We start from the raw sequence: 118134 nt of genomic DNA, 5'->3' as shown, positions 1-118134 counted from the left end.
ATTTTTTTATTTTGGCTTGGTGGGGTATGGTGTTTTTTATTTTACTTTGATGTAATCCTGATGAGTAAGAAGAATAATTCCTTAATCATGCACAGTGTAGAGAAATTTAAAGGGGTTTGGGTTTTTTACTTTCTAAGTATGCAGTGCCGAAGGCTTCCTTTGCTTGGAGCCTGTATCTCATGATTACCACTTTTCTAGGCTTTAAAATTGGACTCTTAATCTCAGCAAGAAAATTATTCTGCAGCTCTGAGAAAAGTAAAACCAATCTTCATGTCCTATGAGTAAAACATTTTGTACATCTCTGCCAAGTGTCTGTTCCTTTATGCACAGTGTACAGAATATTTAGAATGTGTCTCTGTGCAGATACTTGTCATTAGTCTCATTTGGGGAAAAACATTTAAGCACCCAATTAACCTTCATAAAGAGCACACATGACAATTTTTCCCCAGTTATCAATTTTCCCCAATTATCGAGTAACTATAGCATCTGAATCACTTGTTCTTAGGAAGAACCCAAAGGATTCACAACTTAACTGCAACAATTCTGTCCAAAACCAGAATGTCTGTACCAAACTATTCAGAGACTGAGACACCTTTTGTACACAATCTCTTTGTCATGGGCAATTTAATTTCATATAACTCAACAGTATTTTCTCAAACCCTTCCACTAGACAATGATACAAGAACAATCAGTAGCACACTCCCCCTGTTCTTCATAGAAGACATTTGCTGAAACATTTAATATTTGCTTTAAGTAAAAAAATCTATCAGCTCTTTCCAGACTGAATGTGTGGGGCATGACCCTACAGGGCTTCTGCATCTGCAACTCCTTCACAAGTATTTTACACCAGCATAAAAAGGTACTGATGCCAGTATTGTGATATGAACAACATCAATTGTTGTTCCTGTTGCTCCTAAAGGGACAGGAATCAAGATTAAAAACACTTAAAAACTATTGTTAAAATTGCTAATCCCTAATTAGAGCCCTTTAGCAGTTGTGCTACTGATCCTTGCTTGGTAGTAACATCCTGTAAAATTCACAAAGAAACACACAGGAGTCTGTTGAAAACAGACAAGAAGCCGCTGAGTTAGGTACCAGTTTGATACAAACAGCTTTTAGGTAAAACAGTCTTCATAATTTCAGTTGAAATTTGCGCAAGGGGCTTGTTTGAGCTTTTTTGCCTTGTGTAGAGTAAAATAATTAATTTTGGCTTATAGAAAAGTATTATAAAATTACAGATCTTGGTGAGAAACTTGATAACTAATTCCCTAATGTGGTGGAAGATCACAGAATCAATAGAACAGTTTGGATTGGAAGGGACCTTTCAAGACCACCTCATCCAACCCCTCTGCCATGAACAGGGACATCTTCAACTAGATCAGGTGGCTCAGAGCAACTAACTGCTTACTTTAATTAAGAGTTTTTGAAATATAAAAATGCATCACCCAGTAACCAGCGGTAGGCTTCTGAAGCTTTTGGTCCTGTCCAGTGGAAGGCTCTGAAGTGAAAGCTGTCAGTGTTCCTACAGAAACTGTGTAGGTTTTTGAAGAAACCTTTTAATAGAAATTATTTCTTACCTCTCATCTATTTGGCAAACCGAGTTTATTTATTTCATTTTTAGCAACAATACGACATGTCTGGCTGAGACTCTACATCTTCACATACTGTTGATAGTATGGCATCATCAGCATTTATGTAACTTAGTGGAAAATGTCAGGTGTGATAAATTATGTGCTTTATTTTCCCTTCAGCGGCTCAGCGAGACATTTTGCCTGCAGGATGTAGAACAGAATACTTCCTGTCACAGAAAATAGTCCTCGAACGGGTCCCTGAGTGAATGCTTGTGCGTAGTGTGGCTTCTAATTGCTATTTTACCCCAGGGGCCAGCTCCTTGTAAATCTCCCCAGCGCGGCCGCTGTGCGTGAGCAGATGCCCGCAGACACTGTCTCAGAGCGCTCGCTGCCGGCTCTGAGAGCAGCGGCGAGCTGGAGGCGCTCAGCGGGGGCAGGCCGCTCCTTGCCTCTGACACGTCGGGGTCCAGATCTCGCCGAGGGGAGCCTGAGCACACTGTGCCCGGCACCCGTTTCCTAGGGACAGCGGTGCCAGGCCGTGCTAGAGACGAGGGAAAGACAGCGGTATAAGGCTGGCGGGGAAACCCCCGCCGCCTCGAAAGCCTTGCCGGGCGGACAGACTGTGTTCGGCTCCGATTCACCTGTGCTGTCTCGGTAGCGAAAGCACTTGGCTTTGATTTATGCTGGCGCTGCTGAGGCTGGAGGCAGCAGTGGCTGGGAGGAAGGGAAAACCCGCACACTCTCCCTCTGCTCGGTTCTGCCGCGCAGCCGAACGAGCCCTCAGGGCCCGGCCCCCCGCTCCCTTCGCGCCGCCGCGGGGAGGCGGTGGCGGACGGCGGCCCGGCCCGGTCCCGCCCCGCCTCTTCCGCAGCGGCCCGGGCGCTATGTGGCGGGCGGGGGCGGCGGGCGCTGTGCGCGCCGCGGGACGGGCGGCGGCGGCGGCGGCGGCCGGGGCGCGGCAGCGCGGCGGCACCGGGGACGCCCCGAGGGCGGGCACAGCCGTCGCCAGCAGCGGCCGCACGGTGAGCGAGGGGCGGGCGGACGGCGGGGGCGAGGCGCGGCCTGCGCGGCGGCGGGCGGAGCGGCCGTGGCCGAGCCCCGGCTGGGGCGGGCGGGCGGGCAGGGAGGGAAGGGCTACAGGCGGGGATTCGCTAGGCGGCCGCCGGCTCCGGGCAGGGCTGTGTCAGCCCGCGGCAGCCAGGCCGGCGCCGCCGCCGGGCCGCCTCCTCGCAGGCCGGCCGGCAGCGGGGCGCGTCTTCTCCTGCCCACTCTCCCGCCTGCCTTCTGCTTTCTCGTTCTCTCCGTGCCTCGGGAGCTGGCGCACACCGGAGCTGGTGCGTTCCTCTGCTGCCCCTCTCCAGGCGCAGAAGGCGGTGCTGGCCGCCCTCAGCCGGGTGTGGTACGCGGAGGCAGGTGCCGGCTGTGTGCCGACACCGCTGTTGGCAGCCTCCGGTCACAAACCGAATATAGGAGCACACTGATGGAATTAATGCCTCTCAGCCTCGACAGAGCTTGAACGTGCTCGTGGTCTTGTAGGTTTTGATTCTGAGCGTGTATAAAATGCTGTAGGGTAAGGGTGCAGTCAAGCATATAAGCAGTGTGGTATATTTTGTCGGCCGGTGTCTTTGTGTCGCCCTTCTGTCCGTTCTGCCTGTGTCGTGGTTTTGGACTAACAGGCAGCTCATTGCTAATACATGCGGATAGGTGGTGCGCCACATGGAGAGAGATCGGCCGTGCTTGAAGAGAGGCTGACATAGCTCCTTTGCAAATGTCACTTGCTTTTCAACTCGGCCTGAAGTTTTCAGAACCTTGCATGAGTACACAGAAAGTAATCATGAGTGCTGTTCTACCATTAAACCGAACGGTCAGCGCCAGTTAGGAAGAAAATGCAAATCATGCCGTCTTCCTTTCCTGCTGGATAGGATAAATACTTCTGGTACTGTGTCTGGCCTGGGGATACAGCTTTTTCGTAATTTGGAAATCTGGGATCTGAAGTGGTTTTGGCTCTTTGTACATAAAGATGATCCAAGGTTTGTGTTTGTTTCAGCTTAATATCCATCAGAGGGACGCATGTTGGTAGTATAGCATTTGAGTAGCGGATACTTAGGAAAATCTGAGCCTAAGCTATTTAATAGACCAAAGTTGCTCAGTAATTCTGTGGTAGAGCAATAGAAAAGTTAGAATAGTTCTCTTTTCTTAGTTCATTCTTCTATGAATGAGAGGGTGTGGGGCTTTATTCCATTAGCTTGCATAATGAAGACAGGGATAATTCTAGATTGCTGCAATTATCTGACGACTAAAGATGCATAATTCCTTCCATATTAGCCCTGCAATATAGAATATGAACATTTTACTTGAGGATGGAAAGGACTTAAAGGAGCTGTTTAATTTATATGATAAATACGTAGTTTATAATTCATTACATTTTAACTTTAATTCCATTTTGTTTCTGCTTACTTTAAACAGCAATTACAATATTATTCAGATGTGAAGAGCAGGACTGCTTGGTTCATGAATTTGAAAAATGCAAGAACTCTGAGTGACACAAGGTAAAAATACATTTTGAAATACTCATATGAAAATATTGGTTATGTATTTTAGAATAACTTATATATGTGCTAATACTACCAAACTAATGTAATGTTGACGTGATGTAAAGGACAACTACAGTTTCAGCTAAAAGCATTTTGTGTGTATTTGCAAAGTCACTTAGCAAATACACAAATTACAAAATTGTGTACCTAAACACAGGTGTCTAGCACCATTTCTCATGTGCCAGAGGGTGAAAAATTTCTGCTTGTTCTGAGAGAATGTGACACAGCACCTCTTGGAGACTGCTCCCTTCTGATGCAGCAGTTGGAGACACAGTAAAGGATTATGTAGATGTCTGAAATGGCTCTTGCCTTCAAGTGCCTAAAGTGGACCCTGAACCTGTACATGAATCCTGCCCGATCCAAAGACTTTCTGTTCCCCATGCCCCAAAGCATTTTGTAGTGTCCTTCACATCAGTGGCATAGAGCATATTTCAGTAACTGGATAAGAAACTTTTCTAAAAGTTTCTATTACTAACTGATATATATTATTTATTCAGCCCATAGCAGCTGTTTCATTGCCATAAGTATTAGCAAAAATTGAGATTATTTTCCCGAAATGTTTGCTGGCAGGGAGACGCCTTTACACACTCAGCTGAAAGCTGACACTGATAGAGATGGAACAGCTTACGTGATTTTAATTACATTTGGTTAATTAAACTGTTCTGCTCTTGGTTCCACTAAAGACTGAAAGAGAATTGGTCTCACAGGTGCTTTAAGCCTTACGTAATGGCCACAAGGGTGCTTTGAGACTCTCTGGAGTAGTCTGTAATTCATAAGTGTTAGTCCATAAGCACAGTTTAAATAACATCTAATTACCAGGTTGCATGGGTAATTCCAGTTGAGGAGGCAAATGCTTTGCATAAACATGACATATGATACTGACATTTCTAAACTGTGTATAGCTACAGCAGTTTTGTAGAGCCTAATGACATATTTTTAAATGGGAGATGCTTTTGTCTCTATTTGTAGAGTTAAACAAACTCCTATTAAATTTAATTAACTCCTGTAAACTTAAACAAAGTCCTATTATGAAAATTCCTTACTTTAAAATCTGATGCTGTTTACTAAATGGGGTTAGTATATCTAAGGAAGCAAGTAAGTATCTTTTCCTCAGTGAAGAGATCTCTAATACCAACTAATTTCAAAATTTCACTTCCATTGATAAGGTGGATTGTCAGTTACATCACCTTAAGAAAAATGACTACTTGTTTTATAAGATCATTTCATGGTTACAGTTTCATCCAAAGTTGTGGTCTTGGTATGTTTTTATTATAGGGAGAATGCTGTCTTCCATGCTTTTCCTCCTAATTGTGGACTTCTGTGTCATTTGTAGCTCTTTAGATGAGACAACCTATGAGAAGCTGGCCGAAGAAACACTGGACTCCTTAGCAGATTTCTTTGAGGACCTGGCAGATAAACCTTTTACCCCAGAAGATTATGATGTCTCTCTAGAGGTATGTTTTTAACATTATATTACCACTGTAATTATTGTAGGGTTTTTTTTCCTATTATTTGAAGGAGAATTTTAAATTAGTCACCTTAGTGCTGATACTGAAAATACAATGAATTTTTACACATTTATTGTATACTGGCCGGGGCAACAATTCTGGTGAGAAGCAACACATACCATTGTGTGATTTAGGGATTCAAAATTTTTCATGTTTAGAGAAAGACATAATATAGAATAATAAATGAGCACAGTGGAGATGGAAACTGTTCTCTTATTTCAGATTGATTTATAAATTTTCCTAAACAGGCACAGTCAGTTCCCCTCTAGTGTACTACATAGCACAGTACATCACATGTAACTGTTAGAGCAGTTTCTTTGGTTGCCCTGAATACAGACAAGCAGCATTTGTATTGACCAGGTAGTGTATGTTTGTCCTGGCTTTAATGATGACAGCCTGTGGTGGAGAGAAGCCACAGGAGGGTGCAGTGTTGGATAGGTTGTTGCAGAAGTGAGACCAGGGCGATCATGGGGAAGAGGCTACTGTCGCAGGAGACATTGCATGGCTGGAGCCTTCAGTAGTCAGTTACTCAAATACAGGAGTGACAGACTCAGAACAAAAATGTTTGTGTTATTTGTATAGGGGATTTATTAGTTTTTATATAAATTCAGTTCCTGAAGTGATCTATGTCTTACAGCCCTCCACATGACTTGGAGAAGAGTGCCGTTTCTCCCTACAGTACTGTCTGCTACACAGGTTTTTCAGAAAAATACTGCAGTTTTTTGAGGTCACATAACTATTGCTCCCTCTTCATGTCTTAACCACAACAAGATTGCTTTGTACTGGCACTGTCAGTTATGTTTTTGTGCTCCAGAATGTTGAATCGCATGGTTTGGGTTTCACTGTGCAAAATACAAAATCAAAACAAAAGTCTGTAGTTTTTGGACTTCCTTGTGTAGCTTTGTCATCATAATTTTCATTCTGTATTTCTGATAGCTAGGATATAAAATAACATATTGCCAGTAGCTTTCTGTTTAGCAAATACTACTTGTTGCTTTAATTAAGTATATAGATAATGTTACAGCTAATTGCTTTTCTGGTAAAAAGCATTTTAAAACGTTACTCTTCAGTATGTTTTAGGAGGTCAATATACCTATTAGCCTGATGTAACTATCCTAGGACAAAAATAAGCAATAGTTGAAAATTACCTTTTTAGTATTATTAAACACTTCATTATGCTAAGCAGATGAGTCATGTCATAATTTTTTTCTCCATCTGCTGTATGGTGGATTATGTTTGACGTTGACTTGTGAAGCTCAAGAGCTAATACTTTTACATCTTAATTTTTATCAGTGGTCCTTTACTATATAGACAGGATGATGACAATTAATAATTGGCTGTCATTACTGTTGAAAGGAGAGGGTTAAATAGCCCAGGTTTTAATTCTAAACAAGCAGGATCAGTGCTGCAAGAAAACACAAGGTGGCAAATGTGATAAAGGTCTGCTGTGCCTGTAGTAACTGTGAGTGCTTTGAGCAATTTATATCTTCGTGTTCAGGAAAAAAAATAATCTCTTTAGAAGAATATTTTTGTTACCAGGAAGTAGCAAACATTCATCCAGTAGTACAAAACGCATACAGCAGTGTTTCTTAAAATATGGTAAAAATATCTTGCAATTTAAATTCTTAAAAAAATTCAAGTAATACTTTCTTGAATTTTGAGTAGTATTTGAGAAGTACTGTAAAATGTACGAGAAAATGTTTTCAACATATCAGTAGAGGTTAGCCTCTTTACCTTGCAAGGATGGAGGAACAATACTTTCTAACAGCTGATACACAGTATAAACAATAGTATAATTTTTTGTTGACTCTTTGAAAACCTATTTACTTATAATGTGTCTGTAGAAACATGTAGCATGCTGAATACTTAGTATGGCATTACAAACCCCATAGAAGAATGCTATATACAGAACCTGTATATCATTATGCAGGCCTAATCCTCCATCCTGTTCTTATTCTGCTGTATCTCTACAATTCTAAGACCATGAGGTGTGGAAAACTTGAAATTCTGACAACCAGAGAAGTAGCTTGTTCTTGCCCTTCTGTGAACTGTACTAATGTCTAATAGAAATAAGTGGCAGGACAAACCTGATGGGACTTGTAACCAGAAGACACTTTTAGTTTTATAGCTTTTATCACAGATTTATCTATTCTGTGCCTTAAGCACAGAAAGAGCAGGGAAACTAAGGTAAAAAATCAGATCCTGAGAGTATTATTTTAAGCCTAGTGCTACTTGAGATATGTTCCTCTGAGTTACTTTGTAAGGGAAGGAAGCTTCGAGTTGCTGCTTGTGCTACAGAGTATGTTGGCAGGCAGTAGATACTCATGCCTGAAAGTATTTTTCCCCATAATGAGTGTTTATACATAGCAAATAGCCAGGCAATGATACTACTAGATGCACTACTAGTAGTATCTTCTGACTAAAGCATGAAAGGTATGATACCCTTAAAGAAGCTTTGTTGTGCCATAGGCCTTGAAGTATTTGAGATACTGTGAACTAAATAAATTATTATCTGAATCATCACATTGCATTCTGTAGAAATATTTCCCTTTTTAATTAGTATCATTCAGATCACCTTTAGATCAACTCCAGTCCAAATATTGTTGTTTTTTCACTCTTAAAATCAGAACAGAAAATATTTTTGTCAGTTACTAGAAACATGAATTATGTTGTCAGTAAGAAATATGAGCAAGAAAGAGAAAATAAATGTTCACCAGGATAATTGTCTAAAGGTGACATAACCACAGCAAAACCAGAATCATGGAAAACCAGAATCGTGGGATTTAGAACTGGAGGATTTTTTCAGGAATGAATCAGAATTATCAAGAAATATATGTGTTTGTTCCCTGTAAAACTGTTACCATTACTGAAGAAAAGTAAGGCAGAATTGCATGGCTCAGAAATCTGGCAATGACACATAAAGCTTCTTGACTTTGGACCACACCAGTTCTGCATTGTTCATTAATATAAAAAAGTTGTTATTGGATGATGTTTTAATCATTGCAAAATGAATTGCAATGGTCTGGTCTTTTCAGGATGCCAGGTCCAAGCTCAAGAATATTATTTAGGTAGTAATATTGTGAATGGTACAAACACACTAAAATCAAACTCTGACCAGAATGTCTGAAGTCTAGATCAGACTCAAAGATATGCTAGGTTTAATTATCGTTCTCCTTAGCTATTATTGTTTGGGAAGATGGTTGAGAATCGGATACAGGTGTGTAAGTTTCTGCCAGTGCAGGTGAAGTAATTGTTGTCAAAGTAGCGGGATACAAATTTTTTATTTCTTACTTTCTTTGTCTTTTAAGAATGGAGTACTAACAATTAAATTGGGTGGAGACATGGGAACATACGTAATCAATAAGCAAACACCAAACCGGCAGATTTGGCTGTCCTCACCCACTAGGTAAGTTAGTTACATAATATCTGCAGACTGGGTGGAAATGTATTTCCTCTTATTTATAGCATGGCATGATCATGTAATATCCTTTTCATAAATAACCCTTCTACTAGGCATAGTCTTAAAATGTGATATAACCTAAATGTTCAATAATGCTTTGGTACAGGGTTTTGGGCACACTGCAGTATTACTGGCATACCTAAATTAATTGTTACAGGAAATGTGTAACAAAGAATTTTCATACACTGTTTCAGCCCAAAACCACTGCCTACAGAAATATAGCTTACTCATAGGAAATATAACCAGCAATGATTAAAAAGAAACAAACAAAGCTTCTGTTGGAAAAAGAGTGATGATGATGTCATCATCTAAACCTCTCTTTGTGTTTTAAACAGGGTGGCTCCTTCCCTTTTAAGCTTGTGGGATTTCCTGCTTTATATGTTTATGTATGCCACATTGGTTGTTTTTGTCCAGCCTCTGCACTTCACAGGAGACTTAGCTAGCTGCTTCCTCTGCCTTTCCTAATGATGTGTTTTGATCCATTTCAGGTTTTATGCTTGGTTTCAGCAAGGAGGGCAGCCATATAAGTGGGAAAATGCTGTAGCAGTCCCTCCTCAAAATCTGTATTCTTTGCCATGATCCCTTGAAAAGTACCCAGGGAGCTGATAAGTGTTAATGGTGAAGTAACCAGCTTATAAAATTTTTGTGTTACTGACACATTCATCTCTTTATAAAAACCAAAATTCAGATAATTCCTGTCTGTTTAGCTCCAGGCGAGCTAAGACATATGTGCTCCAGAAAATGGAGTTTGAGGGAAAAAGTTAAATTTTTCCTTTTTGTACTCCCTTAACTGGTGTTAGATAAACAGTGGTATTTCCTGGAACATGATGCTATGTGTTCACTTATTTCCTAACTTCTGAAAGGCAACTCCAGCAAATACTGTATGATCTGAACTGTCATCTTCTTAACTGCAATATGCTGGGAATTGAAAAAAAGGAAATGTCGCTGCCAGTAATTGCTTGCATTAAATGTTTTGGAGAATTTTTTACACTAACGTTGACGTTTAGTCTTATATTCCAGGGGAGATTAATTTGTCAAGTTGTGAGACATTTTTCTTGGAATTTTATTTTGCCATCTGTTTGCTATTGAGTATCTGTACACCTGAGTGAAAACTTTACTTAGTTGACAGTTACAAAAAAGGGGCATCAGAGGATGTGTGCAACCTGCCAGCAGTGTGATTGCAGTAATTTAATGTAGCTCCTAACTGAAAAGAATTTTCAGCCTTACAGAATGTTAGCAATAGCTTAATATGATATTATAATTTTTTTTCTCTTATGGTTGAAACATATATGCAGACTTTCCATGAGCAATACATTTAGTCTGGTATTAACTTGGTATGCATTTTTGCTTAAACCGTTAATTTGAAAGTCACATTTGTACAGTCTTTTGGAGATTCACAGAACTATGAAGGTGTTTCGAGTGGTAACCTTCTCACTGATATTTACTGCATAACATTTAAAACCAGTTCAGATAATATACATATTTCTCTGTCATTTATTAAATGACAGATCTTAACCTGATTTTTATGAATGACAGGATCATATTCCATTCGTTCTCTGGGTGCAGGAGAGTATAAACATAAGCCTGTGCTGCAGAGGTGAAGTGAGAAATACTTAGTAAAATAACTGGAGCACATAACCCTGATTAAAACAGTTACTACTTAAATAAATGCTTAATAAATGCTTAAATAAATGCTTATATAAATGCTACTGCTATTTATGCAAACAGAAGTTACTACTTCTGATGCAGACAGTGAGACTTCAGTGAAAGTGACTTGGATTTATGCTTGCCTTTGTAACTTCTCATACATTGAGCAGTGATTGGAAAGTTCTTCTTTTGACTATTGTGAGTAGCTTGGGATAGTCAAGGTTCAGATCAGTGCTTATGCTTGTAGAGAGAGAACGTGCAGATTTTTCTTATGTATTTACAGGTTAGTCTGTTTTTTAGCAGACTTGGCATGTTGACTGAGTTCCAAGGTATGTGTCCTACAAAATCAAGGGTTTCTCCATTTATCCCAGATAATAATTTCATTCCTTTCTGTTTTCTTTGCTTATCTAATGTTACCAGCAGTGAGTACCTTTGAGTCATTCTCCCACTTGACGTTTGGAAAATGAGGTGGATAGCAAGGTCTGGAGTAGAACCCAGGTGTTCAAGTTTCTTTCTTGATACTTAATGTAAGCCTGGAAAAACCAATTCAATTACAATATAATAACACAGACAAAAATAGCATTTAGTTATAAATCTCTCATATGCCAATATATTTGCTTTCAGGGGCTAAATTATTTTGTTGCATCTAAAAGGAAATTATTTGTGCTTTGCTGTGCTTAGAATATTTGCAAGAACTAGTCAGTGGCATTAATTCAGCATTATACACATATCTGTAGTGATATTTGTGTGCAAGAAAATTATATCTGTGAGGGGAAATTGGGATAAAGGAAGGAGTTTTGGGGAAATCAGTGCCAAAAGCAGGAAGGGAAAGTGCTTGTCTCCCCTTGGACTGACTGATATATCTTGTCACCTTTCAGATATATCTATTTGATGGCTTAGTAGTTCCTGACATATCAAGCCTTTTCTGCTCCACTTCCTCAGACTGCCCACCAGCCGTTCCCCATGCTGTCTGTTCCTTTTCCTGCGCACTCTGTCGCATACATTATGCATACAGGCTTCCAGCAGGTCTCCTGAAATAATATGTACTTACACAGTGTGTGATGTTCTGTTGTGTTTTTTTCCTAGTGGGCCCAAGCGCTATGACTGGACTGGACGGAATTGGGTGTATTCTCATGACAGAGTATCTCTTCATGAACTACTATCAAAAGAGTTTTCAACAGCTTTAAAAACTAAATTGGATTTGTCCTGCTTAATATATTCTGGGAAAGAAGATACTTGATTTTATTCTACCTCATGGAAGTTTAAAGACTTTAACCTCAAGCCAAGCTCTTTTTTAGGCTGAAGTACCTGAGCTTAATTCTGTTGGTTTTCTTGGCATCAATATATTGTGCAACAAAAGTGAAAATAACATATTTTTTTCTCTAGTGCTCAGTCTTTGGATTTCTGTGGGCTTTTTGAATCCATACACTACACATGGTTGAGGTTGCCCATCCTGTCACTTCCTTTCTTGCTTTCTTCCTGCAGAAGTCATGAATTTTTAGTTTCTATAGACGTGTTCGCATGTAAGGACTGACTGCCTGGTGACTTCTGACCAGCACACAAACACTGAACTTTCCTTGGTGAAACATTCACCCAAAACAAGAAATGCCTGTCAGTTACATTGACATAAATTGCAGTACTGTGAATGTACTGCCTCAGAATTTGTGGCTATTGTAATACATCGTAGTCACATTTAACATGTCATAGTGCATGTAATGACAGTTTTTTTCTTAGTATTGCAGAACTTGCTATTCTCCAAATTCTAAATTGTAGTGTGTTTCACTTCAGGATTTTTTTTTTGAGCTAAACTTTGAATTACTTAGACATTTTTGTGGTTCTGAGCATGATATGGAACTGGAAAAGCTAGTATGTGAAGTTTAAGCTGTATAGCAATACATCTGCAAACATTTAATTCTGTTACTGTGCATTTCTCTTTCTCTACCCTTTTGTTCTGCAAAGAGTGAAAATACTTTTTTTGAGCCAAGCAAAATTAAGTTCATGAAAATTTGCAGTAGTTTTATTCTACTGCATTTCTTCAATAGTTTAAGATTATCTTCTTACCACCATGATGCAGCAAGTCTCCCCCTGGAACCGTGCTGATGGAGAAATTTCTTAGAATCAAGTATTGTTCTTAGGCTGATGAAGCTGTCTTCATTAGGCTATTAAATATGTGAAGGGAATAAACTATATACTCCAGATCTTGCAACAAAAAACAGTTAAAGAAATAATGAACAGCAATACTTCAGCAATTGCACTGTTGTAATATTACAGCTTGCAGATTTTAACTGTCTGTAAAATGCAGGACCAAATTATTGACTAATGCATGAGGGAAAAATTATACCGTGCTCTTGCAGATTGTATGAAAAGATGTTCAGTCCACAGTATATTTCTTCTCAGTTTCTCTGATGCTGTGGTTAGTTTGGCATGATTTTCTAGCTAGCTTGACAGGGAAGGATTGATTTTGTCCTTGAAAAACAATAACTGTAAAGTGTTCTTGCCCAGTATTTGCATTTAGAGATTTAGAGTATGAGCATTGTTACCTGCTATTTCTCACTACTAAACAGAGAAATGTTTCGATGGAAGTAGCTCTTGGTTAATGGTTCATGCTCTGTGCATGTTTTACAATTAATATGAATTTCAGCACTACTGGATGAGGTAAATACAATGACTCCCAGACCTGATAAGAGTAAAGCATGTTTTTTCAAAAAAGTACAGGGAGGTAAAAATAGAATATGTTTTTGCAGTTCTGAATTTAGAACACTGAAGATAATTTATAGCATATGGAAATATGTATTTTTATGTAGTTACTTTCATGATATTTAGCTCAGTCTCCTACAATTTCAGATAGTCATTTAAACAAATTTGTGTAGAAGTTAGTGACATGATATCTGAGTCAAGGATGCCTGACCATGTGAAATTATTTTTTCCTATTGACTTCTCCAAAAATTATTTTCCTAAGTATTTGCATGCAATATGACCACTCATATGCATCTGATTCATATTTGGAAGTTAATTTTCCATTCCCTTACATCTGGTAGAAATGTTTATAGTTAAATAAAATTGCATGTGAAATTCTTAATTCATTATGTAAAGGTATGATTCAAGAGTTTGATGATAAGGGTGAAGGCCACAGACGTGCATACTTTTGAATTCTTTCTGTTTCGTAAAACACATACTGGAAAGATTCGGTGCAAGTGTGGCCAGTTGATGTGAATTTTGTAAGAGCAGTTCAGTTTTCACAGTTTACATGCCTTGCCCTTAATCTGTAATGCTACTGCTATTTACGCAAACAATTTCCTGGGTTTAGGTATCTGAGTAACAAATGCATTTAATCTTACCTGAAGATAAATAGTGTCAGCAAGTTAGAATGAGTTTTATCTTGACGTTCTAAATGAATCATAGAACATGACTCATTTTTTGCTTTAATGCTTGCATCCAGTTTTAAGTAGGGGACAAGGACTCCCATGAGCCATCACACTTGTACAATGGAGGCACAGAACAAGCTCTGATCCTAATATCAGACTGCTTATTGCCCCAAGACAAGTAACACTTCTGTACTGTTTTTTACTTCCATAACTTACAGAATAAAAAGACTGTTGAATAGTTCCCCACCTGACATCATGTCAATAGTTTCTTGCTTCACCTCTCCCAAAAGAAATAGCTGAAGGACAATCATTAAATATAGACTATGCACAGACAGTATTAATGAGAACCACTGTGTTATGGTCATTACTTTTTTCCACAATCCAGTGCTCCACTGTTGGTGAAGGAGAACATGCAGAATATTTTGGAAGGATGAGTTGCCATTTCATAGCTTTACTGGCTGCCTAAGCTCAGCACATAAATTGGGGTGCGTTGGGCTTTTTTTAGTTATACCAGAATTTTCATCAGCTGCTAATCTGACCTAAGTTCTTATCTGGCGTTTGCTCATTTTCTTTTCCTCTTGTGGGTAATTAGTAAGAAAACATTACTACTTCTTTGTAGGATTGTTCCATGTGATAAAATCATTACATCTTATTTCCTTAAAATATTGCAACTTCAATAAATGGGATAAAGGCCTGTCCTGAAGAGAAGGTACTGGAATAAAAGAAAGGGGGTTTACAGGAAGGTTTGTGTTTGATTATTTTTAGCTTCTGGTTAGTGGTTGAATTCTGCGATTGTGCTAACCAGCTCTGTAATATGTGGAAGTCCTGGGAAGGAAGGCAGAGGCTTGCCAGAAAACCTGAAAGAACATTCAGAATAGTAAAGGAAGCATGGGAGGGGCAGAAGCAAAGTCTGTCAGGAAGAAATTAGCTTTGTCCAACAGCAGATGTCGTTGGCAGGGCAAGGAGAGATGTGGGGCAGACTGCTTCATGTTGCCCTTTAGGGAATGGTGTTTTAAATTTATTCCGCTATATATAACTTTAACCAATCAAACATGTTCCAGTCCATTTTGCTATTGAGATTTTTTTTTAATTCCTATATAAAGATAAGAAAAAATTGTGTGGAGTTACGTCCATCTCTCTCCCAAATTATCTTTTATGTAAATTGTACTGCTGGCAGTTGTAAAACAAAGACAGTATTCATGCTTTTTACTGAGGGAGGTGACCAGTGGAGGTTGCTTTGCTGCTGATAGGATAAACAGAGCCATGAACAATTAAAGTATTCTAAACAGTTCCTTACTGCAAACTTTTTTTTTTAAATTCAGGTTAAGGAAAGACAGACAAGTTTAGATTAGAAAACAATATATATTTAAAATAAGGCATATAATATTGATGCCCTCTCCAGTTTGATTTTAAAATTCTTTGTATTGTGATAATTATGCAAAGTGATCAGTAACACAGTGAATAAGTTTGCAAGCATTGTTACTTTCCAGATGAAGGCTCTTCTGCTAGCCATCGATGTTCTCTGCTGTTGTACTAAAAGAAATCAGTTACATATTTAATGTGTCCATAGTCTTACTCCTCTTAACAATATTTTAGGAGCATTAACCAGACATCCTAAGGCCAGTGTTACAAAAGATTTTGAGAACTAACAGATGAAGTTTTAAAACATTCATTAAAGGAAAAGGCACCTACCACAGTGTAAACCAAGTAATCTGACACATACCTGGAAGTAAAACTAAATTTCCATTTCTTGTGCCTTGATTCTGCCTAAAAGCAATATTGCATTATGTGCTGATCATGGAATTAGTCTGTAGGTGACTGAAAGCACCAAGTTTATAAATTAGCCCTGATTTAGTCTTTTTTTTTTCCCCTCTGATTTTTGCTGTTGAGGCTTTTAGACTGAAGTAGGTACGTGAAGGCTAGTGTATGCACTTGCATGTTAATTATTAACAATAGCTAGAAGCAGGCCTTTCCATACAGTATCTGAATGCAGTTTCATATTTGCTCTAATAAAATGGGTTCTTTCAGGGCCTCCTTCCAAAGTCCAGCCCCTTCACGAAGAATACTGTTTGCCTTCCTTATCTTACTTTCTGTATGAGATACAGTGCATGAACTGTACCTATTGAGGAAGAAATTTATCTGAATTAGAAGTGCAGTGGGAATCTAGTATATTTCTCACCTGCAACTAGCAACAAACCATAAAACTTTAAGTAGACTTTGTTCCGCAGGCCTGATCCGGGTGGGAGTGTGCTGTTTAATTTTAGAGGGGCTTGCAAGGGGTTTAACTGTCCACCAGATAAGACAGCAGATAAGGAATTCCTGGTGACATTTAGTGCTTTACAATGCAAAAGAAATACGACTCCAAAGAATCCTGCCAGGGCTGTTTGGCCTTGCCTTTCTCATCTCAGCTGCGGGACAGCAGTGATGCTGAAAGCTGATACCTGTGGAATGCCAGCCTGGAGAGTATTTCTCTCATGGTATGTTGTGCAGTTTCGGGAACGGTATTGGTGGACTTGCAGAGTGACACGGGGTGTTCCGGCCTGGAAATGGAGCTACTCTGCCTTCTGCTAATCCTGTATATTTCAGCTGAGAGTGATGATGTGAACAGAGCTCTCCTGAGCTGTCAGTAAAGAGGCCGCAACTATTCTGTGATAAAGAGCAGGGAAAAGCAGATTGAGAGGCGTACGTGGAACACTGCGCTGTGGTGTTAAAGGCTGTCTCAGAGGTCTTCCCGTTAGAAAGGTTCAGATGGGCAATGATCCCAAAGTTCCAAACACACTGATGTAAACGGAAAACACACCCAAGCGCTGGGCTGGGTGACGGTCAGCTCTGCCAGCGGCGACCGGGCTCCGCCATCCCCGCCCGCAGGTCCGCCCTGCTGCCTGGGCCCGCCGCGGCGTGCCTGGGGCAGGGCCGGGACCACACCGGGGGGCAGCGCCGGGGTCCCCTGCCGGGAGACGGGACGGGCAGAGAAAAGCCGGGGGGCGGGGCGGCCTCGCCGCGGTGACTCAGCGGCGCGGAGCACCGGGCTGCGACCGGTATTTCCTGTTCCCCTGCCGCCGCCGCGGTGTCGGTGTGTGCGGGCGTGGGCCGGGCGAGCGGGGCGACGGCACCCCTGGACTGGAGGGGCGGCAGCCGCAGGTGGGGGCACGCCTAAAGAGGGGGCGCGCCGCCCGCCCCGTCCGGCCGCCACCGCCCCTCCCCTGCCGTGCCCTGCCCTGCCCTCCCCATCCTTCCCCTCTCCTCCCCACCTGGGGGCGAGGCCGGCACCTGCGGCGGGAGCCCGCCCCGGCGTGGCCGCACCGCCCCCGCCCGCACCCCGCAGGAAATCGCCCGACTCGGCGGGAGCGGCCACAGCGGACCCGGACCCAGCCTCAGGCTCGTCCCCAGTCCCAGCCTCGGCCCTGCACTCGGATTCGACGCCCTCAGTCGCTGCCCGCTCCGGGGCGGCAGGGCAGGGCAAGGCGCAGTCCCAGCGCCGGGGCGCCTCTGGGACCTCTGCTCCCGCTGCCGGACGCCCTCCGCGAGCAGGCGAGTATCCCCGCGGGATGTCCCCGCCCCGAACCCGCGCTCATCGCCGCTTCCCTCCCCCCGGGCAGGTGCGGTGCCCCCCGGCACCCCCTGTTCTCCGCGGCCGGTGCCTCCGCTCCCCGCCCCGGGGGCCGCGCTGCGGCCACGAGCTGCCCGGCTTCTCCTTCTCGTTCCTTTGTGTGCTTTGGCTTTTATCGCCCTGTTGCCTGCGCTCCTCAGGCGCGCTTTGCCGCCTTTGTCCGCGCACTCGGACCCGCCGTGCCCCCGCGGGGCCCCCAGGCCGGTCCCGCGCCCGCCGCGCACCTGGGCGGCGCGAACAGCCGCGCTCGGCCGGGGATCGGCTTTGCTCTAACGGGATTAAGCGGCTCTCGGTGACTTTTTCCGTGATAAGTACTTTCCGGGAGAGCGCGATACTACGTGGAAAGTGGGAGAGATGTCACCGGCGAGTCGGGGTGTTTGTTTACCCGGGCTACTCCCGGGGGGGCCGCTGGCGGGGCGGATCCCCCGGGCAGCTCACGCCCCCGCTGTCGGGGTCTTGGGCTGCCTTTGTTGCAGAGAATTCCTGAAATCTTTATGTTGGCACATCCCGAGTGAATTCCAGCCGTGCCTTGGGCTTTGACTAACTGGGTCAGGGGAAGTTTCAAGTTAACAGGGAACCGTGAAACAAAGGACAGGCAGTTCCAGAAGACAAATGTTTTAATTGCCCGTTTAAAGTGCCTTGGCATCGGCCGTGTTTGCGGTGTTGGAGCCCAGGTACATTAGATTCTCACCGTGGAGTGCCAAGCTTGATCTATCAGTGGCATGCAGTTGCTTTAGTTGACAACTCTGCCCTTACTTACCCCGTACTTGAAACCTGTTTGCCTTTTTTTCCAGCATGAGAAAGTACATGCTGTTTGAGCATACTTATGGAAGAGCCATATAACAGACTCTTACAGAAAATCAGAAAACCTTCATTCTTCGGTGTTGCTTTTTAGTAGTTGTTCACTTGAAACAGAGAGAATGTCTGAATTATCTGCTCCCTAGCTTCAGTTCATAAAATTGCGTCCATTTCCACAGCTAAGATGATTCTCGAGGGCTCTTGGCCCCACAGCTGTGCTTCAGCTGAGGCTGCAAATGTCTGCTTTGTTTTAACCTTTGGAGATAATTATCAAGGTCGCAGCATTTGCAACACAGTAGATTACCTTTTGTTTTGTTCTGCAAAATTTTAAAGGTTGAGAACTGTGATTCACCCATAGTTCGAAAAATAAAAGAGAAATTATTATGTGCAAAACTGCGTCTTTAATTTGTGAAGCATTTGTTCGTCTAAGGCTTTAGCTATCAGGTCTTTCAAATAGAGATACTTGTCAGGATCCAAGAAGTCCTGACATGGCAAGAATCAGGTACTGAAAGGCAAAGGAGATTTGCTTGTGTAAATTAATACTAATTGGGAGATCATCAGGCTGCTTTAAGAGACTTTGAAATGTTTTTCATTTAGTAAGCATGTGTGTGCCACTTAGACACGGTCAGTAAGATTTATACTTAGTATAACATTATTATGAGGATTATGAGGGGTGTCTTCAGCCTTCTGACAAAGTTTTCTACATATATTTGATTTTTAGGTGAGTTTACTGTTATAATTGCTTCTTGACTGTTACATGCAAACATCTTAGGCCCTAAACATTGGTTTTAATTAGCGGCAGTGACTTCTCTGCCCTTTATGAAAAGATGACACTGTGGACTGGAGAGACTTTATCTAATCGTGTTTTGCTATTGCCCTGTGTCACTGGCAGTAACTGCTGAGGTGCTTAGTGCCTCTGCACTGGATTTCTGTGAGACTAAAGGCAAGTGTTGGGAATTATGCAGCAGAATTGGGGTGATCCCAATACTTTGCATGAACTATAATCTAAAATAGATATTTTCAGAATGAAGCATCAAAGTAATAGAATGAATGATACTTTTTTGATTGCTTGGTCCCTTCTTTTCCTGGTTCCGTGTCCTCTAAGGACAACCAGGAAATCTTTCTTAGTGATTAAAACAATGTTTAGGTAGTTCCACAGCTCACAAAATGGGATGTGCCGTACCTTTATAAAACTTACATGCTCAAAAGCATTAGAAAGCTCCTGGAACACAGTAATCCTCAGCTGAGGAACGGCCTACTATTCTGGGACTACTTCAAAGCTGCGTTTAACTTGGAGCAAAAATCTGGGTGGTAGCATTTCTGTGTGTGTTTTAATAGTTACCAATCTTGTCTTTCTCCAGAACTTCCTCGTGGGGTAAAGGAGATCTCGTGTTACAAGACTGGTCACTTTTAATTGTTGAAATAACAGTATTTAAGTACTCATGGATGGTGTAACTTTTGTCATACTGTGTCTGCGTCAGTTTCATCCCATTGTAGTAGTCTTGGAATTGGTCACTCTAATGATGGGGGAAACAGAGCATATGTCACAACAGCTACAGGTCTGTCAGGTTTGAGATTTTCAAGTCTAGTTTATTGTCAAATAGGTATGAAATTTCTAATTGCTGGGGAAAATTTAATTTTTTTGATTTGACAATTGATCTTTGTCATCAGCTGTAGAAAGGCTGTGGATCTTAATCCCAGATTGCAGTGGATTTCTGTGAATTTTGGAAGAATTCTCAAAAATGAGACAATCTATTTATAAAACAAATATTTATGGCAGTAAGTATATAGGACATAATTTTGTCTTCTAATAGACAAGTCTTACCATAGTGAAGAATGTTTGCAAATGCTGTGTTACCTACAAAGATTGGAGCAGTGACATGGGGAGGACTGGTTTTGCATGACTGCTGGCATACACACACCAGTGCACGTCATCTTTTGGAGTCAAAGGTTCAAACTCGGTCTCATGACCAAGTCCTCTAAATGCACTGAGAACTTACATGGTCAAAATGTAGCTGTTCAACCATGGGACGCTTTTCTCAATTATCTAACCCTGCCCTCTTCCTCAGAAAGATCAGCACTATGTTGGATACCTGTGTTGGCTCCCTTGAAAACTCTGTTTACTGCTTGTTCTCAGAGTCTTTGAAGCCTTCTGTTGTTCTTTAATTGTCTTTTACCAGTACTTGGGTCATCCTGGTCCCACTTCAGAAAGTAATTTTTTTTTCCAGAGTCAGTAAATTATGATTTAGAACCTGCTGCAATTATGTGGGTATTTTTGTTTAGGGTTTTTTATTTGTTTATTTTGGGGGGGGAGTAAATCTAGGTTGGGGTTTCTTTTGTTATTATTTTTTGGTGGTTTGGTGCCTTTTTGTTGTTTTGCTGTATGTATTTTTGGGGTTTGGTTGTGGGGTGGTTCTGTTTTTGTTTTTTTTAGCAGACAAAGCCATCATTCAGAGCTGGAGAGCTGAGGTTATTTTTTACTTAAATATTACATAATTTAAACAAGTGCTAACTGCAGCATTGTAATTAAACTGCTTGATGCAGTAGCAAAGTACACTCAGGTCGTTTAATACCTTAAACTATTAATGTTTGGGTTGGGTTTTAGTTGTCTTGTTATTGGGATTTTTTTTCTTTTGTTTTTCTTTTTATATCGATTGCTTTTTGAAAGCTTTTTTTTTTTTTTTTTTTTTTTTGCCCTTTATCTTGTTAAGGGATATTGTAGTTTTCTATTTCAAATAAAAATGTAGACTGTGTCAACTTCTTTCCATTCAGTGTGAGATGGCTCTTGCACTTCTGAATGTATTTAGGATGTTTATGATCCAAGCTTAGTAATAATAGAGTGAGCTGTGGGAGCTCTGGTTTGATATCTGGTGCAGCATCTACCCTGGTGTGTATTCATCAGCTGCAGGCTTTGTTTTTAGGAAACATGAGCTACCCAAGTCTTTCTGAATTTAGGTCAGCATTGTCGTTGTGCATCTGAGTCCCAGAACCTCAGATAACTATGGTTGCTAATCTAGGAAGAAAACGAAACTCATTTGTGCTCTCTTTTCACATGAATAATGTGAAAACGACAGACAAAAATACTGCCTGATACAATCCGGTCAATAAGAAGTGTGCAAGGCAAGATAGAAAGCCCTATTGTTCTCGGTTTTTTCCAATGCCTGCTCCCTTTTCATGCTTTTGTCTCTGCTTTTGTTTTGTACCAGCAATCCAGAACTGCTTTCGAGAAGTTTCTTTTTACTTCTTAAAAGTGTGCAGTTATCTGGGGTGTGATTTATATACATGTGAAGGATGTTTCCTTAGATTTTCGTATGTTTTCACTGAGTTAGACATGTGACTTTTTCCTAAGACTCGCTCAACGATACCTCTCCCTGAAGGATTGTGTTGTTGTAACTCTATTGTGCCAAACTCATTTTTTGACATCAGCTGATAAACTGCCATATTGATGAACTGAGTGTGAGCTTAACAATGCCGCCTCATCATAACCAAGATTTTGCGTGTTGGTTCAAGCTGTGTGTTACTTGCCTTGCCTCATTAATTTTTGGTTGGGGTTTTTAAGGCTTTAGAGAAAACCCATAAATCTCTCCTGCATGTCGCTCTCAGCAGCAAGGCTGTCTGTAGTCCGGCTTGCACTCTCTATTCCAACATCTGCTTCATCATCTAGCTCTGCTTAATAGCCAGCAGATTTGACTACTGGTATCTCTACCCTCCTTAGCACAACTTCGTATAAGCTGATTCTGAGAATCTCCAGGAACATATGGACTGTTCAAGGAAGGAATGATTTCTAAGGAGGGGCCAAAAGCAACTGCAGTCCATGAAGCTGTGAGAAAGAAGTTTCCAGTCCCCTTCCTCTCTTTTCAATCTCACCTCCCATGCTCCCAATCTGATCCTGGATGCTCCTCTACCTTATGATTTTTCTAACAGATCAAACTTTACATATGTGCTGATTGTGGTGCAAACAAAACACCTGTGTGTTCTGGAAATTAACAATCGAATGTCACAGTTGTTCTTATCACTTGAGCAAAAGTATGTAAGAAGAGATACTTGTTTCTTTGCTCTCTTAATAAGGGCAGTCTTTGATCTGTAGCTGTTACACAGACTTTTGTTGAAAGATGAGAAAGGACAGTATTTTGTTTTTTTCACAAAATAGAAAGTAATTTGTGGCTGCATTAGGCAATGACTGTCTCTTTTTTAGTTGGGTCTGAAGTGGCTGAGGATGTGATCCTGCCTCTGCCATCAGTTTACAAGAAGTATGCCCTACATCTAATTAAGAGTGTATGACTGTTTTCATCTGTTGAGGATTAAAGCAAAATAAAGCTTTGGCTTTGATCTTGTAAATGTTTCTTTAATGGACAAAAAGCTCTGTCATTCTTTCCCCTTTTTAGAAACGCATTCATTGTACTTTCTGAGGCATCACTTGTGTGCTCTGTTAGGAAAATTGCACTGTTTCTTTCCAAAAAAACTTTTGGTTTCTGTTCTTCCTGAAAAATTACAAAGACAGAAAAAGTGGAGTGGATGATAATTCTCCAGCAGGAAACAATGGAGGACAGTCTTTTTTAGGCTTTTTGTTTGCTCTACAGAAGTCATTCTTCACTAACAGTGCACATACTAGCAGCTTTGAATTTCTGTTTCTGAATAAAGTTGACGGAAGTTGATTAACTGTGAGTCAGTCAGTCTCTGTCTTGGTACCTGGAGGTTTCACACACCATTTAACCGAAAGCAGTACTTGGGAGTTGCTTGTGCTCATTGTGTGGGCTTGGCTTCCCTGTGAGCAGCACTAGTCATGGGGCTCCTTTTCTGGTCAGAATTAATATGCTTTGCTCAAAGGGACAAAAGATGGACCGGAGCTGCACTTAATACTTTTCAGACTCTGCTTTGGACTGGCTTTGAAAACTGCTGTGGGAAAGTTTTTTTTAAGAGCTATTTCTTTGATCTATAAGGGGAAAGTTTAGAGTTAAAGAAGTGTTAAGGAAGAAGGTGTGCGGAAAGAAATACCAAAACATCATAGGTGAAAGTGTGGTAATGCTGAAGTTGTTAATAAAACTAACTATGAGGGAAGACTGGATTTTATAAAAATAATTCTGCTTTTCTGTAAAACAGAACTGTCATGGACTTCTACAGTCAAAAGATCCTTACGTACTGGAATTGTCAAAAACTGCTCACTTCTTGCCTTGTCTTCTCTTTCTCAGTACAGCCTTTACGATACATCTACCAAAGCTACCAGAAGTCACGATGCATGCAGGCTTAATGACGTTAGCTGTGCTTGCAGGCTCCTAGTACTACTCTGCTTTCCTAAGCTTCTTAATGCTTTATATACAGATGTTTAAAGTTGCAGTTAAGTGATTTTTTTTTTTGCACATGGAAAATTAATTTTTTGCTAAATTTAATTCATGTGGGTTTAGTATATTAATTATTTTTTAACACATCACTACATTTCAGACTACATACTCCTTATCGTCATGTTCCTCTGATAATTTTAGTGCTATTCTCTGAATCCAAAAACTGCCATATTGATAAACTGAGCGTTTGTTGATTAACTGAGTGTTAACTGGTGCTTGATTTTACTTTGCTCTTCTAAGATCAGTCACATGGATTGCTGTTTAGTAATTACTTGATAGTTCAGTGCATACATGTGCTAACATAACCTACAAATGTGATTGGATATTAAACACTAAATATGGCTAATGCAGGATTGTAAGAAATGTAGAATCTGGAAATAGTTATACAGATCTTGTTGTTAAGAGCTAAACATTTTACAGCACAAGAAATCATCTTGGTTTCTAAATAAGTAACATGCAATATGGTATCACCCCAAAAGAAATACACACATACTTAATGATACTCGGGAATAAGTAACATGCACAGTTTACAGAGAGAGTCATGGTTCCAGGCTTCAGTCTTCCTATCACATCTCTATGTTTTTATTTCTATTACTGCCTAAGTGCATAGTATTTATATAATATGTGTAACTATGTGTATCTAGATATATATATAAGCATTCATTTCTTACTATCTAGAAGAAGCATCACATCAACATTTCCTTGATTAGTTTTGCAATCAAGTACATCTCTTTGAATATTGCAATTTCACAGTACTGCAGTGTTTCCTAAATGTCACTGTTAGTTCTTTCAGCGTGTGCATCTGTCTCCACCTTTGTAGATCATACCTGAGGTCTTTTGCATGCACACTTACCTCATGGCTAGAGCAATTCTGATGTGGGATGTAGCTTCTGACATCATGAGGCACATTTGAATGGCTAGTAGGTATCATAATGGGAGTCTCCAGCTTTCTTAATTCTGTACAAGCCACGTAAGGAAATATTTCTCCATGACTTTTCTGAGGAGATCAGCTACATCCCCCGTGACACTTCTAACACAGAGAGCTTTCTGGTGCTCTGGTGCTTTCTGGTGAGAAAAGTTAGGGCAAAAGCTATTTTTGGCTGTCACTGTCTAAAATGGTCTCAAGTTTTCTGTGCAGATCTCTTTCATTCCCTGGATGGATTTGACAGAGAAGTTACCTAGTGCTCCATTAGCAGTTGAAAGATTATAGACAGCAGAGATTTAGCAAAGGATTAGTCAATTGGAGAGTGTGCATTATCCGGCCAGGCTTAGAACCGTGATTGTCTCTTCAATCATTTTCATTAGTGTCTTATTCAAAGATTGAATTACGTAACAATGACGTTTCTGGGGAATCTGGTAGGAGTTTTTCTTCGGTTTCTCTCTCTCTTCTACTAACTATCCTAGTCTGGGAGAGGGGAAGAAAACATTGTTTTTATGCTTCAAACTTGCAGCATGTTTTAAAAAGCATCATTTCAAATCAGTGAAGAGGCATGACTTCAGTTGCAGCATCTGCATTTGGATGATAACTTAACGTGGTGGAACTCTTGAGAAAGGCAGGATGCGGTACAAGAAATACATAACTATTTTAGAAGCAGCAATAGGTATTACTCCCCTTAACAAGAGGGAGCTGCTTCCTGAGGGTAGACACGCAAATCTGTGGCAACATCCAGGGTAAGTGTTAAAAAGCAATCAGTGAGTAACGATGGGAAAAATTGTGCTCACCTTGAATCATGCATTTTTAAAACTTGTTATCAGAAAGGGGAGAGTTATTAGTAAAACAGGTAACTTTTTTTTGTACCTTCCAAGCTCTGTATCTTCAGTAGTTGTGGTTGAACTTAGTGGTTTCATTAGATATTTCTGTGTACTACATACCTGTCCTTGCCTAGAGGATAACTAGGAGAAGGTGTTATTTCTAAATGAGGAGTTTGCTGAAGAACAGGAAGAATAAACACATGTATATTCATCAAAACAGAAATTAAATAGCTGCTTTGTATTTTTTGCTTGCTACTAACTTGATGTATATTTGTGTTTCCCCTCTCCTCATTTAAAAATATGCATATTTTAATTTTTATCTGTCAGAGAAGCAGTACCTAAAATGAGAAAAGAAAAATCACTTTTGTCTGTGCAGGCAACTTTACTTCTCCGTTTAGAAGCAGGAATTCATCATACTTAGGAATACTGTTTCCCTACAAGAAGGTTTTTTTTATTTTTGTTGAAAACAATACAGAGTGCTTTCTTGTACCATACAACTTGAGTATTAGGCGTCAGAAAAATCCTTGTGTAAGTAATTTTTTCCACCAAAAGCGTATCTTGTGTGGAGAACAGAGTTGTCATTCTCTTCCATCTGCCTCTGTATGAGTAGCATGGATGGATGGGTGTCTTCAGGGTCCTTCTGGTCTCTTGTATTTTTGTGATACAATAGAATATTGTCACCTTGTTTCAGACATTGCACAGGAGTGCAAAATATGAGAGGCTTTTGTCCAAGACCAATTAGTATGTTTCTATTGGTTTGGAATAGTTCTGTATAAGCAAGGCTTCAAAGAAAAACTTGGATTATAATTGTGGTTGTTTGACTATAGCTGAATTCAGATTTATCCTGTAACTTTTCCACAAATGTGTTTTCTTTAATGATGGTAACAGCAGTAAAAGCAAATAAATCATAAGTACCATATGATTTTTTTCCAGATCTATCACCAGAACCACAACAACTAGTCTAGAAAATACACTAATGGATATGGTTTTGTGTCCTTTTATTAACACAAGTGTTCTTCACGTTGGTTCCAAATTTCCAGTGCCATGTTAATGAGTGTTTGTAGGGCTTTTTGTTAAAAACTTGCCCATTAAAAGGGATTCTCAGTGCAGTCTGTTTGGACTCAGGACAGCAGCGTGTGCTTCCTTTGGTTGTACCATATAAATTATGTACATGCAAATCTCTGATTTTTTCAGCTGCTTTTTATAGGTTGATAAAATACGTGATTTCTCCTGCTATTTTGAGAAGCTGTGTTGGAAAGTTCTTGTATATATATTCTTGTAGAATTCTTCTTTGTTTTCAAGAAGACTGGCGAGAGTCACAGCTTGAATCAAGCCCTCTAAAAATGAAACTTACTAACTGTAATGTCTATTTCTTTTGTAACTTTGACTGTTTGTCTTTCCTCTATTACTGAGCATTAGTCAGTATCTAAGTACAAAATACACTGTTAAAATTTGTTTTTATTTCCAGCATTCTTATTTGGATATCCCCATGCTTTCAGGGAGAGGTTTAGTTAAAGTGATTGTTGTACACACTTGGAATTTCAAGCTGGTTAAGATGTATCTGGATTATGTTTGGATTTGCCATTCCAACAGTTTCAGAAAAGCAGAAAGGCTGTTGTCATTGGACTGTAATAGGGATCCCTTTTATGCTTTTATTAAAACTTTCAGGGAATGAAAGGTTGGTAACCAGCAATTGAGTTAAAGTAAACTGAGTTGACAAAAAAGCACTGTTCTTTTTGTAGTTGCATACTGCTTATTCTATATGACTGGAATAAACACATTAATAATGCACTTTGCTAAGATCAGCTTATTACTCAACTTCTTGAGGTACTTTGTTACATTCTTTGTAAAAATAAAATGTGATAGAAGTGTGAGTGTGTGTGTATAGGAAAAATTTGTAACATAATGAGGCACTTTCCAGAACCTAATACTGAATAAAGGGTATAGAGGTTCTTATTTGTCAACTTCTCACTGCGCAAATTCAGATGCACAATTAAGCACTTTATTTTTCTTAAACATCTCTTAAGATAAAAAATAGCACTTGAGTGTGATGCTAGGTCATCTTGACTGTGATGGCTAGAGCCATTGTTTGAAAGTTGTAAGAATTCTGCTTAAAAACCCAGACTACTGTTCAAAAGAAAGCAGAAAAGGCAGATACATTATTTTGCTAAGGTATTAATTGATATTTTCATATCAAAGACATTGCAAAGTTAAGTTTTTCTGCTTCCATCTTTGCTTGGAATAGTGATGATTTCTGTGACAGACTGTCAAACCTCACAAAAAATCAAAGGGAAAATTATGGCAGCAGTGGCAGTTAGGTTTAACTTGCTAGTGTGACTTTTCTGCAGCCTCCAGAATAGTATTTTGTGTATAGCCTAGAACAACAAGGCTGAAGTTTGTTTCGAATGCACAGTATAGCTTGTGCTGCTCTTTGGTGGTCATTCATATAAACTCATATTAAGCATCTTTTTCTTCTGCAACTTTGAAATCATGCCTTAATTTAAAACTGTAGTTTACTTTTAGAAAATGCTTTTATGCTGGAAGACCTTGGGGAGAAAGGATAAAATAACCTTCTAGTTTTGAGGTGTGATGTCTGGCAGGTGCATGCATTGTTGCATGTAGTAAAAAGTTAATCTGAAACAAAATATATTTTTAAAAAATTTTAGATATTTAATTTTGCTTTTTCAAAACTGTGACCTTATTATATTTGTGGTCACAAAAATGTGAGACACAAGACACATCAAAACTTGGACCAGACTTTTAGATGGTGGGGAAGTTCTACAGAATTCTTTCAGTGTCTCTTTCTTACGTGTCTCAAGTGATCTAGAAATGGCTGATGGAGTATTAACCCTAGTGAAAGAACATCTATACATTGCAGGGGACGGGGGGGAGTGGCACGGAAACAGGCAAACAATATCAAACCTGCTGAAAGAATAGCTAATATACTTTCCTAGGGAAGTCTGGCTATATCCTATGTAGATGGAACACTTTGGAAAAATGTTTTTGAGAGAAGAATTGAAATTACTGAGTGGCATGTTGGTTTTCTTTTTAAAACAAAACAAAAGCCAACACCAAACCCTAACCACTAGCTTGTGTTTCTATTTCTGTCAAAAGTCCCTTCTTTATCTTAGTGAAGCTATTAATTTTCTTTTCCTACCAAGGGTAATCAAGGGACCTGACAAGGGGTTGGGGAGAGGGGGAGTCCCACGACAGGGATGCTGAATGGAAGCTAACATGCTACTTGTGCCCAAGAGGGGTAGCCTGTTGAGCAGGGGAAGGAGGGTAGATGATTACACTGGAAATTGTTTTCTTTCTATCATTTGGCAACTGAAGTTCTTAAGTTACCGTTCGATGTCGTTGGAGCACATGTATCCGATTGTTCTCTCAAGATACAATGCTGTTACTAGCTTTCCTATATACAGTCTTGTGCAAGCCAAACAATCAGACCAAAACTAAATTGAAACAAAAAGCCAGATGGTTTGTGCAGAGGACCAGTGCAACAAAGTAACTATAAGTATGCTTCCTGTCAACACCCTATTCCATTGGCAAAAATGCATGGATTGCTTTACATGCAGGCTTGTGTGTAAATATTGCTGAGTATCTCCTTTTTTTAAAGCACTGTTTCCACATGATTTCCACAGAAGCTAAAGCATGTCAAACTTAGCAGGAAAATATATTTTATATCCTCTTTATCTCTATGACTTCAGTGTTCCAGGCTTCACAAGCACTCCTTTGTGGTTATAAGTGACTTAAATGAAACTTTGTTTTTCAGGGAGCACACTACTGCACTGCCATCTCCTTGTGAGTGGGACTGGGAGCATAGCTGTACATCAAAGCACAGCACAGCAGGTAGACAACGGCACTCAAAAATCATCACTCCTCCCAAGGTACTAGTCTGTAGTCAAGTTGCATCAGGTAGACCTAGCCATTAGTTTAAAATTATGTATTCTTGTCATGTGCTAGCTAAGGTATATATTCTTTTAACTATGTTTTTATAAGGTTTCAATAAATTGTACTTAGTAGAGTAATATGAAATTAAAACTAGTTCTTCTGAATTATCAAAGAAACTTTAAATGGTTACATGCACATTTGCTGAGAACTTGATGATGTACAACAGGCCTCCAGAAGAGGAGAGGTTTCTGCAATGAAGTCAATATTCTGCTTAAGTTATGCAAATAATAATGCACAGGCCTGTACTAGTTCATCTGTTAGCTAAACATTGGTAAAGAATGGATGTAATCTATGATGATGTCTTCAGCAAATATAAATATTTAGCATGAACTTGGGGATAAATAAATTACTTTAAGCACAAAGGGTAATATTCATGGGAGTTGCTTAGTGACTCAGTCAGTCCTAGGAAACAGAATAGCCACACAGGGAGAGTTGTTTTGCTGCATATTTTCTTACAGTACATCATTAAGGTAAATATAATCCTTTTGGCATATTAACCCTGCTTTTGAAACCTTTTCTCAAGTGCTTCCAGAAGGACTATAAAATGTATCCTTAGTTTTATGTGTCAATCGAACATGCTTGGCTTGTTTTTGTAAGTGATTAACAGATGATGACTTTAGGAGAGGGAAAGGTTTTTATGCTGATGTTTTGCAAAACTATAATTGACTTCCATTTTTGAGATGAAGCAGCTATTGCTGCTTTAGTAATTTACTTTAGAATGTGCATATCTGCTGTCCTGACTTTCTAATTTGTGACTTATTTAACCAAAGCTCTTTAATTTTCTGGGAGTGAGGGAAAAATTGATATAAGAATATCAGTGAAATGTAATTAGGCAGAATGTCTCAGCTGAAGTCTTGAGCAGCCTCTGACATTTACCTCAAAACAAAAACCTTCAGTGGTAGGGTATGCCAAATTTACACCAGGGAATGCGGATAGTTGCAAGCTCAACTCTTAGCAAAAGAAACTCCAGAACCATTTATCAGCAAGATCGAGATGGCTCAGAAGGTCCATCCAGCTGCTTTGTCTGTGGGCTTCTAGGAGTTGTGGAACTGGCAAGGGAATGACTGGATGGTTGTGTCCGTCTTCTTTCTCTTATTGTTCTTGCTGTTCTCTTTTGGACGAATTGACATCTCACTTTAGTCATTTGCGAAAAACATCACCCAAAAGTGGGCATTAGTACCCTAGCTGGGACCTTGCTGTTTCTGAATAGGGTTGCAGAACTGCTTTGTTTCTTAATAAGCTCATCAGCAGGAGGTTTGCCAGTATAAATAGGATGGGGAGAGGCAGAGCTTTGAAGCATACTTTTCGTGCTCTAAGGAACTAACTTGGCTGAAGAACTGCTGTCTGGAGCTTTGTTTTTTAAATTAACCCCTATATCAGGGAAAAAAGTAACACATCTTTCTGTATGTTACATCTTGTGTAATCTGCATATTCTTTTGCTTGTTTTTAATAAGCATAATGACCTCCATGAGAATGGGATTTTTTTCTTTATTGTGTTGTCTTAATTAATTTGAGCCATAACAGTTGATTAGTATGGTAAAGCTTTGATGTTGTAGAGCTTGACTTCTAGTGGGGAAAGGCAGATAAATAGCTAAAAGCAGAGGATTGTTTCGCATCCTTGCCAGTAGTCAAGAAACATAGGGAAGAGAGGAAGGAAATGAGATGTAAGCAAAATGAATGTTCAAACAGAATGTGCCTGCAGTTAAAAATGAAAAAATTGGAGTTAGGGAAGATATTTCCTTTCAAATGTTGATACACACTTTTGTATGGTGTCTGGGGAAAAAAACAGTACACACTTCTGTGGTTTAGATTTGTTTAAACTACATTGTTATTTCTTTCTTTAGAATAGTGGGTTTAGTTTTTGTAGCTTCTTAAAGTAGTAGAGGTTGAAGTGCTTATGCCAAGCAAAGTTGTTTCAATTTGCACAGCGTGTAGAGGAGGGGATGGGGGGAGAGGGTGTTCAAGCAGAGTCACTATTTTGCTCTCTTGCAGTAGGTCAAACTATTTTATTTGCTTGCCTTACTAGTGTAATTTTCAAGGAACAGCAATGTAATTTAAAACATTGCTCAGATGAAAATGTGGTTAAAACAAATAGACTGTATTTCTTTTTCTCACAACTATAATTTTTATTACCTGTTACCAAGCACCTCTGCATATTCTCATGCTGTTTTATTTATCCTGTGAATGTGCTATACATCTGTGTTCTAATTGCCATATTCTTTGCAAAAAGAAAGTAGCAACAAACAAAGCAAACAGTCTTCTGATTTAATGCAGACCAAACTTGTAATGTGTGAGATCTGTTAGAACTGATCACTGTCCAAAACAGTGAGAAAGATATACATTACATTATATATATATAACTGTATTTCATATTGTTAATGTCCAGTGCTGTTCCTAGTTGTTCAGCATGTAACAGTGTTTCAAATTTTTTTGTAAACTTAGAAATTGAGTTTATGATTGACTTAAAACAGTACTGCCTCTTGCTCTAAATAATTATCTACATTTTAAAATTTTTAACAGTTTGAGATGGCTCAGTAAATCTCTGTGTCTAGGTTGAAAAAATTTAAAATATTCTTCTCTTGAAAACATCATAATAGGTGGCCTTCTAAGTGAGAAAGGATTTTACACTGTGATTATCCCTTAAAAATTATGTACAAAGTGTGGGATGCTGTGTATGTTGGGCTCTATGTTTCTTCCCGGGACATCTATGCTTTCTAAAATAACAGCCTTAGTATTGCTGCTTTGAGACTTGGAAAGTGTGTATTTCCTTGCAGTACATCAGAGACAGACAACAGACCAGACCCTGCAGCTGCATGCCAAAATCTTTATGTTGCATAATCACAAGCTGTACTTTGGAAGTGGAGACAAGGGGCAGGATAATAATTGCCTCATTCTGCTTTAAGCTGGCACTTGAATCATGCAGTAATTCCAGAATGATAAGATAATTCAGGTGGAAAGGGACCTAATTCAGGTTTCTTGTGCAACCTCGTGCCCAAAACAGGGTCATCTGTGAGATCAGAACAAGTTGCCTGGGGCTTTACCCTGTTGGGTTTGAAAACCTCCAAGGACAGAGACCGTAAAACTTGTCTGCAGTGGGTCCACTGTCTGTCTGTCCTCATGAGGAAAATTGTTTCCCTTTGTGTACATCTGAACCTGTCTTGTTTGAACTTTGGCCCATTGTCTCTTATCCGCCTTGCACTACTGCTAAGAACCTGGCCTCATCTCTTCAGTCTCTTCCTGTCAGCACCAGTGGGCTGCTGCTGAGTGTCCTGAAGCCATCCTTCCTCCAAGCCAAACAGACCCAGCTGCCACTGCTTGCAGAGCCAGTGCTTCAGCCCCCACCATCTTGCTGACCCTTCTTTGGACTCACTTCTACACATGGTAGCAAGTGTTGAGATAGTATGCAAGGTGTTTCTTCTCCAGTCCCCCCAAGACAGAGAACAGGATTATTGTGCCAGGTATGTGACAACCCCAGTGCAGAGCTGTCATGTTTGAACATGTTTGCATGTTTGAACCATATCTATGGAACTCCTGGGCAGTTCCTGAGAGTCAGAGGTCAGCTACCTACACATCCTCTAATCCTGGAGGTTGAATCTGTTAGTGTCCAGCTTACTATATAAAGAAGCAAACGTAATTGGATTTATGAATCATTTAAGTAGGACTGGGCTGGCTGATTTGTGTGATTTTGCAGGCTGATGACAAATGGCAGTCTAAAGAGATTGTCTGGAAGGGAAGGGGGAAAGGCTGTTTGACAACGTGGTATTTTTAGAAACTTCTACAGTGTCTCTCATGACAGGATCATGAATGCTTGCTTATAAACAAGAGCAAAACTGGCATCTCTTTTCAGATAGTTCCAAAACTGGACTAGCAGCCTACATTACCAGTATCTCTTTCTGAAATCAGTTCCCAGCTCTTAAAGGAGGTTGCCTTTTCAGCATGCTGTCTGGCAGTACTACCAAGTGTTGAACTTTAACATTTGAAGAAACAGAAAAATAATTTATTGTCATAGGGACATGTTAAAAGGCTTGATGGTAGAGAGGAGGCAGAGAGAACCTGAATCACAACATGCTTGCTGCCGGCAAGTTGCAGAATAGCCTTACTCTGTTGGCTGGAGTAACAGTGAGAGCAGCTGCTTGTTTTAAATTTGCATCCTCTAGTGTAGTGTTAAATGGGTGTTCTCTCTGTGGATGCTGGAAGTGGCACAACTGCTTCATTCACAGTAGCATTAGATAATTTATGGAATATGTCCTAGGTTTTGCATGACTCAGGCTACAGCAAGTAATCTCTCTAAATTAGTGCTACACAGACCATAGATTCAATCTGATTGTAGGCAAAAATGTCTCCCTTGATTACTTAAACTGAAAATCTCAATGGGAAATGTGTTCCCTGTAAGTTTTTTGCATGCTTTTCATAAAGCTAATACCAATAATCTTTCCATTGAAGTTAATTTTAAAATTCCTTTACACCTACATAACATTCCATAAAATCCCCTGCAGATGATGCTGTTTTGTAGAGTCATTGCACATGTGGAAAAGCTGGTCCTAAGTACTGCAGGGAGCAGAGCTGCAAATGTGTAGTAGCCTAGTTCATACAATTTTTACATGGTGCTGATACCCAGCCTTTACTCTTCATGATGCAGTATCCCTTGCAGGACTGACTACAGCTGGACCTGCACCTCCCATTTCAAAGGGAGACCAGTCACTGAAATGTGCATGCAGTCATGCCTCCAAACACAGAGGCTGTTCTGGGACCTGCGCAGGCACATCAGACCATTTGGCTGAGGGTCCTGCCCCTCTTCTGCTTGTGTTGCTGTCCCAAGTGAGTTTTGGCTAGTTTATAGGTATTCTTTATCCACACTGAGGAGTTTTGTGGTGTTTCAGAGAAGATGAGACAGGAGAGGTTAAACTAATGGTAAACAATATGCTTGAGCTGCAGGTGAGGGGTTTGGTTTACAAGGGAAGAGAGAGAATGGGGATGCTGTGCCACCATGGAATAGCTGTTAAGTAAATTGAATGCTTTGAGAACATGTTGCCCCTTTTCCTAACACAGGAGGCAGAAACTTGAGGTGCTGGAGGAGTTTGCACAATTCTCATCACTGTTTACACTGGTATCCTTCCATTTGTTGCTTAGCTGGCAGTGTCTTCCTCTCATAAGGCCTTCCTGCATATTCATCTTGGGAGGACATCTTGGTCAAGAGCAGGCCTGAAATTTTGCTGTTAGTGGTTGAATTGCAGGATAAGAAACCTGGCAATTGTTACTACACTGTTTCTTACATCAGTCCATGCCATCACTATGAGCATCTGGGCATTTGGCCAAGCTCTAGAGTGAGCATGAGCACTAGAGGCCACTTAGTGCTCACATTGGCAGGCTGGTATGGGATGATTTATATGCCCATTGTGGCAGAGTAGCTGTTTAGTTTGAGGGAAAAAAAAGAAAGAAAACACGAAAGGATATGTATACTTTGCTCTTAAAAGTGAGAAATTTTATGGATAATCATGGAAAATATTTAGAGAGCCCACATGGATTATTTTCTATCTGTTATTGCAGGATGCTAAATAAAAGACAAACTGATAGGCCCTTCCCAGATGGTATTTTGTGGTAAGGGATCCAGCCTATCTGGCTTGTGGTCAGTTCCTGCATCTGGGTTTCACTTACCTCAGGCTAGCTTAGTGTGTTAACCCTCCTTGCTGCCCTACAGGTCAGGGAAGTATAGCCTCTCTTAGTGATAACACCTTGTGGCTTTGATGAAGTCACAGAACACACCAAAAGGAGGCATTAGGTCAAGCCACAGCTTTTGTCTGGAACCGCAAATAATCCTTCTTGGCCTCGGACAGGATAGGCAGACCTTTAGATTGCTTTGACTGGCACTGTCTGCTCTCGCCAAGAAGCTGTGGCTAGTGGGGGAATCAAGAGTAGTAGCTCTTTATCTTTTGCCAGAACCTGTGTGGAAGGAAGCAGCTTCAGGAGGCTGGTGCTGTACTTTATGCTGTCACGAACTTTGCATGTGTTAAGAGATGGCAGTCAAGAGATCTGGTGGCTTCTTTTCCTGTCCCACCTCATGTCTGACAAGTGCTTTTCAAAAAGTAGATTGCCGTCCAGCTTAAAACAAATGTTGTTCTTGCATCTACAACTGTGTAGTTGTCTGCAGAAAAATTATGTTTTCATTGTGTCATGTCGTTTCAACACGTACTGGACAGTGGATTTCTCTGCTAATGCTGTGACATAGCATTCTATGCAGATTTTGCCAAACTGTGCTCTTTGGAAAGTGCCTCCAGTTTGCAGAGGTGTGCACCAGTGTGGAGCGATAGCTCTTTTGCCTTGCTATGCTGTATATCATGGGCGAATTCTTGATGCCAGAAGCTATCACAGTATCCCATGTGTGTGAAGAACCTGGCCCCTTTCATTTTTCCAAATGGTCCTTACTTTGGCCACGTACTGGACTGCTAGCGTAGCAAAAACGTTGTATGGTATCACTCACTTGTAAAACTGAGAACAGGAACAACATCAAACAGGAGCAAAGTTCATGCTTTGGCATTTTTTTGCTTATTCTCTTTAGATTTGAGGGTAGGCAATACAAAGTAATGGGCTGTTTGCTTCTTTTTTTTTTTTTTAACATTGGCTTAAGAAAGTTTTTCCCTTACAGTTGGTTCTCATTCTTAGTTTCTTCCTTCCAAGAGTTGATTCAAGTATTGCCTCATCCACCCAAAATAGCATAAAGCCAGGAAGACAGCAGCACTTGGGAAAGAAGTCTTTTTTTCTGAATATAATGTGGTTGAATTTCTGCCCATCTTCTCCTTCTTAGTGTTTTTAGCGACCACTCGCTTCTGCAAGCTCTTGAGAATAGTGAACTCAATAACATGTTTTTTTTTTTTTTTACAATATGTAATTACAGCTCCCAAAGCAAGCAATTTGGCCTCTGAATTAATAGTAGTGGTGTGGACTTTCAAGACTGGTATGGAAGGCTGTTAGGTGGTGGGAAGGAAGTCTGACCAAGGCTGCGGACATGAGAAGTGTCAGCTGTGTGAAGGCTTTCACATCCACGTCCTCCTAAAAGCACACTGACAGAAAAGGTGGACATGACTGGGCATGTCGGTTTGACAGAACCGGGCTGTGGATACTGTCCAAAAGCCTCATGTCAGGAATGTTACCCGGGCTTGAGCCACCAGCCCCATCGCTCGCGTTTATCCTGTGACGGGCGTCAGCTGCTGGCCGCTGCCAAGGTCAGGAACACAAGAAATATTTTTGTAAATGGGGAATAACAATTCTTTTCTTCCCAGGGAGAATGGAAGTGTTTCTTTGCCTCCCCGGGGCGTTTACAGGCACGATTGGCTGGCGGCGGGGGCGGCCGGGCCCCGGCAGGACAAAGTCTCTCTGTGGAGGGCTGCTCAGAGCCGGCTTTGTCCTGCCGGGCTCCGGCCGCCCCCGCGGGGCTCCGCCGCAGCCCCTCGCCAGCGGCCCGGCCGGTTCCCTCGCGGGGCGGAGGCGGGAGAAGCATTCCCGAGGCAGCCGGGACTGCTGACCGCCAGCCCCCGGAGCCGCGGGCGCCGGGCCCGGCGATGTTACTATGGGAGCGACGCAGGGCTCCGCCGGGAGCGGCCCGCGGGAGCCCGCGGCCGGGGCGGAGCAGGTCGGTAGCATCCCCGTCACCCACCGCGCTCCTCCTCTGCTGCTGCAGCCGGGCTCACCCACCGCCCCCCCAGCCGCGGGCCCCCAGGGGCCGGGCCGGGCCGGGCCGGGCGGGCAGAGGCGGCGGGCGGGCGCACAGGTGCGTTCCTGACCCGCGGGACCCGCCTGCGGCCCCGCGTGTGGAGGGCAGGAGCCGCTCCGGGAGGGCTGCGGGCTTGCTCCGCGCTCCCCGCCGGCGCGGGCTGCCGGAGACAGCGCTGGAGCCGAGGGCGGTGGGAATACCGTGGGTTTTCCTGTCAAATGGGAGCGGGGAAGCAGCCTGTGCTCTGAAGCGCTGGCAGGTGCCTGTGGTGCCCAAAGGCTGTTCGAAGTTTTGTATTTTAAATACTGGTTGGGCTCAGGGTGCAGGTCAGTGTTTTAACCAAGAGTAACCCCAGTGGAGAAAAAAACGCAGAAGTTTGGTGAAGAAAAGTCGCTTCCCCCCTCTCACTGGTCCTGGCTTTTTAAGATTGTCAGATTACTGCTGAACTGCAGTATTCAATGTGGCTATGGAGTAGTAAGCAGCATCTGTCAGGAGGGGAGGGGTGGTGTGATGTGCATGCCGGCATATAGAAAACTGAACTTCTCTATAGTCCACTAAAATGTGGATGGAAGCCATAAACACTTATTTACACCTCATGCTTTGTTTTGTGTTTTGTAAAATAATCAGTACTCTTAAGTATCCTTGAAGTGCTGATTATTTTAGGAGATTATTTCCATACTCTGTGTATTTGGGTTGTTTATTGTTTGAATGGTTTGGTTTTTCTTTGTTGTTGGTTTTGTTTGGTTAGGGTTTTTTTTCGCCGCAGAGGTTGTGCAGTTAATCTGGGTAATTTAATCCTCTCTTCTTGTTCTGTTATCTTCAACCTCACCTGTATTTGAGTGTTTCATCTCTTCTTAATCCTTCTTGTAAGTCCTTTGACACAGATCCCAGTGTATTTGACACTGTTGCTCCAGTACATTTGGTAAGTAGGTGCAATCATTTGCTGTTGGCTGGGGCGAGAGAAATAGAAACAGCCCTAATAATGTGCTGGTGCCTTGCAGGGGTCTCTTGGGGATGAGGTTTACATGTGCTGTCCTGAGATGATGGAAAGTCTGACTGGTGCACGTTTGAGCTACAGGAGTTACAAAGCCTGCATTTACAGATGTACACTTCACATGGCTATAGCTTAAATACTTCACTTGAACAAAGTTATAGTCATGGAATGATTCTTGAAGTAAAATGCTTTGCAGTGTACTCAAACAAATGTAGTGCCAGAGTGTGTTGTCTCCTCTATTTGTCCCAAATAGCAACATTTTATTGGTCTGCTTTTATCAATATTGGTGGAATCCTTTTGAGGTTAATGGCAATGCTTCTGTTCTGATAAAAAATGTGGGTTTCCAGGTCTCAACTGAGTATATGGCATTTCGTCAAACCACCTCAGGGCCTGCCTTTCATGTAAAGAAGTAAGAATTAATTGGTTTGGTTAAAGCGTCTTTTTGGTTCACAGCTGTGAGTCCATGCAGTGTGGAAATTAGTTGTGTAGGTTATGAATTCAGTACCAGCTTCTCTGACAGCAAAAGGGGAGCTTTGGCTGATCTCTCCCTCTGTCTGCTGTGTGAGACTGCGAGAGAGCTCATCTTTCTGGGTGGACCTAACTCAAGCAAGGAGACATGGTCAGTGTAGCTATCATGATGGTTATGTTCCTTATAATACAGTTGCTAATAAGGCCACAATTCCATTTCTTTTATAAAGACGCCAGTTTGCTCATTATTTTGTAGAAAAAGAGAGAAGAACCTGGAGAGATACTACAGCTGTGAGTTCTAGATTCCTTTTTATTTTTCCTAATGAAGCTGTGCAAACAATATAAAATTTATAACTAGGAATTCTGGCTGTAATTCATGGATGTTAAAATTGCAAATGAACTTAGAATCCCTTAATCTTTTAAAGACATATTTGGAATGTGTTTCTTACCATGAAAATTAAGAACTCTCCAAGAATTTTGTGTCATCTGTGCTGATAGGAGAGACATATACTGCAAGTACCAGCCTTCAGGCAGATTTATGCTCCTGAATGCATCCTAACTGGAGTGTACAGTGGAAAACAATATGTAAATGCAGTTACTCAATGCTTTTTGAGAATAAAGCATCATCTAACTTACTAAATAGTAGGAGACATGCCTTCATGAACTCTTCAGGCATGTCTATCCCAGATCTTCAAAATGCAGTAAAGAAGAAAACGCTCCTTCAAGGCCTGCAGTTCTAGCAGTTAACTAAACAGACGGATAATCAGCAGCAGCCTTCCAGGTATTTGTGTCTTTTGTTGTGCCCAATTAAGTAGTCAGGGAGCAATATCTTTTTTGTGTATTCTGCCACCAGAGTCTCTAGATCTGGAAAACAATACTGCGTGAATGTTTCATAACTGAGTTCTGGATGTTAAAAAAACACAGCATTAAAAAAAAAAATTGGAAAGAAACCAGCTCTGATCTACAGCATCTGAATACAGCTACAAGAAATAATGCACCTATTCATTATTCATTGATTTATGACTTAATAATATGTGTATACTTAGCCTGCCCTACCTCTTGCTTACACATGCATGCCTATTCTGTGACAAGAGAGCATTCTGAATGCTCACCCCTAATGACTTTTAGTCAGTATGAGCTTTTCACTGATAATGCAGGATGTCTAGCTAGACTGTCATTCTAGGCTCCATAAACAAAGCTCTGAGAAGCAAATTGTTAGCCTTTGACTGAACTGAGCAGCTTGCTGCCCGGGTCAGCACTTGGCACTGATTACTCTTCTTTCTGTGTTCCAGCACTTGCAAAAATCTAGTGGATAATGTGAGTTTCTTTTAATGGCTGTGGCTGAGGATTCTTCTGTCCAACCAGTGTTTCAGAAGCTTTTTGAAGAGTTGCAGAACAGGATGAAAAATAACTTACATTTTTTTATTTCTTTCTTTTCCGTAGAAATTCTTATTCCAAGAATAAAAAGTGGTCAGTGGTTTTAGTTATTCTGTTCATAGAGTTGATACATTATTAAAGCAATTGAAGTGACAGTAGCATAGCTAATTGGTAGCATGTGTGTGCATGCTCTTTAGATGATGCATAAGAACTCGTTTATGCTGTATGGAGCTGTACTTGCATTGTTTTTTCTGTGGGCTAAGTAACCATTATAGTTTGGCTGTGAATTTTTTATTTTCTAACACTTAGTTTCCTAAAAGTCTTTCAGTGGGGATATTGTTTCTGACTCTGTAGCTTGGCAGGATCTCCCCTTTAGTTGCTGGCAGTTGACAGATACTTGTATGTGCTTTACCTCAGTATGATGTGTTACATTAGGGCAAAAAATCCCAGTGTCAGACTTCTGAAGACATAGTGTTGCTTGCAGACGGATGCCTGCTGACATTTCCAATAGCTGCTCTTTGCTCAGCTCCTCTTTGGCAATAATTCTTTCCTGGCTGTTTGTGTGCAGTGCCTGGTGCACCTGAAGGTTTTAAGGATAGGTTAGGGATGGTGGAAGAAGGTGAGGAGTCTTGTACCTCAGAGCCACTTGTCAAGCTAGCTGTTGGTTGAATATGAGACCCCCTGTACCAGAGTGCTGTTACTATGTCCCTCTTTGCTGTCCCTTTAGTGTATGTGAAATACTTATAATCTAGTTCTAACATATGTGGATGTCTTAAGTATGTTTATCATTTTCTGAATGGCTTTTTGTTATTATGATGTCTGTTTAATGTTTGCTATGGTGGTGAACTACAGAATTTAATTAAATTTTATTCATTAGTTAAATTTTATTAATTAACTTCTCTCCCCTGTTTTTATAATTTGACCTAATTTTCAGGTCCTTTTCCAAGCTTTCTTTTCCTGCTTTATATTGTAGAAGCCAAAAGCTAAGTTCCTAATGTCTTCTGCAGCAATATAAATGGACTAAAACTCTTGGATCACACTAATTTGATTAGATTTTTTTTAAACATTTTCATCTACAGGCAGGTACATAATTTCAGGGTTTTTTCAGATGGTTATTATGGCTTGCTTATGCTTTGTGTGTCAGAAGGTTCTTGAATTGTGTAATGCTCTTTCATGTGGCTCAGACCACAAGAAGAAAACTTTCTATTCCAAATCTCAGTTGAGAATGAACTAGTTGCTACCAAAATGAGATTTGCTCAGGGTGGTAATTTAATGGAAGCATTTCTAAACCTTAATGATTCTGACCTGTTTACTTTCCCTTCAGCCACATAAGCAAAAGGATTCTCTTGTTTTCTTTCTTAGTTCTTTTCAAAGCCTCATGTGGTTTATGAAAGTTGCAAAAGGAGGAATAATTTTTTTTCTGTAACTTGCTGAGCTTGTTCTTGTTAGTTTATTCTTTGTGTACTCAGTTTGCAGTTCAGTGGAAGTGCCCTATTTCATAGGGATGTGTCAGTTTGGTTTCATTTAATGGTTGGAGTGGTGCCTGAAGTTACTTACATTGATGTTACATGCATGTGAAGTGTTTCAGTAGAAATATTGCATCAAGGGCTCTAGTTTTAAATTGTTTTGCTGGCATCCTTTCAAGTGAAGAAAGAAGGGCTGCAGATAAACTCAAATTAGTGCTGTAGAAATGAACCAGACACGTGAAAGTTACTATCTTGATATGAAAGAAAAGGGCAGCTGACTTCATCCCTCTGTCCCTTGTGTTGATTTACTGCTTGTTTTTTGGCTGCTGTCACTTCATAATTTTAGTTAGAAAAGTCATGCTAAACTGCATGGTAGGTGTACTTGGAGTTCACATCCAGCCTTGCAAGAAGATTGAGGGAAAGGAATGAAAACCACTTGAATTTTACCACTCTCATCTGCCCTTCTGTTGTTTTCTTGCCTCAGAGTGTTGTCAGGTACCGGTGAACTTTAGTGTAATACTATTTTATGTTGGATGATAGGTTGCTGGTGACACTGCCCCAGAAGAATTCAGAGCTGTGGCTATATGATTGATTTTGTTGTTTGAAAAAGTAATTATAGTCCTTTGGAGGCTCTGAGGAGGAACCTTTGCTGTGAGTAAAGGGATTCTGAATGTGTTTTATTTACTAAAGCAGGTGCAGCTGGCTTAATCCATTGTCTCTTGGGAGAGGCTTGGTCTTGGGAGGGGCTGGGTGATTATTTATTTACTCTTTTTCCAAATACACTGTGAGGAGTATCAATACAAGACTTACAGACCTAAACCCTTCAAATATGCGATCCCTAGATCTCCACTTGAATCCGTGCACCCCACTGACTGGATGACAGAAAAATTGCCTAACTCCCTTTGGCAACAGATTCTGTTTTCATTTTAGTTACATGCAAGCCATGTTGAAGTTTAGGAGTGAACTTCAGCAATGCTCTCTGGCATGGCTGACTGGACTGTTGAAACATCTTGAGAAGGAGAGGTGAGTTGCTTAAGACCTTGAAGGCAGGAGGTGGTGGTAGAAGGAAAAGAATGTCGAGAGGCATGATTAGTGTGACTGGAAAACAGTGAAAAGTTGGCTAATGAATTGAGCTGTTTGTTGTGGCATGTGTATAAATGATGCTGAATGTATGACTTCAAGTTCAAAACAGCTTGATTATTTTATACAGTTTTGGTATCTTTTGGTCAATGTGACCTTTAGTTTGATGTTTGTGTTCTGTGAGGCTTGTGATACGGTGTTGGTAGTTGTATGAAATGCATTGTATAGTGTGAATTTTATGAGGTTTTAGGGTGAGATATGATCAAACGTACTGTTAAATTTTATGCGTTACACAGAGCTATATTCCTTCCTTACTTCCTTCAGACAAGAAAATAAAGCTAATGTAATAGTGTGTAGTAAGATTACATACTTAGATACACACACAGAGGAATGCTTGACTAAAAGTAAAGTGCTTTCAAGAATACTACGTATCGTTGTTCTATTAATAGAGTGAGAACAAAGGCTGCTAGAAACCTTAACTGGGATAGAAAATCTGTTTCGGGATGCAGCTTGGAAACTAACAATTGTTCCATTGTTTGAATTGTCTTCAATTATGACTGGATGATTAAATATAAATGCATGCCTGATTGGATTGTATCCCAGTAATGAATTGGCCTTTTAAAAACCAGTTGCAGGAAGCAGTAGACAGGTACCCAGCTTGTTTTTCTCAGAGTTGAAGGTGTTGAATGACCAATGGAATAACAATCTTTTGATGCTAGAGTTGGTCACTTCTGTTGCTTGGTTTGCTACTTGAATATGGATGCAGGAAGATGAAACATTCAAAAACAGTAGCAGTACAAAGTGTACTGCTGAAGTTGAATGAAATGATAATTAGAACTTCAGACCATGTAATACATATGGTGCTTCAGTGGTTTGGTGGTTTTTTGGGGGGTTTTTGTGTTTGGGTTTTGGTGTTTGTTTTTTTTTTTTTTTTTTTTTCATTGTTGTTGTTGGTTTGGCTTGGGGTTTTGGGGTTTTTTTTAGTGTTTTTTGTTTGTTTGTGGGGGGTTTTGGGTTTTTTGTTGTGGTCTTTTTTGGGTTGTTTTTGTTTGTTTGTTTTTTGGGGGTTTGTTTGGTTTTGGGGGGGGTGTCTCTTTTTTTTTTTTTTTTTAATTTTAAGATGCCACAAGAGTAAAAGCTATGTTTTAGTTGCACAGCATAAATAATTATTGATATGAGGCACTCCAGAAAATTACTTTATTTCACAGTTAATTTTTTTTCCCAATGAAATCTAACTTAATGAAATTGACTATGTACACCTACTGAGTTTGATTTACCTTATCACCAAATCCTGGTACTGCAAGCACACCAAAACCAAACTTTTGAATTTTTATTTTATTATGCCAAGAAAAGTTCAAGTCTCCTTGAACTCAGCTTATGCACAATTTGCTGTAGCACTTTAATTCTCAGACTTCATTTGTGTGGGTATCCCAAGGTGCAGAAGGTATAGAAACATGGTGACTGTAAAGAAATGTATTATGTTTACAGTTAAAGTGAATGGGGCTGACTGAGTCAGAAGTAGCTTTTAAAGCCAGCGTTGATCAGGTGAGTTGAAAGTTCTGCATCCCTTCAGTAGTTACCTTCCTGAAGCGTATGCAAAAAAATCTTCATAATCTGTGTGACAGGATGAAAGTCTAGGAAAAACATTCAGAAAATGAAACTGCATTTAAACTCTCCATTTTCCAGTGTCCATGCCCATATCAAACATTCAAGTATAATTCAAGTATAATGTCAGCCTTTAACCTCAATTAATTTTGATCTGCAGATGAAATCACTTGGCTTCCAGGTTTTTATCTTCTCAAGCCTTGCTGAGTTTTTAAAAAACAGGTGGTGGAGAAATGTACTTTACTGCAAGAATGGGCACATGGCTGTGCCTCAGGAGGTGAGGTTTGTTTTCTTTCAACACCTGTGGGAAGGTAAATTGTCATTTCCAAGGCTCCTCCACTCGACTGGTGCTGTAGGTTCTAGAACACTTGGGAAAACCTGCTTCTGGCTATCCTCTGTGAAGCAATATGTGAAAAGGAAGACATCTTCGATGAAAAAAAAAGTTAGTTGCTAGAGTGTTATTTCTCAATGAGCAGAAACTGTTTTCTAAAAATTAAAATAATTTAACTGTGTGGGGGGGGGGGGGGGGACGACGACAACACAGACATGATGACAGGGGCATAGGATCTGTTTTGTTTTTTCCCCAAATGGCAGTTTTCTATTTCAGTTGGAACTGTTCCCTCACAAATTTTGAAGAACTGATTGCTTCCTGCTGGGGGAGCACTGAAGCAATTTTATCACAGCAATGAAAGAACTGTTGTTGAACAAAAGATAGAGAGCTTGCTCCTGGAATAGCTCTAAGCTGAAGTTTTTGACATTTAGGTAATTAGTAGATAAGACCTGAGTATCTTGCAGCTGTGTTTTGAATACAATCAGCTTCTTTTTTCCCCTCTCTTCATCTTGAACAAGCTTTTATTTCATTTGTGATGGGATATTTTACAGGGTTTTGATGAAGCCTGTGTATGCATCTAAGTTCAGTAGCAGCTGTAACAAGCACAAACTACTCCACTTGTGTCTACCACTTATCCCAGAAAAGTTTTGCATGTGTGATTTTAATTGGCATAACATGGGTGTTGTAAATTGATGCTGAGTTTTAATGTTGGGAACTTGTTACACTGCTGCATAAATGCTGCTTTTTGCCCCCATCCCTGCCTCTGATAATGGTGAATGGTGACCTCCTCTGGGTAGCACCAAACCAATTCAGGTGACTGCTTTTGTAGTAATGCCTTTCCATAATAATAAGAGAGGGAATGATAATGTGAATCTCTTGCTAAAAGGATTAATTTGTTCAATAAGTGTCACTGTTTTAAAAAGACACCACACAATCCCTAGTAATTTCTGCATACTCAGTTGAAATTGTTAACTGTTGCTCTTACTGTCAAGATCACAAGTACTGTGAAATACAAGTGAATTAATTTTAGGAAATCCCTCTGGTGTAATGAGAAATTACTCTTTTATGTCAGCAAAATCAGGACTTTAAAGGACCTCGTGGTACTTTCTGAAAGTGTAAACTGTTTAAATTCAGGTAAAAAGCAGTTTGGAAGAAAAAGTTCTGCTCTGAAAATGTAACTATAGATCTGCTTTTTATTGTTAAGCGCTAAAATGTGGGATTGCTGACTTTCAGGTACCTGTTTTCATGGCATCTTGGTGTCTCTCTCCACATTAGTGCGTGGTCTATCTTTGGAGTACCAGATCTTTCTCTTTTTTGAGAATATGAATCTGCATGGGGAATACGCTTGTTTCCTTTTTATAAATAGTTCAATTAATTCCTGAAATAAATGTGGTAAGAAAAAGCACTTAATAAAGCTGGAATCAATAAAAAATCAAACCAAAAAAACAACTCCAACCCCAGTCTGTTTGTGAAAAGGTATGAGCTTGAGATAAAAGAAAGAAAAGCAAAAGCACCGAACAAATTTGTTTTAACATCACGTTTTCTATCATATTTATTATGAAATAAGATGTTGGCCTAATGCGGATTCTCAGAATTTTCATGTTTACTTCTCCGGGTTGCGGTGATGCAGACATTTGAGCCCCAGCGGCGGCAGTGGCTGTGCCGCGTTCGGGCCCGGCAGCGCCGCTGGCCCCGCCGCTCTGCGCGGCCTGCCCGGGACTGTGAGGCGCCCTGCAGGAATTCAGCACTGCCCGTGACCGTGAGGTGCCCTGCAGGAATTCTGCACTGCCCGTGACCGTGAGGCGCCCTGCAGGAATTCAGCACTGCCCGGGACTGTGAGGTGCCCCGCAGGAATTCAGCGGGAAGAGGCAGTGCTGCTCCTGGTGCTTGCAGGCCTTTGTGACGCGCAGCGTGAGCCGACGGGGGAAGGAAAGCAGGCTTGCTTTCTGCTCGTCTGTGCCACAGGGCATATATTTAGTGTGCATATATGTGTAAATAAAAATTATATTTTGCTATAGGACAGGACATTCCCAAAAATGCACAGGACATTCCCAAAAATCATACCATGTGCCTGAGAGCATTTTCCAAACACTCTTGGAGCTCTGTCAGGCTGGTGCTGGTATCACTTTCCTGGGGAGCTGTTCCAGTGCCCAACCACCCTCTGGGTGAAGAACCTTTTTCTAATATCCAACCTGAACTTGCTCTCACACATCTCCAGGCCATTCCCTTTGGTCCTGTCACTGTCATCACAGAAAAGAGCTCAGTGCCTGCCCCTCCTCTTCCCGTCACGAGGAGGTTGTAACTGCAGTGAGGTCTGTCCTCAGTCTCCTGTTCTCCAGGCTGAGCAGACCAAGTGACCTCAGCTGCTCCTCACACAGCTTCCCCTCAAAGCCCTTCACCATCTTGGATGCTTGCTTCTAATAACTTTTTATATCTTTTGAGGTATTGTGGTGCCCAAAACTTCACGCAGGACTTGAGGTGGGGCCATACCAGCACAGAACAGACAATCAATAAATATATAATTATAATATAATCTATATATATTTTCCCATACTATTAAGTAGCCTTAAAGCCACTTAGGAACTTCTATATTCCTGTCTTTTCCATAGAAGCCTTTTTCTGTGTTTCTTTTTATTCCATGCTCCTGGCTAGATAGCCCGTCCCTAAGAGTGGTGGTGAATGGGGTTAAAGTCAGCTGTTTGCCAGAAACAAATTGAGTTTCCTAGAGCTCAGTACTGGGTCTGGTTCTGTTTAATAATTGATGATCTGGTCAGGTGACACTAAGTTGGGTGAGAGTGCTGATCTGCTTGCTGGAGGGTAAGAAGGCTCCATACAGGCATCTGGATAAGCTGGTTCCGTCGGCCAAGACAACAGCATGAGGGTCAACAAGAGCAAAGGATGGGTCCTACACTTTCATCAGAACCCCAGGCTGTGGAAAGCTGCCCAGCAGAAAAGGGCCTGGAGGTGCTGGTTGACAGCAGCTGAATATGAGCCAGCGTGTGCCCAGGTGGCCAAAAAGGCCACTGGCATGCTGACCTGTATCAGCAATAGTCTAGCCAGCAGGATGAGGGAAGTGATTGTCCGTGTGTACTCAGCACTCGTGAGGCCACACCTGAAATCCTGTCTAGGCCCCTCATTCCAAGAAAGACATTGGATTGCTGGAGTGTGTCTGGAGAAGGGAAACAACTGGTGAAGAGTCTGGAGCGCAGGCCCTGTCAGAAGCAGCTGAGGGAGCTGAGGCTGTTTAGCCTGGAGTAAAGGAGATCAGGGATGACTTCATTGCTCTCTACAACTGCCTGAAAGGTGGATGTAGCCAGGTGGGTGTGGGTCCCTTCTCCCAGACAGCTAGTGACAAAATGAGAGGACATAGGCTCAAGTTGTGCCAGGAGGATGTTTCAGTTGAATATTAGGAATGGTTTCTTCATAGAAAGGGTTATCAAACATTGGAAAATGTTGCCAAGGGTTGTGGTTGGGTCACCTTCCGTGGAGGTATTTAAAAGCCATGTAGGCATACTCTTAGGGATATGGCGTAGTGGTGATCCTGGCAGTGTTACATTAACAGCTGGACTGAGTGATCTTGGAGGCCATTTCCAACCTAAACGAGTCTATGATTTAATCTGTCCCTTTTATAAATTCTTGTTTTCCTGGTGCATGCTTAAAAGTGAAGCCTCATCTGTTGTCCAAGTTGAATTTAGCTGCAGAGTTCTAATATTTGTTCTGCCATCTGCCTTGGCCTGCCACTTCAGCTGACAGAAATGGCAGGAGAGTAATTCAGTGAGAAAAAATGAGGATGTTTTTGTGGCTTTCCAAAGCTGTCTCGGCTTCTTTTTAAGAACTGAACAGCAGAATTCACAGAGTCAAGGAGCTGCATGTAAATGAGCAGGAGTGTGAAAACTGATGGTCAGAAAGAATTTGTTTAGTTCATACCGTGCAAAGCTGTACCCCAGCCTATGAGGTTGTGTGTTTGTGAAGGAAAAACTGCATAGCCAAAGATGAAAAGGGGCGTTGGTCTTGTGAGAACCTTCCAAATGTGCTCATTTTTAGAGACAAAGAAACTTTACAAGTCTGAGAAGAAGAAACCACCTAGAAAGCAAGAGAACAAACAAATTAAAAATACAATGCACCATTGATTTTCATAACCAATTTCTAAGGTGAATTGTGACTTGACACCAAAATATTTTAATAAAATCCTGATTCTCCCTTTCTTCCTTCAAAAATGCTTGTCCCACTTTCTGAAAATTTTCAGTATAATTGGTAAATGTTTGGTAAAAATATGCAGGAAATACAGTTTTCCTAGAGAGTATCTTGCTGTCTTGAACTGAAAAAAGTTTCCTCAAAAACAAGATGCTTTTTTTTTTCCTCCCCCAAAGAGTCTACTGTATGCATTACTCAAATATTTATATGTGCAGATATTGTCTCCCCATTTTTATTTAGGTGCTTCCTTAATACAGAGTTGAAACAAAACAGAACTTTACAGTGATTATGTGCCCTATGCTATAATCCACCAAAGGGACGCCTTATGCCACATCCTTTACTGTCTTCTTTTCAGTGTCAAGGTTAGTAGTCCCTTTCTATTTTGGAATTGCAGAAAAATTAAATCTTTACAAAACTCAAATCCCAGGCCTCTCTTTTGATGTAGGTTTGGTTTATTTTGTTGGGGTTTTTTTTCCTGCCTGGGCAAGTTCCTGAAAAAAATCTCTCAGCTGGGGAATGTTGTTTCATCATTGTGAGCCATTTGAAGAATGCTGCTGCAGAGGCTGCTGCACTGGGTGGATTGTGCGATATCCTTCATTTCATTTAAGCTTTGTTTGTCATTTAAATGCTGTGAGCTGGATGAAGTGATACATCTTGTATTAAAAAGCACACAACTTGTCAAAGATCCAGATCAGCATAGATCATCTCTGTGTGTGAAACCTTTTTCCATCCCCTTGGGCTAATTTGTTAAACAATTTTTTGTGCACTGGGAGATCTGGGGCATTATGCTGTGAATGTTAATATCAGGGCTACAATGCAAATGAGACCTAGATGCATTTGTCAATTAATGTTCTCAATAGTTTGATGAACAGTGCTGTTGCCCTTCATTTCCCCAGTTCTGGGTAGAAGTGGATTCTGGTTTAGCTTGCAGTCTGGAAGGCATTTATTGTGTCATAGTGCAAGAAGAGGTAGAAATGAATGCAGGTTCTGCCACCCTGGAATTCTTCCTCACATGTTAGCTGGCTCAAACTCCCACAATAGGAGATGGTTGATCCCTGTTTCCCAATTACAGGGGCTATTTTCCTGCAAGACTTGTATTTGACACAAACAGAGGAAATCTATGTGTTGGCTTCCTTGCATAACACTTAGGCTACTTGACTTGAAGTCAAGAAATCTAAATTATGCTCTTGGCTCTGCAGTTAAGAGCTTTGGTACTGGTTGATTTGTAAGAAATAGTAGTTTTGCTAACTGGAAGCAAAAATCCTAGTGAAATAGTGCTCAGCACAGTGTCAAGCAATGACTGTGGGCATTGTTGTCATGGTGGATTCATACTATTCCTGAAAGAAGTGAAACAAAAGACCCTTTCATTATTGTTTAGTTAACTGTAGTTAACCATTCTCATTTAGTCATTTTAAAAGCTTTAATGAAACTTAAGAAGTAAGAATTGGTTTGTGAATGCCTGGAATAGGCTTGTTGTACTTTATGCAGTGTTTGCTGGTACTGTTTTAGATAGAATTTACAATTTATAGCAACCGAATGGTATAACTCCTGGGTGAAATATGATTCAGAAAAGCTTTAAACAACATCTTGGCTTTTACATGAAGAATGGTTTGTGTTTCTTTATAGTGACATTCAACTCACCATGATTTTTTCTTATTTACCTATGAAAAACAAATTCTTAGAAACATTATGCTCAATTTATGGGTTTTTTTAGGTCTGTTTAGGCAGCCCTTCAGATTGCTGTTTCTGCATGCATTGTGCAAAAAAAACAGTTTCTGACACAAGGTCTAATAATACACAAAATCACGGAGTGAGTTGGGTTGGAAGGAACTTAAAAAATAATGTAATTCCAACCTCCTTGCCATAAGCAGGGACAACTTCCACTTGACCAGCTTGCTGATGAATGTGTTTGTTACCTTGTCAATAGAGCAAACATATTTTGCTAGTATTTGTTCTTGTTGAGTAATTTAGATGAAAGCAAATCTTATATAATGTAATTGATAATTTTCCATTAGCAGGAAGAGTAAGAAAGATTGTTTGTCTCATTTCTATGTGAATTTTTTCTTCTCCTTCAAAAATTTCTATTCCGTGTCAGAAGTATACTTATGTGTATGGTTTGTGATTTTTTCCCCCCAGCTTCCTGCATTCTGATAATATAACCCATTGTGATGCTAGCAACTATTTTTGATTTTACTGGAATGTGAAAGTAGAATATGATCTTTTACCATGGAACTGTACCTTAAATTTCTTCTTTGTTCCCCTAGAAGGAAAGAGAAGGCATTTCTGCCATTATTGAAGAGCAGTAATCTTTTACTTCAAGTGGATATCTTTTGCAAACCATTTTTTTATCATTTGTCTTTATTTAATTTGAGTCATTCATCATTCTAGGAAACTGTTTCTTGAGGAGGATCTGTTGCTGTTCTGGGAGTTGCTGTATTGGTGCAGGAACCTATATGAAAAATAGGATATGCTTCTCTGATACAGAGTATTTATTGGTAGAAAATAAGGTAGCTCCTTTTGTGCAAGATGCTGGCTGTATTGTGAATGATCCATGGGCAAAAGTAGTTTTTTCTCATTTTCCTGGATCCTAATCAAGGGTCTGCTGTATCATACACAGATAATTCATGGGAACACACCAATTGGAGCCTTCTTGCAAGTGGCTTCCTCACTGCACCAGAAAGGCCCGATAAAGGTCCTGTTCCTCTTCAGCTACATTTCATTATGTCAGGAATACTTGGCAAGCTCTGGCTATGCAGCTTGTGTTTCATCATCATCATCATTTTGTAGACATCTTTAATAACCTGGGCTATGGCATTCAGCTGAAAAAGAGATGTGGTGCTTCACACCGCACACTGATGTACAGATTGCTTCTTATTTCACTGAGCCTCCACTCCATACAGAGGGCATTTCTTTAGTGTTACCCAGAAACTGAAGTGGATCAGGATCTTTGAAAGCCTATAAATGTAAATCTAAGGCCATCCTTTTTTGTCCATCATAATTGCCTTTATGAGGGCAGGTGAGATGTAAAGGCAGTTTCTCTCATAGTGTAACTTGTCTTTGAGACCAGGAATACTTACATCTTGATGCTGCTTTGGACTCCCTCCACCTGGTTGTTCCTATCATTGGCTAGAAGAGTCTCTGCCCCTCTGTCTCTTACAAGTGGATAGCTTTCACTTGAAGTTCTTGTTTATCTTTGTTGTATAAGTCTGTCTTTAGGGAAAACCTAGACTCAGCTTACATCCATAGTAGCATACGAAGCAGGGACAGGAGAAGTTGGAGGGCTAGGACCTCTTTTTTGGTGTTACTTCCATAATTGAGCCAATAAGACTGCTGAAGGTGTCCTTTCTGCTTGCTTGGACAGATTGTGTCTTGCTTGTATAGATTATGTGTTAGGAAACACCCTTTTTCTTCCTTGTTTTCAGAGAAGGAGATAACAGTGCTAGGTTTAAAACTTTGACCCCAGGATGAGTGGACAGGTGCAGCCTGCTGCTGTAAGATTTTGTTGTGATGTTCTGAGGTTGCTTGATTGAATTTTTTGAGAGCCCTCTTTTTCTTCTCATCTTCCCCACTTTATAAAACAGATCATCACGCTTAGTTTTCTTTCCCCACATGATTCACAAACATTTTATTATCAGGATAGACTCCCAGCAAGAACCAGAGGGTGTATCTGTCATTGGAACTGAGCTTGCTTTAAAAGAGTTTCAGTTTTAAATGTCTGTGGATAATAGGTGTGATATGTACAAGGGTTGCAATTGCCTTTATAATCTTGTGCTAGGAGGGAAGTTAGATTACAATTTCCCTTTATAGTTATTTTTTGTGAAGAGGCATGCAGGTACAGTGAAAGGATAGTGTCTGGGACAATGCTTGTTTGGAATTTTTTTCATCTCTGTTTAAAAGGATTGCGTTGAGGTATTCCTACTCTGGAGATACTGTTTTCCTTCAAAATTAAACATCCAAATGCCAATACCTGCATCTTTCTGTTGACTCTCTGGTCTCTTCACTTGCAGTAATGTTCATAGATTTCTTGATTATTTGTTAAAATTTCTTTTCAGAAAAATTTCATTTTAAATTTTGGTGGAGGCAATCCATTAATTTTTCTCGTTATATTCCTTTAAAGAAAAAGGATAGTCCAAAACCAAAAAAAAAAAGAGTCCTTGCTATTATAACTGCTTCAGCTCATGGATAATGTTTCACAATTTTTATTCTCTTATATCATCATGGTCTTTTCTTCTCTATTTGGAGTGCTTCTGAAGTTTTTTTCATGGCGAGGGGGAGGAAAACAGAAAAGCTAAAAAAGCACAGCTAAAGAAGTCTCAAAGACATACATACTTATATTTGTTTCTTTTTCCTGCCCTTTTTATAAAAATAAATAAATAAATACCAGTTTTGGAAACTGTGAATGTGAGTCTGTTGAGAGGAATGTGCTCTTTTAGAAATGTTGATGGAGATTCTAAACTTATTTTCACCAAACCCTAATAAAAGTCTTACTCAGGTCCAAGTGGGTAGCCTGAGTTGGGGGCTGTTGTTGTTGTGCTTCTCATGCATTCCCTTGGTGTTCACTCTTGGCAGCTCAGTCATGAAGGCGCTAGCCTCTGTTCATCCTAGTTTGGCTGGCTAGTGCAGAGGAGGCCTCACAGTTAAAATACAGAATGCTGAATTCAGTCTTCATTTTGAATGGAAAAACTGGAAGACATGCTTTGTCCCGCTGTGGCGCTCCTACCCACTATTCTCCCTAACTGCATCCCCTCAAAAAAACCCAAAAAACCAAAAATACTCAACAAAAGAACTGCACTGAAAAATTAACAACACAGCCTTCACATTTTCCACTACCATCTAAATTAATACTCTTTAACAGTTAAAATTTCTCTACTAGTGAAAAGTGAAATCTATGTATAGAGGTTTTGGTTAGCATTGTGTACAAAACTGGTATGTCTTCCTGTCTGTTCACTGCCTGTGAAACTTATGTAAAGTCTAGGGGAAAAGTTCACTTGAGGCTTAAATTTCACAGCATTCATGCAGCATAAATGGGAGTGATAGCTTGACCTATTTTCCAATAAAGTAACCTATCTGTTTGGCTGTACAATTAGCTTATCGTTCTTACAAATGATACTTTACTAAGTGTTTGATGGCAAATACTGTTATTTGCAGTGAGTACAATTTTGTATTTATTTCTCCTTTTTCTTGCTGGAGCCAAGCCCACACAGTTCTGTAAAATATTATAGTCAGTATATGAATTTCCAGATAGTGTGTGCTGTGCTTCTTAAGCCTCTTTTCTTGTAAGTTTAAATTAGGTTCCTGGTGGGGTGAACCCCTATGTGCTTGGAAGAAGAGTAAGGTGCTGCATAATTATCTGTTTTCAACACTTCTTTTAAAAACAAACAAACATAAGATTACAGCACTGCATTTTTCTGGGAGTTAGTTAAACTCTCAGTACATTTCCTTGCTGCGGTTTTGGTGTGTTTCTGTGTGAAACTGACGGCAGGATTTGTTAGAGTATGTAGGCCACTATTGTATTAGAATTACATAACAGTGTTGAGTGGTGGAAACAGATGAAAAGACGGGATGTACGGCGCTCCCTCACAGATTATATCCTGCAACAATGAAGACAGCTCAAGCTCTGCAGAGAATGTGGTCACATGCAGTCAAAAAGTTGGGGATTTTAAAAGGGCACGTGAGTTGCTTTTTGTTACATCTTGCTCCACATCTTTTCTTCCCCTCCTCCCTTCATATATCCCTCCCCTGTCCAACTCACTTTTATAGCCAGATGATTGTTGTGGCAGGTCTTCTGGTTTTGTTCTTCTTTCAGCATGAATGAAGTTGTCTTCGGTGATCTCTCAGTAGCAAGTAATTGTGTAAATCTCTTGATGACTGTCAGTTAGAGCTGCAGCAGCTGCCTGTTTCTTGCACACTGGCGATTTTAGCACTTTGACTAGTTTCCTGCCAAAGATTCTGCTGAACAGTCTATTTTGGGTATTTAGAAAGCACCTGTCATTTTAGTATATGAGCATTAGACAGATTTAAGCAAATCCTGACTACAGTGTTCTAATTAGAAATGGACTGACTATAGTCCCTAATGAATTTAGACTAGCTAATTACAATAATTTGCATTTACTGCAGGTAGCCTGTTGTCTGTGTGAAACCTGGGGGGTAAAACAGTTACTGTTAGTAACTGGAGGTGGGGTTCTTAACCATTTGCCTGCCTTTCTCTCTCCAGTGTTTTGGTGTGCAATCTTGCAGTGAAACTGCGATCCTGTAAGGAATGCACAAGCTGCTCAGGATCCCTTTGTGTTTCCTTACAGATGAAGTATGAAGAAATTGGCAAGGTGATGAAGGCTTTTCATAACTCATCACTTGATGCATTCAGAGGAGAGTCACATCACTAAATGTGGAGTACAGGAATTTCGCAGTTCGGGTGCAGACTTAGATATTAGTTTTGATCGAGTCCCCAGTTGATTATTTGTAACATTTGTAGTCTCTCCCTCCCTCTCAGTCTTCTCTTCTTCATTACTCTGATGGTATGGGTTAGCATTGTGACAATGGCAAGTAGCAGTACATTTTATGATGTTAAAGAGATTATTGTTTAGATATTGTTTTTGCCTTACGGGCTTCCAAGGTGACCATTCAGTTCTTTGAACTGTGTTGCAGAGCCTGCATTGCTTTATCAGTAGGACAGAGCTAGTCGTGTTGTCTTGGTAATTACATTGTACAAAAACAGCTTTGCAAGTACATAGTGTGCTTTTCTTTTCTGATGCAGAGTACAGCAAATGGGAGACAGTTTCCCAAGGAGCAGTTTCAAAAAATTGATTGCTTTTCAGATACTCGCAAGTTTAAAAGTGAATTGCTTAATTCTCTTGTTGAATTTTCAGTAACGGTTTCAAGGTACAAATAAACCCCAAAGATGTACATGGAATGTACCTGAAACAGTCACTGATACTATGAGGATCTTTTTCTAGGCACAAATGAGATGATACTATGGGCTTGGCATCTTGCAAGACCTTAATTTTAGTGTCTGTAGGCAGTAGTTTCTCTTTCATTCTTACTACTTTTTTTTTTTTTTTTTTTTTTTTTGACCAGATACCATAAAACTTACTTGTCAGAGTAAACTAAACTTAACTCTGTAGGCTTATGATGCTTTGGTTTACAATCCAGTACATCTCTCCACTTGTGCACAAGGTTATACTTATGCCACTCCTCATGGAAGGCCTAGTTTTCTGGAAGGAAATTCCCGTAAGTTTCCTATTTCATATCCTTACATCTGTCCCTGATACCTTTACAGTACTTTCCTCAGTCCGTTTCCTGCAGTGTTGTACTGAATACGCAGTCACTTCTCAGGCCTGTCTCTGTCCCCATGGGTAGTAAGCTCCCCGTGAGCGCGTTCTGCCTGCCTTTCTCTTGCACCTGCTCAGAGCTGGCCTCTTGGCGGGGACGTAGTGTTGGTAGGAGCTGCATACAGTGCAAACTGCATTTAAGTGATGTTTGTGTTACATGTGTAAGTTGTTGAGGCTTTTTTACCAAGAGGAGGATGGAAAAGATTTTCCATCTTCTGTGCTTCTACAAGATTTGAACCTATCTGCATGTCCTTCAGATTTTACCTGTCATTTGGTACTGACTTTCATTTCTAAAAGTTTATTTGGTGAAGTCAGATGGAATTTAAATGACACTGACACCCCTCTTCAGCACAGATTTATTTTTTGCAGAGCTTAAAAGTACATAGAAAAGCAGGAATGCAGGAAGGGTCAGCAGTCGGTAAACTGTTCCCTACATGCCAGATAAGCAAGCCTAGTCACTTCCATTTACGGCAGCATCACAGCAGTTTAAAGAAGAGCTTAGTTAAGGAGGAATTTTTCACTTGTGGCAGAGATTCTCTGTGTAAGGGAATATATCAGGTGGGTTCAGTTTCAGATAGCTGAAAGCTTTGACATGTTAGCTGGTTAAATGGCAATACCTGATAAAATAATTTTACTATGTGATTCAGCACATTCAACACTGACCCCAAGACATATGTGTTTTAATACTAATAGTTATGAACACATTCTTGTCTGACCTAGACAAGTCAATATTTAGAAATATTTACTTTTGTGTATTACTTTTAGTATAAGCCATCATCCACATCTATTTCTAATTTTCTTTTTAATTAGACGCCAGACATTCTGGAAACTGGAAAGCATTATTCATTTTCTGGCAGAACAGTGGAAATTTAACACTGTTCAGTGTTGTAAAATTCCTGGTAAGAATGCTGAATGTTTGCATATTCCTTCAGGATCTCTGAACACGACTTACTTTTGTTTTTCAATACAGTGAATGTGCAATGGCAAATGTAAATCTAGTTTCTCTTTGTGGTGCACAGAATCAACTGGAACTATGCAAAAAGCGTTTTTTTGCATATGAGAAATAACATCCATAGCTTGCTGAACAGTTGTGCACTGCCAGAAGTCTTACTCTGAAAGTGCAAGGGATGCCTTAAAGTACAGGCATACCCGTCTTGTGTCATTTGTCTGTCTAATGTTTTGGAGTTTAGCTGTCATTACTCCTGTGATGCCTTTAAAAAGACCATTAAGTCTGAACTGAGCTTTTGTCTGAGATTCAGTCTTCTGAGATAAAAACAAATAAAACCTGTGGCTTGACTGTGTGCATGCACATCCTTATTCAAGGCCTGGATTTTTCTTCTGCAATGGACGCTTTCCATTTTGAAATGTTTTCAGTGTCATTTTTCTGCAGTGCAGTGGCTCATTTCTCTCCTGGTTTTACAGGGCAGACACTGAAGGGGCTAGCTGTGTAATATATGATGCATCACAGCTGGATGATTATTCTGTATTATATTTTAAGCTGTGGTGTTGGAAAGATTTCAGGTTATATCATGTAAGATAAAAGTGATCAGTTTTAACTGGAAATTTGGTAAAAAAAGGTCTCTAAGCAGTTTCACAGAAATGGCTATACCTGTACTGTATAGTGATATATTGTGTTTTCCTATAAAATTTAATTTCTTGATGGGAACCTAAATATTTAGCTATGTAATTCATAGTGGACAAAACATTTTGCTAAATCTACATGAACAAGATGCAAGAGATCTGGAGTCTAGTTCATTTTAAAAGCCTCAGTTTCAACTGCTAATCTTACTGCATACTGCAACAGAAAGGTCTTCCATAAGTATTTGTGTTATTTGAATCAGGGCTATGGACTGCTAGTTGATCTGAATTAAATGCTTTTGCTGAATAAGGTTTTTTCCAGAAAATCAGAATGAGCTGTTAAATCAGTGAAACATGAAGGGATTCTACCACTCTGCACCTATTAATATTTTTTTCCTTTTTAAAGAAAAATTGTCATCATTTAAAATATGTTAATTTCATACTAATTCTCCCAAAATATTAGATTATGCAAATTATTTTTAAGCCTGTGTTTTAGTTGGGTATTTCACTTTTTAATTTAAATATTTATGTGCTATGTGTTTTTCTAATTGGTTTCTGTGTGCAACAGGCCCCAGGCATGGAAGAGCTGATATGGGAACAGTACACAGTGACCTTACAAAAGGTGAGTGAGTGCCTGTTATATTTTTAGTTTTCAAATATTCAAGCACTGGTTTACTCTGAGTATGTTTTGCAATAGATGTCATTATCATGTCTGAGTCTAGAATAGGATTAATTAATTGTTCAGATCAGTTACAGTTTTTATTTTAAAGCTTAGTTGCTACTCATACAGTAGTTTAACTCTTTAATGTTAGGAGTAAATTCAATTAACAATTTAAGTGCCTTATTTGCTGCTGTTTGGTCTTTCTAATGTCAGTGTGATATACCACATGTCAGCCACATAGCTAAATTCATTATTGGAGAGCCTTAAAAATAAAGCAGATGGTTCTATCAAGCAGGTTGTGGTTGTCCAGGCTTTGTAATAATCACTGAACAGGATTCCACTGATTTAATTTTGTAAGATACTTTAATATATACTAGTGTAGAATCCAGTAGAAAAGCACTGTCATTAAAACTTATTAAAAGGTGGACTATAAGTGTCACTTTAAAAGTTTTCTTTTTTGAGAAAAGAGGAAGTGTCTCATAAAGTGGAGTCCTTTTGAATTAAAGAAAATAGAGCACTTGTGCCTGTGTCCTTTAGTAGCTGGGCTGCTACACCACAGTAGCAGGTATGCACTTTGGCTACAGTAATGGTAGTTTTCCCAGCTGTTCTGATGATCAGTGTTCAGTGAGCAGCCTACACTGAGCTGTTCAAGTTTTTCACATCTTCTGCAATGAACTGACCCTGATGACCCAAAAGAGGTTGGTTTTTAGGTTACAGAGGTAGACAGGAAAAACATTGCAGAAGAAGATCCTAGTTCCTGTAATTTCTAGCATTTCAGATCTCTGATATTGTGTAAGTTAGCATTACTTCTTTACCACAGAGGCAGTCTTAGGCTACTTAGATGGTCAAGGGCTACTGAACTTGCTGTATCAGCCACTACCAGTAATTTTACCATTACTTTGAATCTGTTGTTTTGGTGTAAAACATCAAACTGCTTCCTATAAAACTAAGCCGTAGCAAGTAAAGTGCTGTTTTAAAAGAAAACCACATTGCTTTTTTCCTCTTCAAAGAAATAATCAGTTACTATCAACATTAGTGGAACAAGAGGTGACACATGATGAACTACACATGCTGATTGGGTGTTGGGGGGAAAGCATGAGTTTAATTTGATGTATTACTTTGCCACTATGTTAAAACGTTTTGTTCAAATGTAGCATAATTTGTAATTTTTAGTGATATGATGTGTATATTAAATAGCAGATAAAATTAAGCTTGTGTGGTTTTGTGCTCCCCTTGCTGTCAGCGGTTCAGTTATGCTAACAGCTCTCAGGTTTGGTGCTATTGACGTGTTTCCTTGGCATTCTGTGAAGCATTTTCTTTGGTTTTATGAATGTTATCTTAAGACTGGTATGGATCTCTATGATGACAGGTTTGATATAATTAACATATTTAAAATAGTTGATTGTGACAGAAGATGATTATATAGACAATGCACAAGTTCACTAATTGCTCTTTGTAATCAACCACGATCTTGTTATTTTGATTGAGGAACTACTTAGTAATCATAATTGAGTTCCTGGGCAAGCTATTCTACTTTCCCAGGCATCACTAACTAAATAGATCTACCTAACAATGAATTTGGTATAAATAACCCATGGGATGGTGAAGCAAAATGCAGGCAAATTTTATTTTCTTTACTTAATTACTAGCAATCATAAGGCTGTAGAGGTTTTGGAAGACAGGAACTTGTCATCTTGATACATGGATGTGTAAATCTAATCTTTCTTAAATCTAGAAGTACTGTGTGGTTTTGCAACACTATGCATGCAGCTATCATATTTTAATATCTACTTAAGAGCACTTCGCTAGAACACTCATGTTCCTCTTATTTCTCCCTGACAAAATTCCTGTCAATGTATTCAAGTTTTGTTGTATTTGGTTTTTTTGTAAAGGATTCAAAACGAGGATTTGGGATTGCAGTTTCTGGCGGCAGAGATAACCCTCATTTTGAAAATGGCGAAACATCAATAGTAATTTCAGATGTTCTCCCAGGTGGTCCAGCAGATGGATTACTTCAGTAAGCACATTTTTCTTTGTCTGGCATTTTGAGGGGTATGGCTGTAGAATACATAAAACCTTTAGACAGATGTGGTTGAAATTCTGGTGATTTAATCACCTCAAGACTTGATGCCCTCTTGAATATCTAGGTGTCCCTAAAAAAAAACAAAAACCCATAACAAGTAAACCCTACATAGAGGTGTTCATTGCTGTTGGTAAAGACATTACTTTTCAGTGGTGGTGTTGAGAAGTCTTTAACAGTTAAGTATGTTTCTTTCAAGATTGCATTTCATTTAAAGAAACAGTAGAAAAACTTAGTATCTTAAAACATCCTCCTTGTTCCTCCTCCAGTAAACACATTTCATGATCAATCATTAGTTTCCAAGAATGACTTTAAGCCAGCCCAAATAAGGTTTGCTAAATGTTTGCTAAATGTTAAATTATATCTGAAAGAAAAAATTATGGAAATAAAGAGTTTCTGTTGTCTTTCTGATAACTTCATCCTTGGTGAGGCAGCATCTGTCATGTACAAACAATTAATCTGTAGGCTGAGAGTTTGTGTCCTAGATCAGTTTTTCATCCTTTGATCTGAAATACCTGATGATGACTAGACGATTTGGAAGAATACCAAATAATTGTGCAGCAATAATAAATCAAGAGATTAGATTCTGTCCCTTTTGCCATGCATTTATTTTTGGTCAGAAAATGAAATGGCTGATATGGGAGTTGTTGTTGAGTAACTAAACAAAAGAGTAATTGTAAAGCATGTAACAAATAATTTTTAACAGAAGCGCCCAAATTCTACATTTTATAGCAGTGGCCCCTGCAGACCATCACTGTCATCCATCCTGTTCCGTAATCACCTGTGATTTGGGAAAGAAATCATGTCCAGAAATTATGAAAGATCATAGGTAAATTGATGATGGCAAGGGAATACCAAGATATTTGGGCACTTTCAGACAAAACACATTCTGAAGAAAAATGAAGGTAAAGCTTTTCCTCCACATCAAGGAATATAAGTTTAACCTTCAGAGTGGATGGGTAAAACCATTCTGTCATCTTTTGCAGGGTAAAATGAGCACATGTAGATGGACCTCTTGGCATAAATATTGCAACATTAAGTTCAATACTAGCTTTGGATGTATGGACTATCCAGAGAGCTGTTTTAATTCCTGTATATAAACGTGGATGAAACTGATACTGAAATACAGCATGCTGTTCTGGCATACTCTTCACTAAAAGGAATTGGAAGGGTATGAAAAGAGGCACAAAAATAATATAGGAGTAAGAGTGCCTTACAAATGGAGGCTTAGAGTATATAATATTCTTATTTGCACAGAAGATTGTGATGTGATTTGATTATAATGGCAATAAAATAGTTGGTACCAAAGATTTCTTTCATCTAGTAGAAAATGGCAAAGTAACCAGTAATTTGTTGAGCTAATACTCTGATTGTAACTGGGTAGTCACGAGAAAAAACTAATATCAGGAGTATGAGGAGTGGTAATTTGGTTTTCTTTAAATCTTCTTCACTTTCGTCATTGAAGTGTGTTTATGAAAATTATGGGGTTAAATTAGTCAGTGTTATGGGGCTATTTCATAGGGGTTAGGTGAGTTAGGTGTTAGTGGTCTGTTTGGTATGCAGGAGGTCTGAGCAGAAAAGTTAGTGATCTCAGTTGGCCTATGTTTAGGGCAAGGAGGACTTCTTCTGTATTATTGTTTTGTTGGGTTGTTTTTTTTTATTTCTCCCAATCACCTTCCTACAGAGCAAATGTGTTCCAAACACCAGACTTTAAGAAAACTGTACTGTAGTTGTACTTGTCAATATTTGCCTGAATACTGGTATGGCTGCAGCAGTTTGAAGCGTTTGTGAAATTCTTATGTGAAAGAAGTCTAGCACTTCTAGGTGTAAAAAACTAGGAGTTCTGAAAGATCAAAATAAAAAAGTTTCAAAACTCATCACAAATGTTCTTTAGAAAACATGATGGCAAGGTACTTAAGCAGAACACAGTATATGCACAAAGACAGTGCTGCTCAATATCTACTTTTTAGATGTACGGAAAGCTGCTTCTGGTATTCAGATATAGTAGAATTAATATAGCAAACACAGTTGTAAAGCAAAACTCCCTGTTAAACTGAATTCAATCCATAGGTTTCCTCTGTCAAAAAAAAAAAAAGGAACAAAAGAAGAAATTTTGCTCTGCTGTTTTCATGAAGACTCCTCTTAAATCTTCTCTTTCCTTTTTTATCTCCCTTCCCATTTCCAGAGAAAACGACCGAGTGGTCATAGTTAATGGGACCCCGATGGAAAATGTTCTACATTCTTTTGCAGTTCAGCAGCTTAGGAAAAGTGGAAAGGTGGCCACCATTGTAAGTAAATTCCAGATATATTCAGTGTACAGTGGTATGTAACCAGTCAGGATTTTGGTTTTCTTCTATAAAGAGTATAAAGGCAAAACCAAAGCAGTCCTTTGCCATATGCGAAGTACAAAACAAATAAAACAAAGACATACTTTCTGCAGGTGAAACAAATGGAAATTAATCAACAGTATGACAAAGTTACCTTGTTGAATAACTGAGAATAAAATGTTTATTTTATAATGTGGTATAAATGTTTATAACGAGTGGTACAAAATATAAGTTACATGAGGCAAATTATGTTCTGCATACACAGATCTTGTCCAATAATAAATAGAATGTTGTTCTTCCTTCTTTTTGTCCCCAGCATATATTTGAAACATGAAGAATATTCATCTGTTCAGTTTCACATTCTGATCTTTGATAGGAGGTTGTTTGTTTGTTTGTTTGTTTTCTGTTGTACTGTACAGGTAGTGAAAAGACCAAGGAAAGTGCAGGCTGCTGCGCTGCAGAGAAGCCCCTCTCTTGACTATGAGGACAGAGCTTTGGATGTAATGGATGACCATGCAGAATTTGATGGCAAAAGTGCTCGAAGTGGCTACAGTGAGAGAAGCTGGCACAGTGGGAATGGAGGGCGCAGCCAAAGCTGGGGAAACAACCTGGATCAGAGCTATAGAGAAGAGCACGACCGAGGGCGAAGCAGAGACCGTGGCAGGGAATGCAGCTACAGCCGCGACCGAAGTCGTGGTAGGAGCGTGGACAGGAGCTTGGATCGAGACTATAGAAGAGATCAGAGCAGGGGAAGGAGCATCGACAGGGATGCTGGCTATGAGCGGGACTACAGAGGAGACTACAGCCCACCCAGTTACAGTCATGGATCTTTATCTGATCCTAGATATGGGAGGGAAATGAGGAGTCGTAGTCGGGACAGGCTTCGTTCCCGCAGTCCTTCACCTGAAATACACCACCAACATGAGTACCTAGGACCGCAGGATCAGAATGCACCAATCAGTGTTCTCTTAACAAAAGGCAGACATAATGAAGGTGGGTATAACAGGGGAGGAGAGGAGTCGACTTCCAGTACCGCATGGGTTTTGGTGGGGAAAAGAGAAGAACTGAATTACTTTCTACTTTTGCAGGTTAAGTGTTGACTTTTTAAACCGATGGTTTAAGTTGTTCTTTCATTCCTTCTGGCTGATTTGGGATGCTTTTTGCGCAGAACCTTGAACTTCACCTTTGAACAAAGATTTGTTCACTCACATAATTTCAGTCTTTTCAAGCCATTGTGTCCATAGTTTTCCATTTTCTCTGCCCTTTTCTCCTGGTTCTGAGGGAAAACATGGATCTGATCACGATTCAGATTACATTTGGCACATCTACAAAAAGGTTAGCTAGAAAGGGTAAAGAGTATACTCTGCCTTTAGTAATACAGTTTGTTTGCGTCTGGTAGTTAAAGAATACAGAAATAGCAGCAGCTGAAATACTGAAATGGCAGTATTTCAGCCTTTCTTTGCTGAGTATTGAAGTGTGCAAATGAAAGCCAAAAGACTGACCTTTTTTCACTGTGAAATAAAGACTTGTGCTGGAAAGCATATATGAGATTATGTTGTACATAATTTTCTGTTTGGGTTTTTTTCTGGGGGAAGGAATGGTGGTTTATTTCTGGAGGGATTGGATGTGGTTGTTGGGTTTTTTCCGAATCCACCCTGTTGTAATTTTGACAATTTTTTGCTAATTAAATTTTGTATGCAGGAGCTAATCTCTTTTTTTATTGGCTCTAGCAGCAGTCCTTTTTTCTCCTTCCTCTTCTTCCTCTGCATGTAATGTTTCCACTTGTAAAGATAATGTAGATATGTATGCAATTAAGGAGAAATATAAGCTGCATTTGTTAACTTTTGTGTTTAGCTGTACCGTAATAATCTCTGCCATTCATATGGATACTTTACAGACTTGCTGAAATATGGTGATCTTTTAAAGCAGGACAACATTCTGTTGTTCTAGGATGTGTGTTTTTTAGGGATGTTGCCTTTCTTTTTAAGTAGCAAATATATTACCCAAGTAACTTAGATTACAGGGAAAGAAGGGGGCAGGGGAATAAAAAAATTCCTTTGCTTGAAACAATGAAAGCATTTCCTGGAGTACAGATAGGACAGGGTCAGCATGCAGCAACTGATGAAAATAAATATTTCTGTTAGTGCTTTTAGACCCTTTTCCCCCTCTATGCCATGCAAAATACGAATCGGAGAAGCTAATCTAGTACATTAATAAGCAGCTCCAGAACAAAGGCATTGTTTTGCTGTTGAAGGTGCAGACCGGTAGTCCAACTGTAATTGGATTTGAGATATTGTTTGTTCAATAGTAATGGCAGCACAGGTATCAGAGGCTCGGCTTAGGGTGAAGTGGATTTACTAGACCTACTTTTTTTGTTATATTTTATTCTGGTTTTTTTTTTTTTCTCTCATGGTATGATGGTGTTTGATGCATGAAACACTGTGTGGTTTTTAAAACAATGCATCCTTGCTCATCTTTTAAGCTACAGTGAATTATCTTCTTGGTTCCAGAGTATGGACTCCGTCTTGGAAGTCAGATCTTCATAAAAGAAATGACCCGTACTGGCCTAGCAACCAAAGATGGCAACCTTCATGAAGGAGATATCATTCTCAAGGTCTGTTCTGGTTTTACTGCTAGCAGTTTGGCAGGTACTGGCTATAGTGGTTATTCTGAACTAAGTCATGTTATAGTCAAGTTCACTATTAAACTTGAGCACAATGCAGACTTGTTTGTTATTGTTGTCTTTTTGTGTCCAGATCAATGGTACAGTGACAGAGAACATGTCTTTAGCTGATGCCCGGAAATTGATTGAGAAATCACGTGGGAAACTCCAGCTGGTTGTTCTCAGGGACCGAAAGCAGACACTGCTCAACATTCCTTGCTTGAATGACAGTGACTCAGAAATGGATGGTGAGGTTTAATGTGGATCCAAACTTCTGGACTCTGTGCAAGGACAAAAAGGAGCTTATATCATTTTGCTGTGGTAGAGTGGTATTAGGTTCTTTAAGAAAAACAATGAAAAGCAAAAAAACCTAAGTAATACTCAGCAACCCTTCCTTTAGGTGAAAATAATTTTATAGTAACCATATAGTTATATTTTAGGAAGGGCCAGACATAGAAGGAGCAATGTTGGTCTGGCAAAATCTGGCAAAATTCTTGGAGCAAGCAAATCAGTTGCATTAATAAAAATTTTTAAAATAAGTGCTTTGGACTGGTCTCTCCTTCTGAAGATATTAACATTCACGGCAGCATTCAAATGGAGGGAAGAAATGTCAGGACAAGAGGAAATTAAGTGACCCTGGATGACTGATTTCTGTTCCCAGCACCTGTTCTATTTCAGTGTGTGAGCTGTATCTCTCAGCTTGAGCTTGCTTTGGGAAGAGCTCAGAATGTTTGGGAGAGCGGGATGTGGAACATGATACTTGCTTTTCTGGTGTCAGAATATGGGGTGGAACTTACTGTAGGTTTAACTGTGAAGTCTGAGGTGCATTTCAAATCCAAGGGCCACTCTTGTTTCCTTTGCTGCTAAAGGGCAGTGATGTGGTGCCTGTTGATGTGAAGCTTGGTTTGGAAACCTCCATGACATTTCAAATCAAAGCCTGCTAGCACTAGCTAATGCACGTGGTATATGTGGTATGCTAAAAGTAGTTATTGATGTGAGTGTGTTTGTTAAAAGTTGTGTGAAACTTTCTTGAAATATTTTGGGAGGGTGGAGGGGTGGAAGCACTAAAAGGCACTTTTTGAATCTTTGTCAAATCCAACTTGAGATGAGAGTGGGCTGAAATGTTCAATGTATCCTCTATCTGAAAACTTTGTAAATACATAGGCTGATCAGGTGAACAGATAACTTAAACAAATCCCTCATGTCTTCATTTGCATTTCATATCTTTACAGATATTTCTGAAATAGAGTCAAACAGATCATTCTCCCCTCAAGATGACAGATCACATCATTCTGATCTAGATTCACATTCATCCAATGAAAAACTGAAAGAGAAACCAAAGTAAGAAATGTTCTCTAGTTCATTTTCCTCTTGCTTATCAAAGAAGTTATTCAAATATATGCATTCTTACCTGATTTCATTTCTGATTTCTTCCTTTTAGTGCAAAAGAGGATCCCTCCAGTAGGATGTCCAGAATGGGAGCAATGCCCACTCCTTTCAAATCAACTGGTGACATTGCTGCTCCTGCTCTTACAGCTGTGGACTCAAACAAAGAACCGAAGTACCAAGATGACCCAGCAGGTCAGAGCCTGAAGGTTTTGGTTGCTTTTTTCTTCCTCTGGCCACAGAATGTCCATTCCCTCAACCATGTTGACAAAACTGTTATGCTCTTCGTGTCAGCCCCACCCTTACACACAGAAGAAGTTTCTTTCCTGCACCACTTTGTTTTGTGGTGCAGGGAAGAAACACCTGATAGTTTTTTGACCGTAGTTGTTTATTAGACCTACCACCTGAAAAAAGCAAATACTCTCTTAAAACATCTGCTGTTAGACTGTTACCCTAAGTAGACAAATGAAGTCTGATCTAGCTTGCTTTAAAGAGTTGTGTATCCCTTCCTTGAACTTTTTTTCTTTTTCAAGAATTTAAAAAAAGATACATAAATTAATTTTAGTCAGACATGTTTGATTTTTGAACCTGTATTAATCTTTGGCATGGAAGGTTTGATTGCTATCTGATATCTAAAAATTCCTGCCATTTATAAGCCTTTCAATATCTCAGTAACTTTTATTATATTTTTCTTTTTACATTTAGTGCCTCAGCCAAAAGCAGTTACACGAACAATTCTCAAACCCAGCCCAGAAGATGAAGCAATATATGGGTAAGGTGGTACTTGCTGAGTTCTTTTGCCTTCTGTATTCTCCAGTGACCAGTGCATGATTCTTGGCTGCATGGGTTTGTGTTCTTTCTCCCATTTGGAGTGATACTCCCTTTATAGCTTAATGCCAAGAAGAGGTGACATGGCTTCTAACTGATGATATTTGAGATCAACTTAGTTTTAGAAATATCTGCCTGGAACCTACCTGGAAGGTATTGAACACCCTGTATTTCTGGGCTTGCATGGAAATATATGCAAGAGTTTTGTTTTATTTTATTTTTTATTAATAGGAAATCAGCTTACATGTTTTCTTTTGAGAGTTTACAAATAGAGAAATTGAAGGAATCGGAGTGTTGGAATTACAAGGAGAAGCCTTAAGTTTTGAAAATGTTCTGTAGCTTGGTGTATCGTTTTAAATAAAACCCTTTCTGGGTTGGACCCTGCATATGTTGTCATTGATGTGCAAATTAATCAAGTGATTATTTTGGTGAAGGGGAATTTGTAATACAGGCTTAGGGTATTACTGAGAATGGCTGGCAGATAAGTAGTGTCCTCTGAGTTGGAAGGTCACTCAGTCATGCAGCTTTTCTCACAGCAAAAAATCTGAGCCTACTCCAGTAGTCTCTCCCACTGCAATGTGAAGGGACTGATCGTTAACATATCAGTAGATTATACTTGAAAATATTTCTCATTACAAGAAAATTGAAGACTTCCAACAAACATATTACACAGTAAAGAAAATAGGTATCAGTTTAATTCATATGACAGTTCTTTAGATTATAGAAGAAAAAACAATGAATATGATTACTCATAACTCAGTCTGTTTTCACAAAAACTGCAGGTGTTCATATGACAGAAGATACAGTAGATGGGGAGCTACTTTGGGGTCTCAGAAACAGGGACCTATTTCCCTGCTCACTTAGTCACTATTCCTAATTATTTTTCCACTCTGAAAAATGCAAATTCTCTGCTTCCTGCCTTCACTGAAGGGTTACCTCAATAAATATAGCCTATATAAAGAAAGAAAGGATATAAGAATATTATTAATATTATATAGTTGAGGAGTTGTAATTTTTTTCTTTTGGCATCCTAAAATTGTTATTTGCTTTAATACCTGCCCTTACTTTCATTTTCTGTTTGTAAATCCTGTAGTCCTAATACAAAAATGGTGAGATTCAAGAAGGGAGACAGCATGGGTCTACGACTGGCTGGTGGAAATGATGTAGGGATATTTATTGCTGGAATTCAAGAAGGTACCTCAGCTGATGAGGAGGGACTGCAGGAAGGAGATCAGATTCTTAAGGTATGAGTATGTGTCCCTGAAATGCAAATAACTTCTGTATATTCTCATTTGCTCTTCTTACTGAAAATATGGAATAAATTATGATCTTAGGAATCAAGTTATTGCTTTGCAAGGGTGTATATGTGGTATGAGTTCTTGAAGGAGCAGTGTATACCAAGCTTTAGTTTGTTTATAATTTTATGGAAGGAGTAGTTAAATATTAATCAAGAAAAATGCTGCAAGATGGCACAATAAATTTTTTGTACAGTGTTTCTTCCTAGACTTGGAGGGGAAATATTGGGGCCAAAAATTCTTTCATCTTTCTCCAGTTTATTTGGGTTATGGTGATTAATTTTTCAGGTTTCTTATTTATATCATCTGTGCTACTTAATAATTCTGCTTTTTTTCTGAAAATTCACATGGAAGGTTTATGTAATTTTCCCTCTATCTCTTTTCACTTGCCCCTTCTAGAGGCTGTTAAAGTTAAAGAAACAATCTAGCAATGTACAAGCAGAACATTTTATTTCAGGAATTATAATATAATAGCTGGAATTAAATATTAACAAGAGACAATAATTTACTTTTATATATAGATAGATTGATACAGATATATAGCTACATGTGAAAATAATAAGGGAAGAGAATATTAAGATTTTTCAGATGAAAGAAAAATCTGTGGTTATTCCTTTTATTGTTGATTTATCAGTTGTTGTGGGTTTTTTTGTTATGTAGGTAAACACTCAAGACTTCAGAGGCATGGTTCGGGAAGAAGCTGTTTTGTATCTCTTAGAAATTCCCAAAGGTGAAACTGTGACAATTTTGGCTCAAAGCAAATATGAAGGTAGGTGCTTTGAAAAAAATGTGTCTATATCTATGAATATTTTAAGCTGTGCTTTGTCAGTGAAACCACAAATAATCTCTCTTGTGCTTATTTTTGATAGCATTTTAGTTTATCTCCTTTTTCACTGGTTGAGAAGATAGCTGCATTCCATACATGCAATGCTGCATGTGTGATGTCTTTTTCAGAGTACTTTTCCATGTCTTTTATTATTAGCAAATAGCAACTCTTAGTCCTGTGAAGTGGTAAGGTACTGCTTTTTCCTCTGTTTTTCTGTCTGTAGCAGCTGGAGAAGATCTGCTGTGCTTTGGCAGTCAGAAGGGATTTGATCAGCAGAAAATGGACAATTTTATTCATGAGCAGTTAAGGAGCAAGAAAAGCTTCTTGCTTTCCTTTTGGGAAACACAGCCTGCTGCAAGACTGTAGTACCATAGCTGCCTTTTGCCCTGGAGCTGTAAGGGCTGTGCACATACAAGGATGTAACACTCCTAAGAGTTTGTAGAGGAATGTAGATCTGAGTTTTTTCATTTTTCTGAGCAGATCCTTAGAATTTCAAAACTGTATTCACTAGAATCACAGCTTTATCTTTCTTTCAAGTGTAAAAAAATATAAGCTAAAATGGAGGTCTTGTTTTAGTCTACAGAGACATCATGGCCTGTGGCAGAGGAGATTCATTCTTCATCAGGAGTCACTTTGAGTGTGACAAAGAATCACCACAGAGCTTAGCATTCACCAGGGGCGAGATCTTTAGAGTAGTTGATACACTGTATGACGGCAAACTGGGAAACTGGCTGGCTGTGAGAATTGGAAATGAACTGGAAAAGGGCCTCATTCCAAATAAGAGCAGGTAAGGTGGCACCACATGTTCCTACCCATTGTTAGAAGTAAGATTTTTTCCCTTCACCAAGTGATTTTTGCTTCCAATGTCATACCTTTCTTTCTTTCTATTCCCTTCTACAAGAATGAAAGAATAGTTTTGTCTTCATTTTTACAAGAATTGTGCCTATAAAAACTGCATATTTTACAACTATGCAGTTCTAAAGGAGGAGACAGTGAGAGAGGGTGGTGTTACCTACATACCAGGTCATTGTTTAGAGCACAGACTTAGAGCTTCTGTATCAGCAATCAACCAAGCTTTGAGCAGTAGCTGCTTCAGTTCCTCTTCCAGAAAATGGGTGGTGGGTCCTATTTTTGTTAGGCTTTTGCTTTTTTCCCCCCAGCTTCTTCTTTGTATGTTCACCCTCACCAAATCAAAGCAAACAAAAGACCCCAATGAAACAAAAAAACTAAACAAACAAAAATCCTTCACCTGAGGAAGCTTGTGACTTTTTGTGCAAGAATACTCTGATGATTAATCTTTAGAAGAATTCAGTGCTTGAATTTCTTATGTATACAGTTTTGGAGAGTGTTTTAAGTATTTATTCTGAGACACAGTTTTTTTTGGAGGGTAGTATTTTTTAGGGGATTTTTTTTTGTTTTGTTTTGCTTGGTTATGGTTTTGTGGGGTTTTTTTTGTAGCTATAGTCTGTATTTTTCTGTAAAATATTGAATGAAGCGCAGCAATATTTTTGCTTAAATATGCTTTCCTAATCAAAATTCATGGGAGGTAATAATATCTGTTCAAATGTATACAGTGCATAAAACTATTAAAATTAATCAGATAAAAAAAACCTTAAAACCACAACCAGACTGTAGCTGAATGTTTAGACTGTAGCTTTTAAGTTTGAGTGTGGTTGTAATTTTATGATAGAAGAAAAAGCTCATAATTATGTGATGCACACAAGTTGCAAAATACGCTTCTTGTGTGACTCCCTTGTCTGTCTCCTGGTAAGCACTTTTTCTCCTCTCTGTTAATTGGTCTGACCAAACCAGCCTTTGTTTCTGTGCTCTAGTGACATAACTTTTGAGGCCTAATGGAGAAGAGAATAATGACAGTAATTTCTTAGGCCTTCAGTTCTGAGTTGCCCTCTCTCACTATCTCTTTGCATTTGCATTCTTTTATTTACAGTCATGTAAGTGATCGGTTTAATACCTCAGAACTCCTTCCTGTGCAGCAACTTGTAGCTGTGGCAGATCAGAGCGTTGTTCTGACAATGTGTTTGCTCCCAGGCAAAGGCACCTGAACTGGTGTGCTTTTACCTCCACTCCTTTCTATCTATCTGGCAAATTATCTGTTGCAAATTCAAAATCCATTGTTCATCAGTGAAAGCACCCTTGCCCCCCTTGACTAGTTCTGAACTCCCTACTTTCTCTGTCAGAGCTGAACAGATGGCCAGTGTTCAGAATGCCCAAAAGGATGGCTCAAGTGATAGGGCAGATTTCTGGAGAACACGTGGCCAGCGATCTGGAGCAAAGAAGAATCTGAGGAAGAGTCGTGAAGATCTGACAGCTATTGTATCTGTGAGCACAAAGTTCCCAGCTTACGAGCGCGTTCAGTTGCGTGAAGGTAGGTGAGACTGCTTTCAGCTGGCTGCCCATTTATTGTTGGCTGCTTTAGCATCCAAATGTTTGGTCAGCTGAGAAAGTGATTTCTAACAACTTGTAACTATGTGGAATTAGAACAACGGGAAAGGATGATATTTTTCTCAGAAAGGAGACTGCTGGATGCTACTAATAATTCTATGAGAAAGCTTTTTTACCCTTTTAAATGGCTGTGGTTCTCTTGCCTCCAAAATATACCTGCCAGTTTGAAGGTTTAAAATGAAAAAGGGATGAAACAGCAGGGCTTTCCTTGTTTCTTCAGATTACTTCTTGACTAGTTCTGAAAGTACAATCCATACACCTGAGACCAACCTAATCTTGATAAACAGCACTTCAACAGTAGGTTCAGAGCAAATAGAACCCAAGGATTTTCAACAGTCCAAATATAGTCATGGCTCATTTGGTCTATCTCCACGACTGTTAACGAGCTGTATTACTAGTGGTGAGCAGATGAAGCTGATTTTCTGGGTAGTAACACATGACAGTATTCTGGGGCAAAACAAACTAGTAAAGAGTATTTTAAAGGAGATCCCAGATGCCAGGATGAAGACTTGGGGTAATGGCATCTCCCCATTAACTCTGAGGACTGTGTTTTCACTTGCTTCAACATGATCAGTAACATAGTTTTACATTTCTTTGCTTCTTCAAGCTGCATTGCAGTAGTTTATCATTTGTGTCTTTATTCACACAAAGCCCACTGTGTCAAGGTTCATGGAGTTTTGATGGATGGAAATATAAATGAAGATCTGTACATTTTCAGATGTAAAATATTCTAAATATGATCCGTCTAGAAGGAATAAGAAAGCTGTTAATGAAAACAGTCTCTTTCTCAGCTGGTAAAAGTAGTTTTCTTTATTATGCCGTTGCACGAACCTCTGGGAAATACTTTTTTTAAAATATATTTTTAATAACTTCAACTTTGCATAGTAACTGAAGGTCTTGTCTTTTATATATAAACCCAGTCTTACCAGATTTTTCTTTTCTCCAAATATTTTTCTTTCAGCTGGTTTTAAGAGACCCGTGGTGATATTTGGCCCTATTGCAGATGTCGCTATGGAGAAGTTGTCAAACGACTTGCCTCACCTGTACCAGACAGCAAGTAAGTTGTCCTCTTAGTGTCTTTTTCATCCTTAACTGAGAGCATGGATAACTTAATAATCACAGCTGCCTGGCCACTCTAGATAAGCTAAGATGTTGTCTTTGCAGAGACAGAACCCAGAGATGCAGGTTCAGAGAAGTCAACTGGAGTAGTGCGCTTGAACACTGTGAGGCAAATCATTGAGCAGGTAGGGCATTCCTCTGAAAATTGCTTATGCTTAAAGGCATGGTGTTTGATTTGTTTGCTCCTGTAACTTTCAGAGTACTCAAATTTTCACTGCATCTCTTTCTGTAATAAGCTTAATGATAAAGCTGCTTTGAAGTTGTTCAATGGCAATTTTAGTAATTTTTATAGCTTTGAACCTGATACTAGAAATTAAATTTTCCTTCTCAAGTCCATTCTAAATTTCTACAGAGGAGAATCTGTTTTACTATATGCTTTCTGAATTTGCCAGAGGCTTTACGGTCATGCAGTGCTGTTCTTGCTCTTAACATTCTAAATATAGTATAACTGCGGGAAAACATTCCACAAGCTGTGCTCTTGTTTGGATTCAAATGTCCTGGTGTTCTTAGCATCCCATGTTCAGTCACCTCCACTTGTTCCCACATGCACCACATTGACTGGCCTTTCTTGTTAACAGGATAAACATGCTCTGTTGGATGTCACTCCTAAAGCAGTGGATCTGCTAAATTACACCCAGTGGTTTCCAATTGTGGTCTTCTTTAACCCAGACAGTAAGCAGGGTGTGAAGACCATGAGACAAAGGCTATGTCCTACATCAAACAAGAGCTCAAGAAAACTTTATGAGCAAGCAAACAAACTGAAGAAAACTTGCCCCCACCTCTTTACAGGTAAGGAAGAATGTTTGTTTAACCTGCTGACTAAGAGAGTAGTGTATGAGACTACGTAAATCCTGAGACAAATACTTATTACTCTGCATATTAGCTCATGCAGGCTGGACCTAAAAGAGTGTGAAGGTGTGGTCATGACTAATGCCTTCCTTGATTTCTTTCAAAGTTCCTTGTTCTGCCAAATTCTAATAGAAAAAGAATTGTGCTGGTTTATTGCCATTAAAAGACAAGTGATTTAATAAGCTTAGGAATGGTCCAACAATAAAGCAAGAATACCACGCTTTTCTCAATGATCTAAATGAAGTGGCTGTTTAACATTCTCACAAATTATCTAAAGCAAAAAGTGTTAAACAGCCAAGAATGGATAAGGGATTGCATTTACCGTGTTATATACACCTTTTCCTTCAATTTTTACAGCAACCATTAATTTGAATTCAGCCAATGATAGCTGGTATGGTAGCCTGAAGGATACAATTCAGCAACAGCAAGGAGAAGCAGTATGGGTATCAGAAGGAAAGGTAAGCAGTCAGTCCATACTCTCTGAAGCTATATACATGTTTCAAAGTATCTCTTGCCAGTAAAAATTGTTCAGAAATTCATTTGCCAGTGGTCAGTGGGCTAGACAAATAGTCAGTTGATGTATGTCTTTAACAAAAAAAATATTATTCTTTCTGTAACACTTTGGAGGTTTCATCGCTAATGCTGGGCTAGGGGAGAATGATGATGAGGGATGAACTTGAAGAGGACTTTTCGTTGTGATTCTGCATTAGTTTCTTTCAGTTCCATGAAGTCATTCTTAAGAGCTGACTGATGTTGAGCATGAGCTGTTTGGCCTAATGTTGAGTCTTAACTGGACTTTTATTTAATCTTTGTTCCTTACTTCTTACTGACTTTCCCGTAGATGGATGGCATGGAAGATGACGCAGATGATCGTATGTCCTACCTTACTGCCATGGGTGCTGATTATTTGAGCTGTGACAGCCGCCTGATCAGTGACCTGGAGGATACGGATGGAGAAGGTGGTGCATACACTGACAATGAACTTGATGAGCCTTTGGAGGAGCCGAGGATTTCATCTGTTAGCCGATCCTCTGAACCTGTGCATCACGAGGAGGTGAGATGATTGGATTTTTCAGTAAGACTGAACTTTGGGCTTTTTGGAAACCCTTATGGATGGTTTAAAATTCAGAGGATTTTTTTAAACAGCAGCTTTACCTTGCTTCTGATAGTGTTTTAGATCTACACTACAAAGAGGAAAATAAAAGAAAATCTCTGCTTTTCTTCCTAAATTTATAGATGTCTTGATGATGTCTCATGGCCTTGAACTTTTCAATTACATTTGCGGTGATTGTAGTCAGGTTGCTGGCAATCTTTTGACTCCAGGTTAATGCTCCCAAAATTGTAAACTTAAGAGAGAGAAAAAATGATTGAATTACTGGCTTCTGCAGTGATTTTATCTCTCTCTTTCACAGAGTTTAAAAAAGTTTACTCCAGAACCAAGGGCTCAGTTGAGAAAAGCTGGTAGCAGGGAGATCCTTAGAGAACCAAGTCCACCTCCAGCATTCAAGCCTGAACCACCTAAGGTAAATTTGTAGAAACAAATCTGAATACTAACATCCTCTTTCTGGAGAACTCTCCAGAGTGACAGATTGGAAAAAGCAATAGAAATGGTCAGAGACTAGAAAACACTTAAAGTGTGGACAGAAGAAATGACTGAAAGTGTTGCAGGATCAAGCAGAAAGAAGACTTATTGGATAACAGCTCTTCTCAAATACATGTGATCTCTAATATGGAATAAGAAAGTAAACTCCTCTTTTTGTATCTACTAGCAAACTGAAGGCACTTTTTTAGCTCAGCAAGATTAAAAGTAGACTAATCACCAGGAAAAACATATCTCATGGCTATTACTGTGAAGCACAAAATCAGAATCTACCACCTGACCATCACTAGAACTTTCTGTCAACTGTTTGCTCAGGAATGATGCAAGAGGGGAAAAAATAGGTCGTATACTCTAAATATTCAAAATACAGCCCAAGTGTGCCTTGACAATGAAAATAGGGCAGAGGAGGACATGCACAGTGAAAACAAAAGCTGAATATAAAACATTGGGTTCTGTGCACGTCTAAATTTTAGGTCATGATACCTCACATTAAGCAATAGTAAAAAATTATTTGGGGCATCAGTTTTCTCTGTGCTGTACTCTAACACATGTAGTTCTGGTAATCCTTAACAAATAGGACAAACAAATGTCTAAAAAGTCTAAATGTCCTGGTCTTCTATGGCCTGATGTGTAGTCTATGAGCATATGCCCAAAATGTTGCAGCAGTTCAAACATCCTTGAAGTATTACATCATATGAAAATTGAACTGGTAAATGCATGGGGCAAAGTGAGTGCTTTCAGGTTAATGGCTTCTTTTGAAACTAAAATATACAGTTGCTGATGTAAACTTTGTGGGTTTTATACTTGCAGGGGAAGTTACAAAACAGAGAGGATCCATATGACTTCCCCAAGAGCTATGACTCCAAGTTGAGTAATGTTGCTGTCAGCAGTGAGACTTCAACTGTATCAGCTAAACCACCGCCACCACCTGTTTCTATGAAACCTGCCTTTGGGCGTCCCATTCTGAGAAACTCTCAGCCTGCAGAGGAGGAGGAGGAGGAGGCAAAGTTGGAAGAGGAAGGAAGCGAACAAGAACATACTCCAAAATCAGTACTGAGGAAAGTAAAAATATTTGAGGAGATGGATCACAAGGCAAGGATGCAAAGAATGCAAGAGCTACAAGAGGCCCAGAATGCCAGGGTATGAGGAGATGCCTTTCCCCCTCCTGTGCTTTGCAACCTATAGAACAGCCAGAGTCCTGGAAACTAAAATCATGCCCTTTGCATTGTGTTGCTTATGGAGGGAGAAGTTTGGGGAACCACACTCAGAGACATGCTCTCACTCATTGTGTGTATTTATGTATAAAAACAGGTCGTGTTTTAAGGTTTCCTGTTGTAACTATAAAAACCTGACTTCTAATAATCCTGTTGCTTTTGGCAATCCATTGTTCTCAAGAGTGCTTTGAATTAGTACCCTAGCAAAAGATGACATGACTGTAGGAATATCAATAGGATATTACCAGTTTGTGCTTTAATTATTTCAGATGTAGCAGTGTCCTGCTAGACCCTAGATGCAAATATAGGATCAAAAAAGAACAATTATTTTCTTCTACTTTCTTTTAAAGATTGAAATAGCCCAAAAGCATCCGGATATTTATGCTGTCCCTGTCAAAACACAGAAGTCAGAACAGAGCTGGCCACAGCCGATGAGGTAAGGTGTACCCAGTTCCAAACATTCTGTCTCAATTACGGACTTTGCTGGCAGGAGGAAAACTGATCTTGCCAGTTTTTGTTCATACAAGTCATCCTGCCTTGATATATTGTTTTGTTGTGATGCCTCAATGATTATCATAAAGGTGGGGCAGAATTTTAGCAAACTCTTCAGTGAACTCATTTCAAGATTTTTTTCCTTTTAGTTCATTTATAGCAAGTTAATTTATAGTTATTTGAGTCATCTGGGAAGAAATACTACATTGTGTCACTGAAATATTTGCAGAGACAGTTTTGTGTCCCAATCAGTGTTACAGAAGCTGGCCTGCATTCATGTCCTCTGATGTCCCTTCTACCTGTGCTAGCTACTTGATGACTGTTAGTCTGTCCTAACAAATATTTGCTGTTCTAATAACACTTAATAACTTGCATGCTTCTTCTTTACAGATATGTAATGTGGCTAGGTAAGCTAAGGATGAAAGTTGATACAGGTGACCCATCAAATCTGATGGAAGTAGTAGTCCTTTAAAATTCAGTAAGTTTTGGATGGGTCGACCACTGCACTATGTTACCCTACACACTGCACATTTCTAGGACTTGACACCTATGCAAGAGCTAACTGCATGATGGATTTTGTCTTCTGCTCTTCAGGACTCAATATTTTCTTGCATCTTAGCAATAGCCAATAGAAATGGAACATTTTTTTCTGATTCAAATGCTTTGATGTCACAGGAAATAATCTAAAATGCAAAGATGGAAAACTGAGATTTCCTGGATTTCTTTGCAGATTCAGAAAAGCATTTATAAAGCATTGGAAGCTTTATAAAAATAATGAAAATTAATCTTTCACCACATTTGCATAGTGTTTGCTTACATGCAGAAATCAGTGTTGTTGGCTTTTTACAGAAGTGTTAATGATTGGCCTAGCAGGGAGTATTTAATCCCTGGGAGAAAGATGTAAGGACAATACCATCTTTTTTTTCCAGAGTAGGGCTTGCAAAAATCATGGGTTTGAAACTGAGGAAATACCTGCCTTGACAGATTCTGTTTTTCTATGTCTGCTTAATGTCATGCCAAATGTGTAGCACCATAGTGTATAAAAAGCAAATGTGTGGTTTATTTCTGCCCACTTTTAAGGCTAAGTGCCTTAGTGAGAGCTGTGATTGAAAAGGCTACAAATTTGAGTGAAAAGGCTACCAATTTAAGAAATGTCACATAAGAAGTCTCTGGACTTTGAGACAGAAGACTGAGGATGCAAAAGAAGAAGGAGGTATAGAAAAAATTCTATGCAAAACTAATTAAGGGTGATGTCAGTTGGGGTTGTAGCAAGGCTGGAATCCTCTCTGCTCAGGAATAGAGCACTATGAGGCTATTGATGTCTCTGTGTGTGCAGTTTAAAACTTGAAATTTGGCATTTTTCCAGGTAGGTTGAATACATCAAATCTGAGCTTCATCCTCCAGCTTGATAGAAATAAAATTCCTCTCCAGATAGGTTTACCATAGTCATGCAGTTTTTCATTTGCTCCATCTGCCTTTCTAAGCTGGACGTGGCCATCAAGCAGATGGTATTTTTTGGTTTTTCATAATGGGAGTAGACTTGCTCTCTTTCTCTTTGCATGTTCTGCTGTGTTAGCTCCAGGCCTCCGGAACCCCAGAAGGCTCCTGTGAGACCTTACCTGGAGAACCGCGTGGGTTACGGCAGCGATGCCGAGGAGGAGGAGGAGGAATACCGCCGGCAGCTGGCAGACCACTCTAAGAAGGGCTATTACAGACAGCCATCCAGATACAGAGACACGGAGTTGTAGGCTTGCTAGCATGTCCATGTCTAACACTCTTCTGAGGTTTCTTCCTTCGCAGCCAAAGTGGAACAGTAATTAGTCTTGAAAAGCTGTGCTTTTACTGGGGGGTGGTGTTAGAGGGTACGCTACTCAACTCAGACATATCTATACACTGGAACTGGAAGAGTTCATTTTTTGGGGATATTATTTTGTCAGTGTCTATGAAAAGAAATCACTATTGCCTGAATGCTGTTGCCTGTTTTATAAGGACCAAATCCTTAAAGTTTGTGTTAATTCTTGGCATTTTCATATTTCAATATAAGCCCCCCTCTTTCCTTTTTATTAATGCTGCCTTTTTGGACTGTTCTGCTGTGTTATAAAAGTATGATCCCAGAGATACACTTCTAACGCAATAGAACTAAATGTGAAAGTGTATTTGAAGAACAGTAAGTGCCTTTAACAAGAACATCTGAAGCTGTTTGTTTTGACATCTGATACTTGGTGCAAAGCCATAACACACTAAAAAGGGGATTGACTGTTTTACCTATCTTTATTTTTTATCAGTTTCATGGTAACAGTTTTCCTTGCATGTTATTTTTCTAAGTTCATAGATGCATATGCAATATTCATAAATACTGACTGTACATATTAAAGGTGCAATTGACTGGGTGGTTGGAAAAAACCAAGATGTGCTTAACCAGAGAAAATGGTGTAGAAAATTCAGTCACATATTAAAATTTACACAGACTGCAAATAATAAAGTATATATTCTAGACAAACCTTGTGTATCTCATTTTTATTTTCAACGGTATTAGTCTAGAATTGCTGATTTCCATGAGTGCACTGTTTCAGTTCAGGGTCTCCTCTCCTTCTGTTCAAGTCACTGGGAAACATCACTATTGGTGTGCTTCACACTTTTCTGAATATAATTTTAAAATCTGCTGTGATTTAAAACTGGTGCAAAACTATGGAGTTCCTGCAAGGGACTTACTTCTTAGAATATTAAGTTTTGCCTCATCATTTCTGCTCTTTAATCTTACACAATAAAATTATTCAAGGCAGCATAAATAAAAATTACTTTTGATGCAATACAAAAGAGGGTTTTCTAATGCTGTTCTAAAAATAAAGTGCCTTCCAACCCCTAACTATATAGTCTATATTAGGACAAGGTTCTTCACTGAGAGGGTGGTTCAGCTCTCACTGGAACAGCTCCCCAGGGCACCAGCCTGACAGAGTTCGAGAAGCCCTGGGACAATGCTCCTTGGGTACGTGGTGTGACTCTTGGGGATGGTCCTGTGCAGGTTCATCCCCAAGGGAGCTACTGATCCTTGTAGCTCCCTTCCAACTCAGGAAGTCCATGATTCTGTAACACCCTCTTAGAAATGGTAGAATTTTCTTGTTGAAGAAATGGGATGAGGAAACTTGTGCTGCTCAGATTAGAATAATTTGGGTTGGAAGAGACCTCCAAGATCATCAAGTCCAGCCATAAACTGAACAGTGCCAAATCCACCACCAAACTTTGTCCATATCACACCTGCATGTCTTTCAAATTCCTACAAAGATGGTGACTCAGCCACTTTACTTGGGCAGTTCTAATGCCCGACAGCTCTTTCTATGAACAGGTTTTTCCTTTTTTTCAGTGCAAACCTCCTCTGGTGCAACTTGAGCCCATTTCCTCTTGTCCTATCACTTGTTACCTGGGAGAAGAGACTGACGTCCCCCTCACTACCAACCTCCTTGGCAGAGAGCCCCTGAGCCTCCTTTTCTCCAGGCTAACCACCCCCAGCTGCTTCTCACAGGACTTGTGCTCCAGACCCTTGCCCAGCTCCACTGCCCTCCTCTGGACCTCCACCCCCTCCATGTCCTGCAGCGGCATGCCCGGAACTGAGCACACCACCTGAGTGTGGCCTGACCAGTGCCAAGGATAAGGGGACAATCCCTGCCCTGCTCCTGCTGGCCACACTGCTGCTGGCACAGGCCAGGATGCCATTGGCCTTCTTGGCCACCTGGGCACAGCTGGCTCATGTTCAGCTGCTGTCACCAGCACCCCCGGGCCCTTTTCTGCTGGGCAATTTTCCGCCACTCTGTCCCCAGCCTGTGGCGCTGCTGTTGGGTTGTTGTGACCCAGCATAAGGGGAATTCACAAGGGCAGGCCCTGACGCTTTTGTCATGTTAAACCTCAAACCACTGGCCCTGGTCCATCGATCCAGCCTGTCCAGAGCCCTCTGCAGAGCCTTTCTACCCTCGAGAAGATCAACACACACCTAACTTGGTGACACCCACAAACTGACTGAGGGGGCACTCGGACCCTTTCCAGATCATTGATCAAGAGAATACCAATATAATACAAATGTGTGATATACAGAACACATGAAATATATCGATTTAAATGCGGTGTAACGGAGCTGAGGGGTCCCTCTCCCAGGAGAAGCTGTTTGAGCTCGGTCCGGACCGCGGTGCCCGGGGCTGCTCCCGGGGCAGGGAGGCAGGCAGTCTGTCTGTCTGTCCGGCAGCGGACGGCGGGAGGCGCTGGCGGCACCCCGGGCTTCCGACATCGGGACGGGCACACGGGACCCGCCGCGGCAGCATCGCAGCTCCCCCGCCCGCTTCCCGGCCCCCACTCACGCCGGGATCATCCACCTCAGCCAGGATGAAGAGGCGGAACTTTGCTGGATTCATGGGGAAACGCTCTGACAAGTGGTGAGGAAGGGGCCGAGCTACTGAATGCCTTTTTTGCCTCAGTTTTGAACAGTGAGAGCAGCTGCCCTCGGCCCCCTGAGCTGGAAGACAGGATCTTTATAAATGACACGGTCAGTGAAGATCGAGTGGTGCTCAGCAGGTTTGCAGATGACATGAAACTGAGTGCTGCATGTGGCACAAAAGCAAAAGGATGGGATGCCATCCAGAGGAAACTGGACAAACCTGAGAAATGCCCACAAGAACCCCACGTAGCTCAACAAGTCCAAGTCCTAGGTGCTGCACGTGGAACAGGGCAATCCCAGACAGAGTACAGAGTGGGAATTGAACTCATTGAGAGTATCCCTGCAGAGGAGGACTCGTGAGTTCTTGTGGTTGAAAACCTGAATATAATGTAACAGTGTGTACTTGCAGTCCAGACAGCCAGAGGTGTCCTGGGCTGCATCCAGAGCAGCGTGGGCAGCAGGGCCAGGGAGGGGATTCTGCCCCTCCGCTCTGCTCTGCTGAGAGCCCACCTGCAGGGCTGCATCAGCTCTGGGGTCCCAGCACAGCAAGGACATGGAACTGATGGAGAGAGTCCAGAGGAGGCTATGAAAATGATTAGAGGGATAGAGCAACTCTCCTATGAAGAAAGGCTGAGGCAGCTGTGGCTGGTCAGCCTGGAGAAAACTTGGAGTGACCTTACAGCACTCTGCTGTACCTAAAGGGAGTCTACAGAGAAGCTGGAGAGGGACTTTTGACAAGGATTTGTAGTGGTAGGCAGTAGGACAAGGGGTAATGCCTTTAGGCTGAAGGAGGGTGATTTGAGATTAGATATTAGGAAGAGCGCAGTGAGGCACAGGAACAGGCTGCTCAGAGAAGCTGTGGATGGTACATCTCTTGCAGTGTTCAAGGCCAGGCTGGATGGAGCTCTGAGCAACCCAGTCAAGTGGAAGGTGTCCTTGCCCATGGCAAGGAGGGCTGGAACTAGATGATCACAGGATCACAGAATCAGTTACATTGGAAAAGACCTCTGAGATCACTGAGTCCAACCTTTGACCAAACACCACCTTGTCGTCTAGACCATGGCATCAAGGTTGCCATCCAGTTATTTCGTGAAATCACTGGGGATGGTGATTTTACCACCTCCCTGAGCAGTCCATTCCAATGCTTAACCACTCTTGGCATGAAAAAATTCTTCCTGATGTCCAACCTGAACCTGAAGCTGTGTCTTCTTGCCGTTTCTCTAGAAGAAGCTGACCCCCCACCTGGCTGCACCCTCCTTTCAGGCAGTGGCAGAGAGCAATAAGATCACCCCCAATCCTCCTTTTCTCCAGGACGAACACCCCCAGCTCCCTCAGGCACTCCTCACTGGACTTACAAGGTGCCTTCCAACCCAAGCCACTCCATCACCAACAACAGACAAAACTGGCACACATAGCTGTATGGAAAGCATAATGGAGAAAAGTATTTTATTTCACATGGGTAGTGTCAAACTAGATGGGGAGGAAGCTGTCTTGTGCCAAGCCAAACCTACTTCAATTCCTTTGTTACACACAGACTTTTTAAAAGCAGTGTGGTTTGTGTTTTCTGATTGGAGAAAAGAAACTGATACCTAGAGTAGATTAAATGGTTCAACACAGGGTAGTTATAAGAGGTCAAAAGATCACCATTTTGTGGGAATGTTCTGTCTCAATGCTCCATTTGCCATCCTATACACAGGTTGAATTTAGACTTTCCATTTGCCTTGGTGCCTGAGATAAAAGAACCCATGGATAGCAAATATTAATTTAATTTCTCTATCATGCTATAATATATAATATAAAGTTTCATTTGACAAGTAATTTACAGATCTTTAAAGATGTTAGACAAAACTGTGCATATGTTTAGCTTTAGTCTTCCTGTAATGAATACATATATAGCTAGACGATCTTTTAGGAGCAAATCTTTTTTGTGAATTGAAGACTAGATAACCTTTCCAAAGTAATGATCTGTTAGGTCTACTTGGAAACACAGCTGTTTTGTCAACTCTTTCCCTCATTTAATTCTAGCTTAGAGTGGTTGGTCTGTGCTTCACCCACAGGCAGAGAAATAAACAGCAATCTGTACTGCAGCTTCGTATCACTCAGTTACTCCTTCCAGTCATTACTTTTAATGAATTGTTTGTTCCTGAATGAAGCAGCGCAGGTAGATGATTAGAGGAGATTGTGTCCTGAATCATGCAATGTCTCTACTATGCTTTGCTCAGTGCAATAATCAAGAAACTGTCTGACCATGGAGGAACAATTTGTTGTTACTGGACAAACACAGACAAAATGACCAAACAGAAACCAACCCCTGGTGGACTAAGTCAAGTGTAACTGTTCTGTGAGAAAGCGTAGACAACATGTTAAGACAGACAAGAGAATAAGCTACCTGGACGTACCCAATCTTCTTAAGAAACAAGGAAGAGACCATCTTCTAGTTTTTCCTCTGTGACACTCAAAATGGTGTCCTCAGATCTTCACTAAGAAGGAAACTCGGACAAAACTATTTTGCAAGAGGAAAGAAAGAAGTTTTGTGTCTGGGAGATATAATAAATATGATGAAGTTTATCTGTTTAGATCACTAGAAGGACTAAACATATAAGGATTACAGTTTTGAAAAAATACTTGTGCATAATTCATGGAAATTGTTGTAACATTAGGGAATTATTTTCCTGAAGTATGTATGTTTTATACTGATTTCTGATGCACTTCTGTTTTCCAAAGTAATAAATATTCCCAGTAAGTGAAAACATTTCATCTCATGTTACACTTCTTTCATCCCATTTTGGTTGATGTTACTCTTTGTTGTCATAGGTGATAGGGGATGCATTTTTCTTTACACTGGCAGTACATCCAGTCCAAGTTTGCTTCAGCAACTTTTTAAAGCCTCCCAAATACCTACATGCTGAACATAAAGGAAGCTCTAAAACAGTATCATCAATCTGCTTGAAGTGACTACCAGACTGGGAATGAAGCCAACCACACAGCAGTGGGTGCAGCAACAGAACAAAAATTCAGTAGGAAGGAGGCCTAGAGCCATGAGATGTGTCACGGAGGGATGAATGGCTGTGGGCAGGATGGCGTGCTGAGGGGGTGGCAGGTCAGCAGGAGGATTGTAGCTGACCCTTGCTGCTGCACTTGGCCAGGTGAAACAGGGAGTGACACCAAGGTGTCCCCATGGTGTTGTGTTCCACCCTTGCACAAGACCCAGGGTTTTGTAATCTCTCTCTGTACCCTTCATTAACATCTAAACTGGCTGCACCCTCCCCACATTGATGCTGGCAGTAACTGTATTTGGCTGCAGTCTCACATTCACTTCTCCCACATGTATAAACTGGTGCTTGAAATCTTTCATGGCAGAGGATGAGAACTGAGTGCCTTGCAGACAAGTCAATGGGCTTGCTCCTCTCTCCTCCCCAGAGCAGGGACACCTCTTGGCAAGATTTCATCCCCAGCTGTGTCAGAGTACACCTGGGAACACTTGCACATAGCACTGCACACTTTTTTCAGGTCTAGTAAATCTATCTCTGGAAATCCAGCAAGAGGTTGTAACTTAAATAACTGAACTACTGGTGAATCTGAGTTTGAAAGTTCTTATTCAAGTTAACCAGACTGTGTTGAATCCTTCAATTGCACTCTTTGTGACTCTGTGATCACAAATGAGAGCAGACCAGGTTTACAGTGTAACCCACACCATCGGTGTCTGGGATCTCATTGAATGTGACTGGACTAGGAGTGACAAGTTGGTTCTAATCAGCTGCAACAAGCCCCTCTGTTCTCTGGGACCACCTGGGAACCAAGGGGATTTATTTTCTGCCAGTCTTCTGTACCTTTTATACAAAAAATACACAGCCAGGTCTGAGACTAAAAAACCAGTTTATCTGACCTCTTAAGCCAGACAGTATGACTCACAGCCTTTCTAATCACATATATATTCACAGGAGACAGGGGACACAACAGAATGGCAGTTTAAGATTAGCTTTCACCAAAATTCTAAAGATTAGCTTTCACGAAAAATCTAAAGATTAGCTTCCACCAAAAATCAAAACCGGGCCAGCTATCCCAAAGTACTGTGATAGTCGTAACTGCCTCTGTTTCATGGCATAGGAAAGCAAATGGCTGAATTGTACTTTTTGTCCTCCCTATTCATTCTCTTCCCATTTATTGTCAGAATTCAGACTTGTACTCAATTGGCATTGATATTAATTATTGCTCAGTTACTCATATGAGGGAAAAAGAGTATTTCATTCAAGTACCTAACTTCTTCCCATGTTAGTGTGTTTGTATTTGCAAGGCACTTATTGTGTCTAAGTGAGATCAAGGCTTCACTTAATTAGCAGTGTTTATGTATCAAAAACCCACATATTAATACACATTTTTATGCACACACAGACACAGACACAGACACACATACAAACACTCTAACGATATGTATCCATAAGAAATAAAAGCGAGGAGAAATAAAACATTTTTCCTGAAAGAACAAAGGTAGAGAAAGCTTAATGGAAGCTTGGAAGTATAAATCATACTATAGGAGACAAGATGGCAGTAATATTCAGCAGGTCCCTGACCAATCATTGAAAATTTACTTTATTTCAGCATATTCTTCTACTCCAAGAATATTAAGAAAACAAGTGTTTCTGTAACTCCTTATTTTGGATTCTCAATCTACATCCTATAGAATTTTAGTAATAAAGAGAAAAAATAATCTGACATATATATAAATATTCTAATACTCATCTGAAAAAAGAGCCAACAAAGTAGCAAAACAAAACAAAAAAAAGACTATGAAGTCATAAAGCAGAAAATGAAAGTGTTGCAGAAGCATGCACAGGGGGGAAAACCTTAAAAAACCAACAAGTGATGAAAGAAAACTTCTCCTACAGAATAATTAAATGTCAAGATTTTGAAGAAATGGGAGTCTACAAATAACTTCAAAGCACCCAGCATAGCACTCAGAATTTATTCACAGGAAAGGAGGAACATTAGAGCTTGTCCTTATCATGAATGCTTTTGGCTTGATCCAGATTGGCCTCATACTGTCAAGCACCACCATCATCTCCAGCCCTCAGTGCAACCACCTCCCTCTGCAGCAAAGAAAAGTGATCGAGAACAGCCTGCGCCTCTTGGATAAAATGGGAAAAGAGTTTCCCCAACAATGTCTAAGAGACAAAATGTCCTTCAGATTTCCTACGCAGGTTCTGCAGCCCAGGCAGAAAGAGACTGTTGGAGTTGCCATTGAAGAGATCCTCCAACATATCTTCTACATCTTCAGCAAAAATCTGACCCTAGCTGCTTGGGATCGAACAGTACTGGATCAGTTCCAAAACGCACTTTATCTGCAAATTGAGCAATTGGAGGCATGTGTAATCGAAAAACACACCCAACACTGCTGGAGTAAAGAAGTCAGCAGGCTGAAATTGAGAAAGTACTTCCGAAAAATAGACTGCTTTCTTAAAGATAAACAACACGACCTGTGCTCTTGGGAGATCAGCCGTGCAGAAATGAGGAGATGTCTCCAACTGATTGATAAGGTGACAAGGAAGCTTAAAAACTAAGGTACAAAGATTTTAACCTCACATAATTTATAATATTAATAATCAAATATTATAAATAACATTTATTTTTTGTTCTATGATCTATCTTGTGGCAGTGCTCTAGTTATTTTTATTGTATTTAAATAATGCTTCTGAAATTTAATTTTGCAAATGTAATGCATTATTCAATGTAATTTAATTTGTTTCATTAGTAAGTAAGCTGTCTACTCTAGCTATAAATTAATCCATAAGAATTTTCAGTGAGAGTTACTCCCTAGGAATATATTGCAGCCTTTGACAGAAAGTGACATCTTATGGTGTTCTCTGCTGAGAAAACATGCAGCTACCTTCCATCTCTTTTTCACCTACAAGTAGAGAATCACTTATTTGTGAATGAACTACACATCCCACATCTTACAGGAATTGCTAGATTTGTACTGATGCAGACTGCAATCGAAGATAAAGTAGTACACTGCTTATTTAAGTGATCCTGACTTAGGTTGATAATATGCATTTTTCTTTGAGAGTTGCTATCCTCTTTTCCAAGCAAGTAACTTTTTTACACTTGAGTAATTCCAATTTGCTTTGTTCAAAGATGTAAAGTAATTCTAGAGGGATTTGTCTTCATAGTACATTTTTTTGCAGTAGTTATGGCTTTTGAAGTAACTTCCCAATTGGACAGTGTTACTTTTAATTTAAATATATTGCCTCTAACTGTTTCGGGGCAAGGGTTTCATTCCTTCCTGCAGTGTTTCCAATTCACTTCCATTTTTTCGTAAGATTATTTGAAGTAACTTTTCTATGTAAAAGTACCCTAGAGCCAGATCTGTCTGTGGCACATTCTACTTGCTCATGGGTGTATTCATTCTGGCTCCTGCAACCTCAGACATCACGGCCCAGTGCTGTGCTTTATTGCTGCATAAAATATGCCTCTTTCCCTTTGCTCTCAAATGGAACCACACAGATATATAGCCCTCCAATTATTTTCCCTTCCAAACCACACAGCCTTCAGTAATAATTACAATATAATCAAATTCCTTAAAACAGCTTGCAATAAAACTGGGCCTGGATTTTACCCTTGGGAAACTGTCCCTGGATAACTCCATTTCAAACAGTGTGCTTTCCCTAATCATTTGCTGTGAGGGTACCCAAAGAATAGAGATAAAAATTTGGTAGAACCCCAAAAACTTTAAAAAAACCCCAAACAAACATCTATCTATGGCTACCCTGTTGTACATTTGGCACAGGCTTCTGGATCTGGCATAGTGAAGCAGAGGAGAGAGCATATCTGTGGATCCCAAAAGAAGGTGGTGTTAGTCTTGGAGGGCTGAAATTGCCAGAGTTGTTCTCTAAAGAACAACTTTAGAGCTTTTTCTGACCTTCAACCATTCCAAAAAGTTGAAAGGGAAGATAATAAAAAGTGTATCTAAGCAAAAAAACTGACTGGAGAGAACAGCAGTGATGGTGCACAGTGTCTCAGGTGTCACATCTATGACACAGGTGTCTTTTGCAGGGTGTCCATACTCTCCTCTCTACCATTCATGGATGCAAGGTAAAGAAGAGATGGCAGACATGGATCTCATGGATAAAGCCGAAATACCAGAAATAAAAGCTACTAGCAACCTCACCATGATCAAGAACAACAAAAAAGACCAAAAAACCAGAGTAAATTATCAGAGTAATTTTTCCACGTGTAACACCTTGCCGCAAATGTTACAACAAAATATGTATTTCTTTGCTTTGTAACTAACAGCACTTGAAATGGACCCACCCTGGGGCTGTTTCAAATCTCATTTCTGTTGCTTGTTTGTTCTTTGTACTTCTTCAAACCTGTAAAATAAAATTACATTCAGCTTACTTACCCTTCTAGTTCTGATGTCCTTGGGTGGCTATTGCAATGCACAAAACTGTTATTGAAATGGTCTTACTTTTACAGAAATTTGGAAATAGCATGAAATATTTTTCAGCTGCTCTCTTGTCGGGGATTCCAGTTTTTATTGCCTAACTTGTCTGAAATCGGAATGTGTTCATTTATGGCCCACTAATTGTTCAGAAACTTCTGTATCATTATGTTTTCTTTTTAATTCATAGCTGTCCTTAAAAATCTCCTAATCAAATAAAAATCTGTTTTGATGTATTTCAATCAACACAGTACTTTGCAGTGCAGGCATAAATCAGAATGGACACTAGAGGGCAAAGTGAAATGAGAGACAAATGTAAGAATTTTAGGTGAATGTACATGTCTTTTGACAAGACAGTATTTCAGGTCTTTATGAGCATGCCTATCAATAAAGTGCTATTGGTCCACAGAAGGGAACTGAAAGAAAAATTAACTATTCTTGAGAAAACCAAGATCTCAGAGGTGACGGACAGGAGTTCATAAAGAAACACTTGATTTCAATTACTTTTTGGCCAGCTGTGAGGCAACAGAAATTATTTGTATTAGGACAATATCTAGAAGACATTTAAATATGGGAACCCTGGAATAGTCATAGTCATGGAACAAATAAAAAGGAAAACGAAAATTGCAAGCCAATATGCCTTTGTTTAATTCTTACTTTCAAGAAAGGTAAGGATTCTTAAGTGTAAGGTAAGAAAGATGGAGATTCAGAAATCATTTCTCCTCATCTTGCCCTAGTAACATTTTGGAATAGTACATATTTCATTGCCATTGTGTTACCAGGGGAGTTGTGCATTATGCCCCCAGCTAGCTGAAGCCCTCTGGTATTTCTTCCAGTCAGTATTTTTCTAGAAGTTAGATGAGGCAAATACATTGTTTTCAAATGGGAATTAATAAAACAGTAAATGTGAAGTCTCAAATCCCCATGGAAAATTTAGCATTGATGAAACAAAATCCTTCCAAGAAGGGACTGATGGTAAGTCAAGAAGCTTGGTAAATTTTTCCACACGGCTCACACAGCAGTGCTGTGCAGCACAGGTCCCAGTCACAGCCTGGCTGTTCTCATGGCTAGTCTCACAGCACCTTGTTTATCTGTGCCCTGGACTGGACTTAGCTGTGCTGCACTTTCTGGGACACTAAAAATGGCAAGTTTTCATCTATGCAAAGTTAGTTTTCCGGCATAGATTTATGGGGCTGGGGTCAAAAGCCTTGTCTTCCACATGAAATTTAAGAACAGCTACAGCAGATCTGAAGAATGCTTATTCCAGACTTTATTTTGGAAAAAATTGTTCACAAAGCTCAGTCAACTATCAACTACAGCTGTTCAGAGCACTTTGACCATGGGTTTGGCTTGTTCCATCAGCTCTGACTTAATTTTTGAATTGTGGAAATAAAAAAAAACAAACCCAAACGAGAAGAAAATCCCAAAATGGGACAAAAGCCTGTGAAATTACTGTCCAAACAATCACCCAGGATTAGCCCTTGATACCTGTCCCTCAGATCAGCCCTGGGGAAGTTACAGGCGGGGCTGTGGTGGAGCAGGCAGACCCACACCAAGGCTGGGGCTGTGGGCAGGAAAAGGGATCAGGAACTGCTCATGGGAAGACAATGCCCACAGACTGCCACATCCTGCCAGTCCTCACCCCTTCCAGCCCAGTTTGCGCCTTGTTAGGGGTAGCCCTAATCTGTTTTCCCCCTCCCAGTTGTGGAGGAACACTGGGTTCTTCCAGGGAGCAATCAGAGAGAAGACGAAGAAATGAGGGTGACAAAGACACAGAGTAAATCCTGAAAGAAAGTGTCAGTTCTCACACCCACAGAATGAATTTACTTTGCTTCAGAAACTTAATGCAAAGCAAAACAATATACATAACAGAACAAAGCAAGTAAGATTGCAACTGATAATTTCTAACAAGCTGATTGCTTTTTAATATTTAAAAATCTTCTAATCCTCATATAGGCAGGTATGAGTCATTTGTACCAAAATTTCCCACACTTCTGACATCACGATATACTCAGGAAGGTGCAAAGGCCTTTTCAATGCTGAGAGTTCCCACAGAAGCAATCATCTGTCAGGGAATGTGAAGACAGTATTTCTTCTCAACCTTCACCCTTCCTAGTATCACAGCCCAGCCTGAGGGGAGTTGAGTTCCCTGGAGGGGCACTGCAGTGCTGCTGTGGGGCCACCCCTCTGCAGCCACAGACTGCCAACCCCAAAGTGCTTCCAAACACCATCCAGGCTCTTCATTAGTTGTGTCTTGAATTAATTATTTTTCTCTCTGTATGACTTCAAAATTGAAGATGGCATCTCATGTGAACTGGTAGCTCTCTGGTTTAATTTCAGCGGAGGTGAAGAAGAAACAATGGCAAGTGATGAGCAGATGAGCACAGGGAAATTCATGTCCTGCCTCAGTTCTCTACACAAGAGGCTCCAAGGTTAATGCATTTTCTAGGACCAACCTTGCTGAGCCCAGGTGCTCACAGTAGGAATCCTAAAACCACATTACCTTCATCAATGAGGAATCAACTTCAGCATTCAGTGTTCTAAGAGAATAATATCATCTGCTTTTGAACATGTAAAAGTAAACACAATTAACACTCCCCCCTGAAAAATAACTGTTAAAGCATGGAAGTGCATTTGCAAAGCCAACATTCACACTCAGGAGATCAGCTACTGAGATTTCAAATAGCTTTATCCGGCCCCTGCACACCAGTTACCAACACATCTACTCACTATAACTTTTACTGTCTATGCTATTCCTTAAGTTTCTTATCTTGGTAGACCAGAACCTGCACAACTTCCTCTGGATTTAACTGGAGTACTGTGTGTTACAATTCCCAGAAAGGAAATATCTTGACAGACATATTTATATAAAACAGAAAGCTTTTCTTCAACAAAATAATAAAGCCTATTTGACTTCAACTATTTTTCAAAATGTTGCTCTCTCTTTAATCAATTAACATACTTTGTTTTAAAGTCTCTTTGGATTGAGTTGTACTTTGTTCTAGTCTCCACTTTTTGGGAAAAGCTTGCATTGGCCATAACAGATTTTTTCTTGAGATTATAATACTTTAATATTTTAATAATTAAAAATAAGCCTGCCATAGAACTCAGTGTTGTCCTTGTGACAAGTATTAAATCCTGTCAGAGCTACTCACTTATACTTTAAAAGGATTTATGTTGGACATGATTACTGATCATTATAAGTAGTTCAAGATATTAAACACTTAGTTTGCTTTCTCTTTTTTCTTCTTGGTTTGTTTGTTTGTTTGATTGCTTGGTCATTTTTAAAGAAAAATAGGGCACGCCTCCCTCTCCTTCCCAGTTCCCCACAGTTCAGTATTTCTGCAAACCATTAAATTCCTAGAGAGTGTCAGAAGATATCATCACAACTTCTGTTATAAGAGACTAGGTCAGGACTAACATTTCAATAAAGTGAAATCTCCCAGCCCATCTAGCAGTAATTCCTCTTTATTATTGTAGAAACTTATTTGATGGGGTTGTGGGCCTCATCCAGCAATGAAACTGAGAGCAGTGGATTAGGAGGCACAGATACTGCAGAAACATGACTCATTTCAAAACCGGGTATATCTTTGATATTTAGTTAATATTTTCACTGCCTCCAAAGCAAAACCTGTGAATTTCCCATGCTGCTGGAAAGAGGCTAATTGGGAATGAGAAGGAAGGACCTGATGAAGGCTAAAGGTTTTTTTAATAGAAAATGAGAGATGCTATTTACATTGCTCCCTGAAACAAAAATAAATTGTAGAAAATTATTACCCTAAAAAAACCAGATTATATTGTCCCTGAATATGCAGATTCAGATTCCCTGAGAACAGTAAAACCAGGTTATAATAATCAGCCTAAAAAGTCATCCTTTGCATCATAAAAATAAGTTGCTTCCATGTGGAAAGGTTTTGATGAAAAACAGGATTAAGTAGTGCTACAGAAACACAATGGTTTGCATTTTTATCCTAGGCAGAGAAGATAGTCAGTAGCTTTCTGCTGTTTACCTTAGCCTGGGGATTAGGGTACTATGTAGGCTCAATGCTTGAAATCAGTGCTTGAAAATGAATCCCCTGAATCAGCATATTCCTACAGAGTTGAGGGGCTGGTTGTCAGTACACAGGTCAATCTAGAGGCCATTTGACCTGCTCCCTCAGGGACTCACAGGAACTGCAAGTAAGGAGGGTAAGACTGTCACATCTTCACCAAGTGACGTTTTGGGAGGTCTGGACAGTAAAGGTGGCAAAATGCAGGATGCACAGAGTTGAACAGGCTGGCTGGGATTGTCTTTTTTCTCAAAAAGCATTTCCAAACGTAATTTTCACCTGATAGATAACTCCCCTGCCAGGCGTGCATCTGTTTGGTGGACCCTTGTGGCACAAGGGGTGCTCCCCCAGTACAGCTCTTCTCGCCCTAAAGCAGCCAGGAACTTCGGTGTGACTCGCCCTGTTGGATGATGCCAGCAAGTCAGCTCTGGCGAGGTAGGACATGTTTGCAAGCCAGGGTCTCTGCTGAGTTTATAACATCTCCTGGGTGTGAGAGGCGTGAAGATGGCACGGCTGCTGCTTCCTCTTTTGCCCAGATTGAGAGTGCAGACAAAAGCACCGACACTTTTCCCTATTACTTGCTTGCCGTGAAGATGGCTTTGCTCCCCCTGCTGCCTCCACACAGCCTTCCTTCCCCCCTAGTAGTCACGGTCACACAACACAAGCATCAAACAGCGCTGTGCAATACCTCCGCTGGCTAGCGAGGGGCAAGAGTGGCCAGCGCAGCACCACATCAGCCCCGTGGCCCCCAGGCTGCCCAGGGTTCACTTCAACTGAGGCGAATAGCACGGGAGCATGTGCTTACAGCTAAGCACACATTTCAGAAATGTGATTTACCAGTGCTTAAAATAGCATAATCCACTGGCCAACACAGGCTTGAATTCACAGAGCCAAAAAATCTAATAACAGAGGAAGGGACATATAATGTTAACAGGAACTCTGAAAATTAATTTTGAGACACATGTTTTCTTTTCTTAAAAACACATTTGCATATTGGTTTTATAGCAAGGATTTGGAAACAAAAGCTGTGCATAAAAGGAACAGATGTTTTAGCCTGGTGATGTTTCCTGTTTGAAGAGAGTGAAATTCTTTCCACATCACATGAAGCATTTCAGGATTGCCATTAACTCTCTATATAAAGCACCCCCCTGCAAAGATTCCTGACACAAGCACCATGCCCAGACAGAATGTGTTTTCCCTACCTCATGATGCAGGAAAACCAATGCAGTTAAAAACTGTTTAGATTTTTAAAAACCTGTGACACGTGGTCTTATCATCGTAAGTGGATTAGTCATAAAGCTTGTTTTAAGAGATGGCAGCAGCAATGCAAATAGTTTTTTGATTCTGAGTTTCTAAACAGAAGTTAGTCTGCAAGAAAATAACTGGAGGGGAGAAGAAAGTCCATTTTCTACAAAAAATAAGGTAGGGTTTTTTGCCATGACTTACCCTCTTGTTCCCATATCCAGTTACTGTGTGTTCAAACAGTGTTGTTTGATATTTCATTTCCCCTTAATGTCTTTGCAGCATACAAAAGTGTTAAATGTTTTAAGCATAAAAGCCTTTGTCAAAATCTGTGTGCCTAGAAGTGTCTCCAAGTGTCCCCCCCACTCCATCTAGTCTAATAAAACCTCTTACCTGTTACTTTCTTGTATTCATCACACTACAAAAACACCACTGCAAATCACACAGCTAAAGAGACCTCACACATGTTTTCAAGTGAAAGCTGTATGCAGGAAAAACTCTTGAATTTAGAGAGGCATTCTTTGCACTAAGGCCTAGCATTAGGTTCTGATTGACTAGATCAGCTACAAGCTACTGGCAGAATTGTATTCTACATTTCCCAAAGAGAACTTGAATATCTATGCAATGATTGATGGATGAGCCCTGTACCTTGGCTCCATTCCTGCAGTGCATTGCCACTCAAATGTGTGGGTTAATAAGAGCATTATAGTTCAGGTCAGAAGTACATCTTTGAAATGGATTCTCTACTCATTGCCCCTCATTCCTCATCATGGAGTAGGCCCCAACATCATTCCCTTTGGAGGACAACATCACCCTTTTCACATGACACCATCCCAGGAGATATTTTTCTCAGCAGCGAATGAGCATTGACTCTATAGAGCCACACTGCTGCCAAAGGAAAGCCCTCAAAATGCTTCAGTGCTGGGCAGCACCTCCCCAGCACCAGTCAAATGCAGGTGCCCCAGCTGCCCCTGCCTCCCACCAGGCTGTGCCAGGGGTGCTCACCACCATGGATCCGAAGTGGAATCCAGCCTGCAAGCCCTCGCTGGTGGCCTTGTGTACTGGGTTTGCATGGCCTGGGGTTTTGGTAGCAGAAGGGGCTGTATGGGTGGCTTCTGTGAGGAGCTGCCAGAAGCTTTTCCCATGTCCAGCAGAGCCAATCCCTGGTGGCTCCAAAAATGGGCGCACCCCTGGCCAAGGCTGGGCCAATTGGAAATGGTGCTTCTGTGGTAAAGGTTTAGGAAGAAATCAAACCAAAAGTTGTTGTGCAGTTGTAACTGTGGCCAGAGAAGAGAGGAGTGGAAACACGTGAAAAGAACAACACTGCAGACACCAGGGTCAGTGCAGAAGAAGGGACAGGAGGTGCTCCAGGCACCAGAGCCCACATGCCTCTGCGGGCCGTGGTGCAGCCCATGGGGAAGCAGCTGTGCCCATGCAGGGCCACAGGGATGCAGAGATCCGCCCACAGCCCGTGGAGGAGCCCCACACTGGAGCAGGCAGATACCCGGGAGGAGGCTGAGATCCTGTGGGAGGCCTGTGGAGAGAGGGCTCCTGCTGCCAGGCTGGAGCAGCCTGTCCTTGGAGCACTGCACCCCACGGAACAGTGACCCAGGCTGCAGCAGTTTTGGGAGAACTGTTGCCTGTGGGATGGACTCACATTGCAGCAGTTTGGAGGGAGCTGTTGCTGATGAGATGGAGCCACGCTGGAGAAGCTCTCAGTGAGCTGTTTGCTGTGGGAGGGACCCTGCAGTGCAGCGGGAGAGGGACTCCCTCTCCCTGAGCAGCACGAGAAGCCACAGGTGATGAACCACAGGTGATGAACTAATGTAACACCCATTCCCTGTCTCCTTGTGCCAGCTGGGTAGGAGGTACAGCTGGGAAGGAAGGAGGAGTAGAGGGTAGGTGGATTTTTAAGGACTTTTTTTACTTCTCTTTATCCTGCACTGATTTGTTGGTAGTAAGTTCACTTCATATCTTAAGTGGTGCCTGTTTTGCCCATGATGGTATTTGCTGAGGGATCTCTCCCAGTCCTCATCTCAACCCATGAATCATTTCCTAAATTTTGTTTCCTCCGTCCAGCTGCAGAGGGGAGCGAGTAAGCAGTTCATGGGTGGGCCTTTTAACAGTGGTATGCTTGATTGCTTGACCCTCTATTTAACACTGATATATTATTTCCTCCTGAGAAAGAAAGGAATTCTTTAGCCTAGAAGAAGATGATTCTGGATCAGCGAAAGTAAGCTGCCATAGGGCAGGAAAGCCACTCATAGCTGTATGACTCTTGTGCTCAGGTCTCAGGTGGGAGACAGAACCATGGCAAACACAGTGGCCCAGAAAATAATTTACTAGCCAGGGAGGCATTTCACTCCTCTCCAGGACCCCACAGGCATGGTCCTGCCAGGAGCTCAGTGCCACTTGCAACAGGGATGAGACCCAGTAAGGAACATTTTACCCTCCAGCATTTTGTGCCTACACACAACACAGTGCTTATTACATCTTCAGTGTGCTCTGTACTTGCAGCATCAGATTGCAAATCTCACTGCAGGATGGGGTGTGATTTCAACATGAATGCCTGTGGTGAAACTTACTTATTGGCAGAAGGGAGTTAATAAACAAGTTAGAGTATTCTTCATCTGATTTGTGCTGAGATATCCCAGACACCTTGGGCAGAAGCAAACTAGGATGAACACATATTTTCACTCTGCGAGTAGTGTCCAAATTTCACAGGAGCATGAAACCCACATATTTCTCCCACACATTTCATAGAATAAGTGGAAAATTCTTTCCTCTATCTGAAATAATTTAAAGGATAGGTGCACTCCCATCCTTTCTTATAATTTGATGGAGTCAATAGCACTGTTGTGTTGATGATTTAAGTATGAAAGAAGCATTATAATTTTGCATTTCTTCTCACCAGTAATCTTTCAAAACATTGTTCTGGGTTAAGAAATAAAGTTAGTGGGATTCACAGGCTAGCTTATTGGTACAACGGCAAGAAACCAATCTAGATTAGATCAAGCTAGGTTAGGTTAGGGTAAAGTAGGTTTAGGTTGCACTAGGTTGGGCTGGGCTGGGCTGGGCTGGGCTGACTGAGGGTCAGGGCAAATGCAGTGGAAGTATTTGGGCATAAAAACTTCTTTCTGGGGAAGTGCAGTGCTGTTCCTGCTTAGTGCTACATGCGGTGACGTCGTGGGGTGGGGTAAGAGGGAAGAGGAGGGGTGATCTCCAAACAAACAGCTGCTGCAGCTGCAGAGAGGAAAAAGGAGAAAGCTCAGGAGCAGCAGCAGCAATCCGACCCTGCAACAGGTAATACTTCGTGAGTGCAGGTGACACAGACCGCTCAAATGCAAACAGGAGAGGGGAAAAAACAGTGGGTGGCATGTGGGAGAAAAGTACAGCAGCTGTACTCAGCAGCTCTCTTCTTCCTGAACTACAGGGCTTGCAGCTTGTCACGGCTAGGAAGGGGAAGACACAGAAGTTCAGACCAATGTGAGTTAGAAGGAAACTATGTCAGCTGAGGGAATTTTCTAGCAGATCTTGCCCGCTGAGGGGAAAAAAAAGGAACATTGCTCTCTGGTTTCAGCGTGGGGGCTGGTTCCTCATGTGTGGTCAGCCAGCACGGGCACACGGGAAGGCAGCAGAGCACAGGAGTCCTGAGGGCAGGAAGGTGCTCTGTGCACGCAGGCCTGGGCGGGATCCTCCGTGTGGGACAGCCCTGAGAACAACGTGAGGGCGGCCTGCGTCCTGTCGCCCTGCAAGGGGCACACAGATGGGCAAGGGCTGACCTGATCTGGGTGCCTCTGCTGTGCTCTCACCTCAGCTCATGGGGCGGCATGGTCCTGACCACCCTTCAGACACTGAGGGCACCTACCTCCGTGCTTGCCTTGGATGGTAGTTACCAAAGAGACACACTGAAGACCTTTGTGATAAAAATAATAAAATACAACAGTTACACTTTGTGAAATTTCTGCTCAAGGAAATACATCAAGCTTTGCAACTAAACTGATAAAATCTTTGCTGTGTGTGCTAGTTCTGACATTTCTTACATTTCATCTAGTTTTCCGGGTTTTGAGCCCACAGAGAAAGCAGATAAGTTTTCTGCTAAGCGAGGTTGATATTACATATGATAAGTGCATCCCTAGCATCTCAATGTACTTGGCATGAAATCAGCCACATTAAATAAGGTGAAACTGACAATTAAAACAGCAGACAGCAAGTGCTGCCTTCTGGGTCTGTGTCTCCTGCAAGAGCTATGTTTGTTTCTTTCTCCTGTCTTCAGTGCAGGCAGAGTAATGAAATGAGCTGTGACCACTGTCGCCCCCACAATGCCTTCAAATGAAAGAAACTTGAAAACCTTAAAGCAAATCACACTGCATGGGAGAGATATGGCAGCAGGTCAGGCACCAGGGTGGCAAAGGGAGGTTTGGAAGATTAGCCAGCAAGTATGAGGCAGGCTCAGAGACTGAGCCCCTACCCGATGTATAGTCTGTGTTTTGTCTGCAACAGTGCAGCAGAAGCAGGTTCTGAGAGTGAAATGTGGAGTCATCCCTGCTGTGAACCGATGGGAGCATGGGATCTAAATAAAGACCATCTCTTCTGCCCTTCACATTTCACATAGAAGCAGATGCCTGAGTTTTGTGTTGTGACACAGAGCTGTTGGGACAGGGAAATAGGTTATCTTCAGCCTGCTTCTGTTTCCGTAGGTGAAGAGGTCGGCCTTTGGATGAGAAGGACCTTGGTGAAAAGTTACATTTCAGCTTCCTTTTATCACACTGAAATCACCTTTCAGTTTCTCTAGATTTCTTTGCTTCTGTGAAAAGCTTTTGTTTGGTCTTAGGTACCTTTTGTGTGGGGATTGTCAAAGTAGGCTGAAAAGGTGTGATGCAGTCTCAGATCTGTTTCTTCACAGTGGAGAGTTTCAGCAGGGGAGGGAGCCGTGCCACTTGCAGCTCTGGGCCAGGGTCTGCCTGCTGCCCAGCACCACATCCCTACACTCACTGGGGAATATGGGGCTCTCCATTAATGTCAGCAGTCTGTACACATTCCAGCAGTCACTGGTATATGTTAAAGATGATGTGTTCTAATGTACAACAGCTGCCACACTGCCAAAACACTAATGTGAGGCCGTGTTTACAAATGTTACTCCCTGTTTAGTCAAGATTAAGTACCTTAAGAACTGCAAAAACAACAATTTTCTAGCCAGCCAATGCAGGAAGAGTTTGGAAAATACAAATCACTGAAAGACAGGCTCTGAGGATGACAGACAGATGTATCAAACTAAACTTCAGAAGAGAGAAGCCATGTGCTCAGCTTGCATCCAGTGCAATGCTCACGCAGCAGCATAAGACCAAAAGTGTGGTGGAGCTGCTGAGTGGAAAGCCTCAAGATTTTCATGTCTGTTCCTTCCTTTTGTAACTGTCATACAAAAATACCTGTCTGTCCAGTAACAAGGCTGTTTCTTAACATAGAACAATGTTCTTAATTTTTTGTCTTTTTATAATATGTAGTTTCCCAACTTCTTCTTACCACAAGATGGAGCAAAGTGTCATTCAGTAATAAAACAGATGGAATTTGGTTTAAATATTAGTTGATCTCACTAGACTTTAGTTCAATTCAGCTGTATCCTACTTTTCCCAAAAGGAAGGTATATATGGAATAGATTCCTTTATTTTGGGTCCTTATATGTCTTATTTTTACAGTATCAAAGGACAATGATGTCTTTTGGGAAATGTTTTATTCCCACAAATCTTTTTGTGCTTAAAGAAGTGATGATGTGAATAGCTGTCATCCTACATAACTGGAAGAGAGGAAGACAAGCACTTTCATAGCCTCCCTGCGATTTACCAACAATAAATATTTAGAAGATCAGTTTCTCTAGATCAATTTAAGTAAGTCTGTAAGTATTGTTATTTATGGTCCAATGCTAGGAATGAAGGATAGACATTCATCAAATTTAGATATTTTTGAACAGAGAAATTTATTCCATTTTTTAATACACAGATACAAATGAAATGAAGTTTTTGTCAGAGACATACCACAGGATAAAGGCACAACTTGAAAAGAATACTACTTATTAGGGCAGGAAATTAATAGGTCCAACACAGGAGATAAATTCTAGTAAAAAAATAACAAGTTAATTTCCTAAAAAGTAGTCTTACAGATGAAGGAAAAGTAAACCTCTCTTTTCAGAGTAGACCAGAAGAAAATATATTTATGGGAAATTTGGTATATGCAGAGCTTATGAAGTTTTGCAAAAAGTCAGATTGTCCATGAAAATTATGTTAGAATAGCTGCAAAATTTAGTCTTCTTCCACAGGAGATTTTGTTTATTAAATGCAACTTGAATCCAGAAGTTAATGGAGTGTTTTTGTTTAAATAAATACTTCTTCCTCTGGAGGCACGAATTTCCCTCTATGGCCACAGGTCACCCTAATGATTGATGGGAACTCTGAAAATTTTTCTGAGCATATCTTAAAAATATAGCAAGTCTATAGCAAGAAAAGGAGCCTTTAATTCATTAGACAGAGTTCTGTTCTGGGACCTCTGAGAGACACACACACTGATTAGTTTATATTTCATAGAATCAAAGAATGATTTGGGTTGGAAAGGACATTGAGAATATTTAATATCCATTCAGCTCCCTCTAGTTCCAACGCCCTTGCCATGGGCAGGGACACCTTCCACTAGTCCAGGTTGCTCAGAATACCATCCTTCTTTTGGCCTTGAACACTTCTGGGAATGGGGCATCCACAGCTTCTCTGGGGAACCTGTGCCAGTGCCTCACCACCTTCACAGTAAAGACTCTTTCCTTAATATCTAATCTTACCCTGCCCTCTTTCAGTCTAAAGCCATTCTCCCTTGTTCTGTCACTTCATGCTCTTGTAAAAAGTCTCCATCTTGTTAAGTTTCCTTCAGGTACTGAAGAACCACAATTAGGTCATCCTGAAACCTTCTCCAGGTTGAACAGTCCCAATTCTCTCAGCCTTTCCTCACAGGAGAAGTCCTCCATCCCTCGGATCATCTTGTTCTCTTTTGCTCTGATCCTCCCCTGGACTCTCTCCATCATTTCCATGTCCTTGCTGTGCTGGGACCCCAGAGCTGGATGCAGGGTTCCAGGTGGGGTCTCAGCAGAGCAGAGGGGCAGAATCCCCTCCCTGGCCCTGCTGCCCACGCTGCTCTGGATGCAGCCCAGGACACGTTTGGCTCTCTGGGCTGGGGGTGCCCATGGCTGGGTCATGTCCAGCCTCTCCTTCCCCAGCACTCCCAAGTCCTTCTCCCCAGGGCTGCTCTCAATTTCAGCTCTTTTCCTTTGATTTATTGACAAGTCCAAAGAGCATGCAATTTCTTACAATGTTGTTTTACGTCACATAGTTTATTATTTTCACTTTCCACAGCTTTACCATGAACATGTACCTGTTTGTGTATGACTTAATGCAATTCTGTGGACATTCTTGGATATTTACAAATATGATCATCAGGTTCATGACCTTTGGAAAAGGTAAGGCCCCTTCTCTATTTTCCTTGGACATTTTAAGTGGTAGTGACAGACACACAGAGATGTCAAATTAGAGATAAAGTTAAGATTATGAAGATGTGTATGTCCAATACCAGGGACTGTAATTCAATCAGAAAGGCACTCAGTTAAAAAGGCTGAACAAATAACTTCTGCCTGTCATCTACCCTTGTCACACTGGGAATGAAGCTCTTGTTTTGCTAATGAACTTTAATATTCAGTGGCATGCTAGTAACATTTGAATTAGGCATAAGTCTTAACGACTAGGTCCAGTCATTATGGCAAATATTAAACTTACTGAAGCCACCAGGAGAGATCTTTGTGGTTATTACACATGACTCTCTATCTCCAAAAACATTACCATATATTTATCTTTCTGTTGCCTGGGGTTAGGACACAAAAATAGAAAACTAGTGACTGGAAATTTAAAATTACTTATGATGGTGGACAGTTGTAGGCATATAAAATGCCTACTTTCTGGACTACTTATTTTCAGCAGTGCAGATACAGACAGGAACTCAACATTTTTTAGTGTTTAGAAATTGCTTATGCATTTCCTCAACATTTTCTCCTATTTAGAAATACCCTAAAGCAGTATCTCTAAAAAAACAAATCCTGCATAATGTTTGCCCATGCTTTAAGTACAGGGAATTTAATTCTTTTCTCAGCTTCCTGCCTGTGTCAGAGCCACACACACACACAGAGTGGACTGCCTCCTTCACTCCCTGAAGCATTTCTTCTGCTACCCAGAGGTTTCATACTGTGTGACCTTTATTTCTTGCCATCTCCAGTGATGATAGAGTAAAAGCAAACCCAGCAGTTACTCCAGATTTTAACTGTATAACCATCCTCTAATCTTCCTCTTAATTTTGCCTTCAGATTCACTGGCTGACACATTTCACTCCATAGGACTTGTAATGCGCCTTTGCCAGTTGTTATCTGTATTGGAGATCCTGCACATCCTCATTGGCATTGACAAAAGCCGTCTCCTCCCCAGGTTTTTGCAGGTAAGTTGGTTCTCAAAGCTCTGCTTTCATGATCAACACACATGATCAGCCATGGCTGCCCCTGGGGACAAGCCCAGGCTGACCTACCCTGAATGTTGCTCCTGCACCCTTCCTCAGGCAGCCTGGTTTCCTGGTAGTTTCCTATCTGCAGGAATTGCTTCCTCAGAACTAGGCTGGTTGGGAAAGAACTCTCCTGTCAACTTTTTTCTTTTTGAGTGAAACTGAATAGTAAGTACCCCATGCTTGGTCCCCAGCATGGACCCAGAAAATGTCCAGATGAGTGGCCACCAGCAGATGTGGGTCAGTGGCCAATTGCAGTAATCAAACTCCAGGGGGGCTTGGTCCTTCTAAATTTCTCCCTACATGACCTCCCAGCATCCCTATATTCCCCCCAAGTTATCTTCCCCTCCTTCCAGAGGGGATGCACTCTCCTCTTTTTCCCTGACTTCCAATAAGTTCTCTGTTTAACCAAGCTGGTCTTTTCCCCTAGTGGTTTGTCATATGTTCAGCTGAAGGCAGAAAACCAGCCAAAACATCACATGATGCTATAGCAGAAAGCATGATAGTCTGACTATTTCCTTGCCACGCTATTTTTTATTTTTCCTTTTGGGTGCTACTATCAGGTTTTGTTATTTTTTTCTTAATGCATTGGAAAAAGGAAAATGATTACTTGAATTTACCTTCAAACCTTTTCAATCCTTAGTATTTGAGTAATGGTGAAACTCCTATTTCTCTCAGAAGTCAGAAGGCAGAAAACCAAGGGTAGTTAGTTATGTTTTTAGTTTTCTGGATAGCCCATTTTTGTCAAATGACATATTCATGGGTGAAGATGTTCCTCTTTCCAAGTCTTCATTAACTGTCTAAATAACTAATTAACTAATTGACTAATACAGATCTCTGTTCTTTACACTGCTCCCTAAGTATGGTAGCAAATCCATCAAAATGTAAAGAAATGCTTTTCCTTGCCTAAATCCACAGGCTTTGATGCTAATCTAGGGGAGAAAGAAGACTTCTATCTAGTATGACCTGTAACAAATCTTACATGTCTTGGAAAGAAGAGCACCCTGCTCTTAGTCATTAAAGCAAGCCTTGCCCTGACAGAGTTTACACATTCCCCAGCCCTGACATAGTCTGTTTCTTTCCTAGCGAGGCTTACACAAGGCAGAGATCAGGGAGGCCTGCACAAACACTATTCTCTGTTGCCACAAATGACATTAGTATGAAACGGATATTCTGAGCAAGAAAAGGGTGACCTTTCTTGGGCAGTGTGGTTTGTGCAGTGCTCTCCTGGAAAACACGGAGAGGCGGCTCAGGGAGCCATGTGGCACTGTGGCTCTCAGTGTTTGCCTCACACCAAATACAGTTTTGGATCCTTACTTGGTTTTTTCCCCATCTGCACTCTCACCACAAACAACTCTCTTCCTTTGATGTTAGCAGCAGCCTTATGCTGTCCAAACAAGATGCATGAGCTCTTTGGTGGAGACTCTGCTGTCCCATGGGTTACTAGTTGTGCTGAGAGCGTAGGTTAAGCAGCTGTGTGCCACCACTACTCCCACATTCCTTGTCACACTTTCTTCACTGCCTCTTAGGAAGAAAAAAAGGTATATTTTCCACAATGAACTAGGGAAGGACAGTTGGTTAGGAGATGTTTATCTTGCTATGGCTTTCTAGACTCTGGCACAGTCAGGGCACTGATGAAGGTGCACGAATTTGAGAGGGGCTGCCTGGTTCTGTGCTCCCATCACCTATTCCAACTCAGAGCATAAAACATTTCCCTGTATGCATCCATCATTAACAGGCATATGCATGCACATCCACAGTGAAGTTCACTTGGGGTGATCACTAGGATGAGAGAACAGGTGGGTCAGGCAATGTCAGGGAAGTGCATGGGTGGAGGCCTAAATTAACATTGAATAAAACAAGTTGGGAAAGGGCCTCGTGGTGACAATTTGTTCTGTAGGCATTATGGCAAATACAAGATGTAAATGAATCCTTGACTGAAAGATTTCTGCCTATTGCATTTGTTGTGGTTTAGTAGTATTTAAGAAAAACACTTTGAGATACATGATACAATTAGTGGAAAAACAAACTCAGAGGAGTCTTCTGGAAAAACTCATTGAGGGACAAAGTCTCGGGCCACCAGGTACCCGAAAAGAGCAAGGTAGGTCAAGGCGAACTCACCATGAGAGAAGGATGAATCCTGTGTGATGGATGTGCTGGGGTAAGGTGAGGCAGGGGTTGGTCACAAAGCTGGTGCAAAGGGATGTCTCTCAGGCCATTTACACCTTAAATAATTGGAGGAGGGCAGGAGAGCATGTCACATGTCATTGTCACCACCAAAACAGAAGGTAATGAAATGTGTTAGTCTGGCTAGGGAGTAAAGGCTAAAAGGACTTGTACCATAGCGAGGAGAGAGGAAAGGTCTAAGAAAAGGCTGGTGCTTTTGTGAAACAAAGAGCAGTTCTTCATTCTGTGCAAACAAATTGGATTTACCAAACCAAAAGCAATGTACTATAGTTTTGTGTTAAAAAAATATTTTTAAACTTTAAATATTTAGTGGCACTTTTCTCACTTTCTTCTGCTGTTTTTTGTTGTTGTTGTTGTTGTTAATATACAGTAAATTGAAGAACTGTGTAAGAATTTCAGGTACTGAGTATGAAATTGCACAGTCATGTTACTAAAAAATGGAAGTGAATGTGCTATTTTCTCTAGCCAAATTTGCTCTGTTTCGCTTACTTGATTAACAAACTCAGTCTGCCTTGCAGAAACTTACATCACCCTACAGAACCTGCTGTATCCTATGAGAGATCAGTGTCAGAAAAGGAAGGAAATTCCAATTTGATTTTAAAGGAGGAATGAAAAGTGAAAACATTACATTTATGCTTGGTGAGATGTCAGCTCATGCTTCCTTTTTATGAATGTGAAAACATAGAACTTGTAGTTTCATGCTTCATTTTTTATTTAAAGCATGAGAATAGTTACAGAGAATATCACATCTTCATTCATGCAAGGACAGATGATCCACCCAGGAAATGATCCACGGCTGAGCAGCAGCACATGCATTTTATCTACGTGTGTGTATATGTGTGTGTATTTATAAATGTACATAACTCCATGTATATATGCATACAGATACATGTGTACATATATGAAGACAATGTCAAAACATACTACTCTTCTCCAAGAAGCACCCTGCCTCTTGCAGAAAATATCCCCAGTCTTTGACTAACCACTGCATTTGCCTTTGATCTGTGTGGGTTACCTAAAGTGAGGAGTGCTGTGAAAGGAAAGAGAATAAAGGCAAGCAGACAGGCGACCTGCTGATTCATCCAGAGAAAGAGATAGGATGCTACTGTCTGTCCTCACAGGGATATCAAAACTGTCCTGAGCAGCCAGCTCTGTGTCCTGCCCCACAAATGTGCTCCCGACCAAGGCCACATCCTTCTAGTCTTAGTGTCTCGTGGCTGCTTTGTGCAGCCCATTGCTTGCCAGATGAGGCCACAGTCTAACAGGAACAAAATACCTCAAGATGACCAGTTTGTACCATGTCCAATTTCCTGTTCTTGCAGGTGCTTAACATACTTTATAGTTTGATTACTGGGTCCATTCATGTGTAATTAGCAAAGCTGTGTGCCTCCATTGCTCCCCTTCCCCAGTATGAATCTCTGATGGAGGAAATCTGATGAACCCCAAGTAGGTGGTTCTCACTGCCTCATGTTTCTGCTTGTATCGTGGTGAGAGAAGAAAATCCACTGATTCTTCCACTTCCAGATTATAAGGCTGAATTGTGGGTCTCCTGTAGTTGTTCTGTCACTGGCCAGCACACATCCATTTGAAAATGGAGTTTCAAACTGGAGTTTGAAATGGTAACTACCTTTCTACTGCTTGTCCTTTCTCTCACTGAAATGGGATTGGATCCCAGCCATTTACGCCATGCTGTTTTCTAGCACATTTCCTCCTAGCCATTTTTTGAAAAGTGAGTAGCCATTTGGAAAATCTTCCAGCTCTGACATCTAAGAACATGTCCATCTTTTCACTGTCATGATGAAGCCCTTGGTCTCTAGCACAACTACCTGTGGCAATTCTCTGAAATAGCTCTTGTATTAAAAATAATGCAGAACTCTCTCTCCACATCTCAGGTCTGATTTTCGGGTCAGTGACAAAGTGCCCACACCACCAATGCTGCAGTCTTTACCATTCTACATTTAACAATTTTAACTCAGATCCTATTTTATCTGTTCTCTCCAGCACACAATCCCACCCAGTGCTCACACAGCTTTTACCTTTGTTTTGATTTCCTTCTTGTGATGGTTTCCTTGCCATGTTTCTTGTATCTCTGTTCCATCTGGTTTCAGATCTGCATCAATACTTCCAGTTCCCCCATGGTTTTGCCGTGTACCTCAGCATCAGTGTACAAACACAAGCACATTAGCTCTCACTTTCTGTTTCCTGACCCATCTATACAGAAGTCTGCCAACATCTGACCTTTTTAAAAATCAGTTCCTCAGTTGGGGACCTAGCAAAAGATGACAGTCACAGGAGGGTGAGAAACAGGAAAACCACTTTTAGCTGTTCTGGCCCCTCAGTGCTTTCCAAGGTGAGGAACCAGATCCCTTGGGGATAGACAGGCTCACTTTCTGTATGAAAAATTGCTCTGACGTAATTTTGCTGAATAGTGAAGGCTGCTTTATCTGACACATGTGGTTTGTAAAAAAAGAGAGCTCGTGGCCAGAATGGTCCATGCAGGAACCTGTAAATATTACGTAGCAAAACTACCACACAAACTTGCTGAGAGCCAAAATTCTTTGTTTAAGGTAGGGGTCTGGGGAAACCAATGAAGAATAACAATGCTTAAAAAAACAACCTTGGTAATCCACTTTAATTTTGTAACTTTTAACTGACTTGACATCACAACTTGTGAAATCATTACAGCTAATGTACCTTATGGAAGATATGGCATTGGGTAAAAAAATCCAAACTAATAAAGCTACATCAATTTATATCAACTGCTTAGGTGTATGTTTTCTCCTTCAACACTTTCAAATACTCTATGTGTAAATCAGAGTGAATTGTTACTGTTCTAGGACAGCTTGACAACTTTTGGAGTAGTGATGAAGGGCAGGGCATGGATACTGTTAGAAAAACTGTCAGGAAAGCTGCAAAAAGATACACTTTTAAAAAAATTCTTGAGTTTTAATATTACCAAAGTATTTATTTTAAGCTGGAGACATTGCCTGTTTAATCCACTTTATCTTTTTGTTTGTGGGTTGGATAAAGTTCAACCACTAGAAAAATGCTAGGACATAAATACTGTGGCAATCATTCACGTAAGTGACAAGCTTAAACCCACTTCCCGTAACCAAGAATAAGATGGAAAGAAAGATAAGGAATTCTACTTTTCCTCCTTCTCTCTGCAAATCTTACATGAAAGAGATTCCTTGGGACACAGATTCCAAGATATGAGGAGCAGGTCTGGGAGTGTAAGATCACTACTTCCTGGCATGTGAGCCCCCTCAAGAAGGGCCCTCTGTATCCTACTGCCTCCCACACAGCCTGCAAGCAAGGAAGCTTATCCCTGCCAGCCCTCCAGGTAGGCAGGTGCAGCAGGAGTAGTCCTTGCTTCCACAACCTCCCTGGGCTCACCCACAGGTTTCCTTGGCTGCAAACCAAGCCATCCCCTCTGGCAAGCCAACTTCCGCATGTACCATAACAGGTCTTTGATGCTACAGCCAGCCATGTCCATTTCTCTTTGCTGAAGGACCTTGAACAAAAGCAGGCCATGGAACAAAATATTCACTGCTAATTTTGTGTAAAGAAAACTGTATCCATTTGTGGCCTCCTATTTTGCCAAAATGCCACAGAAATAACAGAGAAGGTGCTAACTGAATTCAAAGTTTTCTTTTCTTTTCAGATCACGGAGAGAATAATTATTTTATTTGTCGTGATCAACAGTCAGGAAGAAGTTCAAGGGAAATATGTCGTCTGTGTTTTATTTTTCCTTTGGAATTTATTAGATGTGGTCAGGTAAGGGGTCAACATCAAAACCATGAGGGGAAAACAGGTTATTCTTTCCAGCTGAACTCTATCCCCATTGTGCAGCAGGCTCATTTAATTGTTTCAGAATTGGCAAAGCGTATTATCCATTTTTAAATAAAAGCTTGAACTTTTTAAGTTACCTAATGATTTTTACAAAAATCCACATGGTTAAGATGCAGAGTAATTTACAGATGTAAGGTAGAATAATGCATTAGCAGACTGCATTAATATTTGTAGTTCAAAGGCTTTGACATTTTTAACAAAAATTTAGAAGGAAATCACAACTACCTTCTGGAGAACAGCAATTCCTGAAACCATCCTGGTTGCCATTACCACCCTGTTGCTTTATTATTTTATTTTTTTATACACTTTGATCCAAGATTGATGGCACAGTAAGGCAGCACCAGCAGAACTTCTTGCAAAGGCAGGAAGATTATTCTGGTTGATTGCACTGTGCTTTCCAAAAAGCCAAGAGCTCCTATTCCTGATGCAGGAGACTGACAGTTTTAGTGTAGTAGGGCATATATCACACCACAAGAATAACACATACTTCTCATATGTAATGTAAGCCTCTATGCACCTCAGTTTGTAGGCTTATAACATGTAAATACAGAATTAAGAAGCATTTTAAGAAGACAGCTCTCACAGCAACCCATGTATTGCAGCAAAACTTTTTTTTCTTGATAAAAGGCCTTTCTGCTAGTTTAAATATATTGCTTAGGGCACTGGCTGAAGAATATAGTTTTAGGCAGAAAAGGAAACTTATGTTATAAAAGAGATAAGAAACAGGAAAGTGTCAGAGAGAATTAATAAAGATTTTAGGTCAGCTTCAGAGTATTTCAAAATACATTTTAATAGGCTGCTGCTTGTATTAATTGATTATACTTCCCTCCCATTTCTTCTTGAAGTTTGTAAAACTAAAACAGTATGAACCTAATCTGAAATGAAAGGGTTCAGTGCAGCTGGAGAAATGCCAACAGTATAAACTGTTGGCTGTGAAGGTTTGTTGGTGCATAATAGCACCATTGATGCATCATTATTTTCTACCCTTTCTAAAGAACAGAGTTAAACACCACAGCAGTAACAGCAGTTGTTTAATAGGAAAGCTTCTGGGTCTATAGCAGAAATTACCAATTCAAATAAACCATAATACAACTCATACAAATTTAGAATTCTTACCTGATTTATGTTACAGCATCCATGACAATGTCCTAGTATCTCAAAGAAGTATTCATGTCTAAAAGTGTATAGGCATCTCCCCCATCCCTTAGCCAACTACTCTTGAAGTATTACAAGTTTTTCCATATAAAGTTTCAGGGACATAAATTTCTCTGAAGGACTATTTATTAGGCATCATGGCTAGTGATATACTGACAGCAAGGTCTGATTTTTCCTGCTCATACCATAACAGCCCAAGGAATTGCATAGAGAGGGACTAGCTGTTTCTTTTTTGTATTGTGTTGACATTCAGTCTTAAGAGCAACAGTAATAGAAAAATGGAGGCAATCCTGAGGTTGCAGAGGGCAGCCTTGAGAGACAATGGTCCATTTTCAATGGTCCACTCTTCTACAGGCCAGGTATGATGCAAAATTAATCAAAAAAAACGGGAATACAGGTGTGTTTAACACTAGTTTTATCTGTTGGAAAGTCTAGCAAGCTCACAGTGCATGAAGTCTTTCAGCTGACTGTAATCAGACCTGTTTCTCCAGTGTTTGGAGAGCTGCTGTACCACTTTAAGATCAAACCAAGATCAGGTCACCTTTGGAGACTGAAGTACTAAGCATTCTGTTCTCCCTATAAACAACAGTAGCAGCCGCAGTAAAAATAAAATGCTGCAGTACACTTTGAGCAACTGCTTTTTTTGGACCTACTACCCCTGCTGAGGTCCAGGAGGGGGACAGATGTACTACCAGTTATGTACCTGCAATTGTCTTCTTGTTTAACCTTCTCCAGCAGTGATTCAGCGAGCTCAGCAGTCATAAATCAGGGTTGTCTCAGTCCCAAGCAACAGTGATATTCTGCCTGCCCCTCTCAGTTGCAACACCCCCATCTGAAATCCATTTTCTGATGGAGTAGTATGAAATCGTGCTGGTTTCTGGTAGAGCTTTTTGTCTGGAGGGTTTTATTGCTGTCTGCCTGCTCCAGGGGAGCACCACAGGTAACTCTTCTGAAAAAGTGAGCCATCTACTTTCAGGCGTTGGAGTCTGAACAAAAACTGTTGCTGGCTCTGAGACTTACTTAGCTCCAAGCTCTTCTGCAAGTCCTTTGAATTTTCCACTGTGTATCTTTATTCTAAAGACATCATAATTTCCTCTGAGACCATCTGCTTTCCTCTTATTGCAGGTACACTTACAATATGTTGGCAAGGATGGGCATATACTACTTACCACTAACATGGCTCAACTTCTCACTGTGCATCCCGCTTTATCCCCTTTCAGTTCTGGCTAAAGGTAAGGAGTTGCAGAGGGTACCAACCACTTGCTTCCTTAATATTCTTCAGTAAAATGTGATCACTTCAGTTGCCATTTCTGTTTAACATAGCTCCTCATGTGCTGCCAAAGCTGTCATAAATGTTTGTGTACCTTCATACTAACCTCTGTGTCACCTCTGTCTCTCTTTTCTGTTATTTTTTCTTTCATAGGGACTATCTGGGGTTTGGGGTTGTGTGTCTGGTAGGTTTTAGGGGTTTTTTGTTTGCTTGGTGTTAAGTTTTTAAAAATCTGGGAGAATGTTCTTTTTGTCTAAGTAAAGCAGAAAGATACCCTCGTAAAGGACATATGGATTCCCCCCTTCCAGACTGAGTGTACTAGACAGCAAGTTCCAAAGCTTCTCCCATGCTGAGGCTGACCTTACTGCCTCAGGCCATACTTAGCAGGTTATCATACTTACATCTGCCCACTGAGAACACACTGAAAGTTTCTGACAGAACTTGTTAGTGAATAGGATATGTTTATTAATTCTAGAATTTAGAGCAATTAGCACCCCTAACCTACAAAACTGAACCCAAGGAGAAAACATGCATATGTATATGAATGCATATATTATATATATGTATAGGTATATAAAATATAAAAGGTAACTGATTTGTTCATTAAGCTTTTGATGATCTTCTGCTTCCTTTAGACTAAGAATTTACCATGTTTTTACAGGATTTGCAATTTGTGTATCACTGCCTTATTTTGAATCCTTTGGCACATACTCCATCAAGCTACCATTTCCATTTACCTTCTCAATCTACTTCCCCTATGTTCTGAAAATGTACCTGATAGTGCTCTTTGCAGGTAAGTATCTCATCTTCCAGAGAGCTGAGTCTCAACACAACTGGGATGCCCTTGCAACAAAAAATCAAATCTGTACTGGGCCTTTCACAAACTCTAACCCTCTCTGCTACATGTCCTGCAGACCACTGCAGGAAAGTGCATCACTACCTGTTTTGATTTCTAGTATCTTTCAAATACAAATAGTTAAATATGCAAGATATACCATGCCTATGGTGCATAAAAAGACAAACCTATAGAAGTTGTTTCAGTGATGCTTGCCTTACAGCTATTTAGTGAAACTTGCTTTTTTGTTTGGTTTGGTTTTTTTTTTTAATCAATTCCCATTTGATCATACGCTAGTTCTGTGTAACTGTTCCTCACTCAGAACTCCTAGCTGGGATGAAAAATTATATCTAAATTAAGACTTTTACAGCATGACTATTGAAAGGGATGAAAAAATAAGGCCACTCCAAAACTTGCATGTAAACAGATACCTTATCCTTCTCATCAAAACACTTTGGAAAAATTTCAACCGAATTTAGCTGCATCATAAAGAAGTCTTTGGTCTGTCATTGGCTTTAGGATTTGAAGGATCTCATCTTTGTGATGGAGTGTTCTGTTCCTAAGTACATGGAAGGAACTGTGCAAGGTTGCCAGATGAAGGCTCTTACAGTTCCTTCTAAATTAATTGTAGACAGTTTGAATTCTACTCCTTTGTTCTTACACTGTTTTGTGTTTTGATTCAGGTATGTGCTTTATCATCCAGAACCTCTTCTCCGAGAGAATGGCACACTTAGGGACAGGCAACATCAAAAATAAAAGAAGCTAAGTTTATATTTTGTTTGGAAGGACAAAATACATTCCTAGGGGATTGCTGCACATAGTAGTTAAAAACAAACTGGAAAGCTTTCTCAATGCAAAACTCCTCTTTGCATGAACATTATCTGGCTATGTAGAATTTTCAGAAAAGGCAGATCTCTTGAATGCACCTCAAAAATACAGCAGCTTTTGAAAAATTTTTAATGTTTTGACTTCAAATGGCCAGAGTTTTTTTAATTAAGCATTTTTTTTCTAATACATGTTACAGAATTCTGAAAAAATTGAAGCATGCCACAACTCACAGCCACACCCTTATTTCAGTGTTAGTTCTTTTCTATGGCTACAGATATTCTGTAATGACAATATCATTTAATCTGTAAGATTACTTTATACTAGTCCAACGTATATGTACCTCACATATAAATGCTAAATTGTCTGGAACTGGAATCTGAAGCAGCAGAAGCCAGAACCTTTGCAGTCTAGAGACTAACGTGCTGATTAACATGCTGATTAACCCAGGCGTTCACTAAGGATCCTTCATGTTTGGGTCTCATCCTTCAGTTATCAAAAGACAGTTCCAGAAAATGCAGCTAAATCAGAAAGGCAAGTGTTATGCTACTCATCTACTGTATATTCAAGGGGATGTTTAAGGGTCAGAAATAAACACTTGTTATCATGTGTTTGGCATGTCACTCTCTTACCCCACAGTAATTTCCTTTCATGCTGAACAGCAGATAGATATGTGCAAAAGAAGTGTGATGTAGTCAGGTCAAATAATATGTTGTTCCTAAAAGGGAACTGAATGACTGTCAAAAGCCATGTGCAAAATTCTAGGCATTTGACTCAATTGTGCCTCATACTTCTCTAGGATAAACTGTGAGAATGCAAGTAGAACATAGGCTTTTCAAAGGTTGGCAATGAAGAATATACACAGCAACCCAATGGATTATACAGGCAAAAATAGCCAAATAATTCCTTAGAGGCTGGCAGGAGCTTTTCTGATGTTTCATATGTATTGATTATCACCTATGTTTCAATTCAAGCATGTGGGGGAGAAAAGTGAGGCTATTTTTTTTTTTAGCTGACTGAAAACTCTGAGAAGGGAGCCTAGATAGTAGGAGTAGGAGAGAAGGTAATATTTAAAGGGAAACTAAATACTGTTAAAATATGAAGAGGCTTTTGCCTATACGACTTTTCAAACCATGCAGCCTAAGAGATTATATAAGGAAACAGTGAAGCTAAATTAATTTGTTATGAAAGGTCACCTACTGTAATTTCTATTTATTTCATACATGTGGCAGACAATGCCTGCAGACTGTTTTGACCACTGAATATTTACAGACCATAAGGAAGAAGATCAGCTTCGAATAGTATAGTGCCAACCCTGGATTTGTTTTTTTCAAACCACTGCAAACAGAAATTTGGAACTTTGTAGAGAAACAGGAGTGCTTTCACTTTGGGCTTCTGTCTGACCCAAACTGATTCAAGTGTGAACAGTGTTAAGAAACATACAGAACAGCTAAATAAAGTGACAGTTTTGAAGACAGCCAGAGTAAGTCCACATTAAACTACTATATAGCTTGCTAAAGTTGAAACATGAACATGTTTTCCTTGGAAATTCAACTCAACATGCCAGAAACAGCTGGTTCTAGCCAGTTCCAAAATGGAGCCACTGCAGGACACTGCTGTGCCAAACAGCTAAGATGATGCTCTGGCATTTCTCTGAAAACTTAAGAAAAGGTAAGAAATGTTACACATTTGCAAGAAAGAAGAGTAAGAACAATGTAAGAGAAACAGCTCTGTACATTGACACCAAGGTCAATGGAAAAGGAGAGGAAGAGCTACTCTAGGCACTGCAGCAGATTCCTCTGCAGGCCATGAAGAAGACCGTGGTGGAACAGGTTGTCCCTCTGCAACCCAAGGAGAAACAGACCAGACAGGATATCACATGGCAGCCTGTGGAGGATGCCAGGCTGGAGCAGGTGGCTGTGCCCTGAGGGAAGCTGCAGCCCAAGGAGTGCCCACACAAGCAAAGCAGGAACTGTGGCCCATTAGGGACGCCTATTGAGGTAGCTTTTTCCTAATGGACTGTACCCCATGGAAAGGACCTATGCTAGAGCAGTGCTTGAAGAGCTGCAGCTTGTGAGAAGAAACCATGAAGGACTGTGCCTCATGGCAGGGATCCCCATGCTGGATCAGAGCAACAACAGTGAGAAAACAAACCAGCAGAGATTAAGGTTTATTACCTAAGTGCAATCCTCACACCCACCTTATCCTGCCTGGGGAGGGAGGAGGTAGAAAATGCAGGACTGAAGGGGTAAAGTGAACCTAGGAGGAAGGGGGACATAGGGACATAGGTGGGAGGCAATTCTAGTTTTGCCTTTTTTTCTTTCCATCCTACTCTATTTTTAATTGGCAATAAATTTTTCTTCCACAAGTTGAAGTTGTTTTTGTGACAGTGAATAGTAAATGGTCACTCTGTCTTTATCTTGACCCATGAACTTTCTCATCCTATTTTCTCCCTGTCCTGTTGAGGAGGAGGAGGGAGGTTGAATGTCCCTCCCTGTTGAGGAGATGGGGCTGAATGGACATCTGGAAGGCAGCTGAGGTCAAACCTATCACAGATAAAGCCATGTTTATTGTTAGATTTAAAAATGTTACTTTTGGGTGTTATAGCTGGGTGAAAGGCTGGAATAGGAAAAGGATTCTTTAAAATTCACTATGGAGAGGTTCACCAAGTGTAATCTGCATGAAAAAGGCATGGAGCTCATGGGAGAAGGCTTCACCACCTCCTGGTACAGAGGTAACTTGGAGCAGGCACTTGGGAGATTGAGGCAGTCAGCCTTCCATGTGTGACCACAAAAGACCACTGTTACTTCAGCTCCCATGCCTCACCTAAATTCCTGGAAAAACTCAGTACTGAGCAGGCAAAAATATGTTCGAGACAATGGCTTTTATGACAGTGAGTTGTACTTCAATGATTGTAGCCTGTTAGGGAGGGATGGGGTCCACCTGTCTAAAAAGGGCATGAGAAGTTCTGGCAGCAGAACTTTAAATTGAATGACTTGGCTGAGGTCCAAAGTGGGAATTCTCATGCCATTGATTCCTCCTGGGGAGTGGGCCATGCCAACCAGGGCAAGCTTGGCTGCCTCAAGATGAGAGTCTTAGAGCTAACCAAATCAAAGGTGTATATGGCTATGGGGAATCCTCTTACATGCCTCCAAGGAAACCTGGATGCTCGACTGCCTCCCTGAAGTGCCTGTACACAGATGCACATAGCACAGGGAATAAACAAGAAGAACTGGCAGTCTGTGTGTGCTCACAGTCATGCTCTCACTGCAGTTTCAGAGACATGGTGGGATAGCTCACCACTGGAATGTTGTCATGGATTCCTGTGTACTTTTAAGGAAAGACAGGTGAGTGAGGTGAGGTGGTGGAGCTGGTCTTTGTGTGAAAGAGCACCAAGCTCTGCCCAGGGACAGGCAAGGAGTTGAGAGTTTATGGGTAAAAATTAAGGGACAGCCTAAAATGGGTGACACTGTTGTGGGTGTTTACTACAGGCCATCTGACTCAAACAAGGAAGTTGATGAGGTTTTCCATGGGCAACTGGAAGTAGCCTTGAGATCATGGGCCCTGGTCCTTGAAATCTCTCCTCTGAGAATTCAACAATCCTGATAATTGTTGGGAGGCACAGCGAGGCTCGGCACACAGTCCAGGAAGTTCTTGTAGATACAGGAAGATAACTTATTAATGCAAGTGGTGGACGAGCCAATGAGGAGAGGTGTGTTGCCCTCCAGAGGACCCTTCCCACTACAATAATTCTGTGATTCTCTAAACTTAAATCTTTGTACATTGAGATAACAGCATGCCCAGATCTCTTTATACAGGGCTGCTCTCCAGTGACTTTTCTACCCATTTAGACTTCTATCAGGAACCTGACACCTGGTACCTCTGTACCAGATGCAGAATCCACCATTTTAACTTGTTAAATTTCATGCCATTAATCATAGCCAAATCCTCGACTATCCACATCTTTCTGCAAGGTCTCTTGTCCCTCAAGAGTCAACAGCAACTTTCAAGTTTAGTATTATCTGCATACGTAATTGTGCATTCAACTCCTGCCTCCTAATCATGGATAAATACATTGAACTGAACTGGCCCTAGATTTGAAACCTGAGGAAAACTGCAGATGACTGTTTGTCAGCTCCCTGCACTACAAGTCTTTGAACTCCACCCTTCTGCCAGTTCTTTAACCAGTGTACCATGAACCCACTCATCTCACCGTTGAACAGCTTGTTCAGACAGATGTCGTAAGGGACAGTATCAAAAGCCCCACTAGGTGGGTGGCTGTATCATACAAGGGTATCAGATGAGTTACTCAGGGCTTTCCCGTCGTGAACTCATGTTGACTGTGCTTGTGTATTGTTCTTTAAATGCCTTTCAATAGTATCCAGTATGATCTTGGTAAATTTTCCCTGGTAATGAAGTTAACAGCCCTGCAGTTGTCTGTGTCTTTCCTCATGCCCTTCTGGTAAACTGGCCAGCTTCTGGTCAGCAAGGATTTCCCCAGACTCCCAAGAGGTAGCTACTCCAGTGCTCTGGGATGAATCCCATCAGGCCTCACAGACTTACAAAGATGAAAGTGATATAACTGCTCATTTACAGTTTCAGTGTCCAGAAATGGAAAGTCACTGCTGCTGTATGTTCTCTAACTGAGACAACAGGCCAGACCAATGTGTATCAATGTTATTAATGACTGATACAAAAGCAGTATAATACCTCTGCCTTTTCCTCATCCTTTTTTTGGGTTGACTACCTTCATCA

At 40.5% G+C, this 118134-nt stretch overlaps 3 protein-coding genes across 14 annotated transcripts; all 3 read left to right on the top strand.

The window, feature by feature from the left end:
* Positions 1-2524: 2524 nt before the first annotated feature.
* TJP2 (tight junction protein 2) lies at positions 2525-80026 on the top strand. 11 transcript variants are annotated; one of them, XM_063179994.1, is made up of 27 exons: positions 2525-2593; positions 4038-4120; positions 5499-5619; positions 8982-9079; positions 29417-29531; positions 58293-58346; positions 60278-60402; positions 62651-62753; positions 63212-63785; positions 65303-65406; positions 65549-65702; positions 66687-66795; positions 66896-67035; positions 67546-67612; positions 68762-68912; positions 69624-69732; positions 70366-70576; positions 71988-72175; positions 73214-73309; positions 73417-73496; positions 73950-74160; positions 74578-74678; positions 75062-75274; positions 75633-75743; positions 76631-76960; positions 77385-77470; positions 79103-80026. In XM_063179994.1, exons 2-27 carry the CDS (start codon positions 4083-4085, stop codon positions 79272-79274), a joined length of 3861 nt encoding a protein of 1286 aa, XP_063036064.1. In that variant the 5' UTR covers positions 2525-2593; positions 4038-4082; the 3' UTR covers positions 79275-80026. The 11 variants fall into 11 exon arrangements, with proteins under 11 accessions (XP_063036064.1, XP_063036065.1, XP_063036066.1 ...); XM_063179995.1 differs by lacking the exon at positions 2525-2593 and adding an exon at positions 2847-2905; XM_063179996.1 differs by lacking the exon at positions 2525-2593 and adding an exon at positions 3082-3103.
* Positions 80027-86919: 6893 nt separating this feature from the next.
* LOC134432195 (interferon alpha-2-like) lies at positions 86920-89343 on the top strand. Its single transcript, XM_063180696.1, has 2 exons — positions 86920-87508; positions 89000-89343. The coding sequence occupies exon 1, from the start codon at positions 86953-86955 to the stop codon at positions 87505-87507; it is 555 nt and encodes a 184-aa protein (XP_063036766.1). The 5' UTR covers positions 86920-86952; the 3' UTR covers position 87508; positions 89000-89343.
* An 8544-nt stretch (positions 89344-97887) lies between these two features.
* HACD4 (3-hydroxyacyl-CoA dehydratase 4) lies at positions 97888-115742 on the top strand. Of its 2 annotated transcripts, none has more exons than XM_063180997.1 (7): positions 97888-97981; positions 102070-102173; positions 103098-103195; positions 109107-109219; positions 111575-111681; positions 112381-112512; positions 113238-115742. In XM_063180997.1, exons 2-7 carry the CDS (start codon positions 102077-102079, stop codon positions 113318-113320), a joined length of 630 nt encoding a protein of 209 aa, XP_063037067.1. In that variant the 5' UTR covers positions 97888-97981; positions 102070-102076; the 3' UTR covers positions 113321-115742. The 2 variants fall into 2 exon arrangements, with proteins under 2 accessions (XP_063037067.1, XP_063037066.1); XM_063180996.1 differs by having other exon boundaries at positions 103068-103195.
* Positions 115743-118134: the final 2392 nt, after the last annotated feature.

The sequence above is a fragment of the Melospiza melodia genome, chromosome Z (assembly GCF_035770615.1).
Source record: "Melospiza melodia melodia isolate bMelMel2 chromosome Z, bMelMel2.pri, whole genome shotgun sequence".
Lineage (NCBI taxonomy): Eukaryota > Metazoa > Chordata > Aves > Passeriformes > Passerellidae > Melospiza > Melospiza melodia.
The sequence above is the reverse complement of the archived record's forward strand: the minus strand, read 5'-3'. Positions and strand labels throughout refer to the sequence as shown.

Excerpts from the sequence above, each read along its gene's own strand:
- LOC134432195 (XM_063180696.1), top strand. The coding sequence starts at position 86,953 with ATGAATGCTTTTGGCTTGATCCAGATTGGCCTCATACTGTCAAGCACC.
- TJP2 (XM_063179994.1), top strand. The coding sequence starts at position 4,083 with ATGAATTTGAAAAATGCAAGAACTCTGAGTGACACAAG. Across the intron at positions 67,613-68,761 it reads GAAGATGAAGCAATATATGG|TCCTAATACAAAAATGGTGA; the intron begins GTAAGGTGGTAC and ends TAAATCCTGTAG. Across the intron at positions 76,961-77,384 it reads AAGAGGCCCAGAATGCCAGG|ATTGAAATAGCCCAAAAGCA; the intron begins GTATGAGGAGAT and ends TTTCTTTTAAAG.
- HACD4 (XM_063180996.1), top strand. The coding sequence starts at position 102,077 with ATGAACATGTACCTGTTTGTGTATGACTTAATGCAATTCTGTGGACAT. Across the intron at positions 102,174-103,067 it reads GTTCATGACCTTTGGAAAAG|ATTCACTGGCTGACACATTT; the intron begins GTAAGGCCCCTT and ends TTTTGCCTTCAG. Across the intron at positions 103,196-109,106 it reads TCCTCCCCAGGTTTTTGCAG|ATCACGGAGAGAATAATTAT; the intron begins GTAAGTTGGTTC and ends TTTTCTTTTCAG.